Source organism: Heloderma suspectum, chromosome 3 (assembly GCF_057233095.1).
Source record: "Heloderma suspectum isolate Gila_16-S chromosome 3, 16-S_ref, whole genome shotgun sequence".
NCBI lineage: Eukaryota > Metazoa > Chordata > Lepidosauria > Squamata > Helodermatidae > Heloderma > Heloderma suspectum.
Genome location: NC_139460.1, coordinates 34,075,530 through 34,219,708, shown reverse-complemented (window position 1 = coordinate 34,219,708; position 144,179 = coordinate 34,075,530). Strand labels below are relative to the sequence as shown.

The following is a 144,179-nucleotide window of genomic DNA, read 5'->3' as shown; positions in this document are numbered from 1 at the left end:
TAGTCCACAAGGCTTATAAATGACACCATCTTCACCATGCACTGCTAAATTGGACACCATTAATGCTTTAGCAAAGAATAAATTACAAATGAAAACCTGTTGTTTTTTTTGTATGTGTGCTCAGTAAATCACTCCATTTTATTTATTTATTTTCACCCAAAATATGAGTTTGCATGTCTTGTAGAAAACACACACACAAACCTATTTGGAACAATACTACAAAAACCACCTGGTCACCTATTGCTCTCCAAGGTCTATCTTCCAGGTAATCTCTAAGTAAATCTCACAGCTAATGAGTTCTTCTGTAACATTTCCCAAGATTGCCAAGACCTCATTTGCTTAAAGATATTTCTCTATGAAGGTTGCACCATCTGCCACCGCCCCCCCCCCCCAATCTTCCTAAGGTTACAGACATGTTCCTGTTGAAATCGGTAGCAAAACAAAATAAAAAATACCAAGAAATGAAGGATGTCCTCATATAGGACTAGACAAATCATTTTTACCAAAATTTTTAACTACCTTTCCACGACAACCATTAGGAGACACATGTCATTTGGTATCCCTGTGACAACTCTGCTAGTCCAAATGGCAGCCCAGGGACTAGTATGATGGCACAGTCTAAAACAGCAATTGTGATGCAGCCACCTGCAACTCTAGTGGGTGCTTCCAGTGCTTTCTACTCCCAGTTTAACAGTGTGGTTCTTAAACCTGGGGTGGGGAAGTTGTCATCTAGAGCATGCATGGACAACTTGTGGCCTTCCAGATGTTTTGACCTACAATTCCTGCCAGTGTTTACTGCTGTGCTGGCTAGGCTCGTGGGAGTAGTTGGCCAAAACATCTGGAGGGCCACAAGTTGCCCACGCCTGACCTACAGAAATCTTTAACTGACCCTCCATAATTGTTTCAATATAAGCTAAACTAGATGTGATGGAGGCAGCTATATTTGTTTGTATACATGTTTGTCCTGTTTATGAACAAAACAGGGAGGGGAGTCCAATTTTTTATTTCAAAGGGCTATGTTGGTGAGGGCCAAACTACTTGCGATGATAAAATCTCCCAATATTTAAGTTTAAAAGGCAGCAGTTGGGGCACTGTCCATATTTGACGGGCAGATAATGCCAGTCTGGCAGGTAATGACAAAGCTTCCCCCATCTCAGTAGTGAATCTGGAGAAGCAGGGTGAAACTGACAAGCTTTGTCAATTTCTCAGGACCTCCTGCAGGAATGGGGAGGTGCATGTCAATTTCACCAAATGCTTTTTTTTTTTTTTAAAGAAATATTAATGTATGCTCCTGCTGAAGAACATACATAATAAAATTGACAAGGCTTCACCCCATCTGGCAGCCAATGCAGAGAAACGTGGTGAAAATGACAAGGCTTGTCAGTTTCAGTAGGCCTCTACACCATCACTCCTTAGGTGGATTTTGTTTGGTTTTTTTCAGTTTTGTTACAGCTTAATAATAATAATATGATGATGATGAAGAAGAAGAAGTAGTAGTAGTTACAGAAAATGGGTGAGTGCTGCCAGGGCTGGTGAGGTGGAAATACTCGTAATCAATGTCATTCCACCTTAACTGAGAGAATAGCACTTGATTGCACTATATGTGTGGTGGAAGTTTAAAAAATAGTGATAAATCATGTTTTTTTTTAAAAAATGGAGCAACAGTATGGAGAATACAGCCATGAAATGGCTTGAAATGAACATTATCTGGATTCTCAGGAATAAATGACTGAGCAAATGTATCAGTGGTTGAGTTTGGAATTGATGGATAAATATTTTAATTAATAAATAGATGCTGGAAAAAATAGGTAGCATGAAAGCACCATATTGAAAGGTACTTGAAAGGTTGTCACCGAGAGGAAGGCCAGGATCTCTTCTCGATCATCCCAGAGTGCAGGACATGGAATCATGGGCTCAAGTTACAGGAAGCCATATTCCGGCTGAACATCAGGAAAAACGTCCTGACGGTTAGAGCAATATGACAGTGGAACCAATTCCCTAGGGAGGTGGTAGGCTCTCCCACCCTGGAGGCATTCAAGACGAGGCTGGACAGCCATCTGTCAGGGATGCTCTGACTTGGATTCCTGCATTGAGCAGGGGGCTGGACTCGATGGTCTCGTAGGCCCCTTCCAACCCTACTATTCCATGATTCTATGATTCTATATTATTACATACAGTTCCAGTGTAACATGTATTTTGACTCTCAGAGACTGCCTCTTGTCCTCTTCTTGTGAGAATTACTGTAATCAGTTGAGGATACTCTCTTAGTCAAGCTCCAACAAGGCCACAGAGAGGAATTCATAATAGGTGGGATGAAGATGTTTTGGAACCAATGCAAGATTTTGTATGTTTAGGCATTTTTCTGTGTATGGCTGTGGAGAAGTAAGGGTTCATCTTAGTAGTATATTTTTAAATATTGTTTTTTAATTTCTATTTTTATGTAGTAGTACTCTTTTCTTTAAAGGATGTTACTTTCCTTCAAGTCCTTGTGGATATCTCTCTATATAAATCTAAAAATAAATGAAGTCATTTCCCCCTCTAAACTGGATTTCCCTCCTGTGGAAGGAGGCATGAATCCATACTGGTTTAACAGTAATTCCCTCTCCCTGGGAACTTCAGTTCTGTGGAATGGGCTTGGGATACCTACCAGAGAATTCTGAGCTCCCTCAGCAACTTATATTTTCAGGATTTGGTGGGGGTGGGGGAGTCATGACAAACTGGAATAAAACAGTTTATCTGAAGATTCCTTGGAGCAGAGGTGGCTCACTCACTCACACACACACACAAACACACACACACACACACCTCAGTTCATTCATCATTTCCGAGAGAGAGAACAATAGCTCTCCAAATACAGACATCACACACAGTCAAAGCATCACAAAGGCCACTGTGCCCGCATGCTAGCTGGCTTCCCTCCTTTTGGGAACCCCAACTTCCACTCAACCCAGGCAGCCTCCTTGTGTCAGGCCCAAGTTTCTGGCACACACTGGCCACCCGACACAGAACACCAAATACAGTGAAACTCTTTACTGCAACAGATCCAGTTACACAGAACAGCTTTCCAGAGCTCACAACAAAGCTTACAGGATTTAGACCCCAATAGCCTAGGCAGAGGCTATTGGCACATTGCTTTGTTCAAGAGAAACTTCCAAGGCTAGAATCCACATAGAGTCAGAGTCTCAATGAAACAGGATTTAAGGCAGATAAGAGTTCAAGATTCATGAAAAGTCCAGGCAAGAAAGTACTGTGGGCCATTAAGACGTTCTCAGCAGAGGCTCTTCAGTGTCTGCACCAGCTTAAATACAGGGGAAGGGCTGTGAGAGCTCTCCGTCTGATGATTTATTCTGTAGGGGGAATCTGGCCTGTAAGCGAGCACTTCACCTAAGAGGGGATCTCTGTTCTGCCCTCTTTAGTTGATGCCTTAGTCTGGGTGACAGTCCCGAAGCCCCCTCCCCTGTGGAATCTTCCTCCTGCTTGGTCCTCACAATCCCAGGCTGTAAGCCAGAGGCCTCGCTCAAGGCCGCACCTTGCAGCTGGGACCGATAGAGAGCAGTGGCAGCTGCTGACTCCAGTTCTGGAGGGGCAGTGATTCCATTCTGGGTTTTAGTTACAACCGGCCAAAGCTCTAAGGATGCTATCCAAGGTCCTGAATGCATTTTGGGCATAAGCATCGGCACCTTGGATAGCACCTTTAGAGCTCTGGCTAGTGGTAACTAAACCCAGAATGGAATCACCACCCCTCCAGAACTGGAGTCACCAGCCACCACTGATAGACTATCCTCCTCCTTCAGCCTGCACTCAGATGGGAAGCTAGGTAGAGCTAAGCTTCCAGGACACGAACTTCCCATGACTGGACTGGGTTCTAAATCATCCTGCTCAACCTCTGAATCAGACTCTGGCTCCAGCTGTCAGGAACGCCTTGGCGGCCTCTCAGTAGATCCCAATTGCCAACTCAAGACACAGACGAAAGGGAATTCTTTTCAAAGCTTTAATCCCATTACAGCTTAATGACTCTTTCAGATGCTAATCACCAGCGGCTAAAGCAAGGAACAGCAGCGTGGACTAAGCTGCAGGCAGGCAGGCAGGCAGTTTGAAAGAGAGTCACTTGAAGACCCAGAACTTATGGGCTAGGGAGAGATCCTCCCTCTTTCCCTTGGGAGGTGGCCGTTGCTTGCGCGCCAAACAGGCGCTACGCCTCCTTTCCGTGCCCTCCATCGCTCGTCATTCTTTGCGTCTGCATCGAAAGTCTAAGAAGCCCCCTTCCCGCACTCCCTCACTACCCAGGTCAATAACTATCTCTGGAATGCCGGCAGGAGGAATCTCTGCCAGGTGCTGAGCCTGTGAGGGATGAGCTGGCTCCACTCCCATGGATGGCTGTTCCTCCTCCGAATCAGAACTGCTCTGGGGCTCTCTGGGCTCAGTTTCCACCCTGACACCAGAGCCATAGGGCTCACAGCAATACCACTGAGCAAAGGGCTGGATGCACTTGATCTCATCTGATCTTGGAAGCTAAGCAGGGTCAGCCCTGGTTAGTACTTGGACGGGAGACCGCCTGGAAATCAGGCGTCCTACACTGAGAAGGGGGTTGGACTCGATGGTCTTGTAGGCCCGTTCCAACCCTATGATTCTATGATTCTATGCTTGTCTCCCTCTGAGACCTCAGCCTCCACTCATCCTGCAGTCATTCTCACACTCTCAGCTGCATCATGCCTCCTTCTTGCCCCTTCCAGGCTTTCACCTGTCTCTCTCCTCCCTCAGGTCCACTCTTGCCTTCCTCTCTACTTCCTTGCCTGGTGACCCACGAATGATGGAGAAAGAGCAGGATGCCACTGCTGTTCCTGGAGAAAGAGGAGAGCCGGAGGCAGTCAGGTGCACATGTGAGCACAGAGGCCAAACCTCTGTGGTTGCAGTGAACATGTGCCTGCATGCCTATCAGCTCTTCTTTTTCTCTGGTGGCAGCACTTTGCTCTTTTTCCAGCAGTGGAAGGAAGGTACGGGTGTGCGTGTTGGGGGCTGCACAGAAAGTATGCTGAGGGTTGCATGCAGCTTTACCTTAAAGCAACAGAGACATTAGAGTTTGGTCTGTTACCACCCAAAACTAGTGATGCACAAACTTATCCTGAGTGAGTTCGTTATTTACTTGGAAAATAATGAACTCACCTATGTAGGATCGGACGACAGTTCTCCCTCAAAGTGAATGCTGAGTAAATGAGCTATTGCACATACATCATATCAAAGTGGATCTTGGGAGTTGTAGTTTGGAGTCACGTAGTGCTTTCTCGGAGCCAGAGCTGCAGCAGCAGCGCTGACGGTGATGAGAGAAGCAGCTAGGGCGACTGTAGGATGACTAAACATTCAGGGGGAGGGCACTGCTGAGTCCTCCACCTTTTTGCAGTGCCAAAGTGGTGGAAGTAGTGGTGATGAGGAAGGAAGCAGCGATGGATTAGGCAAGGAAATTGTTAATTCAACCAATGCACCCTGCACCTTACATGGCTCAGGACCACAATACCTGATGGAATGCCTCTCCTGGCATGAACCAACCCATACACTACACTCTGAATCCAAGGCCTTCCTCCGGGACCATCCTCTGAGGGAGGCTTGGAGGGCAGCAACAAGGGAGAGGGCCTTCTCAGTGGTGGCCCCCCATTTATGGAATGATCTCCCTGACAAGGCCTGCCTGGTGCCAACATTGTCATCTTTTCGGCGCCACGTTAAAACTGCTCTCTTCTCTCAGGCATTTGGCAGCATATTATATATGCTTTTTGATCAGGTTCTGGATTGTCTCTGGCTGATTGTTTTAAATTGTTATAGATATATATTGTTGTGTGTGCTATCTGTTTTATGTCCTTATGTGAATGTTTCTATACTTTATATAATGGATTTTAATGGTTTTTAATTTTTGTGAACTATGTAGAGAAATATAGTAGAGAAATATAGTGAATGAAAATGAAATGAAATGGCATTGTTTAGCTACAGACTCGGTGTGCTCAGAAGCTCGCAATCCATTCTGAACTTAATAGCGAATCCATAAATGGCCAGTCCAGGCTCGTTAAGAAGGTGAGCATTACAAATCAGCGAGGTTTGACCAGTGAGCAGACTAATTATGAAATTTGGCGGCATCACTATCCAAAACATTTGCCACATTATTATGGTCAATGAGTCCATAATGGGTGCTGCACTCTGGATATAATATTCCTTAAGGACTATTTTTAGCTGTGGAATGATAACATCTATGCAATAGACTCTTGATTTCCATATAAACAGACAGCACACTCTCATAATGTTCTTTGCCAGTGCAAATTTGATTACTATCTTTTTAACGTATGCCATTATAAATCTTATTCTTTCAAATGAGCAAATAGCTACAGAATGGGTATCTACAGAGAAATAAGAATTTAGAACATCTTTCATCAATATCATAGCTGCTGAAAATTCCGAAGTGGTCTGTAGAAACCACTTCTCTGTGATGTACTTGTCCAAAGTCTTGTAGATAATTTCTAACATTGCTTTGAAGCGTTCTTGATGAAAGGAGGTAGAATAAGTATCAGTAAACAATGCTGGCCAGCTTAAAATAAAAGTGAAAGTAGCTCAGAAATAATAAGATGACTGGAAACTGTTTGTGTTTGTCTGATGTATATGGGAAGTGATAAAACCTCTTGGCTTTATAAGCATATCTTCACATAGCCAAAAACCACAGGATCTGGTACTGTAAAGTCTGGAGAGACATTATTGATTTATGATACGTTTCTGTGTGTTCTGGCTAGAGGGCAATTCTCCCTCTCTTTTTCCTATCCCTCTCTGTTTTGCACAAGAACAAACTCACTGGACATGTCTACATGACAGCTGCCTGTGCTCTCAAATGAAATTTCACTTCAAAATTGTGGTAGTCTTTTGATTCGTATTTTAAAATAGCAGCAAGTTGAGTTTGTCAATCTAATCACTAGCGCGACCCATTTCTTTTACTTCTACTTGAAATGAAACATCTGCTGTTGTTCATACATTATTATTTAGTCAATTTATTATAGCTGGATTCAGATTATAATTTCCCTGCCTTTAGGATGAGCTGAACCCGATCTAATTTTGTAAATGAAAAACTGATGTCCAGATGTTTGGAAATGACCTAATAAGGCAGATCTGTGTACACACTTTCCCCCTTCTACAGCATTAAGTTCTCTTGCCAAAATTAGTTCATAACATGAAAGATTAAAAGTCAAAAATTTGCCCCACCTTAAATTACATTCCAATTAAGACTAGGTTTGTCAAGGATTAGATTTCATTGGTTAAAATTAAAGCAGGCTTTTAGCGATTAATAAATCATCCACTTTAGAGAGTGCAGATTTCACATATAATAACTATTATATATGTTCTGGTGGAGCTGCTGTTTTAAAGTACCAATTGAATGGCAAATATTGTATACTTAAAAAAAATAACAAAGAGTCTTGGGTCATCTTAAAGACTAACAGATGGGGAGAGCAATCCTTTGCCCCCTAGACAGTATTTGGGGGACATGGGATATTTCAGTTTCCTGGCTCTGAGCTCGGAGCCAGGGAACCATGCTCCCCACCCCCTCTCCCTTTCAGCCAGCATAGAGAGAACCACACTGGCTGCTGCTATGAGTTTGTAGGGGGTGAAAGGGGCGTTCCTGGGGGTGGGGAGGGGAGGAGATGGGGGACGGGGGGGATACGAGCTATCCACAGTGCCAATAGGGACCAGAAAAAACAGCTGTAAGGCTGGAAAACAACACTTGGTCTTTATCAAGGGGAAAACCCTTGGAGGTTCCTTTGGATCCTTTGGATTTCAAGATCCAAATCCAAATCCTTTCGATTTCAAGACCAAGTCTTGAAACATGTTGGGAATTCAATTGGTGCAGCTGTTTCTTTTTTTACTTTGGATATGTGCTATTCCCAGCCGGCCCCCGTCTCCTTCCCTCCCCTTCCCCAAAGCCTCAGCTAGATGAGTAAAATCGCCCGTCTAGCTGAAAGAGTGGGAGGAGCAATGCGCCTCCTGCTCTGCATTGGATACTTGCAAGGCTCCGAGTTCGGAGGCTTATGAGTACCCAAGGCGCATCACATAGGACTGCGCCTTTAGACAGCTATCCTATGGCTCCTGGACGAGCGTCCCAGGAACCATAGGATGGGTCGGGAAACCCCTCTGAAACAGCGCTCCAACCTTGGAAGGGGGAGTTGCGGATCCAACCCCAGACCCCTCCCGCTTGCAGCTGGCATGGAAAGAACTGCGCTGGCTGCTTCTCCGAGGTTGGAAAAGTGACCTCAGAGGAGGAGGAAAGGGGGTGTTGTGGTGGGCGGGGGGGAGAGGAGACTGGAGAGGCCAGGATACGAGTTACCCTGAGCCTCCTCCAGCCTCCTTCCCAGCCAAAGTACCCTCATTAGACAGGCTGAAAAGCCTGTCTAGCAAAGATACAGGAGATTGGAGGGTGGGGAGGTGAAGATCACCTCAGCTGCTGCTCCTCCCACCCTGCCAGCTTCCCTCCAGCAGGCCATAGGAAACTCCGAAGCCCCCGAGTTTGGGGGCTTCTGATCGGCGAGGGCGCAGTCCATAGGGTCGCACCCCTATGGCACAATCCTATACTGAAGATCCACCGGCTGAGGGGCTACAGCAGGAATGGAAGCATTCAGTCTTTAGGCTGTATGCACCCTCCCTAGGGCCATTTTTAAGGCTCCCCTGCCCACGCTGCCCTAGTTACATTTGCAGCAGCAGCAAAAATGCAGTGATTTTGCAAGGAAATATGGTGTGCAGGGATTAGGCAACTTGTTAGCAAGCAGAATCACACTTCCAGGAGCCTCAACTTGCAAACAAGGCGCGCGCTCCCCGTTCAGCATTTCTTTGTGTTTTTTGCTGCCACTGCCATGCAAATTCATCAGCAATTTCAGCAGCAATGTCAGTGACGGCAATTTCAGCAGTGGGGAAATTCATTTTTAAAGTTGGTACCCAAACTAACTGGCTGGCTGGGGAATGGTGGAAGTTGTAGGACTTTTTTTTCTGCCTAAACATGCATAGAAATGTGCTCTAAGAGTGCAATCCAATTGGATCGATGCTCGTAAGACAGAGGGTTCTGATCTCCGAGCCCTCCACCCACCCTAAGCCCTGCTAGCAACAGCTTAGGAGGGCGGAAGGAACTGCAGAGGCCTTTTTGCCTCCCATTCCTCCTAAAATGCGCTTAACGTTAGATGGATTCCTGAGCCCGTCTAACTCACAAACCTTGCCAGGGGTGGGGACAGGAGTTGCGTGGCCTGTGGATTCGGTGGATCCATGGGTTTCGCCATCCCTGCCCACTGGCCCACCCCTCCACCCCCATTTCCTCCCCTCCTGACGTGACTGTGATCTCAGGCAAGGAACAGAGCTATCCACTGCAGCTGGGAGGGTGGAGGGTGGGGAAACCCACACTGAGATTTCAAGGCCATAGCTCTGACTTATGGCTTCGGAGGGGAAAATCCTCAGCATCCAATCGCCCCTCAGACACTGTCTAGGAGCCATAGGGTTGCTCTCAGACTGCTTTCTTTCACCCTAGCTCACTGCAGACAGTGCATTTGACAAACACTGAGCTCACCTTAGCACCCCCTTCAGCTCTGCACCCTGGGCCAGCTCACCCACCCTTAAGTCCGGCCCTATGCATTTACCTGGGCGTAAGTCCTATTGAACTTGTTGCGGCTTACCTCTGACTAGACATGTAGATGGCTATTGTTGCATACGTGTTTGTGGACTAGAGCCCAATTCATCAGCTGTATGAGGTGTATCCTTAGTTGGCCGATATATAGATGGGTCCAGATTTCAAAAATGAAAATGCTCTGCAGCCAAAAGGCTACGAAATGGAAGAGTTACAGTCTGCGACATTTCTATGTGAAGCTCAGAGGTATACAAAATAAGTAAAATAACCATTCGCAACAGCGGTAATGGGCAATTACACAATCTTTTTAGCTTTTCTATGTTTTCTAAATATAGCTGAAGTCTCAATGTGAGATTTCAAGTGATTTGACGCCCTTATCTTGCAAAATGTTTTCTAGGAAGCCTGAAATGTGTTGAAAAAAATCTTAAGCCATTTATGGGACAGACTCTCTGCTATGCCTTGGAAAGGATAGAATTACAGCATTGCAGTCAATGGAAATTTGGATTCCTGCCAGTGTAATAAAAATCAAAGAGCCCTCCACCGAGCATATGTTGTAGCTTGTTCACTCAGTCTCTTCAGCATACACTCCTAGGCCACAGAGTATGTTGTCCCTCTAGAGCAGCCTTCCCAGTGTGATGCCTTCCAGATGTTTTAGACTACAACTCCCATCAGCCCTAGCCAGCATGGCCAATAGTCAGGGATCCAAAACACCTGGAGGGCACTGCAGTGAGGAAGGCTGCTGGGTTATTTCAGTGTAGAATATCCACCTTTCCCACCAGAAGAAAGAGGACAGGTGAGATTTAGAGTTCAGGCAGGTATGCGTTGCCCTTTTGATGTTAACGATCTCATCCTTGGTGCTGAATCAGTAAGGACATTTCCATGTTCAACAAGCTGTACTGATGTAGCTGGGTTAGCAACCACCACCACTGCCAAACGTGGCATAGCAACATCACAAGGTGCTCTTCATGTGGCAATGTAGAAATTGCCTTACTGGATCCAACCAAAGGTCCAACTAAGCCAACACTCTCTCTTTCAAAGAGTGGTTAGCTGGATGGCCCATGGGAAACATGCCAGCAAGCTACTGAGTGCCATTTTTGGCATGATATAAATAAAATAATAAATAAATAAACATGATGGAGATAACCAGTTGGTTGTCCCTGGCATCTGGAAATCAGATATGCCATCTCTGCAAATTATGCATATAGACAGATGCGATCTGGTAATCATACCAGATCACACCTGATCTGATCTGATATACTTGGACGTTAAAGGAGCTTGTGACAAAGTCCCTTAGTAAACATAACACTCATGGGATACAGGGCTGGCCTTACCACTAAGCAAAGTGAGGTGGCTGCTTCAGGAGGCAGGTGCTGGGGGAACAGCAGTGTCTGCAGTGAGGTGTTGGAGGACAGGGCTATAGATACTACATAGCCTGCCCTAAACTACCTCCGAAACTACCTTGCTGTCCTCAGGTGTTGTGGTGGAGGACGCTGTCCCATTGCCAGTGCTGGAGTAAGTCTGGATTTTATCTCAATCATGCCATAGAAGCCTTGTGTAAATGTGCAATTCTGCTGTACCACAGTGCCATCTAGTGGTTGTATAATGAAACATATAGAAAGTCAGAGAAAAAAAAATCCTGGAAAAAGGCACGTGTAAAGGGGCCAATCTTAATCCCACAAAGAATCCAGAAGCAGAAGCCCTGGTAAAGGTGAGGGATAAAAGCTTCATGTAGAAATGCCCAAAGTTGAAGTAGCAGCAGAGGAGCAAGAGAACTGCAGTGCCCAGAATCTGAGATCAGAGGTAGTAGCTGGGATCCCCAGCGCGCCATTCCCCCTTCCCAATTGGGAAGGGGAGTGACACACAGGGGAATCCCTCTTATTATCTCCAATAACAGCAGGGATGTGGGTGGCAGGGGAGACTCGGATGGTGGCTATAGGATTTTCTAGTCCCTTCTCCCTGCTAATCACAGAGAGCTGATTTACATGGTATTTTTCCCATGGAAATCATGGTGAATTCCTTTCCCTGCCCCACCACAGGCACATTGTCCTTAGAACTCACCATGTGAGCTGGACCCATCACATGGTAAGTTTCCCTGCCCACGATCCATGTCCTTCAGTGGTGTTGGCGGAACTGGCCACATGGTGGCTGTGACTGATGCAGGGAGATCTAATTGACAATATGGTTGTGGGATGGGTGAGAAGATAAGTTACCTCTAGGCTGAGCCAGACAGGCAAGCAACTGTGGCAGCTCATGCCGACATGGAGGTCCCATGCTGTGCGCTTGCTTAGATCCATTTTATCCGTGCTTTGCTCTTGAAAACTGTGGGTCTGTGCATCATGTGCACATTCCTGAGCCACTTCTTCAGGACTGAAATTTTGGTTATTTGTGCCAGTATGAAATTATTCTTGTGATTACAACACATTTCTAAATTGTAATTCTAAATTGTCATGCCATAAAGCTGAATGGTGGAAGATTCAGGACAGATAAAAGGAGGTGCTTCTTCACACTTGGGGATGAGAGCAGAAGCACCAGCCCCTGCTGAAAGAGACTTCATTTTCCCCCTTCTTCCCTTCCTATCCCCTTTTCCTTGTGTGTCATGTCCTTTTAGGTTGTAAGCCTGTGGGCAGGGACTGTCTTGCATGTCTGATTGCATGTACAATTGTACTGATTGCATGTACAGTAAGCTGTTCTGGGAGCCTGTTTGGCTGAGGAGCAGGACAAAAATACTTTAATAAATAAATAAATTCACACAGTGCACTGTTAAACAGTGGAATTCTCTACCACAAGAGGTAGTGATGGCCACCAACCTGGACAGCTTTAAAAGGGGATTAGGCAAATGCATGGAGGAGAAGGCTATCAATGGCTGCTAGTCCTGATGGCTACATATTGCTTCCAGTATCAGAGCCTCACTGCCTCTGCATGTCAGTTGCTGGGGAACATGAGCAGGAGGATGTTGTTTACTCATGTCCTACTTGTGAATTTCCCACAGGCAGCTGGTTGGCCACTGTGTGAGCAGAATGCTGGACTAGATAAGCCTTTGGGCCAAGATCCAGCACGGCTCTTCTTATGTTCTTATGTAACCTATCTGTTTCCACAATTTATATCCATTACTGTTTCTGGACTCAGGAGCTAAATTGATTTCTGTCTTGCTTTACATGTTAGAAACGTGTTATTGTATGCTCCTTCTCCACAGAGAAGGAGCCTTTTCTGTTTGGCAGCAAGGTTACTTTTATTTCCAATTTTAAAATAATAGGCTTTCTTTCTTTCTTGCTTGCTTGCTTTCTTTCTTTCTTTCTTTCTTTCTTTCTTTCTTTCTTTCTTTCTTTCATGAACATCACATGGCTGGTCTGCATATGACAAAGGAATTCTTAAGGATCAGTGTTACCCAAAATATTATATTACAGTAGCAGCAAGTGGCCAAATTTTCCAAAACAGCACTCTGCTGGCACTCAGAAACATAAATAGCTGAAATAACATCTTGCCTTCTCCATTCTGGACCTTGTGATTTCCTCCAGAGTTATGCCTTCCTGTTCAACAAGAAATAGGTTTATAGTGATGGCTATGAGTCTGTAATTTACATGCTTTGTTTTAGTTTTCATCTTTGGTCTGTAAAAATGTATTTCCTCCACTCTGTAATGATAGGATAACATTTCTTCTTCTTCTTCTTCTTCTTCTTCTTCTTCTTCTTCTTCTTCTTCTTCTTCTTCTTCTTCTTCACATCAGTAGCCAAAAAGTGACTTCTTATTTTCCCTGAGGTTCTGCAGTGCTACCACATTTGCTTATAAAAGCCACTGTATGCTAAAAGTCAAACCTGCAGCATGCTTTATGTCTTGCATATCTCAGTATATTATTGAAGTACAACTGCTTGGCTCAGCAGTTGCATTTGATGACTGTCCTTCTGTCTGAGGAGCCCAGAGGTCTTCCCAAAGAGCTCAAATCTCTTCTCTATTGCAACAATAGTTATTTAAATGAACAAAGTCAAAAGAAGTATGATTTAAATTCCACAGTGCCAGGTATGGAATTTAATCAGTCAGTCAATCAGTTTCATTTCTAAACCACCCAGTAGCTAAACCTCTGTGGGTGGTTCACAAAACAAGACTTAAAACCATAAAATGCAATAACATAATAAAACATAAAATATTTTTTAAATAAAATGTTTAAAACATAATAAAACTGGAGTAAAAACTAAAGTAAAAGGCAGCGGTAGGACAAAGATCTTAAAACACATGGAGGGATCAATCCTATTGTCAGGGTGGAAACTGAGCCCATAGAGCCCCAGAGCAGTTCTGATTCTGAGGAGGAACAGCAATCCATGGGAGAGGAGCCAGCTCATCCCTCACAGGCGCAGCAGCTGGCAGAGATTCCTCCTGCCGGCATTCCTGAGTTAGATAGTGATTCTAGCAGTGAGAAAGTGCGGGAACGAGACTTGCTAGACCCTGCTTAGCTTCCGAGATCAGATGAGATCAAGTGCATCCAGCCCTTTGCTCAGTGGTATTGCTGTGAGCCCTATGGCTCTGGTGTCAGGGTGGAAACTGAGCCCAGAGAGCCCCAGAGCAGTTCTGATTCTGAGGAGGAAAAGCCATCCATGGGAGTGGAGCCAGCTCATCCCTCACAGGCTCAGCACCTGGCAGAGATTCCTCCTGCCGGCATTCCAGAGATAGTTATTGACCCGGGTAGTGAGGGAGTGCGAGAGGGGGGCTTCTTAGACACTCGACGCAGACGCAAAGAGTGACAAGCGATGGAGGGCACGGAAAGGAGGCGTAGCGCCTGTTTGGCGCACAAGCAACAGCTGCCTCCCATGGACCCAAGGGAAAGAGGGAGGATCTCTCCCTAGCCCATAAGTTCTGGGTCTTCAAGTGACTCTCTTTCAAATGGGGATCAACTGCCTATTCGAAGCTTAGGCCACTCTGCTGTTCCTTGCTTTAGTCGCTGGTGATTAGCATCTGAAAGAGTCATTAAGTTGTAAAAGGATTAAAGCTTTGAAAAGAATCCTTTCATCTTTGTCTTGAGTTGGCTATTGGAGTCTACTGTAAGAGGTTGCCAGGGAGCTTCTGACACCTATGGCCGCTAGCGGCTAGATGGCCATAGGATATGTGTTTTTCCGGACCTCTTGGTTCCCGGAGTACCGACCTTCCATGTTGTCTGCAAGGCAGCATGGAACGGCCTCGCACTATGTGCTTGGAAGAGGAGCATGGAGCAGCCAAAACAGGGCGTTCCTGGGGGCGTTCCGGGGTGGGGAAGGCAGAAATGCTGGACGCATCCTACGTGTCATCCGGCAGCCTCATCTCCCACTCCGCCTTCCCGCGGCTAGACAGCCAAAATCAGCTGTCTAGTCGCAAATGCAGGGCAGGAGAAGCGTGGAGGGGACGATCCCCTCAATGCTTCTCCTGCTCTGCATTGAATAGGCGGTTGCCTCCGAGTTCAGAGGCGGCCGCCTATCCCCATAGGATTGCGCCCTAAGAACACAATTCTACCCATTTTGGAGCCTTCCATCTTATTTATGTATCTATTACACTTGTATCCCACCTTTCTTCCATCATGGAACACAAGGTGGCTACATGTGGTTCCCAGGTAGTCTCCCCTCCAAGCACTGACCAGACCCAAACCTGCAAGGTGGCTGCCTCATGTGCCTTCACACTGTGCCCTATGCAGGGCAGGAGGAGTGACAGAGGCTTTCTAGCCACTCCATCCTCCTTTGTGAGCCCATCTAGCTGGTGTATTTGAGTGTGGACGGAGGTCAAGTGGCTTGTAGAACCAGCAGATTCATGTCTTCACTCCTCCCTGCCCACAGCCCCGCCCCCTAAATGCCCATTTCCTCTCCTCCTGAGGTCGTGACCTCAGGGGAGGGAGCCACTGTGGAACTTTCTGTAACAGCCGGGAAGGGTGCATGCCAAGATCCACACCCATTGATACCAACATTCAATGGAAGAAGGTTGGTCTTCTAATGTATCACCATTTCCTGTTGTGCTGCCACCACCACGGAGACAATCAGACCTTTATGTAGAATGTCCTTATGTTGACCATCAAAAAAGTTTAACGGTATAAATAATGATTCAAGAGTCTCTTGTTTTGTTACAAGAACCATCTCTACTAGCTCTCCAGAATTATCCACTATTGACCAATCCCACCACATGGGTAAATATGACCCATGGTTCCCACATCCTCTCCAACAAAGAGATGAACCAGTTTTACAAGTATAACGTAGCCTTAGGGCGCACTCCTATGCATGTTTAGACAGAGAAAAGTCCTAGAACTCCCAGCATACCCTAGCCAGGCATGGTGGCTGGGGCATGCTGGGAGTTGTAAGACTTTTTTCTGTCTAAACATGCATAGGATTGCGCCCTAAAGAACAAAGGTATATAACTTCCATATGCTGCATTGAAACTGTTTTCCACTGTGGAATAGATCTGAAGCTCTCTCCTGAGAGGAAAAGAGGCATTGGTGAGAGATGCTAGTAGGATTGGCTATTTCTATGTGTTCCATGAAAAGTAGAGTTTTAGAGTGCAATCCTGTGCATCTTTAGTCAGAAAAAAGTCCTACAACTCCCAGCATGCCCCAGCCACCATGCCTGGCTAGGGTATGCTGGGAGTTGTAGGCCTTTTCTCTGTCTAAACATGCATAGGAGTGCGCCCCTAAGAACATAAGAAGAGCCCTGCAGAATCAGAGCCAGTCTGTCTAGTCTAACATTCTGTTCCCACAGTGGCCAAAAGCCATTATGACTAGTACTGTTGTTTGCACCTTGCTAAGCCAGTAGAGAAGACAGTACTGCATTATTTGTTTACACTGCTGACAGGCAAATTAACAGACGATATTATCTATATTATGCTGGTGACTTGAGGCAGTCTACTTCTGTTTTGGCAGAGTTAATTGAACTCTGGTTTAAATTTACGCACCCAGACTTTACATGTCTTCTGATCCTTGAAACATGTTTATGTGTGTGTGTGTGTGTGTGTGTGTGTGTGTGTATTTGCTTTAAATTCTCTGCTGCCCTGAGCAGAGGAAGATGCACAGATACATTATGTACGTGTACGTATTCCACCTTACTTTGAAGACACATTTGAATAAAATATTGTAATTATAAAGTTCATTGTCCAGATGCTTCATGACAAGCACTAAATTATGGTGAAAATGAAAAGAGTCTCATCTTTTGCAGAAGGTGCTCATACTAAGGTCAAACTACATGGTACACTGCATGTAAGCTGTTTTTTCTCTCAGGGGTTCTAAACCCATGCTTGGAAAGAAAACTGGTTTGGAGCATGGTAAGGAGGAAAATCATGTGGGGAGGGGAAGAGTTTCAGAGGGTTATTTTCATCTGTCCTGAAGAAGAAGTCCTTCTTTTTATCTGTCCTGAATCTCCCACCAAACAGCTTCATGGGATGCCCCCAGGTTCTAGTATTATGAAAGAGGGAGAAAATCGGTCTCCTTATCCACTTTCTACCCACTTTCCCATACCACGGCAGCGCATGGCAGTGTCTGTCACATGAAGTAAGACGCGCCAATCACGATGGGGCAACGGGAAGCAGACTGGCTCTGCTACAAATCTGCGTTGATAGCCGCCGGGACTTTGCATGTGTAATACTGTAAAGGAAGCTGGAATAGTGACTCCAGCAGAGATAAACAACCCAGCACACTCTCCCAAAGAGCTGATTGGGACGATGCACAGGCAGTGGGGAGCTGGTAAAAGGTGGAAGGGCAGGTGCTCATCACGAGTCCCCATAGCCACGCCCCCAGGGAGAGACCAAAATGCAGGCAGTTGTGTTGTTCTATATCTGTCTAATCAGTGTGTGTGTGTATTGTATATGTGTGTGTGGGATAGCTCACCACACAAAATTATATTGTTGCTGGGGAAATTCAACCCCCCCCCCGCCCCCCGTGCTACTGTGAGCATTGCAGCTAAGCTCAGAGGGAACACGGAAGTCTGTTGAGGAGGGGGTGGCAGACGATGTCATTGTCTCTGCTAATCAAAATGCCCTGGCACTCTGACCCTGTGAGCCCCGGTTCCACTACATCGCTGTTCACAGGGCTATGTGGCTGTGCGAGCACAACTATCGAATCTGACTGGGGAACTGTGGATGCAGCGGGTTGGTACCATCCATGTACATCAGGCCCTTTAGCTGGAGTTGGGCTTAATGTCCTTAAGGAGCAATCCTATGGCCACTAGACACTGTCTAGAGGGCCATAGGATATGCTCTTTTCCAGGAACCGACCTCTCCCCTCGTCTGCACTGCCTTGGAGGCAGTGCAGAGAAGCCCCATCCTCTGCGCTCACAAGAGGAGCATGGAGCGACTGAAAAGGGGCAAGGCTGGGGGGCGTTCTGGGGAGGGGAGAGCGGAGCTGCGCATATGACACATCCAATGTGTTGTATGGCAGCTTCCTCTCCGAAAACAGCTGTTTAGCGAAAAACAGCGAGGCAGGAGATGCGTGGAGGGAACGATCCCCCCCATGCCTCTCGTGCCTTGCTTTGGATAGGCAGTTGCCTCTGAGTTCGGAGGCAGCCGCCTATCTAGTTAGGATTGCGCCCTTAATGTATGTTTAAAGATACCGCATGGGATCAAGCCCTTTGTACTTTCTAATTTTAGCACTAATTCAGCCCAGACTTGAGTATTGCTTTCCCCGATGATTACTATTGTTGTATATAATATTTAAACCATCAAAAACGTCTTCCTTCCTGATCATGTTGGAAATACCCGATGGCATAAAACTGGCAGGTTGGTTGCCATCGATTTGCTCTTTCGTGTTGATGCATATAGCCTAAATGCAATCAAATGTTTGACTTAGGGCAGAATTCAGTGTCGTGCATGCAGAAGGCTGATCATGCAATGGGATTCTCTCCATCTTTTCTCACCTCACTGCCCCGCCCCCCACCATACCGCCTGAAAATCTGGTCCAGAGGGCCCTCCGGACTTCCAGAGCAGAGTTTGAGAGTATGTAGGGGGGAGCAGGAGTTGCCCCCACCCAGTTACACTGATGGAAGCAGTTCCATCAGCAGAAAAACTGAACTGGATTTCACCCTTAATTTTTAATCATTGTCAGTCATAGCATAGAAATTAAGATTGGTTTATATATTACATTTATATCCTACCTTTCTTTCACTGTTGGAACTCAAGGTGGCTACATGTGGTTTCCAGGTAGTCTCCCCTCCAAGCACTGACCAGACCCAGACCTGCTTACCTTCAGCAAGGTGGCTGCCTCATGGGCCTTCAGACTATGCCCTGGAAGATGAATCACTTCTCCATTTGCCTGTGGTGACTCTGTGATGTAGCTTCTATCAACATTTTAAAAGGAAAATTGAGGGCATTTTTTTCTTGTGAAAACTGCAGCGACTGGGTGTGGAGGAAGAATAATAATCAAAACAATCATGCTGATCATGGAAGAATACCTGCATACTGAAATTGCTCTTTATTCTGTTTATCAACTGTATGTGAATATGTATTTTTATTCTTTTAATAAATTTGCTCTATTATACAGGCTTTTTAATTTTGTTATAAGTTAAGGATGGAGACAAACTGGAAAAGGTTCAGAGGAGGGCAATGAACATGATCAGGGGACTGGAAACAAAGCCCTATGAGGAGTGACTGAAAGAACTGGGCATGTTTAGCCTTGAGAAGAGAAGACTGAGGGGAGATACGACAGCACTCTTCAAGTACTTGAAAGGTCTTCCCAGAGACGAAGGCCAGGATCTCTTCTCAATCATCCCAGGGTGCAGGACATGGAATCATGGGCTCAAGTTACAGGAAGCCAGATTCCAGCAGAACATCAGGAGAAACTTCCGGACTGTTAGAGCAATACGACAATGGAACCAATTGCCTAGGGAGGTGGTGGGCTCTCCCACACTGGAGGCATTAAAGACGAGGCTGGACAGCCATCTGTCAGGGATGCTCTGACTTGGATTCCTGCATTGAGCAGGGGGCTGGACTCGATGGTCTTGTAGGCCCCTTCCAACCCTACTATTCTATGATTCTGATAACCCAGTTCCAACACACACAGGTTAATTTTTCATAGTCCTACAACGCCCTCTTGTGGCCAAAATCCAAACAGCAGTATTTGGAGTTGTGTTCCGACATCAGCAGGTGCAAGGTTAATATTGCAAGGACATAAATGTAATAAAATGTGCAAGAGAAAAAGAATGGTGTTTTTTCCACTATGTTGCAGATATTGGAATGGAAAAGGACAAACACATTAGTTGTAAAGGTTCATCTCGTTTCCAAAAATTGCAGAACATATTCTTTATCTAAATAAGTATTCAGGGGAACTGAAGTAAATGAATCATTTTAATGACTAAAATAACCATGAGATGTCTTTCTGTTGTTATAACTTGGGTCAAAAGCATATAAAAAGATAATTACCTGGGCTAATCAGATTATTGGCTTCAAATCATAGCATTATAGCAATTTTAATGTTGAGTGTGTGTGAATTCAGGTTGCCAATTTGTTACTGTTGTTGCTGATAAAACCACAAAGAGCCTTGTGGCATCTTAAAGAGTAACAGGTTTATCATGGCATAAGCTAGGGCTGGACAATGCATGCCCTGCAGCCATCCCAGTCTTTTTTGTGTCTGTGGCTGGAAATTTGCTGCCAACATTTGGCAACGCAGAGGCTGAGGGCAAAAAAAGCCACGGCGATTTTGCTTCCAAAGAAGGTGCATGGGGAGTACACACCTTGTTTGGAAGCAGAATCACAGCCTGGAAGCCTTACAGGAAGAGCAATTTGGCTTCCAAAGAAGGTGTGTGCCTTGTTCTAAAGTACAATCGTCACTTTTTGGCTGCTGTCGCTGCTGCACCTCCGAACTTTGGCAACGAATTTGGCAGCATGGTGGCAGCAGTGGGGGGACCATGGTCCAGACCCTGGTAGGGGCAATGTGGCCCCCTGATTCCCACAAGTTGCTGTCCTTATCATAAGCATTGGTGGGCATTAATCCAGAAAAATGTATGTCATAATAAAATGGTTAGTCTTTAAGGTGCCTTCCTCAAGACTCTTTGTTGTTTTTGTTGCCATAGACTAACAAGGAAATTGGAAATTACCCTTAAAGGCAGCCTAAAAATCATTTCAAATAAATACATTTTAGTTTATTATTTATATCATACCTTAAAATATACTGTTGGGTACACTTGCAGGAAGTCATGTACATTTTTAATAAGGTACACAATCCCTCCTTCTCCTTCATAGGAGGAAGGAAATCAGGACACAATGAAATAAGATCTGTACTGGATGGAACAAAGTCCATCTAGCCCAGCATTCTGCTCCCAACAGTGACCAGACAGATCCTTCTAGGAAGCTTACAAGCAAGGCATGAAGATGCTAGCCCTCTCCAGAGATAAATTTTGAGTGCCCCATAGCCTTCTGGCTAAGGAGAGTCTAAAGATAATCCCACACACACATACAACCACTCCCACATATAGATTGCCTAGATGAAATACAAAAGCCTTAATATCCAGTTTATTAGGATCAGCTGACAGCCACAGAATAGGGAGCTGGCCTCCTTCTCTGACTTCCTCTATGCTAATGTCACCAGCAATAGTAAAATTTGAAAGTGTCATTATCACCACATTCACTTGCCAGAGCAAAGATGGTCTGTCAGTTTCCCTGGCACCCTGGCAGATGATGTCGTTGCTCCTGCTCTAAAAAAAACCTGGAGATGGGCTTCCCCGTGTTCCCCCTCCACTCCGTCCTGGTCTTGTCCTGTTATTTGTGCCCAGCACCTGGTATTCGGCAGTACACTGCCTCTGTAAGTGATCATAGAATATAAACACTGAATAGTGACGGATCCCAGGATGAGGTGTGGACTGCCTGTGCCACCTTGTCAGCTAATGACTGATAGCAGATCGTGTGGAAAACTGTTGTTCTAGTCCTCCCATGTAGCTCCAGAGTAGACCGACTGCTTCTCATTAGACTCCCCCCCCCCCACTTTTGCTCAGATACAGATATGAGAATATAAGATACTCTCCATTGCATTAAGTATGGAAGGGTGCACATTTTAAAAAATCCTGGCTTTGCCTTTATAAGTTCTTGCAAGTAGTGATTGGGAGAGGATTAAACACATGTTCGTGAATATCTTAAAAGGGAAAGCTGCAGCCTAAACATGGAAGCTCATTCCATATCCGATGGGATACTCATGCTTTGTTTCCAGAAGGGAGGCAAAAACAACCAAGAGTCTTGTGGCACTGGAAAGACAAACAAATTTATTATGGCTTCTCCACACAGGGCTTATATTGTACGATCAAGATTGGTTACTCATGGAAATTTGCAGGTCCTTTAGACATCACTGTCAACCTCCAGGGCCCCTCCTGCAGTTTATGACCTTTATCCCGCCTTTGTAAAACGCGGAGAAAGTCCGATTTTTCTCTAGAAAGCATGATGAAGCATTTTACTTGTTGTGTACTTCCGTAAAGGTGCTATAACAGCAGCACCATCTAGTGGCTGTGAAATGAAACATTTAGAACTTCCTGAGAAATAAAAACAGCACATCAGCCTGTGTAAAGGAGCAGATCTTAATATAGCAAAGAATCCAGAAGCAGAAGCCCAGTAAGGATGTGGGATTTCAGCCCTTAGTGAAGCCCTTAGTCTTTAAGGTGCCCCAAGACTCTTCACCGTTTCTATACCAAAGTGCAAAATGTTCTTGTGAGAAGTGGGTTCCATTGAAGGCAGGGAATGATAGGTTAGAGAGCTTACTGCAGGCATCCCCAACCTGGTCCCCTCCAGATGTGTTGGCCAATGACTATGCTGTCAAGAGATTATAGGAGTTGTAGTCCAACACATCTGGAGGGCACCAGGTTAAGGCTGACTTAGGATGCAATTCTATGCATGTTTCGATGGAAAGAAGTCCTACAATTCCTGGCATTCCCCAGCCAGCCATGCTGGCTGGGGAATGCTGGGAGTTGTAGGACTTTTTTTCTGTCTAAACATGCAGTGATTCTGGACAGGGCAGATGATAAGAGGGAGAAATGTGTGTGTGTCTGTTGGAAATGGCAGAAGGAAGTATAAGATGAAGGCTGTTTCTGGGGAGATGTGACAGTAGATGTTCTGCCTTGAAGAATATGAAGATTTTGGTATGTGGCTCTGAAGTTTAAGAGCTACTTATAACTCTGCCTTGATGATAGTTTAGTGTGTAGGAGTGCTGAATGGGCCATAGATCAGTGCTGAGCACATGCTTTGCATGCAAAAGGACCCTGCTGGCATTTCCAGGTCAGGCTGGGAAAGATGCCTGTCTGCAACCCTGGAGAGGGCTGCCAGCCTAGCTAGATGGATGAATGATCTGAGTTGGTCCAACTTTTTTCATTTCATTTAATCGCTTAACATTTCTATACCACCCAATAGCCAACATTCTCTGGGTGGTTTACAAAGATTAAAACCATAAAATACAATATTGTACATAATAAAACACACACAAATATATCCGAACAATGTTAACAGTCAACAAGAAATCCCACGGCCTGATTAAAAACCTTATCATGTGCTGCCAAATGCCTGAGAAGAGAGACCAGAGGAAGGTCTTAACCTGGTACCAAAAAGATAATGTTGGTGCCAGGTAGGGATGGTGGAGAAATCTGCCACGGACTCCAATGAGGCCAGATTCTTTGGAATCCGGCCCCCCAGAGTCTGTGGCGGAATGGACTAACCCCCCCGCCACCCCCCAAAATCCCCCCCGGGACAGAACCTCCCTGGCGGCGGCTGGTCCAGACCACCGTCTTCATCTGCTGCCGGGCTGCGGAACAAAGTGGCGTCCGGCGTAGCGGACGCCATTTGCGTCCCTGCCATTGGCCATGATTGGCTATGTAAATATTTACATAGCCGATCACGGCAAAAGGCAGGGATGCAAATGGCGTCCCTTACACTGGACGCCATTTGTGTCCGCAGACCGGCTGTGGCCGGAAGTCTGGCAGCAGTCGCAACTGGCCGACGGCTCTGCAGACTCCCCGCAGAGTGGAGCCGGCCGGGGAGGATTCCGGGGGGAGGGATGGATTGCCTCCCACCCTCCAACGGATGCCCTGGAACAGAACCAGGTAAGTGATCCTCCCACCCGTAGTGCGAGGTGAGCCTCGCCGGGAAGATTGTTCCACTGAGAAGCCCCTCTCCCTTGTTGCCCTCATGGCTTATCACAACATGCTGAGAAAGGTGCCCTTCCATACTTAATGCAATGGAGAGTGTCTTATATCTCCTATCTGCATCTGAATAAAAAGGGAGAAAAGTCTAATGCGAAGCAGTCCATCTACTCTGGAGGTACACAGGACGTAGAGTACCCCCAGAGCAGCAGTTTTCCACACCATCTGCTATCAGTCATTACCTGAGGAGATGACACAGTGTCCAGGTTCCCATGATCACTGGAGGAAAAGAAGCCGTTGTGATTTCTGCCCCTGCGCGTGTGCCCATTGTTTACATAATTACCCGCACTGCTGTGTGGGTTGGCATGTTGTGTGAATCCGGTGTGCGGTGCAGTGGGGGTAGCTTGGTACCCACCCTACAACCCACGATGTACACTAGGGGTTGTAGGGTGGGAATGAAGCCACCCCTGCCGCATGCCGGGTTCACACAACACATCAAGACACACTGCAGGATGGGTAATTATGTAAACAACAGGTGCATGCACAACAGGTGCAGAGGTGTGTGTGTGTGTGTGGGGGAAGCCACAATGGCTTCTTTTCCCCTGTGATCATCTGAACACCCCCAGTCCGTGCATCATCCTGGATGTGTCGCTCTTCAGTGTTTATATCCCATTATTATGTTCAAAGGCAGTGCACTGCCAAATACCAGGGCCCCATCTATACTGGGCTTTTACTCTGGGATGGGTGCGAGTCGAGGTATCTCATGATAGATGATGCAGTCGCGACTTCACAGCCATCCGTGGTTTTCGCCTGGAAAATGCGGAGTTCCAAGGAGTCGTTTTATTGAGATTTGGGGGGGTTGCTGCTGGTTTCCCCTTGGTTGCAGGCCGTCTGTCCCTTCCCCAAACCGACTTTGCATTTTGCAGTGGGTGTGTTGTAGGTGTGTGTGGTGCCTGCGTCACTCTGTGATGCCCCTATGCTTCCCCATCCCTTCGCAGCTGAGCAATTACAGAGGCACAGAGGGGCGTTTCCATCTATTAATCACACTTTCGCACAGTTTTGCAGCTTCGTATCTTTGCAATGGTTGTTTAGGACTCAGTGCCCAAGGGCCGGGGGGGGCGGGTCTTGGGGAAGGACCAGCATCGCTCTGGCCACCATTTTGGGGTGATGGCTAGGCACGAAGTACTCATGCTTGTGAGTGCGAACCATCACGAGAGTCTCGGGCTGGGGAACTGTCAAACGGATGGTGTGGAAACGATGGAGCACAAAGCACCCACTTTAAAAGGGACAGAAAGACACAGCAGAGCCCCTCAAATACAAACAGCCACTGAAGTGTCGCACCCGCCCCTGCGCATCAAAGTACAATGGCAAAAAAGGAGGGCACGAGGAGTCTGTTAGGGAAGTGTGCAGTACATCGCGAGTGCATCGCAGGGCGTGCTGACTCGAAGCCGCATTGCTGCGCAGTTGCGACGGGGTGGGGAGTCCAAGTGGTGCCATATAGATGGGGCCCAGGTGCTGGGCACAAATCCTGGAGCTGGGCTTCCCTGTGTTCCCCTCCACGCCATCACTGGCCCTCTCCTGTTATTTCCTCCAGGGAGGAGGAAAGCCAGATCCAGGAGTACTCCATGCCGTGAACACTATCTTTCAGGAGAGTTGGATCCTATTTAGAAAGGGTGACTGCACAACTTTTTGGGTTGCTTTGGCCTCCCAATAATGGGGGGTAACAGAAAAAGGCCATTCATACCTGAAAGTTATTGGAATGGTGAAACGGCTGGCAAGGTTGATTTTGCCTGCCAAAGAATGAGTGGTTTGGGTTTTCTTAAACATGGGCGTAGACATTTTTATCCATATCTTTTTCTACCCACGACTGAACTGCAAATAAGAAGGCAGCCCAGTGAAAGAAAAGTTTGCATTTGTTATGCAGTTAAAATTCATGCTTGTATTTGGGGTTAATTTAATTTTTAATGGTTTGATACTTTTTTTATTCATTATGTCATTTGTGTACAACAGGTTAAAATGTAAAAGTATGATCCTTTCAGGACTTGTCTCTCACAAACCCTTGTTTGAGCTGCAACTTCTGGAGCAGGCAACCTGCTGCCCTCCATATGTTTTGGACTACAGCTCCCAGAATCCCTTACCATTGGTCATGCTGGCTGTGGCTTATGGGACTTATAGTCCAAAACATCTGAAGGGCACCAGGTTGCCTACCCCATTCTGGAGTATTTGAATCTCAAAACAATACTGCATAGTTGTATCAGTGCAAGCCTATAGATGTCTACTTGGAAGCAAGTCCAATTAGTTCAAAGGGACTTACTCCCAGGTAAGTGCATATAGGAGTGCAGCTATGCAGTGCAGGCTGTACATAATGGGACTTACTCCCAGGGAAGTGCGTATAGGGTTCCAGCCTAAGAAAGCTAAATTGTTCAACGTGTTTTGTCATCCATGTTGAAAAAGATGACACCAAAAAAGCAAATAGAAAAAGTACAACTGCTGTAAAATAGTTTTTACTTGCCACTTTCCCATTTCCCCCCTTTCCGTTAAAATAATCTGGTTATTAATATAAATACATGCATTTATTTTAAATCTTTAATGATGTCAGTTTCATAAGATCTTGCCCTTGCATTGTTAAAAGTAATGAAATTGCCAGTTGATTGTGGTCTGTAGAGATGTCTAAGGTTAGTGATACTGTAGCCCTTTAAAAAAACAAAGGAAAGAGAGAGAAAGAGAAAGAGAGAAGGAAAGAAGGAAGGGGGAGCTAGAGATGTTGCTGCATGAAATTAGCTTAGATAGGGTAGGGCTGCGGCAGTGATCATGCCTAGCTCTGCAAAAACAGCTGATTTTACAGAAGGCAGGCACTCCTCTTAAATAGTGGATGTAGTCAAGTAGAAACCACCAATGGAAGAAATAGTATAGCACTCTGGCTGCTGTGTGGACATTGTTTATGGAGAAATAGTCAGTCTGGATCTGGTGATGTAAGTACTGACTGGGTAGGAAACTGCTCAGTCACTGCAGTTGCTTTAGTGAGATTTTATTTGATGTACCAGCCTGTTAGTTTTCATTGTCCTTAAGTCAGTGACTGCTTTTTAATTCAGGTAAGCCCTCTGCTGTTTTGTCTTCAAATCTAGGAGGTGCTTTTTTTTTTTTTTTAAGACTTGTAAGGGGGGTTTGCTCAGGGGTGGATGAAATGTAGGTTTTCTTGGCTTGCTTCTGTCTTTATTGCACTCTGAATAAACAGCTTTTATTCAGGCTTTTTAAAAACAGGCTTTTGAACAGCTTGTTGTATGGATCTGGGGTGCAACCCATGGAGCACCACTAACCCAGCACAACCTCTATTAATTTTAGTGGGACTTGGATGGGAACACAGCAGGAGCGTCTGAAGGGTTGTGCCCTTGGACAGCAGCCCCTGATCACTGGTTTCACGATGCATCCTTTGTTTGAAATGGCAGTTGCTGACATCATCAGAGACTAAAAATATTCCTTACGCAGCTGAACGTAACTATGGATATTTCTTCCCCTGCTTTTAGTAACAAGTTTTTTTTTTCCTTGCACAGTGATACTATGAATCATTTTTTCCCCATCTTGGCAGATGTTCTCAAATATTCTCAAAGCAAAGCAGATGTCAAGTATGACTGATGTGACAAGAGCTCCTGAGTCTTGGGTCTTTTTAAAGTATTATTTTAAAAGCTAGCAGTTGTATTTTTGACAATAACCATTCCTCCTCTGGAAACCTCATACCATGTATTTGGGCAGCTGCTTTTCAGCTAATGCTTTCCCTCTGCCTGGATATAGGCATGAAATTACATATTCATGGTAACAGGTGAAAAAAGGATAGGCTTTCTAGTGCAGATGGAGACAATTCCTCAGTAATGAGTATTTTAATTGCAGCTGACCTATTCATTCCCATACTGTGTCTAATTGATTGTTAAAGCATACTGATGGGCCAACAGCAAAATTATTTAATAAGCAATGAAAAAAAGAGCAGGATCTTTTATTCCTCTATAAGAATTTTGTTAAGATCTTTTTTTTTTTTTTTTTTTAGTATCAGGAGTCCCATCTGGTCCTTGCTGAAAACTATTGGTAATTCCAGAGAGAACAAGATGAGGATCATCTGGTATGGCCATGTGTGTTGTCAATAGATGTTATAGGTCTTCATTGCAGATTCTTGGGAGGCCCTCAGTCCACTAGCAATAGGTGGTGTGAGATAGTCCAATCTAATACCTGCACCTTATACGAGGACACCACAGCACCCTCAAACTGACTTTAAAGGGCTGCTTCTCCAAAGAATTCTGTGGAACATCAAACCCTTGCAATTTTATTTAATGTATAGTTTAGCTGCCTGTCTGTCACTGTTCAGTGATTTATGTTTCTTCAAGGACAGTGAATGAACAATAATTGCAGAGGAAAGTGGATTTCAGGAGAATGTGCTTGGCTACAGGTTTAAGTGCGTATAAAGATGCTTTGTGTTTTCTGATGGATGTGAGTTCTGCTTCCAGCTAATGTCTTGTCACACATTGAGGAAAGGTAGAAGCCCTGATTCCAGCTCTGTAAGTCTGCCCTGATGAGAAATCCGGTATGGTGAAGTGGCTACAAAGTTAGCTTTTGGTCAGACCTGAGTTCAGATCTATACCCACCCACAAAGCTGGGTCTGTCGCTATCTCTCAGCCTAGCCTTACTTCACAGGGTTGGAGTGAAGATAAACCATCTATTTATTATCCCACTCTTTAATCCTAGGAGCTCCAGAGCAGCTTAGAATTTAAAAACAAATGGAATCAAATATAATTTAAACGCTGCTGCAGCACAATCTCAAGGAGGGAAAAAATGCATGTAACTCCCATGTAAAATAGAACTAAAATTAGGCCTTTAAAAGTTTGCGTGAATATAGGGTTTATTTTTGTTTTGCACTCCCCATGAAAAATGGCTGAAATGGCCCTGTAAAAGAAAAAGGATGCAAGTGGTATGAACATATGAATATATTCTATATACTTATATCAAAAATAGCAAAGGTTTTCATATAAATAAAATTTGAAATGCAATATTTGGGGGAATGGGAGGAAGCTTGGGTGACTATAAAGGTTCAGGAAACATCAAGGTCTGCGTCAGACAAGCCTTCTTAGGGAGATTGTTCCACAGGTAGGGCACAACAGAAAATGTGCTTTTCCCAGTTATCACCCACCTTGCTTCAGATGGCAGACAAACCTGGAGAAGCACCTCTAGCGAAGATGTTACAACACAGATTCCTCTGGGAGAAGGTGATGTGTCACGTACTGGGGACCTAAGCTGTTTGGGGCTTTAAAGGAGTGGGGGTGGCAATCATGTACATTGCCCTGAGATCCTTGGAGGAAGGATGGGACAAAACTATATTTTTTGTTGTTCAGTCGTTAAGTCATGTCCAACTCTTCATGACCCCATGGACCATAGCACGTCACCAGGCCTTCCTGTCCTCTGCTCTCTCCTGGAGTGTGCTCAAGTTCATATTCATCGCATCGGTGATGCTATCTAGCCATCCCATCCTCTGCCGTCCCCTTCTCCTTTTGCCTTCAATCTTTCCCAGCATCAGAGACTTTTCCAGTGACTTTTCTCTTCGTATTAGGTGGCCAAAATATTTGAGCTTCAGCTTCAGTATCTGTCCTTCCAATGAGCAGTCAGGGTTGATTTCCTTTAGGATTGACTGATTTGACATCTTAAAAATAAGTGAATTGTTTGTAGATGCATCTTATGTTCTGTTCTCAGAAGCACTTCAGTTTCAGCGTCCCTGTTTGCATGATGCACCTTTTCAGAGCCTACTGTCAAAAACTATAGGAGAATATTGGTCATAAAATTCTGGTACTCTACAGCTAGATGAGTCAGGATAGCACCTCCACAACCCTCTGTACTAAAGCATTGTCCACATGTCAACACCCCTTGCCAGGCCTGCTGGTAGGAAAATGCGCAGGACAGTGCCGTTCCTACAGCCCTGCCCAGGGAAGTTTTATTGCCTTTGATGCAGAAATCTGTTCTAGATCACCTTGTCCATCTTGGGTTGGATCCATATTTAAGCTCGATCAACTGTGCTGGGTGAAGTGGACTTCCCCATCCCTTCCAGGCCTCTGGAAGTGCTACATAGAGTCAAGAGACTCTGCAAAATGGGGCGAGGTGTGGGAAGGGGGGATCTCCCAAAATCAGGTGGAGGGAACTTCTGTGACTGGATGCCTTCCTCTTGAGGAAGGTAGGTCTTGGATCCAAGCGTGTGTGTGTGTACACATGTGTATACTTTAGATTTAAAAATGGTTTAAAAGATTTTCTGTGCCAGTTTGTTACAAAATACATTTCTAAATACATTTCAACACAGTTGTCATCTGTACTATTTTCCTCCCCGCCAGCCTTTCTCTACCCACTCCTCCTGAAGTGCTGGCTGTGATCCTGTCCCTAACTTATTTAGCTCACACTGTTCAGAACAGTTATACAAAGAGTCCTGTAGCATCTTAAAGACTAACAGATTTATTGTGGCATAAGACACAATAAATCTGTTGATCTTTAAAATGCAGTGGGACCCCTCTTTATGTTTTCTGTAGTAAATGAACACGGCTACCCCGCTGGAACCGTTCAGATTTTAGCAGGAAGTAAGCCCAGAGAGTGCCAGAGGGTTGTGCAAGGTAAGGAATGATTTTCAGCAAGTGGTAGCTTCTGAAAAGCATACACAAAGCCAAGATAGCTGTGTTGGCCATAAGCAAAAAAAGAAAGAAGGCAAAATCCATATTCGTGCAATACCGTTTTTAGGCTAAGCCAAAGGCCACCAAGTAGCATGCAATTTTTTATGTTCTCCAGAACTCTTTGGGCTTTTCTACATGAGGCTTTTACTTTTTTTTTTAAATAGCTCTCCTGAAAAATGGCTGAAATGGCCCTATATTTTCACCACTTGTGACTGGGGTGCTGAATGGCAGAGGTGGGAAAGCATTTTAATTCAGCACTGTGGGCAAAGCTCTGAATGTGCAGGAGTTTCCTCCCTCTCTTCTGTGAGAAAGGAGGACACTTGGCACATCTAACATGTGATGCACATTCAGAGTGTTTCCCTCTCGAACGAGTGTGAAATATATGGATGCCAAGGGCTCTGGATTGCTGCCAATCTGTTTAAATACCAAATAAATGGATTCAGGATTGCACACTCTTTGTGATTACATACTCCGGTTTCCTCTAGCTTATGTGCACAAGATGTATTTCCCTGTGTTATCTGTGTGTGTGTGTGAGAGGAAATGATGTGCCAGAAACAGAAATAAGGGTCAAATCCTGGATCATTATTTTTTTTAAAGCAGACCTTTTTAGAATTCCGAGGTAATGAACCGGCAGGACTTGAACATGCACACGTACACAATTATCAATCAATTATTTATTTGTTAGTGGAGGAACAAAAGGAGATATGCACGCTAATTTGTTAAATGGCCTTTCTCTGCTGGAGGTTTGTCTACAAATTCTTCCCACCAGTTTATTTTTAGTGCTCTAATAACGCTGGTGCCCGGCTGGCCTTCCTGAAGGGAGAAGAATGAAGTTCAGTTCTTTTGCTTTTAACCCAGAAAGGCTAGCTTTAGTCCTAAATGCTGTTAAATTATGCCCAGAACACCAACATTCTGAAGTTGTGTTAAAAGTAAGTTACAGTCACATTCTAAAGATCTGACCATGCTTGGAATGTGGCTGTTGGATATGTGGGTGTTAGAGCCACAACCAACCTCATAAAAATAATGCAGAGGTAACTTGGGGCTCTCTCTCTTTTACCAGGGCGTCCAGACGAAAAACTGGTTATCCCCTGTCTATCAGATAAGAACATAAGAAGAGCCGTGCTGCATCAGACTAAGGGTCCATCTAGTCTAGCGTTCTGTCCACACAGTGGCCAAACAGTTGCCCACGGGGACCCCACAAGCTGGACAGGAGTGCAACAGCACGCTCCCGCCCATGTTCCCCAGCAACTGGTGCACATAGGCATACTGCCTCTGATACTGGAGGTAGCATATAGCCATCAGGTCTAGTAACCACTGATAGCTTTATCCTCCATGAATTTGTCGAATCCCCTTTTAAAGCCATCCACAATGCTGGCCATCTTTAACTATGCACAATGAGAAGTCCTTCCTTGTCTTGTCCTGAATCTCCCAACAAGCAGCATCATGGGATGACCCCAGTTTCTAGTATTTTGAGAGAGGAAGAAAAATGTCTCCCTATCCACTTCCTCCACACCATGCATAACTTTGTAGACCTCTATCATGTCTCCCTTTGTTGTTGTTGTTGTTCATTCGTTCAGTCGTGTCCGACTCTTCGTGACCCCATGGACCATAGCACGCCAGGCCTTCCTGTCCTGCGCTCTCTCCCAGAGCGTGCTCAAGTCCATATTCATTGCATCGGTGATGCTATCTAGCCATCCCATCCTCTGCCGTCCCCTTCTCCTTTTGCCTTCAGTCTTTCCCAGCATCAGGGTCTTTTCCAGAGAGTTTTCTCTTCGCATTAGGTGGCCAAAATATTTGAGCTTCAGCTTCAGTCTCTGTCCTTCCGATGAGCACTCAGGGTTGATTTCCTTTAGGATGGACTGATTTGACCTCCTTGCAGTCCAGGGGACTCGTAAGAGTCTTCTCCAGCACCTTGCCTTTTTTCTTTGCTAAACAATGCCAGCTGTTGTAATGTTTCCTCATAGGGGAGTTGCTCCAGCCCCTTGATCATTTTAGTTGCCCTTTTCTGCCCTTTTCCCAACTCTACAAGGTCCCATACATTATGGAACAGGTGGTGAACGTTTGTCTAATCCGTGTGTTTATAAGACCTCAGGTGATCAACTGCATTAGTTAAACAGGATAAATTGTATTTTTGTTCTGTATTTTAACCTAGTTGGGTCATAAAACCATAATAATGACTGATTGATTCATAATGCTGTATACTGTAAAGGTGGTGGTTTATGGTGAATCTAATCAGCATATGAACTCCTGAGCTTGGAGTACCTGACAAACCTACAAGCAATCATGTGATGACCCACAGGATGTAGACGGGTTTTCCCCAACCTGGTGCCCTTCAGATATGTTGGACTACAACTTGCAGCAGTCCTGGCCATCAGCCATGCTGGCTGGGATTATAGTCCAACACATCAGGAGAGCACCAGGTTGGATAAGGCTGATGTAGTTTGTGATTCACAGTCTCTTAGCACCATTGGATTATGAATTAAAAGTAAAATTCTATCTCCTCATAATTAAATAGAAAAAGCTAGAGACACACCGTCAGTTTGTATTGAGAGCCTGGAAAACAAAGGCTTCTGGTTGTCAGAATGTTTTGTTGTTGTTTATTCGGTCAGTCGCTTCCGACTCTTTGTGACTTCATGGACCAGCCCATGCCAGAGCTTCCTGTCGGCCGTCGCTCCCCCCAGCTCCCCCAAGGTGGAGTCCGTCACCTCCAGAATATCATCCATCCATCTTGCCCTTGGTTGGCCCCTCTTCCTTTTGCCTTCCACTTTCCCTAGCATCAACATCTTCTCCAGGGTATCCTGTCTTCTCATTATGTGGCCAAAGTACCTCAGTTTTGCCTTTAAAAGGCTTATTCTGAAAAACTTAAAATCAGAGTTTCCACACAGCAGTTAATATAGTGCTATATTATCCTGTAATGCCTTTCCCCATGGCCAACTTTAATGTTTACTCACAAAATAAGCCCCATTTAGCACTCTCAGAATTTTCCTCCAGCACCACAGTTCATGTCAGAATGTATCATTGTGTAAACCAGCATTCCCAACCCAGTGCCCTCCAGATCTGTTAAGCTAAAATAGGCAGAATCTGCAAACAGGGGACACATGTAGTTGACACTGGATGGAAAGGACCTTTGCTAAAAGGGGCTTATTTTGAATTTAAGTTTTAAAAATGGGGCTTATTCTGATTTTACATTTTTCAGGATAAGCCTTTTAAAGGCAAAACTGAAGTACTTTGGCCACATAATAAGAAGACAGCTAGCTCAAAGCTGAAAGGACGGCTAGCAGCTGATGGTGCTGGTGGTGAACGACGAATCCGATGTTCTAAAGATCAACACATCATAGGAACCTGGAATGTAAGATCTATGAGCCAGGGCAAATTGGATGTGGTTATTGGGGAGATGTCAAGATTAAATATAGACATTTTGGGTGTCAGTGAACTGAAATGGACTGGAATGGGCCACTTCACATCAAATGGCCACCAGATCTACTACTGTGGACAAGAGGACCACAGAAGAAATGGAGTAGCCTTCATAATTAATAATAAAGTGGCTGAAGCAGTGCGTGGATACAATCCAAAAAATGACAGAATGATCTCAATTTGAATTCAGGGCAAGCCATTTAACATCACAGTGATCCAAATATATGCCCCAACCACAGATGCTGAAGAAGCAGAAGTAGATCAGTTCTATGAGGATCTGCAGCACCTACTGGATAGTGCGCCCGAAAAAGATGTTATTTTCATTACAGGAGACTGGAATGCTAAGGTGGGTAGTCAAACGACACCTGGAATTACAGGCAAGCATGGTCTGGGAGAACAAAATGAAGCAGGACATAGGCTGATAGAATTTTGCCAAGACAACTCACTGTGCATAACAAACACTCTCTTCCAACAACCTAAGAGACGACTTTATACATGGACTTCACCAGATGGTCGACATCGAAATCAGATTGACTACATCCTTTGTAGCCAAAGGTGGCGGACATCTATGCAGTTGGTAAAAACAAGACCTAGAGCTGACTGTAGTTCAGATCACGAACTTCTTCTTGCACAATTTAGAATCGGACTAAAGAGAATAGGGAAGACCCACAGATCAGTTAGATATGAGCTCATTAATATTCCTAATGAATATGCAGTGGAGGTGAAGAATAGATTTAAGGGACTAGATTTAGTAGATAGGGTCCCGGAAGAACTATGGACAGAAGTTCGCAACATTGTTCAGGAGGCTGCAACAAAAAACGTCCCAAAGAAAAAGAAAACCAAGAAGGCAAGATGGCTGTCTGCTAAGACACTGGAAGCAGCCCAAGAAAGAAGGAAAGCAAAAGGCAACCGTGATGGGGGGAGATATGCCCAATTAAATGCAAAATTCCAGAGGTTAGCCAGAAGAGATAAGGAATTATTTTTAAACAAGCAATGCGCTGAACCGGAAGAAGATAATAGAATAGGAAGGACAAGAGACCTCTTCCAGAAAATTAGAAACATCAGAGGTAAATTCCAGGCAAAAATGGGTATGATCAAAAACAAATATGGCAAGGATCTAACAGAAGCAGAAGAGATCAAGACAAGGTGGCAAGAATATACCGAAGATCTGTATAGGAAGGATAATAATATCAGGGATAGATTTGACGGTGTGGTCAGTGAGCTAGAGCCAGACATCCTGAAGAGTGAGGTTGAATGGGCCTTAAGAAGCATTGCTAATAACAAGGCAGCAGGAGATGATGGTATCCCAGCTGAACTGTTTAAACTCTTGCAAGAGGATGCTGTCAAGGTGATGCATGCCATATGCCAGCAAATTTGGAAAACACAAGAATGGCCACCAGATTGGAAAAAATCAACTTATATCCCCATACCAAAAAAGGGAAGCACCAAAGAATGTTCAAACTATCGAACAGTGGCATTTATTTCACATGCCAGTAAGGTAATGCTCAAGATCTTGCAAGGTAGACTCCAGCAGTTCATGGAACGAGAATTGCCAGATGTACAAGCTGGGTTTAGAAAAGGCAGAGGAACTAGAGACCAAATTGCCAGTATCCGCTGGATAATGGAGAAAGCCAGGGAGTTTCAGAAAAACACCTATTTCTGTTTTATTGACTATTCTAAAGCCTTTGACTGTGTGGATCATCACAAATTGTGGCAAGTTCTTGGTGGTATGGGAATACCAAGTCATCTTGTCTGCCTCCTGAGGAATCTGTATAACGACCAAGTAGCAACGGTAAGAACAGACCACGGAACAATGGATTGGTTTAAGATTGGGAAAGGAGTACGGCAGGGTTGTATACTCTCACCCTACCTATTCAACCTGTATGCAGAACACATCATGCGATGTGCTGGGCTTGATGAAGCCAAGGCTGGAGTTAAAATCGCTGGAAGAAACATTAACAATCTCAGATATGCAGATAATACCACTTTGATGGCTGAAAGCAAGGAGGAGCTGAGGAACCTTCTGACAAAGGTGAAAGAAGAAAGTGCAAAAGCTGGGTTGCAGTTAAACCTCCAAAAAACCAAGGTTATGGCAACCAGCTTGATTGAGAACTGGCAAATAGAGGGAGAAAACGTGGAGGCAGTGACAGACTTTGTCTTTCTAGGCGCAAAGATTACTGCAGATGCTGACTGCAGCCAGGAAATCAGAAGACGTTTACTTCATGGGAGGACAGCAATGACAAATCTTGATAAAATAGTGAAGAGCAGAGACATCACACTGACAACAAAGGTCCGCATAGTTCAAGCAATGGTATTCCCCGTAGTAACCTAGGGCTGCGAAAGCTGGACCATAAGGAAGGCTGAGCGAAGGAAGATAGATGCTTTTGAACTGTGGTACTGGAGGAAAATTCTGAGAGTGCCTTGGACTGCAAGAAGATCAAACCAGTCCATACTCCAGGAAATAAAGCCAACCAGACTGCTCACTTGAGGGAATGATATTAAAGGCAAAACTGAAGTACTTTGGCTACATAAGGAGAGGACAGGATACACTGGAGAGGATGCTGATGCTAGGGAAAGTGGAAGGTAAAAGGAAGAGGGGCCGACCAAGGGCAAGATGGATGGATGATATTCTGGAGGTGATGGACTCGACCTTGGGGGAGCTGGGGGTGGCGACCGCCGACAGGAAGCTCTGGTGTGGGCTGGTCCATGAAGTCACGAAGAGTTGGAAGTGACTGACCGAATAAACGACGACAACAACAACAACAACAACATATTAACTGCTGTGTGGAAACTCTGATTTTAATTTATTCAGGATAAGCCTTTTATTCTCTGCTAGTTATTTCTTACTCACAGTTGTTTACAGGTGCATTAGACATCATCATCCAGTTTCGCTTCTGGTTTTTAATAGCAATTTCACCGTGGTTTTTGGAGCGGGGAAAATCCAGTATTTTTTGCCAAAGTGAAACAAAGTGCTGGTCCTCACCCGTCTAGTTCTGTTATTCCTCTATACCATAGCACCACCTAGAGGTTATGTAGTGAAAAGTACAGAAAAGCAGGAAAGGAAAATAAGTTAATGTAGAGCTCTGAGCTTAAATCTGCAACGAAACCAGATGTAGAAACAGCAGGTTAAACAGCCTTGTTTAGAAAATCTCTTAATTCTTGTTCTAGCTAATAATGGAAAATTAGCAGCATTAAAGAGCTCTAGTGTATAAGCAGACAGTATCTCTTTTTTTGCATTCATAACTTTTAGAACACCATTTCAGTTGTTGCCAGCAAATCCAAATTCTGCTGCATTTAACTCTGCATGCAAAAATAATGTGCACCACTTTGAACTTCATTCTTTCATGATTTATTTATGTTCATGCATCCAGGTATGGATACACAGGAGCTCAAAATGAACTGGAAATAGATATGATCTAAATCAAGACCCTCTTTCTTTAGCCCTGAAAGCTACCAGGTGATTTCCTATTTTGCTCATAATGTTTAGTTACCTGTCTTCTGATTATTTTGTCGGATGGTGCTTCCACCATTCCAAACATCTAGTGCATCCAATAAAACATTTATAACTTGCTTCTCTCTCTCTCTTTCTGTCTCTGTCTCTCTCTCTCTCTCTCTCTCTCTCCAAATTTAGTTTGAATGGTAAGCTTGAGTTTACCCATGGATGAGTAGAAGCAGTTCATTGGGACTGAGTTCATGGAAAGGTGAGGAAGGAAGCGATGAACTGGTAACCTTAGGAGGGAGCAGCTGGCTGGTGCATCTGTGAGGAGGAGGAGGAGGAGACCCCAATGGGACACAAGACACAACAGGCCCAGATACTTTCCCTGCGAGTCTGACAGTCCTGTGATCTGGGGGCAGGGAAGAAGGCAGGGCCAGATTTTATCTAGGCTGCCTAAGGGCACAATCCCATTCATGTTTAGACAGAAAAAAAATCCTACAGCTCCCAGCATTCCCCAGCCACCATGGCTGGCTGGGGAATGCTGGGAGTTGTAGGCCTTTTTCTGTCTAAACATGCATAGGATTGTGCCCTAAATGACTAGTCTGGCCTTCCCCAACCTGGTGCCCTCCATATGAACTTCCATAATCCTGAGACAACATGGCAAATGGCTGGAGTAGGGTATAAGGGGGAATATGGGCTCATTACTTGCATATTCTTGAAATATGTGGGCATCCCAGAGTGGCAGACATTTCCGTTTTGGACTTAATTGCCCATGTTTGCTGGCATTCCAGTCTACCCACAATAACTCCCAAGGTGATAGTATCCTGGGGCAACATTTTAAAATGGCGGAGCCCAATGGTGTGTATTGCTATTGTGACAGACGGTGCCAAACATATTTGATTTTGTAGGAAGCTGCTGGGTCCCTTGGCCTCAAGTTAACAAGAAAAAGGATATGAAGGAAGTTAGCTGTGCTACATGTGGAGTTCATTAATTTTTTTAAATGCAGTGAAAAATGTAGACATGGTAATGTAATTACAAGTTGTACTTAGTGCTAGAAAGTATAAGCTTGTAGAATCATGCCTTTCTGTCCTGTTCAAACTACAAAATTATTTTTGGGGGGAGGGAAATATCCCCTGTTTAGATCTAAAATACTATTTTTCCTAACTTTTGAAAAAAAAGATATAAATGCATAAAATTTCCTTTCTATTACACACTACTGCTTCTAATAAAATCATAATCTAGACACCCCCTAACACTCAGTGTTTGTCTACTGCATGGACTCAACAGCCAGTACAGTTACACACATGCATGCCTGTGGGCCCAAATGTTTTCTTTTATTCTTAATTTCCACCAATAAATGGTCTAGTTGTCTATAGGCCTGCTCAGTAGTGATGGTCCCTAATGATCAATTGTCCATTAAAAGGTTGGACAAGTCCTCGGAATACTTTATTTGAGGCTGGACTATAGCAAGCCTTTTCCGGATGTGGTGGATAGGTTCGCATTTGCGTGTGTGTGTGTGTGTGTGTGTGTGTTTACCCAAACACACACACACACACACTTGTGGTCAGTATCCAACGATGACATTCCACAAACTCAAATAGCACTAGCGGAGCTCTGCCCAATCAGCCCTTCAAATAGAGGATTTTTCTCTGTAAAAGAGGACACCCTACCATACGATTGAGGCAGACACAGGCAACAGAACGTGGTCTTTCAAGTAGCTAGATCCTTCTCCTCACAATGAGGCCTCTGGGAGGAGTAGGGCGGCCATGTGTCCTATTTTACAGAGGAAATTCCTCTATTTGAAGGGCTGTCAGAAGACAGTCCTCTATTTGAAGGGCTGCCCAGTCCAAGTATGATTTAAAGATAAAGAATCGTAGAAGGGAGAGCAACAGAGGCCTTGAAGTTTCCCAGCAGCACTGAGCACCAGGGCAACAGGCTGCACAGGTACACAGGTTACCTGCTCAAAATCTTCCCCATTATATTGAGATGTATTGTATTTCTGTGTAAATTATAGATTTCTAAATGTGCATCTCTCTATATTAATATGGCACATTGTCCTCTCCTTTGGCCATGCATAAGTAACCTCCCTAATGAGGAGGGTGCCTGAGCGTTTGAGGCCTTTTTCTGATCTCACTGACGGTAGGATTCTGGGAAACAACAACTGAACAGGCCTTGTGTCTCTAACTGTATGGTATCGCCATATACGAACCTAAAAACATTTTGAAAAAATAAAGCTCAAAGTGAGGCCCTATTGTATAGCCAGAATTCCTTGAAGTCTTCTTGAAAATACCACACAGTTTCAGTTGCTGTTATTAATACCATCTGTTACACATACAGCCTTACATTCTTGGGGTGAGGCTTAATAACACAAGGAGATAAATTGAACAGTCTCATCTTTGAGTGGGGTAGTGGTCTCTCTTAAAAAAAAAATAATTCTCAAGTGTGCAGCAAAATCACAACCTCATCTTCATTCCTTTTCAATATTCCTAGAGATAAATTTTCAGCATGGTGTCAGTTTCAGATGGCATATGGAATTCATACATCAAAAAGAGAGAGCCACTCCGCTAAATTTCCTGGCTAAATATGTACACCCCATGGCCACATCATGTTTCTTGCATGCCATACCTCTTATGTCGGCAAATGGCGTACAGCTGGGAATCTCCTGGGCCGCATGGGGCTTATTAAGAGAGAATATTTGAGCAACTTTATATTGTACTTTCCTGAGTCCTACTTAGTTATTTGCAAGCTTGGGGCAATTCTTATAAAATATTTATTGCTTTTGATTTGCAATATGCATCTTGAACTACTCCGTGGTCTTGTTTGCATGTCATGGCCACACAGGATTTAAATAAACCCTGGGCACCCGTGAATGAGCAGGAGAGAGAGAGAGCTTGTGGGCTCCCAACTGCCTGTCTGCTCCTGCTGAGTCAAACAACCCAGGAACACTCCATCCATTGGTTGTTTATTCTGATGTCTGAACCCGGAATTGGAGGTTGTTGGAAGAAGAACAACCCAGATTTGTAAGCCAAGAACAAACCATGGGTTACAAGTCTGGTTTGTTCTTTTCTCCAACAAGGGGGAGGGGGTGTGGACATTTGGGGAACCCTAGATTGGGACTTTATGTGGGCCAGTTTTGGCCTGTGGACCTGAGGTTCTGCACCCCTGGCCTAGATGGTCTGGTGCAATATAGTGCCGATTCCTAAGTGTGATCATGTATACTTCTTGGAATGTTACACATTCTTTATTTTTAAGAATGAAAGTTCTATTGAGAATAAATTGCAGGAAACCATCCAACTTATGAGTCTAATACAGTCTTTATACCAAACTGAATAGTGTAAAACAGATGGCTTGCTTTTGTCTTCTGTGGACAGGAAGACCATTTGATCCGGTGGCCAAACTTCTCCAGCCTTGCTCGTTCCTCTGGTCTCCAGCATGGCTCTTTCTTGATTATTTGCATTTTAAATAGATGCTTCTGGAAGGAAATTATGGTAAAACATTTCCTACCCTCTCTAAAAACCTCATTTTTGGCTTATTATTAGGTCAGCTCTCTTTGGTGCATGCAGTAATAGGGAATAGGGTTTCAGTTGCTAAAGACTACTTGGCTGGTGGCCAGATCATTATGAGAGAGAGAGAGAGAGAGAGAGAGAGAGAGAGAGAGACATGGAGAGGTGATTCACCAGCCCATGAATGAATGGTATACTCATTATTGTTGGCAACTCTGTGAGTCCTATGTTTCTTTGGGCTGACCCAGGGGTTCTCACGGAAGTTTTAATGAGCAGTGTGGTTTCATCCAAAGTTTCAGAAAATGTATGAATTCTTAGAATAATAATGGATAAGAGAATCCCTTCAAAGGTTTTTTTTTAAAATCTTCAGAGACACACAGGTATCTCCTTTTCAGACCGATCCGTACAATCTTTTCAAGAGTGTTGTGAAGGTGGTATGGCATATCAAACCTTTGGGCAAAACGGTCTCCAGGCAACAGGCCACTGAGATAGTTCTAACACTCCTTGGTCCTCCCAGGCTGAGGCAAATGCATATTAGAGTGTTGTCAACCAACTTTCCCCCCCCCTAATCTATAGTACATTTCTTCTCTCTAATCTAGCACATTTTTCATCCCACACTTTCTCCAAGGAAATTGGAGCGGCAAACATGGCCCATCATTTTCTCCACATTTTCGCCACACAACCATGTGAAGTAGATAATATCATAGCATAAACATGTGAAGTAGGTTAAGCTGAAAGAGAGTGTTTCGTACAGAAAACTCTAGATGCATTTCAAACATAAGGCAGAGAAAGGTGTGATGGGTTGTTTGGGAGGCTATGTTCTATAGACTGACTACAGGCCTTTCTATGAATGGGCTTCACTATTACAATATTTTCTGATAGTGACATTTTAGTTTCTAGATGGGACAAACTTGTCCTGTCTAGCAAATAAAATGTCACAATCAGAAATTATTCATACTTCACTTTGAAGTTATATAATTACTCTCCAGTGTTAAATAAAAAAGATGTGACAACTGTACCTACATTTTTAATCATACCGTATTATTCTAATACAGTGATCTCCTGATAGCAGGATAGCAATAGCCAACAAATTTATAGAAATTGTATTCTCTTTTTAGAAGCAGAAACAGTGTTAAAAACTAAGGATGCCTTTGTTAATTAACAACATGAGGTGGTTCACGTAACACTGTAGCACAGAGATAAAGAAATAAAGGCTGGTTCAGGGACAACACTAGACCATGGTTTGGCCTTACATGCATGAGCCTGACTGGATTTTGGGGTTGCATGCTCCCTCTTCCCCCTTCATATAAACAATATATTTTACTGGCTTGAAGCCAGGATAGCTATGGTTTGAAGTCATGTTTTGCCATTTCATGAGAACCAGCAAACAATGGTTTGCACTTGCTCTAAAATCCAGGATTGAAAACCAGGAAGTGATGGTTTGCCTCAAAACAGGAAAGGATGGAATTGCTGCGCGTGAGGGGAACAGGGAGAGAAAGACATACATGAGCATGGCTGAACCCACATTATACCAAACTATGGTTTGGCCTTACATCTGAACCAACTCACAGTTAACTGGCTGTTCTGACAGTACTGAACCACCTACAAGCGACAGAGCACTAAGTAATGGAGTTGAGATGCTTTATGAATTCACTGAAAAGTGGTTTGGATGGTAAGAGTATATGGCTTGTCTGCATGGCTGCTTAGAACACCTCAAACCTGGTTCCCATCATTTGTGCCACTGTTTATCTCATCCTCTGCTGTTATGACTGCTGCTGAATTTTGAGTCAACCCTGTGTTTACCTGGCACTGGGTAATCTTGTGCTGAAAAGGCTGTTTGCGGGATTTGTGTTTGTATATATGTGCGCATGGGTGTGGGTGTGTGGGTACATGCATATAGGAAAAATGAAGTTTTATCATTCCAGTTATAATATACAACGTTACCTTATTGGGTGATGGTTGTCTAAAAGCTACCGTAATAAAAATGTCTCGAAATAATGCTTAGCAAACATTTAGAAGTTACGTATGGTGTTGTCTTTATATTTTAATGCAATGGCGTTGAACAGATTGCATTTTCCTTATTTAAGGCTATAGTCCTAAGCATGCTCACTTGGGACTTACTTCCAAGTAGACAGGATTACAACAGCCTGGAAGTCTACAGTCCGTTTTCTTTCCTGCAAGTAAAAGTATTCCTGCTCAAGAACTATTCTGCTCAAAGAATCTTTCACCTAGGTAGCAGAACTTTAGTAAGAATGTAATAGCCTGTCACCTGGGACAATAAGAAAGTAAAACTCTAGCTTTTGACTAATACAAATACATTTCTATAGAAAGCAGATACTTACTTTGTCAAAAGAAAGTCCTTTAACTCCTTTCTTGCTCTCCCTGTGCTTGCAAGCACAACAACACACAGAGGAATTTATAATTAGAAACATGACTCATAATAGCCAGCAAATGCTGCTATGTCTTTAGAGGAAATGACTTTTCCGTATCCTTCAGTCCAGTTTCTCCTTGCACTCATGTCAGATCTGCCTTACTCATTTTCTCTTTTACCCTTTAGGAGCACAGACGCGATGTTAAGGCGTGGCTATTAGCAGATCAGGGAAGAAAACGGGGTGGACTTGAGCTCAAACATTGCCTCCTGTATCCCAGGAAAGAAGAAAATAACCTCTACATTTCTACTTTCTCTCAGCAAGGGACAGCGGCAGCGCTCACCTACATGAGAGAGAAAATGGTGTGACTTTCTTTGAAGCTGCAGTGCTAATCCCTATAATGTTGCTGTCATGGTACCACTCTGTTAATCGGCAGCCAAACCCAAGAAAAGCCAAGCCCTCTGAAGAGCTACTTAGATACAGAGAAAGATTTGAAAGAAGCTGGATAAGGAAACTGTAGTGAGAAATATAGCATTCTTTTGAGATAAGAGATTAAGAAACTAGTGAGGTGTTCCACGTGGTCAGTCAGAGCTGGATTTGTTTTGAGAGGAGAAGCTGATATACAATCATAGAAGTTAAAAAAAATTGCTGCATCTATGTCTGCTTCGTGTTTCTAGCGGGAAGAAATCATGACTGCAAAAAGGATGGAGATCAAGGATGACCTCAGGTAAATTAGTTAACCAGCATAAACATCAGGATGAAAGTAGATTGATGAGAATTGTCTAATCTTTCTAGTACTCCCCTGCTTGGGAAAGATATCAATAGCCCACAGAAGTATTGGTTTGCACACAGTAGTGTAGTGGTAACTTTTGAAGTGCAGGCACTCATCATGATAGTCTCCATAGCCACGCCCCCAAGGACAGTCCAAAAATCCAAGCTGCTGTGTTGATCCATATCAACAAATCTATCCATGCAGTTTCTGACTCCACCAGGAGCAGGTCTTGTGTAAAGCTCATGGGTTTTAATTGCTTATTCAAGTCTAACTCACCCCAAAATACTTTGTATTACAACATGGAACAATATTTTGTCACTGGGAAAAGTCATTCCCCCACTCCCATACTTTGAGGACTGCAGCTAGGCTTCGAGGGAACATGGAAGTGTCTGACGCTGTGGGTGTTTCTACATTAAGCAACTCCCCCCCCCCCCCCCCGCAAAAATCCACACCTTTTCCGGAGCTTCCTGCTTTCGGTTTCTTTGCGGGATTAGGAAGGGCTCCTTTACATGGCAGACGCGTGGTTTGAACTGAGGGAGTGCCTCCCTCCCTCCCTGGCATGTGTGCAAAGGAGCGGGGTGGGTCCATGGGTTCTTGTTTCCGTAGCTTAATTTCTGCTGTAGTCTTTTCTCGCAGCCCCCAGGAAACCTCTGACTTACTTCTGAGTAGACATAAAATGTGAGATGGTGCTGTAAGTCTGCAACCCTCGGCACACTTACTTGGGAGTAAGCCCCATCGAACCTAATGGGGTGTTCTGAGTCAACAGAGGACGTTGCTTCTGAGCTTGGTGGGGATCAGATGTGTCTCCTTTCATTGCAGGGAGGCATTTTAACCTCTTCTCCCTCCAACTGAGAAATATACTCAAGCATTTACATGGCAGACACCTGGGAATCGAGGAAAGCCCTTCCTCAGCAAGGCTTGAACGGGGGCAGGAGTTGCAATTGGCAGGAGATTCTTGCCCTTGCGCCTATCAAATCTGCTCCTGCATGCCCTGCTCCCATCCTCAATGCCTTCGTCATCCTGACCGCCCAGCAACTGAAAACAAATGCCCACAGCAGGCAGACACAGTGGTTTCTTCCACTACTGGAGAATTTCATGGGGAGGTCATGGCACTCCTGTTCCATGGGCTGGAAAAAATACCACATTTTTTGTGTTTGGGGAAAAGATGGGATAGGCTGGAGGAAATGGTGGAACCTCTGTGGTGGGTTTGGGTGTCTTCCCAGGTCCAAGAATGCCATAGCTACACTAGGAAGTCCTGGCTGTGCTGCTCTCAGATTTCCAGCTCCAGCTCTCCTGTCCACCTGAGCATAACCTGGCTCCTGCATAAACTCAGGAGCTTCCATTATACTAGTGGTGCAAGAGCATTACTCTGTTATTTCTAGGGTTGTGGTGCTAGAAATCTAACAGAGGACCATTTAACTGTCCCCTTCTCTCATACATATTCTTTTCCTATTGCCTTTGCCTTTCTAATTCCTCCCCTCCCCTCCCTCTGTTTCTTCCCCTTTGTCAAAATGTAGATCACATGTAAACTCCTTGAGACAGGGACCTTTTGGCATATGATGGTCTGCATGTACATCAATGGCGTTTAGGGATGTACGAAAATCACTTACCTGTTCGCGGATTATGCTGATGCGGGGGGGAGGCGCTCCGTCCCTCCTCCCGGAATCCTGGACGGAGGGGGAGGCGCTCCGTTCCTCCCCCCCCCGGAATCCTCCTTGGCCGGCTGTGCCCCGTGGTGGCTCCAGCCAGGCCAGAGCCGTCCGCAGCCGGATTTCCGGCCGCGGAGGGCTCTGGGGAAAAAAACAAAACCAAACCACGTATGCAAATGGCGGCTATGGCCGCCGCCATTTGCGTTCCTTATTTTCGCTGTCTTAGTCTACGTAAATATTTACGTAGACTAAGATGGCCCAAAATAAGGAACGCAAATGGCGGCGGCCATAGCCACCGCCATTTGCATACGCTTTTTTTTTTTTTTTACGCAGACGTTTTAGGCTAGGTAAAAACTTATATAGCCTATCACGTGGGTGTAAAACAAAAACAAAAACCCTGCAAATGGCGGTGGTGGCAGCCGGTCGGAAGACCAGCTGCTGCCGCTGGAGCCACTGCCGCCTGGAAGATCCGCCCCAGGTAAGTCTCATCCCAGGGGGATCTGTGGGGGGTGGCGGGGGGGGTGGCAGGCCGTTCCGCCACAGATTTCGGGGGGCCAAATGCACTGGCATTTGGCCTCCCCGAGATCCGTGGCAGAATTCTCCATCATCCCTAATGGCGCTATATTAATAATAAGAACAACTAATAATGGTAGTACGTTTTCCATAACAATGCAGAATGTAAAACAAATCTAGTGTTCTGTCCATATAGTTCTTTGCAAGATCTCCGATCCTGTGGCAATGGCTTCTTAGGGTGGAATCCAGCTAGTGTCCTGATGGAAGGCCTGTGTCACTGGAATGAAGAGGGAGGTGATTCCTCTTCCCTTGAAGCCTCTGTGCCCCCCTCCCCCCAGTCTGCTTTGGAGAGTCCCCCAACCCTTGGAGCAGATTGGGGGGGGCATAAGGGCTACAGGGGAGGAGCAGGCTCTCCCACACTGGAGGCATTCAAGACGAGGCTGGACAGCCATCTGTCAGGGATGCTCTGACTTGGATTCCTATATTGAGCAGGGGGTTGGACTCAGTGGCCTTGTAGGCCCCTTCCAGCCCTACTATTCTATGATTCTATGACAGGGCTTCTGTCCAACTGCAAATAAGACCCTGCCTAATGGTTAGCTCCTGATAGTTTGACAACCAGACATGGCCTTCCTTGATTTTCCCCTAGGTCAGGGGTAGGCAACTTGTGGCTGTCCAGATGTTTTGGCCTACAACTCCCATGATTTCTCACCATTAGCTATGTTGGGCAGGGCTGATGAGAATTGTAGGCCAAAACATCTGGACTGCCACAAGTTATCCACTCCTCCTCTAAGTTCTGCCATGCCATTGTTTCTTCCACTGTGCACCAGTGTTATTGGTGGAATGTGGCACAGCTTCTTGTCCATGTTGGCAGTGCTGCTGTACAGCATGATAGGAAGGCAGAAAGCATGAAAGAAGGTCAGTGCATTGTCTATACAAGTATTTCTCCTTCTAGAGAATGCTTATATGAAGGTTGACTGGTTACCCAGAAAGAGGGTAATGAGAGAAACTGCAAACAGTTCGAGGCCAGGCTCACACATCCATCATGACATTGATCTGATTTTAAAAGGTATTGATCTCAAGCCCCCATCTCTATTCGGCTGTGCCCCCATCTCTATTGGCCTGATTCCACTGCAGTGAAAAGAGGACAGCTATTATCTCCCCCATCCCACCCAGCAAGGATTTTATTTTCCTTGCACAGGAGCTTCATTACATTAGAAATGTGCCCACCCTTTTAGCATCTTTGAGGATTCTCCAATTTGAGAGGTTGTCTGAATGTATATTTGTGCTTCCTGTTCCACTCGAAATCATTTTTTTAATACCTCTGGTAGGATGTCATTTTTTTATATAATGTGCATCATAAATAACTCCATCCCCGTTGCTTGGCAGCCAAATATTTGCACTGCTAATAATAGTACATTTTATTCAAAGATTTGATGTATGTAATAAAAACCAATGAATCAGTATTGTGTTGTGCGTATGCACCCCACATCTGAGCAGTGAGAAGTTTCAGGGGTTCCAGTGCTTCTCCTTAGAAAGAGGTCACTGGAGACTTCCTTTTTCTGTGACATAATATTTATTTACATACACACACACACAAACACACCCATCAGCAAATCAGCTCTCTGCCTCCTTTTCAGATCCAGTTCCAGCGCTGGTTGCCTTCTTGTTACACATACAGACTGCTCTTACCCCCCCCCCCCACACTTGTCTAGTGGGGGGAAGAAAGATGAGCCATCTCTGCCCATCACCTATGCCTTCTTGAGTCATTCTAGCTCCTATTGAAACACATCACCAGAATGCTACTGGCTATCAACTGTCCTTGAAGAGGTATTGCCTCAAGGCACCCACGTGGATAGTTCTACTTACAGAAATCTCAGAGTCTAAGAATACATACATGGAAGAAATCTTGAATCTCTTTGCAGTCCTAGGCACTAGGCTGTAAGGGACCCCTGAAACTACTTACTCGTTCTGTTTGGCAGGATCCCTGTTGGACTAATCCCCCTCCCAAACTGGCAAAATAGAGTATCCAGAATTAAGGAAAACAAAATTGTAATATTTGTATAGAATAGTAGGGTTGGAAGGGGTCTGCCTAGTCCAACCCCCTGCTCAGTGCAGGAATCCAAGTCAGAGCATCCCTGACAGATGGCTGTCCAGCCTCGTCTTGAATGGTGCTGTGATTGAAGTGGCAGTGCCCCATGACTGCATGCGTTTAAAAAGCGAAATAATCAAATCACAGATCTCCCACATAATGTATAGTTTAGCCCTCAGTCATAGACTAAAGTAGAAGCTGGGCATGGAAACCATAATCCATGGTGTAGGATCAAAGGAGAGGAACTGGAATCTGTGGCAAGGTCAGTGAAAGTTCCTCCCTGTTTCTGAGGATGGATCTCACAATGGAAACATGCTTTCAGAGTTTTCTTTTCCGCCATGAGGACTAGAACATTGTGGTTCTGCCCCCTCATTTCCGCCCCCCGCCCCCGCGGAAATGAAAGATGAGATTTTCAGGATTCCATTGGAACTATCACATTTGGTTGTTCATAGCCAGATAGATTTAACACCCTAGCCATGAATAATCTGTGTAGGCGCAGCAAGATTGGGCATCTGTAGAAATAGTATCCACAATCATAAAGTAATAATGTGTAGCCACCCACTGCATGACAGTCATCAATGAATACTCAGCGCTTGAGACAACATTTTAAAGAGGAGTTATCGATACTATTAGTTGTATCCAGTGCTAGTTCTATTTAATTGTTTTTGACCATTTGATGCTTTCCATCATTTTGTTTGTATTCTAGTAGCATGTTGCTTTGTGCTCATTTTGGAGTATGTTACTTTCAGCAATTTGACACTTACTGGGGCTTGGCAGTTACGGTATGGCAATTATAACTAAAATTTGCCTTTCCTCCTGGGAATTCCACATATACCTTGCAATTCTAGAACCAAAGGGTTCCAGTTTTCTCCTGTCTTCCCTGAAATCTACAGAAAAATGTACCTTCCCTTTTTGGAGTACATGATATAAATCAAGAGTGGCCAACTTCTATATTCTCTAGGACATTTCTGTTTTTCATTCAGCAGTTTGTGTGGGTGTATATTGTTGCACAAATTAATCCCTCCATGAGTACCAAAGCTCCATTGTAACGTTGGCATTATCTTTCAGGAAGGAGTTTGTTTTTAGGAGCACATGCTCTCAGGCGTAGTTGGGGCATTATGGACAACCTCCTCCTGCCCCCAGATACCACTGTTAGGTTGAGTGTTGCTATTTCTTACAACCTGAATACATTTTTTTCTGTTCCATACGGTGTTCCAAGTGGGACAGAGGACGACCTATAAACTTCCCCCTTCTTTCAGGTGGACATAACTTGAGTCTGGCCTAACCATCCCACTTCCTTCCCCCACCCCCACTTCAGGCATTACTGCATACAAATGAAATGTGGTTAACATTTTTCAGGACCACAACAGATCTGGCCTGGGGGTGGGGGGTGGGAGGGGCGGTGTCAGTTACCTATCCTAGATTACAGGATTCTGGAAGGGTAAATTTCCTCCTGTGAATACCATAGTTTTGATATACAAATGTACAATCCAACCAAACTGGAGACCTGACATTTTTTAATTTGATATTTAAATGCCAGTGTTTTCAGGTCTGTAAAACTACCTTCACAGTCAATGTTCTTACATCTCTGGAATTTTATTTGTTTGTTTATTTATTTATTTGATTTATACCCTGCCTTGGATGAGTGGATGAGGAGAGAAGAGTACAACAAGCAGTTTCAGGCATCAGTTCTTAACGTTCTCAGCAGAGCTGATGGAATGGCTCTGCTTCCCATTTCTTGGTCCATAGCAACCTGATGAAGTGGCTGCTGCTAGGTGACAGTTAATGGATATGGCTTATACCCTGACATACTGGAGCCATAAAATGAGAGTATGTGGATGGTATATTGATTTCAGATAAAATTACTAAAATTATGGTCATCAAATACACCACTATAATATAATTATGCAACAATATGAGGGAGAGGGATGGATGGACATGTGCAGGAGCAGAACCATTAATCTTATTTGAACCAAAAATGTTTTGCAAGTCTTTTAGAAATTCTGCATGCTACTTACTAATTGATAGAAAAGTCCTGTTGTGTGGCCCATAGATTTTCTCCTTAGTCTGTACATATGGTATGTACGTGATGAATATGATTCATACATATATCATTTTATTATTTCTCTTATGAGAATGTGATTATTCTGAACAGGTTTCATAGAAGAAAACATGAAAGGCTTGCAGTCAGAATGGATGTATGTAATTCAATGAGTACTGCAGGAAATTATTGTAGGAAAGCTTGGTCCATAAAAGTTGGCTCTGAGTCTTCAAACAAAACTGGGCAGATAAGATTTTGTCCCGTATCATTTCACTGAAAACACTGCATGGAAATCTGTAGCACTGAAATAATTTCATTAACTCTGTGTTGCTTTGAAAGGCAACTGCTAGAGCTAAGAACACAAGAAGAGCTCCCCTGGACCAGACTAATGGTCCATCCAGTCCAGTACAGTGGCCAACCAGATGCCTATGGGAAGCAATATTTGATAGCATAATGCCTCTGAACCTGAAGGTTGCACATAGCCATATTTATCCCTTGCTGACCAATATGTATGGCTTTGTGATTCAAATAGTGACCTAAGTCATCATAAAAGTCTTCTACTCCTACTGACAGGAAATCTTAAAAATAGAGATATTAAAAATCCATTAGAGTACATAAAGCACTTGGTTTAGATATAAAAGTCTGAAATATATGCATTGCTTACTGTAGTACAAAAAGTTCCATAATAGCAGTGCACTGTTTCACATTTAAATGTGGTTGCTGAGTCATTGGCATTTTCCTGCCAGCACTGCAGAATCTTAGCAGCTGCAGTTGTAGGTCTCTTACTGCAGTAGATGTTCTGTTGCATTAGTAAGCCCCAATTATATGTTCATAATGCTCACATTTATGCAACCCTTCCCCTGGTTCTTTCCAATCTGTTTATTTGTAGGCATGTCCAGCAACACTTAAGATACAGCCATTGATTATTGCTGTGCATGGTTGTCCCAGAAAAATACAAAAAACCCTAGTCATTCTGAATCAAAGTTATTACTAACTCCAACAAAAGGTCATTGGTCTCTTAGTTTTATGATAAAGGCTTCAAAATTGCAGAGTATTCTATTCCTGCAGTCCTTGGTTGTGGTTCAAGCTAGTGAATCAAGATGGTTTTTTTCCACTATAGTTGCCAAACAGAATTTAATTCAAACCATGCCAGTCTTAAAAGAACAGCTCACTCTGAATATTGGATTGAAATGCAGTGTTTTTTGGAAAAAGGTATTCAGTAAAAAATAGCATGAAGCATTGGGAAAAGGGAAATCTTGCTGTGAGAGTATTTGTGTGGAAATAGATTTCTCCCCTTAAATTCTAAAGTTCTGCAAAATCACAATTGCAGAGTATTAAACCCGTATTAATTTTAAAACTAGGGATGTCTGTCTTTTCAACATTATGGCTCCTGTAATTTTTAACAGTAGTGTTGATGAGGAAATTTTGGCACATGCTTTTCCCCCCCATCATGCAGCACTATGACAATTTACACCACCTGAAATGCTGCTACACAGCTGTTCAAGATACAGGAACCTTAAAAGATTGGCCATCCTTGTAACAGTGTTTTCCATTGATTTCTGATCACTGAGAAGAATGTAGGACACAGTCCATAGAAACTATATGTGGATGCAGGTGCCTGAACACCTGAAGCTTTCATTGCAGCAGTTCCTCCTTCTTAATTGCCACACCACAGTCCCAGCCAGGGCCTTGAGATTAATCAGCTTGTTGTGGCATGAGATTTCAGAGGCAGCAACGGGTGTCTGTGGAAGTTCATGCCACATTCCATTTAATTTGTAAGTATTTTTTTGAGTTTGCATTTGAAATAATCCTTTTTTTAAATGCATCCTTTCATATCAGGAGGTTATAAATTCCTCCTTGAGAGAGGGAGTGGTGCCGGCTGCTTTAAAAGAGGCAGTATTCAGACCGCTCATGAAAAAGCCTAATCTGGACCTAGGGGTGTACGAAACCCCCTTACCTGGACTCCGCGGGGATCCACAGGGGGCGGGGGAGGCAATCCGTCCCTCCCCCCCCGGAATCCTTGCCGACCGGCTCCGCTCCATGGCGAGTCCGCGGAGTCGCCGGTTGACTCTGAAGTGCCAGCAATACGGCCGCCATTGCCATATTGCTGGTGGGCCGGATTGACTGCGGCCGCAAATGGCGTCCGGGACGCCATTTACGGCCGTAAAGGCCTTTCTTTAAGGTAAATGCAGCCATTTACGGCTGCATTTACCTTAAACTAAGGCCTTTATGGCCACAAATAAAAAATACGGCCACAGTCAATCCAGCCCACCAGCGATACAGCAATGGTGGCCGTATCACTGGCCCTGTGGAGCCGGCCGGCAGGGAGGATCCGGCTGGTGAGGATTCCTTGTGGAGGTAAGTCTTCCGATCCTCCACGGACTCTGGGGGGCCGGATTCTTTTGAATCCAGCCTCACTGGGGTCCGTGTAGGATTTCTCCCTCATCCCTAGGACCCGGAGGATGTTAACAATTATAGGCCTGTGGCCAACATCCCCTTCTTGGGCAAGGTGCTTGAACGGGTGGTTGCAGGACAGGTCCAGGCACTCTTGAATTAAACGGATCCATTATCTAGATCCATTTCAATCGGGCTTCAGGCCTAGTTTTGGAACGGAAACTGCCTTGGTCACCCTGTCGGATGACCTCCGCCGGGAGAGGGACAGGGGGAGTGCGACCCTGTTGATTTTCCTGCACCTCTCAGCAGCTTTCGATACCATCGACCATGGTATCTTTCCGGATAGGTTGTCTGGGTTGGGAGTTGGAGGCACTGCACTGCAATGGTTCCACTCCTACTTGGATGGCCGATTCCAGAAGGTGGTGCTGGGGAATTATTGCTCTGTGCCATGGCAATTATGCCATGGGGTTCCACAGCTGGTCCAAAATAGGGCAGCAAGATTGTTAACAGGGACTGGCCAATGAGCTCATATTACGCCAGTACTTTTCCAGCTGCGCTGGCTGCCAGCCCATTTCCGGGCCCAATTCAAAGTGCTGGTGTTAACATTCAAAGCCCTTAACGGCTTGGGGCCAGGTTATCTGAAGGATCGCCTCGCCCCATATGTGCCTGCCCGGACCTTAAGATCATCATCAGCGGCCCTTCTCTGTGAGCCCCTGCCAAAGGAAGTGAGGCGGGTGGCTACTAGGAGGAGGCTTTTTCTGCTGCGCTGTGGCACCCCAGCTGTGGAATGAGCTCCCTAGTGAGGTTCGCCTGGCACCTACATTGTATTCTTTCCAGCGCCAGGTGAAGACCTTTTTATTTTCCCAGGCATTTTAGCATTTTAGCTCTTTAGACTTTTAGCTTTGCTGTTTTAAACCTGAATTTTAAATCCCTGCACTGCTGCTAGGTTTTATTCTGGTTGTATTGTTTACTGTGGTTTTAATGTTTTATATATTTTGTATTGTTTTATTGTGTGCTCTTTGGTTTTAATTTTTGTGAACCGTCCAGACAGCTTCAACTATTGGGCAGTATAGAAATGAAATGAAATGAAATAATAAATAAATATCAGGCACACTGGTATGAATTACTTTCATTTTGGGTGGGTGTGTTTCTTGGTACTTGAAGAAATATGTTTTCTCTACAACAAGAACAAATACATGCTCTTTCATACTGTAGTGTCCTTTCTAACTCTTTCAAGTATGCTAAAAAAATTCTGAATATAAGCAGTTTTTCCATATAGTTTTTCCATATGATGGGCTATTGTATCTTACTTTTGACCTAAAATATTGAGTTATTTACAAGTTTTGTGACTTGCTGATAGTTGCCACATTCCTGCAAGAGTGTTCTGTGAGTGGATACAGGTTTCCTCTTGTGGCTCTGCCCTACTAATAATGCAAAGGAGTGTGCTACCATACTCCTTGTATGCAGCATTCGGGGTGTAGGTGTTTTGCTCATGCATTGTCTACAGACAATCCATTCTATTAGCTTTATTTTATTTTTTGTCAAACCTTACAATTATTTTGTATTTTTTTAAAAAATGGAAACACAAAAATAATGAAAGATTCAATATTGTAGTATTTTGTATCAGCATTTTTCAAATTCCATTCTGTCTGAGATGTTAATTTGCTCCCGAACAAATAAGGAATAACTTTTAAACTATAAAGATTTCCTTTTGGAAATCTTGCTTTTGGAAGCTTAACATGTATTGGAGATGAATTTTAATTAAGGATGCCTAATGTTTTTCAGATACAAGTTTGAATGGATAATGTATTTCACTTTTGCAGTGGTACCAGTGGAAATCTGTACATGTTCACAAACAGTGATTATGAAATTAAGGGGTGATAATTCAGTAATGAATGTAATATGATATGCTATAACTGATGGTCTGAGCAACAAAGTGATTTTTGCATAGACTGCAAATTAATGTATTCATCACCAGTTGCTCTAAGACATTATAAGAACTACTACACAACTTTAAGAATTGGTGCCTGTGTCTACTGGTTTTCATCTTCTCTCCTTGTCCTTTTCCCCTTTTGCATTTTGACTTTTAAGATTGTAAACCTGCAGGCAGGGAGTGTCTTTTTATTCCTATGTAAACTGCTCTTGGAGCCTTTCAGACCAGGGTTAAAATGCATATAATAATACATTGCTCCGTTATGGATCAGCCCCCTTCCCCTTGACATGTTTTGGTATGGAATACATAATTCATAATGGTATTTCTAGTTGGAAATAAGTTTCTAGGTGTTAAAATCAACAAAACGGTTCAAAAAGCTTGAGGAGTAGTAGTAGTAGTAGTAGTAGTGTCCACTGTGTGAAGATACAGACAGCTTTCAGGAGCAGTGCTGTCTCTAGGACTGAAAGTTTCCTGCATTTGCTAAGGATGCATGTTGATTTTACTACATTGTGTACATCGCAATACTTGAAGAGTGCTGTATAACTGAAAGGCTGCAACTCTGAACACAGTTATTGAGGAGTAAGCCCTAGTGAAGATAGTGACTGGACTTATTTCTGAGTAAGTGTGGACAGAGTTGCTCTGTGACTGCATATTACTACACTTAAAACAACGCTAAGGGCACAATCCTATGCATGTTTAGACAGGAAAAAAGGCCTACAACTCCCAGCATGCCCTAGCCAGGCATGGTGGCTGGGGCATGCTGGGAGTTGTAGGAATTTTTTTGTCTAAACGCGCATAGGATTGTGTCCTAAAGAACAAAGGTATATAACTTCCACATGCTGCATTGAAACTCTTTTCCACTGTGGAATAGATCTGAAGCTCTCTCCTGAGAGGAAAAGAGGCATTGGTGGGAGATGCTAGTAGGACTGGCTATTTCTATGTGTTCCATGAAAAGTAGAATTTTAGAGTGCAATCCTGTGCGTGTTCAGACAGAAGTCCTACAACTCCCAGCATGCCCTAGTCAGGCATGATTGTTGGGGCATGCTGGGAGTTGTAGGGCTTTTTTTTTTTTTTGGTCTAAACACGCACAAGATTGCGCCGGTAATGTATTTGCTGCAATTTATGAGTTCACGGCGGCGTAGTTGGCGGTGGGCACGTTGAACTGTCGGAACACACTTCTGAGAGGGGCAGGGGCAGAAAGCCTTACTTGAGCGCGTTTAGGAAAATGTTCATGCTCCTATGAGGGAAAAGGGCATTTACACTTAACCTTCCTTGCGTTATGCCGCGTTAATCTCTCCTGAACGCGATGGGGGAAAAGGGCATTTACATTTAAGCTGGCTTAAGTGTAAATGCCCTTTTCCCTCATACCGTTCGGCAGAGATTAGCGCGGCATTACACAAGAAAGTGATCGCACGCGCTGACAGCAGCGTTGCGGGGAGAACGGCCGCCTCACGAACCGTCGCGAGGCGCTCTGGCGTGCCCGCGCGGGACCGTCCCTGGGAGAGAGGCGCAGCGCGGCCTCCGCCGCGGTTCGCGCAGACCGGGCGCCTCGGGTCTACGGGGCCGTTGCTGCCGCGGTCCGACGGAAGCGCGGGCTCCTTCTCCCCGGGCTCACCCTGCCTCCCTTCCGCGCTCGGCGGCCGCCGGCTTTCTCGCTCCCTTCCCGGGTCCCGCCGCTCCCGCGGCGGAGAACCGCCTCACGCCTCCCGCTCGCCGGCGCGGCCTCCTCAGGGCAGCCCCGCCCCTTCCCCATGTGCGGAACCGGCGTCGTGCCGGGTGCCGCTGGGCGGAGGAGGGCGGCGAGGCGAGGCCTGGCGGGTGCCGCGGCTAACGGTCTTTTTTGCTCTGTCGGGCGCGAGCGAGGGGAGCGAGCGCGCGGCGGCGGCGGCGGCTTCGAACGGCCTGTCTGTCACGGAGAGGGGGCTCGGCCCGTGGCGGAGGCCGGCGGGGGCTTCTGGAAGGGCATGTGAGTGAGGCCCGGCGGCGGCGGCGCGCGGGAAGGACAGGGCGGGCTGCGCCCCTCGGCGCCAATGAAAGGGGGAGGGGTGCCCTGAGAGGGGGTCTGGAATACGCCCCCTCCCCCTCTGGACTGAGCGGTCTTGCTAAGCCTCAGTTCTCCTGTCGGTCGTTACTTCGGAGGCAGCCCTGTAGAACTCGGCCGAGGTTCCTTCTGGGTGAACGCCCATAGGATTGGGCTACACACGTGACGTCTCTTGCACCCCCCCCCCCCCAACAAACAACCGAACAGCCCCAGAGAGGCTTGTGGCATCTTCAGGTCTTGCAGCTGTCTTGCGGCGTGAGCTTTTATGGGAGCGACCGTCCGCCGTTGGGTGGCGTGTAGTCAATCAGTCAGGCATCAACGCTGTGGGTAGTGGACAATGAGGGCGCTGTGCCCCCCTCTTTCTCCCCCGTGTAGATGTGTATGGATCTACCTTAATTAATTAATTAATTAATTAAATGTATTAATCACCCATCCGGCTGGTGGTCACACCCATCATTCTTGCTGCCCACTTCATGCATCTTTAAGATGGATGGATGCATTTATTTATTTATTTAAAAGATTTTGCGACCCACCTTTCAGGGCACACAGCCCTCACGTATAGTAGGTAGACTCTTGCCCAACAACAACCCTTATTCCACCATAAAGGTGGCAAACTTGAAGATGGCGCAAAAAGACTTATTCTTTTCAGAGTATCCTATCCCCCAGTTAGCTGGGGAACGCAGGGTACTGGTGGTGGTAAGGAGGGTGTGCCTGTGTCCTGTCTGTCGTTCTCTCTTCTTTGTCGCTCAGCTGTCTGAGGTGCTGTTCGCGTCAACGCAGATTGGAGACAGTGATACGGGCAACCCCCCCCCCCCACCGCGCACAATAGTGATGCCTGTGGAGCAGAAGGGGTTTGAAAGGAATTAAGGGGCGTAGAAGGAACACTTCTGGTTTTCAAGACGCTAAGAAAATTGCTATCAGGATGAAGCAGAATTTTTTTTTTTTTTTTTTTTTGCGGGGGGCGAGAATGCATGTTTCACATACGTTCATTCACTCTGCATGCACTAAGAGGATTATTATGATAACTTGCAGTTAGATTTCCCATGAAAACATTACTGCCCTCCGCCCCCCCATACTTTTCTTGGGTTTTTTCTTTACAACAGCAGTATTCAAAATTTGGTGGAGATAGTTAGGATTCAGATAGAATCATAGAATAGTAGGGTTGGAAGGGGCCTACAAGGCCATCGAGTCCAACCCCCTGCTCAATGCAGGAATCCAAGTCAGAGCATCCCTGACAGATGGCTGTCCAGCCTCATCTAGAAGGCCTCCAGTGTGGGAGAGCCCACCACCTCCCCAGGTAGTTGATTCCATTGTCGTATTGCTCTAACAGTCAGGAAGTTTTTCCTGATGTTCAGCCGGAATCTGGCTTCCTGTAACTTGAGCCCATGATTCCGTGTCCTGCACTCTGGGATGATCAAGAAGAGATCTTAGCCTTCCTCTCTGTGACAACCTTTCAAGTACTTGAAGAGTGCTATCATATCTCCCCTCAGTCTTCTCTTCTCAAGGCTAAACATGCCCAGTTCTTTCAGTCTCTCTTCGTAGGGCTTTGTTTCCAGTCCCCTGATCAGCTTCGTTGCCCTCTTCTGAACCCTCTCCACTTTGTCTGCATCCTTAAAGTGTGGTGCCCAGAACTGGACACAGTACTCCAGATGAGGCCTAACCAGTGCTGAGTAGAGGGGAACTAGTACTTCCCGGGATTTGGAAGCGATGCTTCTATGAATGCAGCCCAAAAGAGCATTGGCCTTCTTTGCAGCCACATCACATTGTTGGCTCATATTCAGCTTGTGATCGACAACAATTCCAAGATCCTTTTTGCTTGTAGTGTTGTTGAGCCACGTATCCCCCATCTTATAACTGTGCATTGGGTTTCTTTTTCCTAGGTGCAGAACTTGGCATTTATCCCTATTAAATGTCATTCTGTTGTTTTCTGCCCAGCGCTCCAGTCTATCCAGGTCATTTTGAATGTTGTTTCTGTCTTCCAAAGTATTAGCTATCCCGCCCAATTTTGTGTCATCTGCAAATTTGATCAGCATTCCCTGCACCTCCTCCTCTAAGTCATTAATAAAAATGTTGAAGAGCACTGGGCCCAGGAATGAGCCCTGTGGTACCCCACTCGTTACTTCTCCCCAGTTTGAGAAGGTCCCATTGATAAGCACTCTTTGAGTCTGATTCTGTAGCCAACTGTGGATCCACCGGATCGTTGTTTCATCTAGCCCACTTTGAGCTGGTTTGCTCACCAGGATATCATGGGGCACTTTGTCGAAAGCTTTGCTGAAGTCGAGGTATATGATGTCTACAGCATTCTCACAGTCCACAAGGGAGATTACTTGATCAAAAAATGAGATCAGATTTGTCTGGCAGGACTTGTTTTTGACAAATCCATGTTGACGTCGAGTAATAACTGCATTGTTTTCAAGGTGCTTCCAGATGGATTGCTTTATGATCTGCTCCAGAATTTTCCCAGGGATTGATGTCAGACTGATTGGTCTGTAGTTCCCAGGTTCCTCCTTTTTACGCTTTTTGAAGATAGGGACAACATTAGCCTTCCTCCAGTCATCTGGCACTTCCCCCGTCCTCCATGATTTCTCAAAGAGAATAGGCAGCGGTTCTGAGAGTTCTTCTGCCAGTTTCTTTATTACTCTAGGATGCAGTTCATCTGGCCCTGGAGATTTGAACTCATTCCAAGTCATTAGGTGTTCCTTGACCATATGCCTATCGATCTCAAGCTGCAATCCTGCCCCTTCAGCTTGTACTTCGCCTTTGCCAGGGGGGTGATAGACCCTCTTTTGGGAGAAGACTGAGCCAAAGTAGGAATTGAGCACCTCTGCCTTTTCTTTGTCATCTGTTATCGTTTTGCCATCCTTATTTAATAGCTGAACCACCATTTCTTTCCTCTGCCTTTTACTATGCACGTAGCTGAAGAAAGCTTTTTTGTTGTTTTTAGCATCCCTCGCTAACCTCAGCTCGTTCTCAGCTTTAGCCTTCCTGACGCCATCCCTGCCATTCTGTGCTACCTGCCTGTACTCTTCCATTGTTACTTGGCCTTCTTTCCACTTCCTATATGTGTCCTTTTTTGTTTTCAGGTCATCCCTAAGCTTTTTGTGAAGCCACATTGGCGTCTTCTGTTGTCTTCCACCTTTTTCTTCTTGTTGGAATTGTTTGTGATTGTGCCTTAAGAATTTCCTTTTTTAAAAGCTCCCACCCATCTTGGACTTCTTTTCTCGTTAGCGTTGCTTGCCATGGGACCTTACTGATCATTGTTCTGAGTTTATTAAAATCAGCTTTCCTAAAATCCAGGGTACGCGTTTGACTACACTTGGCTTTTGCTTCCTTTAGAACCAAGAACTCAAGTACAACATGGTCGCTTTTCCCCAGAGTTCCTGTAACTGCTACTTTATCCACTAAGTCATCTCTGTTGGTTAGGATCCAGTCAAGGATAGCCAATCCTCTAGTTCCTTCCTCTACTTTCTGTAGGAGGAAGTTATCTGACACACAAGTCAGGAATTTCCTGGAGGGGCCATGTTTTGCAGCATTTGTCTCCCAACAAATATCGGGGAAATTGAAGTCCCCCATTACTACTACATCATGCTTCCTTGAAACACAGACAATTTGCTTTTCAAAAGTTTCATCCTCGTCTTCTCCTTGGTTGGGTGGCCGGTAGTAGACTCTGACCACCATGTTCCTTTTGTTCTTTGCTCCATTTATTTTGATCCAGATGCTCTCGATGGGGCTACCAAGCTCATCCTCTTGTATTTCTGTGCAGAGATACGTATTTTTCACATACAGTGCAACCCCACCTCCCTTTCTGTTCCTCCTGTTCTTTTCGAACAAGTTATATCCTTCAATTGCTGTATTCCAGTCATGAGAGTCATCCCACCAAGTCTCAGTTATACTTATCAAGTCATAATTTCCCTCATGTATTAAGAGTTCCAGTTCGTTCTGTTTGTTTCCCATACTCTGGGCATTAGTATATAGACATCGAAGACCATGTGCTTCATAGTCTGGCTTTCTTCCTACATGTGTCTGAAGACTATTATTGGGCGCTATCAGAGCTGTTCTCTCCATTGCAGTGCATGCGCCTACGTCCATTGTTACCCCCAACATTACATCTCCCTTCCCCGTAGGATTCAGTTTAAAGCCCTCGTGATGAAGTTCTTCATACTGTGGCCAAACACATTCTTCCCATCCTTTATGAGGTGCAACCCGTCCCTTGCCAACAGCCCATCTTCCAGGAAGTATAGCCTGTGGTCCCAGAATCCAAATCTCTCTCGTCGGCACCACCTTTGTAGCCAGTCATTCACCCGGAGTATTTTTCGTTCCCTTTCTATCTACTGGAAGGATGGATGAGAAAACTATCTGGGCCCCAAAGTTCTTGAGTTTCCTTCCCAAAGCTTCAAAGTCTGATGTGAACTCTTCGTAGCTCCACTTGGCAGTATCATTTGTTCCCACATGGATGAGAAGAAAGCGATACCTGTCAGTGGGCTTTATGAGTGCAGGCAACCTTTCAGTCACATCTAATTCGTCCTCCCGGGAGACAACATACCTGGCGAGTCCACGGGTCTTCGCGACATACTTGGGTCTCGATCCCACGCAGCAAGGAGTCTCCCACTACTACCACCCTTCTTGTTGTTGTAGGCCTGGGTTTCATTGCCTCTGTTTGATTGACCTTCAGCCTCTTGCTCACTCTCATGTAGGTTCCCCTGTGATTCTTCCTCTGCAGGCTGTCCTCCAGTCTCATCCGCAAGTACCTGGAATCGGTTCCACAGCTCCACTGCTTCCACTGGCGCAGAGTGGCGTCTAGTTCTTCTTCTCCTAACTGTCACCCTTTTCCAAGGAGTATCCTCTACTCCATTTTTCTTCACCTCAGCATTTCCCACTGCCTCATCTTGCTGTTGCTCTTCAAGCTTCTGGTCTTCCCTTTGCTGCTGTAGTTCCATCATTCTGTCCAAGAACTCTTCGTGTTCTCTTATTCCCCGGAGGGTCGACAGTCGCCGCTCCAGTCCACTTACTTTTTCTTCCAGCAGCGTGATCAACTTGCACTTGTTGCAGGTGTAGGCCATGTTGTTCTCAGGCAATAAAACAAACATTGCTCACACCTTGCAGGTCACCACCACAGGTCCTGTCCTTCCATTGCCTCTTTTCCCTTTTTGTGTCTAGCTTTGTGATTGTTCTAGACTAGCTTGTGCCTGCTCCTCTACTCAGTAGAGGTTAAAAGCAGAGTCCCACTGGTGTGGAAGTGTGTGTTACAAGACAAATAAATGGAAAAAAGTTAGTTAAAAAATAAAATAAAATAAAAAAATGAAAAAAAAATGTTAGGGGCCTCACCCTTGACCTCCCCTGCCGAACTCCCCTGGCCAACTCCTGTTTGCTCCCCGTTCGCTCACTCTGGTTGCTCGCTCTCTGGGAGCTTGCTTGCTTCTGTAGTCCCTGGATCAGCTGATATGAGTATTTTATGCATGGTTGGGTACCCTGCCAGCCTATGATAAGGAAGTTTTGGGGACAGTTCAAACTTGAGGCAGGGGCACTCATAAGCTTTGATGGGGAAACTTATCTCTGAAAGCCGACAGTGGACAATGCTGGGGTGTCTCGATTTCTGCACATGCTACATACCTGCCCTTCATTTTTTACTCAGTTCACCACAAGATGATGGACAAGCAGCAAATATATCTTCTGCGTAAAGTGTGAATTATCTCTTAATTACAGTGATTCCACTAGTACTCACTACAGTCCAACACCATTTCATTTTCATTGTTTGCGTCCCACCACCACCTGTTATTTTGCTCTCTTCTCACCACAGTGTTCATGGTCATTTCTTTTATCTCCAGGATTGCTTCTATTTCAAATTGTCTGAAATTGGTTTGGGGCCCTATTGCAGTCTTGTCAATAAATCCACAGACGTTACTAGCTTGCGGGGTGTGTGTGGGAGGGGGCTTGTAGGGGAGGGACAGGTTGCTCCATCCCTCCTGTTGTAGCCTACTGCATTTCTGTGCTGGACTCGGAAGAGGGCCTTTCCACCTCTGGCAGCCCACTTGGTTTTGATGCTCAGTGCAGAGGAGGTATGTAATTCTCTGTTCCTCTGCCAGCCTGCTTACTCACTTGCATGGAATTTCTTGATAGCTTTGGCTACCAAGCTGTTGCTTAAATACAAGGCTGCCCCACTGGTGCAAACTATATGACTTTTGTGAGCAGCCGGGACATAGGTCTTGGGGTTGTAAATGAAATTCATTGAGAATGTCAGCTCAATGTACTGTGGCAATGAAAAGGGCAAGTTCATTTGTTAGGCAGTACTAAGCAAGAGACTTAAAATAAAGCAACCCCTATCATAATTATACTGTATATATCCATGGTGTGGCAGGTGCACTACAATTAGAATATTAGATAGAGTTCTGGTTGCCATATTTCAAAAAGAATTTAGCAGAGCTGCATATGAAAAGGGCAACTAAAAAGATGAAGGTGTTTTAGCGTCTCCCCTACAAAGAATGGCAAAAGAGGGCCTTTTTAGTTTAAACAGTAGACACATGTAGAATTGGATGGTTCCACAGGTTTATTACTTTATGAATGTTTGGAAGTGTGAATAGAGAAGTATTTCCCTTTCTCTCACAATATTAGAATGTAAGGCCATTCAATGAAATTGATTGAAAATAGAGAATCATAGGGTTGGAAGGGGCCTACAAGACCATCGAGTCCAACCCCCTGCTCAGTGCAGGAAGCCTGGTTCCCAGGCCGTTTCCCATCCAAGTACTAACCAAGGCTGACTCTGCTTCCGAGATCAGACAAGATCAGGCACATCCGGCCCTTTGGTTCAGGATAGGTAAAAAGTGGTACTTCATGCTGCATATTTAATTTAAAACCATTGTCACAAAATGTGGTGAGGGCAACTACCTAAGAGAGTTTCAAAAAATCATAGGGGATAGATGTATCCATGGATAGTAACATGAAATGCAATATTGATTGAGAGCTGGGGGAGCAAGGGATAGCTTTCACTATCATGCCCCATTTGTGAACTTCCCAGAAGCATTTGGTCTGTCATTGTAAAGAACACTGGACTCAATGGGACTTTGATCTGATTGAGGTTCTTATGTACAGTTCTTATGGTATAGCTGGCAAAACCTATATTTGCAGAACTATCTGTGAGATTTGACTATCTGTAAAGTAACTTACAAAATTTGGTAAAATAAAAAGTGTATGTCTTCTTGCCCTTGTGTTGCTGTTTTCTTTTTGCTCTTCATTCAAATAAGACTTCCTTTTCTTTATTGTTGGCATAGGTCAGCCACGGTGACTGTGCTTCATGATTATGTGGGCTTCAGGACATATGAGGTGCCTTCTTCAGTGTCTGTGGGAGCCATAAAAGAGTTAATTTATCCAGACACGGGTTTTCCTGTAGTTGAGCAGTGTCTATACCACCAGGGAAGACAGGTAAGCTTCCTTAGTCTCTTGGGAATTTTCTTTCTGGCACTCTTGGAATTATGATTTTCCTTTAGAGCAGTACAGGATTGATGTAGTTAAAGCATCAATTTATAGAGAAATTACTAAGGGTAGACATCGTTGAACTAGTAAAGAGGACATTTCCATTGTGCTTGACATTGCACAGAAAGTCAGTGAGTTTATAAATGTATTATGCGATGATAAAGATGGTCCTAACATAATTCAGTGCATTGATTTTGAGATATAGCCCCTAAAAGTCAGAGCCCAACATGCTGCCTTCTTCTCTCATATTGATTGATTTTGGGCCCTTAAGCTTAGAACCTGTGCTTCTGGTCAGCAAGACATTAATCAGGAATAGTGTGAGCTGCAGAGCCCTTGTGCTGCTGAGACTGTTCTTCTGTCCTTCATCTGTAGTAAGCAGGACTTCACAGTGAGCAGTAAGGAAATCACCAGATAGAGGCAGGGGGAGAGTTCTTCAAATCTTAAGATGTAGTGGGTGAGGAACTGGACTTCTAGAACTGATAGTTTGGAGCTGGGGCCTCCTATAGCAAGGAAGTATGAATTTGGTTTAATTTTTTAAAAATGAGTTAATAAGGTTCCCTTAATGAGGGTCTGTTCTATTTCAAATGGACTGTATTCCATATAAAGATATCTAAATGGATAAATTACTCATTTTATGGAAGCAACTTACACTGATATACAAGGAAGTTTTTTCTGCAGCACACAACCCTTTGTCAAGGAGAACTGAATGGCTGCTAATTCTCAGCTGTATAATAAAAAATGGTTGCATGTACAAATATTGTATCTCAATATACAAGTAGTGGCCCAGTTTCTTTTAAAAAGTGTCTGTGTCAGACATATATAAAACATTGGCCTAGTTCACACATAATGCTAAGCCAGGCTTTAGTGCTATGTGATTGAATCTCTGTGAGTCACGTGACTGGGACTAGTCTCACTTTCCCTGTTGTTGTTACATGTGAACTAGGAATCATGGTTTAAAACAAACTCTAGCCAATTTCTGAACAAGCCAGGTACAAATTCTAGATTGTTTAACTGACTTGTTTAACAAACTAGATTTTATTTTAGACCACAATTCCTGGTTCATATGTAGCAATATGCCAGGAATTGGGGAAAGTGAAACTAGACAGGAATTCTCCTTCTGGCCCTGTGGGCAGTGGAGAAGGAAGGTTCGTCTACATAGTGCTAAGCCATGGTTTAGTGTTATGTGTGTACATGGCCACTGACATTTCCAGCATGCTGACAGAACTTTCTGTTGCATCTCAACATATAAAACAAAGATTAATTCAACTCATGTTTATGTTTACACCACCATTATGACTTGTCTGTTTCTTGTTGTCTGGTTGTAATCTATATTTTGTTGCATTTTTGAGGCAGCATCTGGTAACTGGTCATTTGTTGACTGGTGTAGTAAAAGGTTTGTTTACTTTTGATATGTAGAATATTCAAGAATGCATAGTATTAAAAAAATCTCTTTTCCTTTCAGTTATTAGACTGTGTCAAGGTTGGGGATCTTCAGACTTCCCAGAATCATGTATTTCTAAACCTTTTGTCAAAGGGCCTAAAAGGAGGAGGTATAGTAAATGAATATAACTCATGTCTGTATATATTCATTTTAAATTATTCAAATTACAAAAACAGATTTCTGTCTAATGAAATAAAATGGCAGTATACATCCCCACGTATTATAAATGGTCAGTTTATCTAATAGTTAGACTGATACGATAAATCCATTTCTGTTTCAGATTCTATTAGGGAGCAATCCTATGCATGTTTAGACAGAAAAAAGTCATAGAACACGCAGCATTCCCCATCCAGCCATGGCTGGTTGGGGCATGCTGGGAGTTGTAGGACCTTTTTCTTTCTAAAGGTGCATAGGATTTTACCCTTAGTAACATCATACATTTCAGTAATCCCTAGAGTTTCAATCAGCCATTCTTTTAATGATGGTATTCTTGCCCATTTCAAATATCTAGCCCAACCATCTTTGAAGCAATAAGTTTTGTAATACTGAGCACACTTACTAAAGAATAAAACTCATTGAACTCAGTGGGCAACCATGGGTTAATTAATCCATGGGGCTTTGTGAGGTGTGCCAGCTGCCATTTTGAATATGCAAGTCACAGTGCATGGACATTGTGGCTTGTCATGTGATGCGAACCCAGGCAGTGTGGGTTATTCAAGAGCTAAAAGAGGTGAAGTCTCAGGATATTGAAAAAATATATGTAGTTTTATTCCAAGAAGTATCCCTCTGCGTTTTGTCCCTGAATATTGGTCATCTTCAGGGGTCAGTTTTTATAAGAAATGCCTGCAGAGATCTCTGAAAAAAATAGTTTTCATAATAGATCAGTCTTGTGACTGGTGACCAAAATGGCACATTATGTGCAAACCGGCCCATAATATGAGTCAGGAGTGTGTCCCATTTGCATGTTCAAGAAACCTGATTGGACTTGGGGAGTCCACAGTTGCCATGAAAGGTGTGGAGTTAATCCTGGACTGACATTTTGTGACTCTTCGAGTCTGACACAATTTGTTGACTGTGGTACTGAACTTTGTATGAGGTAGCACTTAACAGTTGAATTACATGTGGTCCAATCCAGTGCCTATATACTCAGAAATAACTCCCACTGACTTCAGTGGCACTTACTTTGAAATAGGTCTGTAGGATTGCAGCTTAGCCTGTAAACTGTAAATTATATACCTGCAATAAGAATGTAAAGCCACTAAAAACAATAGCATATTGAAGGACAGTAATTCCATGTGCTTCTATTGAAGGAAGATAATAGACACAGTTGTGCTTCTCTCCACATTTCTAGGTCGTTTTGGTCAAACAACTCCACCCCTTGTTGATTTCCTTAAAGATATTTTAAGAAGATATCCAGAAGGAGGACAAATTCTTAAGGTAGAACATAAAGTATAAGTAAATAGTATTAATGACTGTTAGGTGTTAAATGTCTGTCGATCTTTTTATGCCAGTTTCCAAAGTTTTATCTCTTTGTCACTCTGAGAAATTGACTGAGCATGTCACAGAAATGGAATGAAGACAACTTGTTTGTGGAAGGATGGGATGAGGCAATACATCAAAGACACATTCCCCTGCCTATTCCCTTATTACCGAATGATCCAATTTGGATGTTACAATAAACCATGATTATTGTGGGAGGAATGAGCTGCAGCAAGACTTGGGCTTGCATAGTCTCCCTCTTCCTCCCCAGCTGCAAGGAGGAGATAAGAACTTTTGCTTCTATTTATGATAAAGCACAGCTTGTTCCATGTAAACATGGCAGACTGTGGTTCATCTTAACTATGGTTTCTTTGAAGTAAGCCAACTTGAAACCATAGATTATGAAGCCAGCTTGTTTCATCAAGACATAGTTAAGATTAACCATAGCTTAGGGTTTGGACATAATGCTAAACTGCAGTTAATCAAACTGGAAAAAAAACCCTTCTGATTTCCTTGTGACTATGCTGGAAGTAGAGAGGGGAGTGGAGAAGTGCATGAACTTGGGGCTGTCTGCAACTAATTCTTTCCACAATAAAACATGGTTTATCGTGATGTCGAGACAAGTTGTTTAAGTGCACAAAGACAGGACCTGAAAGAAGTGACACTGGGGAAAACCCACATACCTTTATAAAGGGTTTTCCCCACCATAGAGCAAGCTTCATACCTAATATTTGGTAATAAGTTGTCTTAACAGGATTTCGCAACTCACAGCCTAGTGGGATATGGCTGTATAACTTGTCTTATACAGAATGTTGCTATTTAATCTATTTTTTAATTTATATATAGAAATAGAATTATGAATAAAAATATAAAATAAATTCTGTCCTCTTCCACAGCTTGTGTGTTTCCAAATAGAATTATCAATATGATCTCAAACTATAAGAAATGTGAGCAGCTGCAAAATTAAAGGAAAAATATAAGAAAAACAGGATCTTGCTATGGATAACTTAGCAAACTGCTTTGTGCACTGTTTTAATTGGAATTTTTGTATTGAATAATATCAGCTTTATTTTTTCCCCTTCCTGGTTGAGAGAGAACAGCAAACCATGGTTTGTAATTACATGTGTGAGCTGTGGTGAGACTTAGACTACTTGTGACCTTCCTTTTCTTTTGCACATGAGGGAAGGTCACATGAGGGAATTAGAAACTTTCATTCTCCGTTTGCATTAAACCAGTTTCTGATTTTGTCCAAATATGGGAAAGTGTGGTTTCTGCAAAGGGGTGTGTGTGCGTGCGTGCAAATTAATATATCAGACCAGGATTTGTTGCAAAGCACAAATTAAGCTAATCTCTGTTCATGGGTAAGAGAAAGAAGGAGCTTGCAAGCCTGAGGTCTGTTACATTTGATTTGGCCTACAATCTGGCCTATGATTCGGATGACAATTTTCATACTTTCCATTGTAGTTTAGGGAGATGTTGTCATATGGGTTACATACAGGATAATAAACTCAGAAGAATTTGAAGAGATGATAATAAAATATATCATCTTATTTTGTGTGTCAGTATGTTTGATCAGCATCATAATAATGCCTTTAACAAGAAAGGTGATTTAAACATTTGCAATTTCAGTGGGATATAAACATAAAGGTGTTCTGCAACATTACACCTTAGGCTTTAAAAATAATTACATAGCAACTATGATTACAGTAGTGAAGTAAGATCTGTTTTCAGGAATTGATTCAGAATGCAGAAGATGCTGGTGCCACAGAAGTTAGGTTCCTATATGATGAGACTCAGTATGGGACAGAGTCTCTCTGGTCTAAAGATATGGCTCAATACCAGGGTAAGGTATCTTTTTCATATCTAATTTTGTTCCTTAATTTCTTGTTTTCTTGTGATGTAGTGATTCACTGAGGAGCATAATCAACACAAAAATTATGCAGTCACGCTTGCAACTAGCATTTGTTTTACGGGAACAGCTATTTGATGTGTAATCCAGTTACGTCAGTTTGCTTATCAAGATGACCTGCTGCAAGCTTACACTACCAGCTAATCAATCTGTGTTGTCGCTAGCCTAGTTTTACAGTGATAGTGAATTAGAAACAAGTGATTGGATCATCCAAACTTCAGGTTTCTAAGACCCATATAGAACTATGGGGTTAGCTGGGATCAAAGTCCATTTAAGTTTATCTCTGTGTTTACAATATACAGTAATTTCTTTCTACATAAATCAAAGCATCTATGCTATGTTTCCTAGTGAGCCCATATTTTAAAATTTACTTTGCCTGTTTTTTTTCCCTTAGGTCCTGCACTTTATGTATATAACAATGCAGTTTTTACCCCTGAGGACTGGCATGGCATTCAGGAGATAGCAAGAAGCAGAAAGAAAGATGATCCTCTGAAAGTTGGAAGATTTGGAATTGGTTTTAATTCAGTTTATCACATTACAGGTATTTGCAATGATTTTTGTAGATGATTAAGTATTCATATTCTGTTCCTGAGGGGAAGTGCACCATTTATGCATGCACTTGAAACTTGCTATGAGTTGAAAACATAGTTTGTTTTGGATATGAGGTGTTTAATAGGAAAACAGTTGTCCTGTTAGGACAACTAAAGGGAAAATAGTGGTTTCACTTTAAAACATCCATTAGGCACTTTGCAGAGTTTGATTCCCCAAGGCACTGGAAGAGGAATGTGGTTTCTGTAGTGTTGAATTTTACAGTTTTTAGTGGTTTCGTCTTTATACCACTTATTTTAGAGTGTAAATGTTAGTTTGTTATATAGATAATATTGAAGGGCTTTTAAGGACTTTCTTTGTTACTGCAGATGTGTATTGTAAACACATTGTTTTAGCGATGTACATATTTTTGGCTTTTTTATTTTGTAGATGTTCCTAGTATATTCAGTGGTGACCAAATTGGAATGCTAGACCCTCATCAAGCACTTTTTGGACCCCGTGAATCAGGTCAATGTTGGAATCTGAAAGATGACATAAAAGAAATTAATGAGCTAACAGACCAATTTACACCTTTCATTGGTGTGTTTGGAAGCACTAAGGAAACCTTCCAGAATGGACACTTTCCGGGTACATTCTTTCGTTTTCCTCTTCGTCAGCAGCCTTCCCAGCTAAGTAGCAATGTGTACAACAAGGAAAAGGTTCTGGAATTGTTTGAATCATTCAGAGCAGATGCAGACACAGTTCTTCTGTTCCTTAAAAGTGTACAAGATGTCTCCTTACATGTTCGGGAAGCTGATGGGACTGAGCGACTAATTTTTAGAGTTACTGCCAGTGAGAACAAAGCTTTGAAACATGAAAGACCCAACTCCATCAAGATTTTGGGAAGTGCAATAGGCCAGTACTGTAAAGGCATTCCAAGTAATAGCTTAACATGTGTGACGTACCATGTAAACATAGTTTTAGAAGATGAGAGTATTAAAGATGCACAGAAGACATCTTGGTTGGTATGCAACAGTATTGGAGGACGAGGAATATGTAATGAATTGGATTGCTTGGCTGATGACTTGAAATATATCCCATCTATTGGTATAGCTATGTCTTTATCAAGCAATGGAGAAGAAAAAGGAGCCGAGACACAGTTTTCAGGAAGAGCATTTTGTTTTCTTCCATTACCTCCTGGTGAGGAAAGCAAGACAGGGCTCCCAGTTCATGTTAGTGGGTTTTTTGGACTTACAGATAACAGAAGAAGTATCAAATGGCGAGAGCTTGATCAGTGGCGAGATCCAGCAGCCCTGTGGAATGAGCTTCTTGTAGCCAGCATGGTCCCCAAAGCATATGCAACCCTCATCTTAGATGCAATTAAACGAATGGAAACAGAAAAGGATTTTGATTTCCCTCTGTCATCTGAGAGAATTTACAGATTATGGCCACAAAAGAACAACATAAAAGTTCACTGGCAGCCAATTATAGAACCACTTTTGAAAGAGTTGTTCCAAAATGAAATTATTTATTCCATCACTGATAACTGGAGAAAGGTGGAGGATGTTTATTTCTCAGAAATGGACGACAGCTTGGAATACACCCAGGCTGTGCTAAACTACCTCCAAGACTCAGGGAAAGAGGTTGCTAAAGTACCAGACAATATTGCTAATGCAGTTGACCTCATTGTTTCTAGTACAAACCCTGTGAAAAAAGTGACTCCTGGTACAGTGCGGCAAGTGTTAAGAAAATCTGGGCATAAGGGGCCTGCTGATGAAAAGCTTCATATCTTAGACTTTGTGCTTAGTGATGGAAACTATAATGAGCTTATTGGACTGGAGCTTTTGCCCTTACAAAATGGGGATTTTATTCCGTTTTCCTCATCTGCATCAGATCAAGATGCAATTTACATAACTTCAGAAAGTTACCCAAGGTATGACATGCATTTATTGCATATTTTATAGCGATATAAGTTTTTTTTAGTTTAAATGCTGGACTGTATCATTTACTCCTATATAACAATGTCACACAGCTCTGTCTTGCTTCTGCTCCAGAATAACTTTGCCTGAGTGGGCTGGGGTGAGAGCACTGAAGGTTAGGAGGGGAAGGTATAACCTGCAACCTTTCATTTAGAAAAAAGCCCCCCTAAAAGCCCCTGTAAAAACTGTACAGGGCATTTGCACTGAATTTCCCTTCTTTAGGGAGACACCAGAGCCTCTGTGATATCGGCTGATTTCCACCCGGTGTCAGACCTCTTTGCATGCCTTGCATCCAACACACTGTAAACTAAGGGGGTGGGGGGCTATCATGTTTAACATGCCTGAAAACAAGGGGTCAAGAATTAATGTGGGCATACTGAGGTGTGAAACAACAGCACACTGTCTGGATGCAACTGAGTGACAGTGGAAACACAGTCTTCAAGTTTTGGCAAACAACATCTTTTGCTTATATGAAGGTCGTCCCCCCCCCCCCCCTTGGCCCTGTTTCCATGTATGTCTCTGCCTTTTGGGAAGAATCACAGTAACGTGGTGAAATGCGGGCTGCTATTGAATAGGATTGAAGAGAAGAGTGGGAGGAGGCAGTTGAGGCAGTGGACACAGGTGAGGATTCTGAGGGACAAGTACAATAGCAAGGGTCAGGGAGAGAAGGATGGGGCAAGGACAGCTGGAAAGGGAAGTCGGGATTGGTGCTTTCCCACCCACTGAGTTACAGCCCATCTTTATGACCACACGTCCGTACACCTTTCCATTTGATGTGCATCTCCCTAGTACATTTACCCAACCAGTCAGGGCCAAACTAGATGATAAGAGAAATGCATTCATGCATTTCACATCAGTTTTTTAAAAATTAAATAGCAGTATGGGAAAGCATCTGTACTGAGACCATGGATTGTGAGGGTAGGGACCTGTTAACCATTTTCCACTTTACTGTGGTCCCAATGAATATCCCCCTCCCTGCTAAAACTGCTGTTCCCCTTGTGGTGGTGGTGGTGAGTTGTCATTGATGCCAATGGCGCGTTCTCTCCTGGAGGAAATAGCAGCTGGGGCAGAGGGTGGTTTTAATTGGGATCTTAGCTGGGGGGAGAGGAAAAATACTGCCCTCCCCCCCGTGCATGACAGGCCTGATCTTGATTGGGCTCACATGTACCGTTTTAAAATATTAAAATAATATGTAAAATGCTTTCATGCATTTCTTATATTGTCTAGATTGGCCTTCACTTCTATCCTGTATTTATTTATCTATCCCTGTATACATAATAAATTTATTTGCTGATGAACATAAAAGAATACTACAACAGTGTGCAACTTAAAAATCACCACAATAAAAATACAGACTAAAAATAAACACTGACATCAATAAAACCAAGATGTATAGCTGAGTCACACTTCAGACAAAGTATTTATTATGTATACAGAATCCACAAATTATAGTGGTTAATGGATTTGACAGTATTGTGGGGATTGGGTTCGGTTATGTCAAAGTATGATCCCATTTTGTCTGCCGTCTACAGCCGTTTGCATGTTTCATGATAGTGACATAATTCACATGATAGTCACATAATTCACAATAATTGGCTGAGAAATTCCTGGATCATTTACCTGATGGAGAAGGTGACAGCTGTGAGCCTGGAGAGGAACACAGCTTTTTATCTGTTCAAAATTATATGAAAAAAATGCTCTATTACTACAATTACAGTTTTTGTGCCTTTGAAAAATAACACAAATTATTTAGATGATCGATACTCTGTTTTTAATGACATACTAGGTCCCTCTTCCCAGGTCTTGAAGGAAGATTACTTGCTGATGATGTGAAGCCTCAAGTTCTGGCTGCTTTGAAAGAAGCCGCCAAAAGCAGAGGTAAAATGTTTATATATGCCTTGTGAGAAAAGGATAATGGACTGAACTGAAGTACGTACAATGTCAACTGATCAGGACACCAAAAATTACACTTAAGAATAGGTATAAATAAAAAAGGAATAAAATTATTGTTTTATTTATCAGTGAGGCTATTGAATCTTGACAATCATACATTCTCATCAAGCGTTTCTCTATATACCAGTATGAGTTAATATACCTCCATATTTTATATGTAGAAAAATGGCATACTCTGTTTTCTAGAAATGTTAAGAATAATTTTTAGTGTTTTTATCACATGCATTGACAACACAATCTTTCCGTCACAACATAATGAACCATGAATATATACTGAGAGCAGGATGGACTCATTAAAATCTAAACCATTAAGAGAGAGGGAAGTTTAAGTTATTTCCCATTTCTACTTCTGATATTTCCTTAACAAAAGTGCTTACTGATTGTTTGAGATAGCAGTTAAAACATACTGTTTTACAATTAACAAACCTGTTTGGACATTTCCTGAGAAAAGATTAGGAACAGTCTTGGTAGCAGTGTCCTGGTCAGTTGGGTCTCAGACTCCTTTACTACGTTTACTAATAACGGAATATAACTGTTTGGTTGTTTGTGGCTCCCAGAATGAGAAGAAGGGGGAAGGAGATAGGGAGGGGTGAAAGAGGTAGTGTGTGAGTCCTAGACTCACACCCGATATCTGTTAGGGAAAAAAACAGGATTTTTCTGACTCTAGGGTTAAAGAGGGTTGAGTTGTCTGGCCCAGGACCCATCATGCAAAAACCGTGATGCACATTTATGTGATTGTGGTATTGCTGCTGAGAATCTCCAGCAGTAGATTCTGCTTAAATCAAGCTTCCTGGGGAGATGGTTGCTTCCACTACTTCTAGGCTGAAAATTTTCACCTCTTTCAGTTTTTTTCAGAAGCAAACAGAAGAAAAAGAGAAAAACGAAGCTACTAAGTTCAGAAATAACTGTGATCACATCTCTATTTTGCTGAGTATAGGTCAAATAATCATCCGAGAATTCACAAATCAGGCCAGCATGTTGAGATTTTCCAGGGAGAACTCTCAACCTGTTTTCAGGCTCTCATGTGCCCCACCCTCTCTCCAGAGGGAGAAATGCATGCACTAGGCTGCACCAGATGTCCTCTTGACAACCCAGCATGTCCCCAGAATAACTCGGTAAGATACCATGTTCACTTGTTAGTTTTTCTGATGGCGATGGAGGAACGCATGAGAATCTGAGGCTTGGATGAGGTTGAAATTTCCCTTCAAAAAGTATTTGTTAATAGGACATTCTGTCTTTCATGTTTTTAGTCTTACACCATTCTCTAATGTATGATAATTCAGAATCAAGAATGAATATTTCTTGGTATGAAAATATGACTTTGCCTTAAACTAGGGCTCAAGATTGATCCTACGATTGACTGAAAAACATTAGGTGATACTACAATCAATATGAGATTCAAGGGCAGCTCCCCACCCTCCAGTAAGAGTGTCTATTTGACCCTAGTGTGGAGAGATGGAGGAGATAGGTTAGTTGGCTGTGTCCGGCTGTGTTGCCTGTGGCTGCCCAGGCACTGAGTTTGTCCTCTGGGTTTGGTGGTGCAACCATTTGCATGCTTGGTTTCCCAACTTGAGGGGTGTTTTGTGTGTGGTGGACTGGGATGACTGGACCATATAAGAAATGATGCCACTAATATGCCTAGGAAATAAAAGGGCATCAAACCTCAGGTGGTTTTCTTTATTTGAGGCATAATATATGCCTTTCATGCTTTTATCCCAGAGCAGTTTATGGAACAGTTTAATATATGGCTGTATGAGAATTTTGTTTCAGTTGGGAAATCACTCGAAAATGCCCCATTCGCAATCCTCAACATGAAGGAGACTGAATGTTCTCCTAAATTGCTAGCAAATTCCTGGACTTGCTTTTGTAAAATGTGTACTTGAGAAATGCACAACTTTATGAAAATGTGCAAATTTTGAAAAATTCACAGCTTTCTCCACATGCACCACTTTTAAATCACCCATGCTTTAGTCGATGGGGAAAATTTGTGCAAATTGGGAAATTGCGCAAATTTGGGATTTTTCTGCGCAACTTTCATATTCAGTGGTTGTTCATTTTGCACAATTTTCTTGTTCATGCAAAATGAACAGCAATCGCATATGCGAGCACAAATCACGGAGAGACAAGCAACAAACGAATTTTCAGAGAATCTTGGTGAGCTTGAATGTCGCTCATTCATCATATTAAAACACAATAAGGGCGCAATCCTATCTGGAAATTGGAGGCTGCTGACTATCCTATGCAGGACAGATAGAGCACAGAGGGGATCCTCTCCTCTGTAATCCAGCCACCCTGCATTTTTGCCTAGGTGGGTGATTTCGAGCTTCGGGGAGGGAAGGGACCCAGAGACCCGATACGAAGCTGTGTAAAGCAGCTTTTGTGGTCTCCTCCGCTCCCTGCCACCGGGACTGCCCCCTTTTCCCTGTCTCCGCGCTCCATTTCCGAGCGCGGAGACATAGTCGGCACGCGGAGAACTGTGCCAGCTACGAAGGGGTATGGGAGGGGGCAGGGAGCATGGTTTCTGGGAACCAAGGTCAGAGTCCTGGCTCTGATCTCAATTCTCAGAAGCCGAACAATCCTACGGCCCTCTAGACAGGGTCTAGTGACCATAGAATTGCTCCTTAATAACTACAATCATGCACATAATAAAAATACAAGTAAAATGTAAAAACAGTAAAACAGCAAAGTGGATTGAGAGTTTTCAGAGCCAGGAATGAATTTTTTCAGGCCCTGGTTGGCACACGAGGTGCTTGGATTTTTGCCTTCCTCATAGCAAACATACTTCCTGTAATTGTGTTTGAAAGGATGATTTTATCACTGTATTTGTCACACCTGGTGCTTGGACATCAGGCAACGACTATGGGAGAGATGTGAGCATGGGTGGGCTCATCACAAACCCTACTTGGTGCTTCCTTAAGGCATTTTCAGAGATTTGGGTATAGAGGTTAGTACACGATGTCTTGGCTATCAGCTGCACCCCAGATTGATGACTGTGGGGCAGAATGTGCAGTTCATGTTCTATTCCTCCCTGTCTTCCCTGCATAGTTAGTGGAAGGGTTGGAAAGTATTCTGTCAGCAGTTAAGCTGACAGAACATCATGGTGTCTCCACCCTACCTTGCTACGAAATATACTGGGTGCTCCCTGTATCAATAAAGTCATGAGCTTTTTGTACCCAGTTTAATGTGTGTATGTGAATGCTACTTTTATATATATTTTTTATTCTACGAGAAGTAGTGTGATGTGCTACTTTTAGCTGATTGGAATGTCACTCAGTTGTGCACACCTTATTAGGGTAAATGATGTACCAACACAAGGATTTAAAGTTGAAACACCTTGTATATAACTCTTATTGAGAAAGTTATACATGTATTTCAAAACAAGTTAAAAGCATTCTAAATCCCACTGCAATTGTATTTACACCCACACCACTTAGGGTGGCTAACCTGTAAGCATGTGTGTTGGAGGATGGGACTTGGAGAAGAAGGCTGTGTGCATGCAGGGATGGATGGTTTCAGATGGATGGCTTCTCAGATTTTACTTGTCTGAGGCCGTCTTGGTTCTGCATCCATGCTGCTCATGATGGCTGCCAGAAGCATCGACACCTTCATGTGGTCTTACATCAGTTGGCATCCTTGTGGCTCCTTATCAGCTTCCTTCACCCTCATCCAAGCACTGCTTACACAGTTTTCATCCTGTGATCATGTAGTTTCAGTTCTTTGTTCCTATTCTTTGTGCCGGGGTGGGGGGTGCGCATGCTGTTTCCAAATGTTCAGTATAGCTGGGGATTGCACTGTGCAGATGAGCGTCAGAACAAGTCCCATTATCTCGTGCTTTTAGACCCTGCAATAGTACTTCCTTGTTTACCAGCTTCTCTCCTTTTTTCCACCCTTCATGGTTTGTCTTCAACCTTTTCACCCTGACCCATCCCATTCATTTTCTAAGAACAGGCTAACTCTGCTGCTTAACTTGACAGAAGCTGCGGGCTTCGAGCCTAACAAGGACTGGGTTATATGAGCTAAATATGATCCGTGTACTGATGATACTTCAGTCCAAACCTCCAGTTTTCCAAATATTTCATTTACATGATAAAAAGCATGGGGGACAAGATAGAACCTTGTGGCACCCCACAGGCCAAAGGCGATGTCATGGAACAGAAATCCCCCCAGCACCAGTTTCTGAAACCACTCATCCAGGAAAGACTGGAACCACTGTAGCACCGTGCCTCTTAAGCCGAATCCAGATAATCAATCCAGAAGGGGTATTGGTGGTGGTCAGGTGCTCAGTTCACGTGACACTTGTATGTTGTCAGCTGGACTGGTACATTTCTGAGCTCAAATTAAAGTGCTGGTTTTGACCTTTAAAGTTTGCAGAGCCACTTAAATGGTTTGGGGCTAAATTACTTGAAGGACTGCCTTCACCTATATCAGCCTGTCAGTGATTAAGGTCCACAATGGAGGCCCTTTTCATTTCTGCACCGTTGAGGACAGTTGAGTTGGCAAGGACAGTTGAGTTCTTGATAGTTTGTTTTATAATGATGGTTTTTAGCTGCAGTTGTTTGTATCTTCTGGACTGGATTTTTTTATTATTATTGCTGGCATTTATTGATTTTTGTTTTATTATTGGACTGTATTATGTAAGCTGCTTTGGGAGTGTTGTACCTGTAAAGTCACCCTAAAAGTATTTAAAATAAATAAATAAAATTATCCTGTGCAATAAGCCATCTCATCTAATATGTTTAACAATCATATTATACTTTATTCACAAAGTAGAGGTTAGACACCAGTAAGTAGGCAATCTTAATAAAAAGCAGCTTTTTTGACAATTGTTGCTACATACAAAAGATCTCTCCATTTTCTGCAAATAAAATAAATTTCTTCCTATAGGAAATTTCCATTCTGTTTAAAAGAAAATGTTTATGGCATATACAGGTGAATCTCTATTACCTGATCAAAGCATTCCCTTATACAAGAGAATAGGGAAATTTTGCAATTACAGGAAGTTCTGGCACATATCAGAGCCATTATGTGTCATCCTTATTAAGTAGCAAATGTAGATTTTCCTCCCTCGCTTAAAACATATTTCATTATATTTTAGCCCAACAGCTTCTCTGGGGATTTTCAGGTAGGACCATTATCTGAATAATTGCTGAATTGAAGCCCAGCATTTGTGTGTGTTGGATTATTTGTTGTTCTGTTTGTCTCGTATTCTAGATTGGTAATGCTTACTGCGCTGATCCAGTTGTGCTTTCTAAATTTTAATTTACTAATACTACTTAGAGCATATTTGAAAAAAAAATCACATTGGTGACTTAGGTGATGTTATATAATGTCCAGGAATCAGTCTGATGTTATAAAATACATGGTTTATACACATCAGTTTTCATTTCGAGCAAAATTGAAAAAAATTGAATTAATTAATGAGTTGTACTCCTTGAACTAAATGTTTGTGTGAGGAATGTACACCTTAGGAACTGCACATAGATGTATAATGTAGTCCTGCTTAAAAGGTTACAACCATCAGTATCATGAAAACATTGTAAGGCTCATGAGTAGAAGTTGAGCTGATCCAGTAAGACACCCCATTTTAATTTAAAAAATCATATTACAAGTACAGGTTAGGCATCACTAAGCAGGAAATCCAAATAAAAAGCAAAACAATGCATATCTAGCTTCATATACATTTCAAGTTCTCTAGAGAACTTATGCTAGCTTAACATTTCAAGAGGAATACTATACAAACAGGTTGGAACTGAAGACACTTCAAACCTCTGAAAGTTAAATTAAAATGTAGGGATACTTTTATCACAATCTCTAAGTGCAGTTTATAATTGTCAATAATTTTACTTTTAAACATCTTCCATAGATAGAGGGTATGTGGTAGTGTCAAAATCAAATTTTAAAACATTCATTTTCTCTCCCTAGACCTCTTTACCCATGTTTCAAGGCAGAGAAACTAATGAAAATAGTGGTCAGGAGCACAGGTAGTGGAAGAAATGTACCTTGAAATGGTGATTTATTCCCACTGTTAAAGATTTAGAAGAAACAAATCTCCTGTACTAGTGTCTTTTCCTCTCTTCAGGTCTTCCTTTTAGATTTCACAAGGAATGTCAAATGGCATGCAGGTGTGTAGTGGTATATTGAGTTCAACAATCTGTTGAAAAGAGTTGTATATGTGTAGTTGCATGATTGGAGTGGTAGCTGCATGCTAGGTATAAAAAGTGAAAAGAATACATTATATTTCCGTGAATTTCTTAGATATACATAGGAAAAGAGATTCCCTTGGTCCATGCAGTAGGAAATAGTATACATTGAATGAACTTTATTAATTGTAACCTATATTATTAATTTAAGTTACATACAAAGTAGAAATAATGTATTTTGATTCTTCTTGTGTTGCCTGCATTTTGCTTGTGTATCTTGCACTGATCCTGACCGTCAGTCTGAACTTAGTCAGTACTTCAAGTGTTTATTACCTGGGTACAATATTTGGAAACTGACTGGATTGTACCTCAGATGTATATGTTTTTGCTAGCTGAGTGCCAAACTGGATGGAGATCCAAGAGCAGATTGCCCATCTCCATCTTGGCAAGTATTAGTGGGGAACCAATCCAGATTGGGACCCCTGTGCTGGGAAAGAATCATTGAACCGTTTCCCCCTGCACCATTTCCCCAAACAAAAACCACCTGCCCCAACTGCTATTTGTCCTTTTTGGAAAAACTTATGTGTACAGGCTAAATGTATGTGTAACAGGGCAAATAGCAGTAATAGGTTTTTTTTTCTTTTAATTTTCATTAGGAAAACAGTACAAGTTGAAAAGGATCAAATCCACTCTCCCTATACTTTGCTTCTGATGAGGATCTCCCCGCCCCCAGCTGTTACTGGCCAGAATGGAAAGAGATAGGAAACCCAATCACAGATCTTTGTTATCCATCTGTTATTGCCCTGATATTGTGCTATTAGTTTGTTGAATTTGTTCAATATCTTACTAAATTATTGTAAGGTACCTCAAGTCCTCAATGTCCATGCATTCAGGAGAAGGGTTGAACACAGTCATACATGCATATGTTTTGTACATGTAATCAGGGACCCTGCTTTTTGTACTGAGCTTATGCATTAGGCATGTATCTTAGATAAAACTTTTATATATTAGGAACTTGTATTCTATGATGGGATAGGTAAGTTCATAGGCAGATTCTGAGAATTATTGATAGCATTTCCTGAATCTTAAACAGGAAAATCTAAAATTATTGTATTCGTTTTGTTTGGGTACTGGGTCCAAATCGTTTTGTGGATTTCTTTATAGAGTGCACTGTAGATATCAGGTCAAAATCATCATCTGTTTTAGCGTGTTAGCTTCTGTGGAAGGTTTTATATTTATTTTTTGTTTTGTTTAGTTTTGCATTTATCTTTTGTTCCTGCCACCTTTTGTACTCTGCTCCATCCTCCAAAGATCCTCATATAGATCACTTGAGTATGTGTGTGCGCATGCATGTATATATATATATATATGTGTGTGTGTGTGTGTGTGTGTGTGTGTGTGCGCGTGCGCGTTTGCACATATGTCTGCGGTCCCCAACCCCTGAGCCACTATCACATGTGGCTGTCAGGATCAAAAAGGTTGTGCACCCCTGGCTTGGTGTCTAATTTGTTTTAGGGCACAATCCTATGGCCGCTAGACAGCGTCTAGACAGCCATAGGATTTTTCAGTTTATGGGAAGCAAGCTTGGAGCCAGCACTACGAGCTCAGTTCCCAGAAATCCGACTCCTGCCTCATCCCCTGCCACCTTGTAGGATGCACGGTTTGTTCCTGGCTCCTCGCTTGGAAGAGCAGCACAGAGCACCCGAAAAGGGAGTGTTCCTGGGGTTGGGGAGGGGGGGACTGTGGAAGTGCCGGTATGACGCTTCCTATATGCCAACTGCCCTCACCCCCCCGCTCTGAGGTGCCCTGGCTAGACAGCCGAAATCGACTGTCTAGCCACAAATGCAGGATGGCCAGAGCATGGAGGAGATGAACCCCTCTGTGCTCCGCCCACCGTGCATTGCATAGTTGGCCGCCTCTGAGTTCGGAGGCGGCCAACTATCCCCATAGGATTGCGCCCTAAGGCACTTAATAAGTAGTAATTGTCATTATTACAAAATTTGGATCAAAGTTACTTCATTCTAATTAGTATTCATCATCTCACTCTGTCACCATAACAAATAATTTAATTTCTCTGTCTTGTTCATTTGTAAAATAGACTGATCATACAATCCTATGTGTCTACTCAGAGGTAAGTCCCATTTACTTCAGTATGGCTTACTCCCAGGTAAGTGGCTGTAGGATTGCATCCTAAAGCATATATCTTGACAAGGGCACTCCAGGTTTTAACTCTTTAGTGACTTTTATGATTGCAGAAATATTCATAAAATATTATTACAGCAGAACATCTCCCTAAAAAACTGTTCTTTTACACAAACTGATATTGAGGCTGATAATTTCCAGAGGATAGCTGTGTTAGTCTGTTGCAGAAAAAACAATGGATTTGTGGCAGCTTATTACTTATATATTTAATGTATTTTTTATCCCGCTTCTCAGCCCTGGAGCGGCTTACAATCAGTCAGAAGAAAAGACAGTGGGTTAGAGTCCACTTTATGCATCTGATGAAATGGTCTCTAGTCCACGAAAGTTTATGGCATAATACCTTGTTTAGTCTTTAAGGTGCTTGATATTTACAGTGCTATTATATACATGTCTATCCTATGCATGTCTACTCAGATGTCCCAGTGAGTTCAATGGGACTTACTTCCAAATTTATCATACTTAACCTGTGAGTAAATCTCATTGAACATAATAGGACTTCTGAGTAGACATGTATAGGACTACACTGTAAATATCATAGTCCTAGAGCAGCTCAAAGACAAAGTTGTTATGCCCTAATAACAGTCCTAGGATGCAATCCTATACGTACTTATTTGAGAGTAAGTCTCATTGAATTCAGTGATTGGGTCCTGAGTTTATTCCACTGGCAGGAGAATTCCCTAAATGAAGTTCCACTCACAGGATGTTCCTTCCAGCAAAAAGAGGGAAAGTGACGTTCAGTTTGTGCTTCCTGAAAATCTGCTCTAGAGGACGGGGGAATCCTCTGTAACAATGGTGGGGGGGGGGCAAAGAAGGAATCGGGGGAAAAAACGTCTTTCTGTTGGCATGATTCTCTGCTGCATCTCAGTCCTGTTGGTAAATGTGGAAGCCCACATATTACAATTTACTTCTGAGTAGGCATTCATAGCATTCCAGTGTGTGTTATAAATATGCCCTTATTTGAACATGTCTTTTTCACTGTAAGCACAAAGTATGTAGATCAAATGCAGAATAGTGACACATGCTGTATGCTTAAAAAATGAAACAGTAGTGAAGTGGTTCTCCTATGGCAGGGGTGGGAAAAACCCAGCTCGTGGGCCTCAGGCAAGGACCCTAACCCCTGAAGGGCAGCGGGGAGAGGAATCCCTGTTGGTGTCTCCAATCAGTGATCAGTGGGGATTCTTCTGCTTGCCTTTCCCCCTACCAGTTGGAATGGAGAGTGGTACGCTGAGTGCTTTGCCTTGTTGTTGTTGTTGTTGTTGTTCAGTCGTGTCCGACTCTGTGTGACCCCACGGACCACAGCACGCCAGGCCTTCGTGTCCTCCGCCCTCTCCCGGAGCGTGCTCAAGTTCATATTCATTGCATCGGTGGTGCTTTGCCTACTCCATGTCATCTCCAATGGGGTAAGGTACACCGAGTGCTTCAGTTGGGACTGGCTATGCTGAGCACAGACTTTCCCAACACAGGGACTGATCTGGCCTGCAGAGGGCTCGGTAGGGGATCATCCAGACCCCCACCAACAAACAGTTCAAAACCCTGGCTTATGTGGTAGTTACCCTCTTGTATGCCATGCTGAGGATAATAGAATTAACTGTAAAGGGCATGTGGCATTTATATATGCAGCTGCAACAAAAGTGTGCCATATAAGGGCAATTAGCTTGTTTGATCAGAAAAGAGAATCGATTTCCCTTTAGAGATGTGCACACTATCTCATGCCCCTTTATGGATCATAGTAGCCACTGGCCTCTAGTAAGGGGGTTACATGGGGGGTTACTAGTAAGCAGCATAGAACAAGATGGTTCTGCTCTAGTACTCAAGAATAGAATTAGAATTCTGTCTAAATGCTGCTTTTGACACTGTAGCTGAAGATGATTCACTGGGATCAGGTTGCCCAAATGTATTTCATCCCATGCTACTTTGTAAGATGATCCTGATAACTGGAAAATGCTAAAACACAGAAAAACTGGGCTCTATTTTTCTTTTGATTGCAATTTACTGTTCTACTGTTCTGTTCCTAATTTTTCTTCAGTTTTAATTTTTTTACATTTTTATTTCAGGAAGACCATGTACTCAGCTTCAGCTTCTGAACCCTGAACGATTTGCACGGCTCATCAAAGAAGTTATGAATATTTTATGGCCTAGTAGAGAGATCGTGGCACAGTGGTTCCCATTTTCTGAAGATAAAAATCAGCCACCTGTTTCATGGCTTAAAATGGTATGGAAGAACCTGTATATACATTTTTCCGAAGACTTGTCCATATTTGATGACATGCCACTTATCCCCAAAACGTTACTAGATGAAGATAAAGAAGTAGTGGAACTTATTAGATTAAGGACTCCATCACCAATTATTCTAGATGATGGATCTGAAACACAGCTTCCTGAAATTTTACCTGGCATCATTGAGCAACTTGGTGGAATTGTGCTTAAGAAACTAGATCCTTCTATACAACATCCGCTTTTAAAAAAATATATACACGCCCCACTGCCAAGTGTAGTTTTGCAGATCGTGGAAAAGCTTCCCTTTCAGAAATTGAAAAGTCAGGTCACATCATTCCCCACATCATACAAAAATGCCCTTAGAAGCTTCCTGGCTAGTTTAACTGAAACTACTGAAAAAGAAAAAAGAGTAATTCATGAGCTAATAATATTTAGGAGAATTAAACAGTCATTTGATGAAGACATTGCTTTTACTGCATTGAAAGGTTGTAAAGTACTGCATCACACTGCCAAACTTCCACCTGATATAAAACTCTCTGTTTCACTAGTTGACAGCAGTGATGAAGCTACCATTCGTTTAGTAAACATACTGAAAGCAGAACAGCTCAAGAGTACAGACTGCATGAAGTATATTTTAAAAGATATTCAAAGTGGGTTTTATTGTAATGATGAAGCAACACAAATTATGCTGTGGGTTCTGGAAAATCTGACTTTCCTCAAAAATGAAAATGCAGAAGTGTTGGATTGGCTGACACCGTTACAATTTATACAGATTTCAGAAGGGAAAATGGTGTCAGCCAGTGAACTTTTTGATCCTGAAGTAGAAGTATTACAAAATCTGTTCTATGGAGAAGAAGAACACTTCTTTCCACCTACTATTTTTAAAACCTCTCCAGATATTCTTCATTCTTTAAGATTAATAGGCCTAAAAAGTGAGAGCAACTTGAAAGAGAGAGACATTTTGTGTGTAGCTCATAAAATTGAGAACTTGAAGGAATCTGCTGGTACAAATAACGATGCACTTACAAGAAAAGCCAAAACTTTGTTAATGATTTTGAACAAAAGTTATTCATTATTGCATTCACCTGAAATAAAAGCAATGTTGAAAAAAATTAAATGGATTCCAGTATGCAAGGAAAGACCTCCAAATTATCCAAGTTCATTAATTTGGAAAGGTGATCACTGCAATCTGTGTTCACCCCCTGAAATGTGTGACTTATCTCAGGCAACCTTAGTGGGTTCCTCTGTTCCCCTTGTGGAAAATGTCCAACCAGGTGTTGAAAAAGCATTAGGGATCTCTCTCAAACCTAACATAAAATCAGTGTTAAAACACTTTAAAGTGGTAGTAGACTGGCACAGTTCCAAAAAATTTAGTGATGAAGGGTACTATCAGTTTCAGCACATCTTGCTTGAGATTTATGGCTTCATGCATGATCACTTAGATGAAGGAAAAGAAGCTTTTAAAACCTTGAAATTTCCCTGGGTCTGGACAGGTAAAACATTTTGTTCACTTTCTCAAGCAGTGATAAAATCAGCACAAGATCTTGATCTCCAGCCATATCTACACAGTGTGCCAAAAACCATGGCTAAATTCCACCAGTTGTTCAAATGTTGTGGGTCAATTGAACAGCTGACCCCAGACCATGTTTCTATGGTAATTCAAAAAATATACCTCAAAAGTGAGCAATCTCTTACTGAAGAAGAGAGTAAGCAAAATCTTCATATTATGTTGAATATTATAAGGTGGCTATACAGCTGTCAGATCCCAGCCAGTTTAAATACACCTGTTCCGGTACACTGTAGCAAAAAGCCTTACAGACTTACAATGAAACCAATCCATGAGTGCTGCTACTGTGATATCAAGGTTGATGACTTAAATGATTTGCTTGAAGATGCTGTAGAGCCAATAATTTTAGTTCATGAAGATATACCCATGAAAACGGCAGAATGGTTGAATGTGCCATGTCTAAGTACTAGGTTGATTAATCCAGAAAATATGGGATTTGAGCAATCAGGACAAAGAGAACCTCTCACAGTAAGAATTAAAAACATTTTGGAGGAATACCCATCTGTATCTGATATCTTCAAAGAGCTGCTTCAAAATGCTGACGATGCTAATGCAACAGAATGTAATTTTTTGATTGACATGAGGAGAAATAATGACATAAGAGAAAATCTTTTGGATCCAGGAATGGCAGCTTGTCATGGGCCAGCTCTGTGGTCTTTCAATAATTCCGAATTCTCTGACTCTGACTTCCTAAATATAACCCGATTGGGCGAGTCCCTAAAAAGAGCAGAAGTTGACAAAGTTGGAAAATTTGGCTTGGGGTTTAATTCTGTTTATCACATCACTGATATTCCCATCATTATGAGCAGAGAGTTTATGATCATGTTTGATCCAAATATTAACCATCTCAGTAAACATATAAGAGATAAATCTAATCCTGGAATCAAGATTAATTGGAGTAAGCAACAGAAAAGACTTAGGAAGTTTCCTAATCAGTTCAAGCCATTCATAGGTGTGTTTGGTTGTCAGCTCCCATTGACTGTGGAGGCACCTTACAGTTATAAAGGGACACTTTTCAGACTCTCTTTTAGAACTCAACAGGAGTCTAAAGTCAGTGAAGTCAGCAGTACTTGCTACAATACTGCAGACATCTATTCTCTTGTGGATGAGTTTAGCATTTGTGGGCATAGACTGATAATCTTTACTCAGTGTGTAAATTCTATGGTTTTGAAGTATTTGAAAACAGAGGAACCCAATCCTGGTACAGCTCAAGAGACTGTAACTATTAAAAAAAATCTGTGTTTGTCCAAGGCAATAACTACACCTGTTACAAGTGTGCTAAAGGAAGCCGCTAAACTCATGAAGACCTGCAGTAGTAGCACAAAAAAGCTTCCTACTGAATCACCAAAGTCCTCATGCATATTGCAAATAACAGTAGAAGAATTTCATCATGTATTCAGGCGGATTGCTGACTTGCATTCCCCAGTTTTTAGAGGGCCAGAAGATGACACAGTTTCTTTCTTTGAAATGGCTAAATCTGGGCAGACAAAAAGGCCTGCTGATGAACTGCCACAAAAAACAGTAGACTCTACAACATGGCTTATATGTTCTTGCATGGACACTGGAGAGGCCTTAAAATTCTCATTACAGGAAAGTGGACGAAGGCTGGGACTTGTCCCATGTGGTTCCGTAGGGGTTATGTTGTCTGAAACACAAGATCAAAAATGGGCAGTGAAACCCAGTTGCAGCAACTTAGGAGAAGTATTCTGCTATTTACCTCTTCGAATCAAAACAGGTCTGCCTGTTCATATCAATGGCTCTTTTGCTGTTACATCAAATCGGAAAGAAATATGGAAAACTGACACGAAAGGAAGGTGGAACACAGTATTCATGCGACATGTTATAGTAAAAGCCTATTTGGAAGCTCTTGTGGTTTTACGCAACATGGCAGTTTGTGGTGAGCTAGATAATTACAATTACTGTGCAGTCTGGCCTGATCCTGACTTAGTGCATGATGATTTTTCAGTGATATGTCAAGGATTTTATGAGGAAATAGCTCACACAAAAGGCAAAGAAGGGATCCAAGTGTTCTCTGATGGTTCATCTTGGGTGTCCATGAAGAATGTGAGATTCTTAGATGATTCACTGTTGAAACGTCCGGACATTGGAACTGCAGCCTTTAATATTTTTCTCAAATACCTTAAAAAAACTGGCTCAAAAAATCTCTGTGCTGTAGACCTACCTTCTTGGGTCAAAGGAGGCTTTGAAGAAGCAGGATGTAAACAGGTGTTATTAGAGAATACTTTTTCAGAGAGACAATTCTTTTCTGAAGTATTTTTTCCGAATATTCAAGAAATTGAGGCAGAACTCCGTGATCCTTTAATGCACTATGTTCTAAATGAAAAAGTTAGTGATTTCTCAGAAATTCTTTGTGCTACCCCATGTATTCCATGTTCTTTGATTGGATATCCTCTGGTGGAACCTTCCAGACTGATTCATCCTGAAGGTCGAGTCGCAAAGTTGTATGATAAAGAAGATGGAAGATTTCCCCATGGCACCAGTCAGGATTACCTTAATCCAGTAATTTTGGTCAAATTAGTTCAGTTAGGAATGGCTAAAGATGATATTTTATGGGAAGACTTAATTGAACGAGCAGAATCTGTAGGAGAAATCAACAGGACTGATCATGCTTCAGCTTGTCTCAGAAGCAGTATATTATTAAGTCTCATAGACGAAAAACTTAAATGCAGAGATCCTAGAGCCAAAGAATTTGCTGCAAAATTTCAATCAATACCTTTCCTTCCATTTCTTACAAAACCAGCAGGCTTCTCCTTGCGCTGGAGGGGTACAGATTTTGGCCCTGAAACAATGTTTTCAGCGACGGACCTTTTCACTGCTGATTACCAGGATATAGTTTGTTTGTTAAAACCAATTCTTAATGAAAATTCCCATTCCTTTAAAGGTTGTGGGAACATTTCTCTGGCAGTCAAAGATTTTTTAGGCTTGCTTAAGAAACCAACTGTCAGTATGGTAATAAACCAGTTGAAAGAAGTTGCAAAGTCTTTTGATGGAATTACTTTGTATCAGGAAAACATCACCAATGCTTGCTATAAATATCTCCATGAAGCACTGCTACAAAATGGAGCAACAAAAGCAGTCATCATAGAGGAGTTGAAAACTTGTGGTTTCATTCTGGTTGAAAATGGCTATGTTGATCCCACAAAGGTGTCCTTTCATCTGAACTTTGAGGCAGCACCATATCTCCATCAACTGTCTAATAAATACAGAAATAGTTTTCGCGAGCTGTTCGAAAGTGTAGGTGTGCGTCATGCTTTTACAGTGGAAGATTTTGCTTTAGTTCTTGAGTTAGTCAATCAGGAAAGAGGAACTAAACCACTGACTGAAGAAAATTTTCAGCTTTGTAGGAGAATCATCAGTGAAGGAATATGGGGTCTCATTAGAGAAACAAAACAAGAACTTTGTGAAAAAAAGTATGGTGAGATTTTGTTGCCAGATACTCACCTTGCCCTTCTACCTGCTAATTCTTTGTGTTACAATGACTGTCCTTGGATAAAAGTGAAAGATACAACTGTAAAATACTGCCATGCCGACATCCCTAGAGAAGTAGCAGTAAAGCTTGGGGCTGTACCTAAGCGACATAAGGCCTTAGAACGATATGCATCAAACATCTGTTTCACTACTCTTGGGACTGAGTTTGGGCAGAAAGAAAAATTGACAAGCAGAATTAAAAGTATTCTTAATGCATATCCATCAGAAAAAGAAATGCTGAAAGAGCTCCTTCAGAATGCTGATGATGCAAAAGCTACGGAAGTCTGCTTTGTGTTCGATCCTCGACAACATCCCATTGATAGAATATTTGATGAAAAATGGTCGCCGCTTCAAGGGCCTGCACTGTGTGTCTTCAACAATCAGCCATTTACGGAAGATGACATCAGAGGAATTCAGAACCTTGGAAAAGGCACTAAAGAAGGCAACCCATGTAAAACTGGCCAGTATGGCATAGGGTTCAATTCTGTGTATCACATAACTGACTGTCCTTCTTTCATTTCTGGTAATGATATACTTTGTATCTTTGATCCTCATGCTAGATATGCACCAGGTGCAACATCAATTAGTCCTGGACGCATGTTTAGGGACTTGGATGCTGATTTCAGAACACAGTTCTCTGATGTATTGGATCTCTATTTAGGAGGTCACTTTAAATTGGAAAATTGCACTATGTTTAGGTTTCCACTTCGAAATGGAGAAATGGCAAAAGTTTCAGAAATCTCTCCAGTGCCGTGCTCTGACAGAATGGTACAAAATCTTCTAGATAAACTGCGTACAGATGGAGCAGAACTCTTGATGTTTTTGAACCACATGGAGAAAATTTCTATTTGTGAAATAGAGAAAACAACAGGCGCACTTAATGTGTTGTATTCTGTAACTGGAAAAGTAACTGATGGAGACAGACTGAAACGAAAGCAATTCCACGCTTCTGTAATTGACAGTGTAACTAAGAAGAAACAGCTTAGTGAGATACCTGTGCAACAAATCACTTACACTATGGATACTGAAGATTCTGAAGGTAACCTTACAACCTGGTTAATTTGCAACAGGTCAGGTTTTTCAGCCATTGAGAAGGTATCTAAGAGTGTTGTTTCAGCACATAAGAATGAGGACATTACCCTTTTTCCTCGAGGGGGAGTTGCTGCATGTATTACTCACAACTACAAAAAACCACATAGGGCATTTTGTTTTTTACCTTTGTCTTTAGAGACTGGGTTACCATTTCATGTGAATGGGCACTTTGCCCTGGATTCTGCCAGACGAAATCTGTGGCGTGATGATAACGGAGTTGGAGTACGAAGTGACTGGAATAATAGTTTAATGACAGCATTGATAGCACCAGCCTATGTTGAACTTCTGATTCAGCTGAAAAAACGTTATTTTCAGGGGACTGATCCAACAGTGTCAGTGCTACAAAACACATCTATGCATTCTGTGAAAGACACTTTGAAAAAATTTCTGTCATTTTTCCCAGTCAACAGACTTGATCTGCAGCCAGATTGGTATTGCTTAGTGAAAGCAGTCTACAGCTGCATTCACGAGGACTCAAAACGTCTTTTACCTGTTGTGCGAGTTCCAAACATTGATGGCTCTGATTTGCATTCTGCAGTTATTGTTACTTGGGTTAATATGTCTACCTCAAACAAAGCTAGGCCATTTTTCGACAATTTGTTACAAGATGAGTTGCAGCACCTCAAAAATGTAGAGTACAACATTACAACACGCAAAACAGTAGCAGAAAATGTGTATAGACTCAAACATCTCCTTTTAGAAATTGGCTTTAACTTGATTTATAGCTGTGATGAAACTGCAAACCTTTATCACTGTCTTGTGGATGCAGACATTCCTGTGAGCTATGTGTCTCCTTCTGATGTCCGATCATTTTTGATGACATTTTCCTCTCCAGATTCTAATTGCCACATTGGGAAGCTGCCTTGTCGTCTTCAGCAAACAAATCTAAAACTTTTCCATAGTCTAAAACTTCTTGTTGACTATTGTTTTAAAGATGCAGAAGAAGATGAAATCAACATTGAAGGATTACCTCTGCTCATTACGCTTGATAGCGTGCTGCAAGTTTTTGATTTGAAACGTCCAAAGTTCTTAACAACCTATCATGAACTGATTCCATCTCGTAAAGATCTGTTTATGAATACACTATATTTGCGGTACAGCAGTATTTTACTTAAATGCAATGTAGCAAAAGTATTTGATATCACCAGCTTTGCTGATTTGTTGTCATCTGTGTTGCCAAGAGAATACAAAGCCAGAGGTTGTATGAGATGGAAGGAGAATTTTGCGAGTGAATCCTGGCTTAAGAACACATGGCATTTTATCAGTGAATCTGTAAATGCTAAGGATGAGCAGGAAGATGCAAAGCCATCATTTGATGTTGTTGTAGACACTTTGAAGGACTGGGCATTGCTTCCAGGTACAAAATTCACTGTCTCCTCTAATCAGCTTGTTGTACCAGACTGTGATGTCTTGCTTCCTCTCAGCCTTATGCATATAGCGCTCTTCCCAAATTCTCAAACTGATAAAGTTTTTCATGCTTTAATGAAAACTGGTTGCATTCAACTTGCTTTGAACAAAATTTGCTCGAAGGACAATGCTCTAGTGCCACTGTTGTCAGGACATACAGCAAATATAGATAATCCTTCAAGCATTTTAAGAGCCATACATTACATGGTTCAGACATCAACATTTAGGACAGAAAAATTAGTTGAGAATGACTTTGAAGCACTCTTGATGTACTTCAGTTGCAATCTAAATCATTTAACAGCTCAGGATGACATTAAAATATTGAGGTCCCTTCCCTGCTATAAATCTATCAGTGGACGATACATAAGCATTTCAAAATGTGGAGCGTGCTATGTACTCACAAGAAGTATTCCCTCGGTTGAAGTGGATAGGTGGACACAGTCAACTTCAACGGCCTTTCTTGAGGAGAAAATCCATTTACAAGACTTGTACACTGTGTTAGGTTGTGTTCCAGTAGACGACCTTGAAGTTTATTTGAAGCACCTTTTACCAAAGATTGAAAGTCTGTCTTATGATGCAAAACTAGAACATCTGATTTACTTAAAGAACAGGCTCTCTAGCATTGAAGAATCATTGGAAATAAAGGAACAGCTGTTCGAGAAGTTAGAGAGCTTTTTGATAATTCATGATGCATGCAATAGACTAAAACCTGCAAAGCATTTTTATGATAGGACCATAAGAGTATTTGAAGTTATGCTTCCTGAAAAATTGTTCATACCTCAGGATTTTTTTAAGAAACTGGAACAGCTCACAAAACCCAAAAATCGTGCTGCATTCCTTACATCATGGGTGGCATTTCTCAGAAATATGGGACTAAAGTATGTAATTTCTCAGCAGCAGTTACTGCAGTTTGCTAAAGAGATCAGTATGCGAGCTAACACTGAGAACTGGACTAAGGATACGCTGCAGAATACAGTGGATGTCCTCCTTCATCATATATTTCAAGAAAGAACTGATTTACTCTCTGGAAACTTCCTTAAAGAATTGTCTTTAATTGCATTTTTATGTCCAGAACGTGCTCCTGCAGAAATTGTAAGATTCCATCCACAGTATCAAGAGGTTAATGGAACACTCCCTCTTATAAAGTTCAGTGGAGCCCAGGTAAACCCTAAATTCAAACAGACAGATGTTTTGCAGCTTCTGTGGACTTCATGCCCTATCCTTCCAGAGAAAGCAACACCTTTAAGTATCAAAGAACAAGAAGGAAGCAGTCTTGGTCCACAAGAGCAACTTGAGCAGGTTTTGACTATGCTTAATGTCAACTTGGATCCTCCTCTAGAAAAAGTTATAAATAACTGCAGAAATATATGTAATATAACAACTTTGGATGAGGATATGGTAAAAACAAGGGTTAAAGTCCTAAGGAGCATCTATGAATTTCTTAGTGCGGAGAAAAGAGAATTCCGGTTTCAACTTCGAGGGGTTGCTTTTGTGATGGTTGAAGAAGGTTGGAAGCTGTTGAAACCTGAGGAAGTAGTAATAAATCTTGAATATGAATCTGACTTTAAACCTTACTTGTACAAGCTTCCATTAGAACTTGGTACCTTCCATCAATTATTTAAACACTTAGGCACTGAAGACATTATTTCGACAAAGCAGTTTGTTGAGGTTCTAAGTCGTATATTCAAGAATTCTGAAGGGAAACAGCTTGATCCTAATGAAATGCGCACTGTTAAACGAGTTGTTTCTGGCCTATTTAAAAGCCTTCAAAATGAGTCTGTTAAAGTTAGAAATGACCTTGAGAATGTGCGAGATCTGGCTCTTTATCTTCCAAGTCAAGATGGTAGATTGGTAAAATCAAGCATCTTAGTTTTTGATGATGCACCACATTACAAAAGTAGAATACAAGGAAACATTGGTGTGCAAATGCTCGTTGATCTTAGCCAGTGTTACTTAGGAAAAGACCATGGCTTTCACACGAAACTGATAATGCTGTTTCCTCAGAAGCTCCGACCTCGTCTTCTCAGCAGTATCCTTGAGGAGCAGTTGGATGAAGAGTCACCCAAAATTTGTCAATTTGGAGCGCTTTGTTCTCTTCAGGGGAGGCTCCAGTTACTGCTATCTTCTGAACAGTTCATCACAGGACTTATTAGAATTATGAAACATGAAAATGACAATGCATTCTTAGCTAATGAAGAGAAAGCCATAAAACTTTGCAAGACCTTGAGAGAAGGCTTGAAAGTTTCTTGTTTTGAGAAGTTGCAAACAACATTGAGGGTTAAAGGTTTTGCTCCTATTCCCCACAGTAAAAGTGAGACATTTGCTTTTTTAAAGAGATATGGAAATGCAGTAATATTGCTCTATATACAGCACTCTGATAGCAAAGACATAAATTTTCTTCTGGCATTAGCAATGACACTGAAATCTGCAACTGATAATCTGATTTCTGATACTTCCTATTTAATTGCTATGTTGGGCTGCAATGATATTTATAGAATTAGTGAGAAGCTTGATAGTTTAGGTGTGAAGTATGACTCTTCAGAACCATCAAAACTTGAACTACCTATGCCTGGCACTCCTATACCATCTGAAATCCACTACACTCTTCTTATGGATCCAATGAATGTTTTTTATCCCGGTGAATATGTAGGTTATCTTGTTGATGCTGAAGGGGGAGATATCTATGGATCTTATCATCCAACCTATACGTATGCTATCATAGTGCAAGAAGTAGAAAGGGAAGATGATGAAAATTCTAGTTTCCTAGGGAAGATTTATCAGATTGACATTGGATACAGTGAATACAAGATAGTAAGTTCTCTTGATTTATACAAATTTTCAAGACCTGATGAGAGTTCTCAGAGCAGGGACAGCGCACCATCTACTCCGACTAGTCCTACAGAATTTCCAGCACACGGACCAAGGACAATCCCCCCTCTTTTTCCCGGAAGGGAGAGTCACAAATCATCACTGTCATCTAAACATCACTCTCCCAAAAAGGTTAAAGCAAATTCTCTGTCAGAAATTTTAAGAGAAGTTACATCAGTGGTGGAACAAGCTTGGAAGCTTCCAGAATCTGAAAGGAAAAAGATTATAAGGCGGCTGTATCTTAAGTGGCATCCTGACAAAAATGCAGAGAACCTTGATATAGCCAATGAGGTTTTTAAACATTTACAAAATGAGATCAACAGGTTAGAAAAGCAGGCTTTTATAGACCAAAATGCAGATAGGGCATCCAGACGAACATTTTCATCCTCAGCCTCTCGATTTCAATCAGACAAATTTTCATTTCAAAGATTTTACACTTCATGGAATCAGGAAGCAACAAGCCATAAATCTGAAAGACAACAATCTAAAGAAAAATGTCCATCTTCTACAGGTCCTTCGTACTCCCAGCGATTTTTTGTGCCACCTACATTCAAGTCTGTTGGAAATCCTGTTGAGGCACGTAGGTGGTTGAGGCAAGCTAGAGCAAACTTCTCAGCTGCAAGAAACGATCTTCATAAAAACGCCAATGAATGGGTGTGTTTTAAATGTTATTTGTCTACCAAGTTAGCTTTGATTGCTGCTGATTATGCAGTAAGGGGTAAGTCAGATAAAGATGTGAAACCAGCTGCACTAGCACAGAAAATTGAGGAATACAGCCAGCAACTTGAAGGCCTTTCAAATGATGTCCACACACTGGAAGCATATGGAGTAGATAGCTTAAAAACTCGCTATCCAGACCTCCTTCCTTTTCCACAGATCCCAAATGACAGGTTCACTTCTGAAGTTGCTATGAGAGTGATGGAGTGTACAGCATGTATTATAATAAAACTTGAAAACTTTATTCAGCAAAAGGTATGAGAGAGGATAAAGATATGGTGAATTCATATATGCCATGTCTCCAACCAGTTTTTCTCCAAGCTACCTTTTGGTGGCATGTTACTGTTGATGTGTCATGTACTCAGCCATATGCCTTTGTGTGATTGGAGTGAAAGCTGTCCTCTTGCATAAAAGATCACAGCCACAGATGTGATAAGAGCATGTCTGAGTTCACCTTTGCTAGCAAGAGCTATATACTAAATGTGATGGAATAAAATGTGATTTACTTGTGCAGTTACTGTATTTCAGAGGCTATCGTTTCTAGGAGCTTATAAATACATTGCATATATTTCAGTGGTGATTGGGGCCAAACTAGATGTTCAATGACAGGCCTGGATGTGGGAATCCGGATCATCGCTGAACATGCCTTGCTGAACAGCTGCAAAGCAGCAGGGGAAAGCATGATTCACAGCAGAGACGTGTTGGGCAGGAGAGGAGTGCTGAACCCTTCCTTCATCTATTACTTTTCTCCTGCAACCTCCATCTCTTCCACTTCTCCAGCAAATGCCTATCTGGTACCTGACTCTGGGAAAGTGGCTTGGGGAAGGGGGTATTGCAGGGAGAAGGTGGCAAACAGGAGCTTAGAAGTTCCCTGCTGTCCAACATTTTTGTGCTGCAAATTGTGCCTGCCTGCTCCTGCTTTGCAACAGTTTGATGACAGCTCTGGGTCTGTTAGTGAAATCTTGCTCAGCCCTTAGGTATGCAGGATTGAAATTTAATTTATATAATTTTTTTAAACAAACAAACAAACAAACCTGAGCCTATTAGCAAAACCGTAAGAACATATATTTAAAGGTTTGCAGGGAGACTGAGCTGTAAAGCATGGTTTATGTACAAAGAACAGTGATAAAATTCAGAGTTGAACTGCACTTTATGTAACCAAAGCTTAGGACTATGGTAGGTGAAATCTGTAATGTGTGTATATATCTCTTTGGATTGCATCCATTCAATTGTATGTTTCCAAGAGCTGTCATTTTTCAGTGTACTAATACAAGACTGGGCATATTACTCTCTTTAAGAAGTTGAAAAATCTTGGGAGAAAAGTCACTCTGGAGCATTCTGTATACTTGTTTGTCATGAACATTAATTTCACTCCGAGGAATAAATACTGTCTGTAGAATCATCATAGATTTGATGCAGTGTTGCATCCGAAGTTACATCAGAGGTTACCAAGGGACCTTTGACACAGCACAGTATTTTAATTCTAAAGGTTTGTTGAGTTCAGCAGAAGACTTATTTCCTTATAACCTACTTTATGTTATATCTTTTGTTGAATGAGAATTGCATGTGCATTACCTAGCAAAATACTTCAGTTTGTGTAGGGTTTCTGAAACTCACCAAAACTCATCTTTTCCAGAAGTTGCCTTGCTTCAGTTTTTTGTTTTGTTTATATATATTTTCATGAACCACAACTGGAAATAGGATAACTTGGTAAAGTATTTTGGTATACAGTGGGATAATTTTTTATTACATATTAAATGGTGCTGCAATATTATGCTTTTTTATTTTGTCTTGCACTGTGTGGCACATGAGATGTCTGATTTTTAGTTCATATTCTTTCATTTATAAATTGTAATACTTTTGATAATGCCATGTAAATTATTCAATATTTGTAAATAAATCATGAAAACTTGTACAATAAAGCTGCTACAGTTCTTATTATGTTCCATTATTATCCGATTGTCATAATTACTTGATTAGTACACTGAAACTGTAATTTTACTTATGTAAAATGAAGAGTAAGATGAGCTTAGAAGAGACTACAACCAAAATTACTGCAATATAAAAACAAAAAAAAATGTTGGAAAAAGCTCTTCAATTAAATGTAAATGATAAGGGCTTTCAATGTGGAAAATAAACAAATTCTAGGCTTTGAAATCTTTTATTACTTCTGACTGCAAAGCCATGTGATTATTTCTGCTGTTAAGTGCCATACAATAATTTTAATAATAAACTTGAAAGTTCTCCAGACTGGTGTGTTGATTTTTAAATGAGACTTCTTTCACCAGTGATTATCAGCACAGGTAGGGGAAAATATTTTTTTCGCCAGTTCGTTGGGTAAATTGATGAATTGGCCACAAAATCAGTGTTCATTGCGTTACTATTGCAGTTCCTTTTGAGGAAGAATCAAATGGTACTACTGCAGTAAGTTTGTTTTTCATGCGGAGGCCATTTCAGAATATGATGGCACTGGAATGAAACTGATAGTTCCAGTATATCCATACTGCTCCCCCCTTCGTTTTTAAACATAAAATTAATTCAATTCTGGGACAAGTTTATTTATTTAATCTTTATGCTGCCTTTCTGCTAAAACATGGTGCTCAAAGTGACTAACAATAAAATCCAGATTAACAAAATCTTAATTAAAACACAACATAAAAACAAATACATTAAAAACGCAATTAAAACAAAACAATAAAATAAATAGCACCGACCAATTAAAAACACCTTCAGCAACAGAGCAGCTTATGTGCCAAACAAATGCCTGCCTGAATAAAGACGGCTTTGCCTGCTGGCAGAAGGACAGAGAGGGGCCAACCTCGCCTCTCTTAGCAAGGAGTTCCAGAGTGGTTATTGAGAAAGCCCCTGCTCATTTCCCACCAAATGTACCTTTGATGCTGGCACTACCAAGAGAAAGGCCTCCCCTAAAGATCTTAAAGCTCAGGCAGGTTTGTATGGAAGTAGGTAGTCTTTCGAGGGCCACGGTGGCTTAGTGGTTAAGACGCTGAACTGCAGACTGGAAGGTCGGCAGGACAGCAGTTCGAGACCCGAGTGCCGCGTGACGGAGTGAGCTCCCGTCTTCAGTCCCAGCTCCTGCCAACCTAGCAGTTCGAAAGCAAGAAATTGCAAGTAGATAAATAGGTACGGCTTTGGCGGGAGCGGTAACACTGTTCCGTGCACCTCGGTGTTCAGTCATGCCGGCCACATGACCACGGAAGCGTCTTCGGACAGCGCTGGCTCTTGGGCTTAGAAATGGAGATGAGCACCACACCCTAGAGTCGGACACGACTGGCTGGGGACGCCTTTACCTTTACATTTTTAGGTAGTCTTTCAGGTAGCCTGGTCCCAAGCCATGGGACCAGGCTACTTGAATATTTTATGCTGTTTTAATTAAGATTTTGTTAATCTGGATTTTACTTCTAGCTGCCCTGGTACCAAGATGTACCAGGGCTCTATAGGACTTAATCCACACTTTGAATTGTGCCAGGAAACAGACTGGTAGCCAGTAAAGCTGAAACAAAGGAGTCACATGCGTCTTGTAACAAGTCCCGGTAAACTGTCTGGTTGCAGCATTCTGGACCAGCTAAAGTTTTTAAACAATTTTCAAAGGCAGCTCCACATAAGAGCACATTGCCGTAGTCCAAACAGGATGTTAACTAAGGCATGCATGATGGTGACCAGATCAGATCTCTCCAGGAACAGACACGGTGCACTAACCTCAGCTGTGAAAATGAACAACTGGCCACTGCTGAAACCTGGGCCTCAGGTTGCTATACCATAACCTTGTGGCTTTGGCCATTCTGAGTGGCAAAGGAAGGGTGCAGGAAGGAATAGGCCAACTCAGCTCCCTTTCTCCTCTCTACTTCCCTCACTTGTTTGCACCTTAGCCTCTACATCCTGAGCAGGATTGCGTGATTTAGATTATTGCTGGTACACATGAAAAAGCATTGCACTATTTTCATACTTGAGTAGATAGATTCTTTATATAAGACTATGGTGCACTGTTTTTCAGCAATAACGTAAATCATCTGTGCTTTCCAAACTGAATTAAAATGCATATACCAAATTACAAATGGCTTACTAGCCCTCACAAAACATTTTGATTTCTTAAAATATTTAAGTACTGACAAGAATATATACATAAGAGCACTATAATAATAGTAGATGTATGTTTGACAAGGATGCTTTTAAGCTTTCAATGTAGCTGCTTATATTTTTAAAATGTACATATTTGGCACAAGAATTTTGAATACAAATTTTAAGTTGCATTTCTCTGCTTTGTTCAATAAGAGCTGGTGCATAGATTTCCACGATTTCCTTGCTATCAGTTCATTGTTATAGATCCTGGCAAAAATAGCTAGAGAAAATGTGGTCTGTTTCCGGTCCTTTATTGACAGTCATGACTATATTTTATGCAATTAGAGTCCTTAGCAGCCTCTGTTAAGTACAGCTTTCCATCTTGGCAAACACAGATTTCATAGAGACCTTGAGATTTGTCAGATTCTCCGCTTGTTCCTGCAGGCAATTTGGGCAGTTGTAAAGTCTTGGCATCAAGCCTAAGCTGAATGGAAGAAAGACACTGTTACTCTGGGGTCCTCATCTTGTCAGGATCCTTATCAAAATAGATTCAGGATAAGCCCAAGTGAGACAAAGTCACAAATGGATCGATTTAACAGTTTATTGATTACATATGTGATTGTAAATGGTTGCAGAAATGAAGGAAGGCAAAGAACCTCACACATCCCTTGTGCTGAACAGAGCTGTCGACTCCTCCCACAGCATGTATCTGGGTCCCAATCAAGATACTCTGGACGCCTCTCCATGGACTGATAATCAGTTCTCCAAGTTGGCAGGTACACAGATTCCCCTTGGAGCGAGACCAACTTAGCATGATTTAAACAATGCATTGTTTCAATGCTTTTCTTCCATGCCCTAGTAGACGCATAAAGCATCACAGTCAAGGCAATAAATTTTCCTTACTCAGGAAAAGGAAGGAAAATTGCAGTGTAAGACTTTTAGCTCATCACTGGGACATAACACTGCACTCTTATCACAGGAACCAGAGTGACCTGGCAAGAATCAGGCAGCTTCACATTTGTTGACATATGGAACTGCCTTGTCTGGCATCACTACTCCCGTATAAGACAGCCTACTTAATTACCTAGAAGCTGCCTTCTATACCATGTTAGTGGGTGGTTCGTCTGCCCGGCTAGGTGATATTCAACCTGTTCTGGAGGGGGTTGCACTCCACCTAAAGGATCAGGTTCGTAGTTTGGGGGTGCTCTTGGATCCAGAACTGTCACTTGAGGCACAGGTGAACTCAGTGGCACGGAGCACTTTTTATCAGCTTAGGCTGGTATACCAACTACGCCCTTATCTGGATAGAGGTAGCCTAGCTACAGTTATCCATGCTCTGATAACTTCTCGTCTGGATTACTGCAATGCGTTATACGTGGGGCTGCCTTTGAAAACGGTCCGGAAACTTCAGCTGGTCCAAAATAGGGCAGCAAGATTGTTAACAGGGACTGGCCTGTGAGCTCATATTATGCCAGTACTTTTCCAGCTGCACTGGCTGCCAGTCCATTTCCGGGCCCGATTCAAAGTGCTGGTATTAACATTTAAAGCCCTTAACAGCTTGGGGCCAGGTTACCTGAAGGATCGCCTCCTCCCATATGTGCCTGCCCGGACCGTAAGATCATCGTCAGCGGCCCTTCTCCGTGAGCCCCTGCCAAAGGAAGTGAGGTGGGTGGCTACTAGGAGGAGGGCTTTTTCTGCTGTGGCACCCCGGCTCTGGAATGAGCTCCCTAGTGAGGTTCGCCTGGCACCTACATTGTATTCCTTTCGGCGCCAGGTGAAGACCTTTTTATTTTCCCAGGCATTTTAGCTCTTTAGACTTTTAGCTTTGCTGTTTTAAATCTGTATTTTAAACTCCTGCACTGCTGCTAGGTTTTATTGTGGTTGTATTGTTATATTGTGGTTTTAATGTTCTATATATTTTAAATTGTTTTATTGTGTGTTGTTTGGTTTTAATTTTTGTGAACTGCCCAGAGAGCTTCGACTATTGGGCGGTATACAAATGAAATGAATGAATGAATGAATGTTAATACAGGCCTCTGTGCACTCAACAAACTGTGTAGAACACAAATGTGGAAACTCGCTATACTCCTTGCCATCTTCCAGTATAAGCCACTACAGCCACCCATCACTTTGTCTGTGTAACAGTAACTTAGTACAAGAAATGTCTAGCTGGTCAATGTTTGTCAGGTATGTATACTATGTTCTATTCAAGTATGTCTCCTGAAACAATTTCAGTCTACGCAGGAGAGGGTTCCAATCAAGGGAGAATATTTTAGAACATTTACTAGGTTTTGCAAAAAAGGTTTTGCAAGCCCCCCAATACTCCTGTGGTACCTTATTGAGAAAAATAATGGAAGTTGTGATATCAATTTGAAAGTGCAAAAACGACCATATTCTTCCTCAACATGCAACATCTTTAGCAAAAAAATATTACATGTATGTAGCCTGGGGGAAGCCACTCTGAAGACGCCGTCAGTGTGCAGAAGAAAATTCTGATCATGCTTGATAAACTGAACTAGAATGGATTTTTTGCTCATTTGGTGTTTAAAGCCAAGGAAGGCTTGCTGTTCAAATTAACCCATTCCTCTAAACATGGGATTGGTTTTCAAAATTTAAACTTTACAGCTTTTTGCTGCCATTTAGTTATTTAACTCCTGCAAGGAGTTCAAGGTGGTGTACATGAGCCTTCCTTCCATTTTCCCTTCACAACAAGTCTGTGAGATAAGTAGGCAGAGAACTAGTGACTGGCCCAAGGTCACCCTGTGAACTTCATGGCCGAGTGAAGATTTGAGCCTGGGTTTCCCCAGTCCTCATCTGCTACTGTACGCATTATACAGCACTGTTTAATGCATGAGTGAATTAGCGGGTTGTATGATACAACTATGCTTTCATCCACTAAGGAAAATTGTTTCTGCACATGAAGCAGATGTGTGTACATTGCAGTGCTCATCCAGGTCCCACTCAACTAGAACTTTCATCTCCCCTTCTCATCCTTGAGCAGCTGCTAGGGACCCTGCATCCTAGCAGGGCCCATTGCTGACATCTCCCCTGTGCCCTCCTTAATGCCCCCCTTGCACAGCACTTTGAGCAGTGCAGAGTGCCTATATGTGGCCACCATTTTTAATTTCCCACAATGCCCACAACTTAGCATTGCTCGAGTCTGAAAGCAGTTAGAAGAAGGGTGATCTTACTATTTCAATAAAGTAGCGTTATAACTGCTTACTTCAGTACAACTAAGATTGGTAATGGTAATTTTAATGGTAATTACTCCCAAGTGAGTGTCTACAATCACAGCCTGGCAGCCGATTCCCCTAGAAGGTGGTGCAAACTACTTAGGGTGCAATCCTATACATGTTTAGGCAGAAAAAAGTCCCAGGGCATGGTTTGAAGGCACATGAGGCAGCCACCCTGCTGAAGCCAAGCACGTTTGGGTCCAGCCAGTGCTTGGAAGGGAGACCACCTGGGAACCACATGTAGCCACCTTGAGTTCCATGACAGAAGAAAGGTGGGATATAAATGTAATAAATAAATAAATAAATTGTAGGGAATCACCCAGTTGCCTGATGTATTTTTTTATTTTTTTTGCATTTTGCCTAGACTGGCAATTTTGTTGTCAAGATATCCTGAATATACATTTATATAAAATGGAACCACAGAAACGGCAAATGAGCAGTTAGCGCTTCGTAACAATTCCAGACTACCTGGGGTGAGCAGTGTCCTCGTATTTGCTGAAACTAAAGTCAGCAGGAACGCAACTCAAAACAGCAACCTCATCGCTCCAACACCCACTGTAAAAATGAGTATTCATTTGGTGTTAATATCTTACCACACCATTGCTACTGTGGAACTTGATGTCCAACTGAGAAAGGGCCTTAAAAGCTCCACTTTGGGCTTTAATATGAATCCCTCGTGGAGCATCCATGCTGAGAGACCGAGTTGGCGATTCGAGTCTGAAAGCAGTTAGAAGAAGGGTGATCTTAATATTTCAATAAAGTAGCTTTATAACTGCTTGCTTCAGTACAAGTGAAATTGGTAATGGTAATTTTAATGGTGATTACTCCCAAGTGAGTGTCTACAATCACAGCCTGGCAGCCAATTCCCCTAGGCACACTCCTATGCATGTTTAGACAGAAAAAAGTCCTACAACTCCCAGCATTCCCCAGCCAAGATGGCGCTGGCTGAGAGTTGCTGAGGGTTGTAGGACTTTTTTTCTGTCTAAACATGCATAGGAGTGTGCCCTTGGTCAACATTCTCTGATCTGTGGTGGCCTGAGTCAGATTTGTTGTGTAGCTGTGTCAGCTGAATCATATATCTGGTCTGACCGACTAGCCCTAGGACTGAAAATTACTATATACCCCTTTTTAGAAGGTAGGCTCAAATGACATAATTGACGTGGGATACAGGCTGTGTAGAGTAGGCGCTTGTATATAGCCCCTTGAACGAGAATGGAACCAGCTGGCATTTAACATTGGAAAGGTCACAGAATAACTTTTAAACTGACTTATGGGGGGAAGGCCAACAGGAACTGTGAAACATCTAGTTTTGGATAACTGATTCCTTAGGGGAGACAATTAAATACTTAATAAATAAATATTCCTGTGTCCTAAAGTTTACAGTTCTCATAGTATGGTCTCAAGATGAGGGATGGGATCCTAGAAATCCTGCCAATACTTATCATCAAAGGTTGGCCAAATATAGACCAACATAGTAACACTGCTTGAACCATGTTAAATATAACAAATACATATTTATAAACTAATATAACTATATTTATAAACTGAGTAAGCCTTAAGAATTAAAAACTAGTAGTTTTTTTTTTTTTTTTTTAAGAGAAACCACAAATTAATTCACAATTTATAAGCCTTAAACTCAAGTAAGGCTATTTGCTATTAGAAACAAATTATTCATGCAAATACCTTGACAATCTGTAGTGCCACAAGGTGGCAGAAAAGGTCTGCAAACCATTCACTTGATAGCAACACAGAAAGTGCATCACTCCTAAATGCAAATGAATATGTACACAATCCAGCCAAAGTTAAGCTCCTCTGTCCCATGGATTGTTATGGTAGAGTTAAGCATGTGCTTACATTTTAATAGAAAGAGGTAACTTCTAAAACCAGAATGTTATTTTTACAAATTCAAAAAGATGTGTTTGATTTGCTCTTCAATATGACCATCATAACATTCTTTCTTTGGAAGGATATTAACCACTCCCCTTTTCTACTGATTCTAGCTGGAATCCAGAGAGGTCTGTGTTAATGCAAATAGTAGTGGCTGATTTTTCTTCCCAGCTACAGCCTCTCTTGCCTTAGAATCATAGAATAGTAGGGTTGGAAGGGGCCTACAAGGCCATCGAGTCCAACCCCCTGCTCAATGCAGGAATCCAAGTCAGAGCATCCCCGACAAATGGCTGTCCGGCCTCGTCTTGAAGGCCTCCAGTGTGGGAGAGCCCACCACCTCCCCAGGTAATTGGTTCCATTGTCGTATTGCTCTTACAGTCAGGAGGTTTTTCCTGATGTTCAGCCGGAATCTGGCTTCCTGTCACTTGAGCCCATTATTCCGTGTCCTGCACTCTGGGATGATCAAGAAGAGATCCTGGCCTTCTTCTCTGTGACAACCTTTCAAGTATTTGAAGAGTGCTATCCTATCTCCCCTCAGTCTTCTCTTCTCAAGGCTAAACATGCCCAGTTCTTTCAGTCTCTCTTCATAGGGCTTTGTTTCCAGTCCCCTGATCATCTTTGTTGCCCTCCTCTGAACCCTCTCCAGTTTGTCTGCATCCTTCTTAAAGTGTGGTGCCCAGAACTGGAGACAGTACTCCAGATGAGGCCTAACCAGTGCTGAGTAGAGGGGAACTAGTACTTCCCGGGATTTGGAAGCGATGCTTCTTATAGTTGGCTGCTCTTGAGATCCCGTCATGTTTGGGGTTGCAAGGGGCTACTGTGAGAATGGGGAAACTGGAAAGCCCTCATGCACATGACCCTTCTGATCCTTATCACAATTCTGTATATTCTTACATATGCCTCTTTATTATACTGCTAATCTAGATGTTCCTTGTCCACATAAGAGCTCCAGTGTACACATTAAATTCTTATGTTTGCAAGGGCTCCCTTGAGAGTGACTGCACTGTGCAGACATACCCCAGGGAGGACCTTCTGTGTTCCGAATGGATTGTGCATGGAGGTTTGGACTAGCGCCATTAAAAAGCAATTTCGTTATGATAAAAATTTAACACAATCTTAGCTGGCAAATAAAGACAGGCAGAAAACTACCAAGGATATTGGCCCTATAATGAGCCTCACTAGAGTAAGTGGAGAATACAAATACATTTTGAAACAACAACAACACAGTAACTATTAAGTGCTTATAATATAGAGAGTGGTGTTCTTAAGAAATGGCCCCTGCATGGTAATCCTAGGTTGTGTTTTCTTACCAGCAGTACTTGTGCAATCTGCTACTGATTATCATTGAGGTGGTAAGAGTCAACCTCCTATTGGGTCCCAGGGTATGCTTTGAAAAGGCAAATGATGAGGCAAATTTGAGGCAAACCAAATCTTTGCTCCAGTGGAGGCTTCTATGAACAAAAAGAGGGGAGGCAATTCTCACTCATTTCCCCTTTCCCTCTGGAGCTCCCAACTTCCTGTCCCACTTCTGCTCCAGATGGTGGGTGATTTTTTGAACTGCACGGGAGATGATGTGGGGAGATGCAGGAGAAAGGCAGAATTTGTAAACAACGGCTGCCTTCTGCTCATGGAAGCCTCCACTGGATCAAAGAGCCGTATGTCAGCAGAGGGACACCCTTGGATATAAGCCATAAAGTAATAATGACAACAGAGAGACACATGACAGTCAACAGAAGCAGACACTGTGAAAAACAATGCATTTTCAAGAGGAGAAAGTGCATCCACAGTGAAACCCCTATTTTCTGCTCAGCTTAAGAAGCTAGAAAATATCCATGCATTGCAAAACTAGGCTGTAACTGGTGCTTCAGATTTCACCATACTCAGGGCTATTTGTGTCAGCGACGAAGTCCTGTACATTTAGGGCAGTTCCATGTGTGCTCTTAACATTTTGAATGTCCGTGGTATTCAGTATGAGGAGCATTATACGTTTTGGCACGGTAAGTGCATGAGTGAAACTACGTAGCTGAAAATACTGTGTACGAACTGTCCCAATGGCAAAGGAATTCAGTTAAATACTTTCTGAGTAAAAGGGATTTTTAAAAAGGGCTAACACATAGAGTGTACGAGTAACCCACGTCCTTCTATTTCTGGATTATTTGCACAACAGACTCCTTCCTAATAAATCAGTCTTTCATGAAATTCAACACTAGGCCTCAAAGCCAATAGACTATGCAGTAGAAAAGCCTTTATATCAGCGTTGTGCTGTTAGTTTTTCAGTTAGAATGACTCACACATGTTCAACAATTAATATTACAGTATATAAAATAGTCCAATGCATGAGACTCAACTGCTATGTAGTTGTTTTTCCTTGACACAAATAGCCCTAGGAATTGTGGGATCTGGGGCACTAGTTAGTTTTGTTTTCAATGCATGGATGTCAGTTTTGAGCGTTTTAATTTGAAGAGAAGATATGGATTTAACTTTGGAAGAGTAGTTTAACATTTTGCTGTACCTTCACTGCTTTAGAGTAAAACTCTGTAAGCTCAGGTTATCCTCTGAATTCCACTCAGTGGGCAGAATCAGACTTAGCAACAAGGTTTGTCACTGAAAACAGCAACCCCACATCAGATTCTCCTTCTATAACATAGTTGAAGAAACGTGTAACATATAATACACCAATAATGTAGAGTTGGTGTAGGGAACTGCACAGCATGCTGATACTATGTCACACATTCCCATAATTATACATCATGGACAGAGGAAAGGAACTCAGCTTGGAGTTACCATATTTTATGGTGAACCCAGTTTGTCGTCATATCTAGTTCTATACAAACCTGCAAACAACATTCAGGCTTGTCCCAAGATAGGTTAATATGAGTTATCAAATTCCCTTAGAACACCTTGAGTTGCTGGCAAGACACCAAGAGTTTTTAAAAAGACAGGTTCTGAAAGAGTAACAGGTTACCATAACTTTAAATATTAAGCATAGGGAGCATGACAAATTTTAGTAATCCCTCTAGGCCTAGCAGTGCCTTAGCACTGAGTCCTCTTTTTTTTATTAACTTCAGCTGCCCATTATATAATTTAGTTACATGGATGCTGGATCATGGCCCAGTTAATGTGACATGAATACTTACTTGTACAGACCATGCCTGCCAATATTAAAATTTCCACAATTATTCATTGTGACGAACTGTGTATATGCCCATGTGTGACCTGATCATACAAAACCCAGCCAATTTTATGAGTGACACAATATTACCATGCTGTGCAGTTCCCTGCCCCATCTCCACATTATTGGTGCATTATATGCCATAGCCAATTATATATAAGAGGTTATTTTGTAATTAAGAAGCTAAGGGTGTAATCTGATGCATGTTTAGGCAGAAAAAAGGCCTACAACTCTCAGCATTCCCCCACCAACCATGCTGGCTGGGGTATTCTGGGAGTTGTAGGACTTTTCCTTGTGTAAACATGCATACGATTGCACCTTAAATTTGATTTTTTTTGCTCCTCCCAATTCCCTTTCTTTCTGTGTTGTGTATTTTAGATTGTAAGCCTGAGAGTAGGGACTGTCTTATTAGTATTAATCTTTGTAAGTCACTCTGGGAGCCTTTTTCAGCTGAAGAGCAGGGTAAAAATGCTTTAAATAAATATTTACCTTTGAGACATGTTCTTACCTAAGCTCTTTAGCACCTTTCCCACTTTTAATGCCTTTGATAAGGGGCGTTTCTATAGAATGTTCGCAAAGAGCTCCTTCTGGCCCTGAAAACACAGGAAAGAGAAACTTATTGTGGCCATTAAGCATTGGAGAAAACAGATAACCCATCCTCCCATTATAAGGGAGACAACAACCCTTTCCTAATTACACAGTACCAGACCCCGTCAATGGTCCTGCAAAACCACAGTGTCATGGACTTAATGGGAATATAATTTAGGGGCAGGTATTTTCAGAATGCATAATGTCTTGCAAACCTCTAAGAGTGTTCATGTGTTTTTAGGTATGTCCATGCAAACCATGTATTGGTTGTAATATGTGATGATAATGTACATGGGTTTCTTGCTCAATGTACACTTATTATACATGTGTTTGGAAGCTTCACCCAACGGTGGCTTTCCAGTATATGTACCAACATTGGCTTGGATCCTACGTTGCTCTTCTGTTAGTGCAAGGGGGGCAATTTCGGCCAACTCTCCCATCAATCTATAGCTCCCTTCAATCTATAGCCTTTTTACAATATTCCCAAAGGTTCCCCAATCCTCTGAGACAGATTTGAGGGGCAGCAGGGGTCTTCAGATGGAAAAGTCGCAATCTGTGAACTTTGTTCTGTACACAGAAGGGAAATTAGCTTACAGGCCAATGCAAAACTCCAATGTAGGATTGTTGGATATTAGGATCCTACACAGATTTCACATTCACTTGAAGCTAGTGCTGTCCAAGGGTGAGTTCCTGACACAAAACATGATGTTCTGTTAATATTATAGGAATAAATGCTGCTGCAAATTCTTAGAAGTCCTTGGAGGACATAAGTATTTCTATTAATGTCAGAATATTGAAGTTTGAGTAACTCTCTTGTCTTTATTTTGTTGTTGTTGTTCAGTCGTTCAGTCGTGTCCGACTCTTTGTGACCCCATGGACCATAGCACGCCAGGCCTTCCTGTCCTGCGCTGTCTCCCGGAGTGTGCTCAAGTTCATATTCATTGCATCGGTGATGCTATCTAGCCATCTCATCCTCTGCCGTCCCCTTCTCCTTTTGCCTTCAGTCTTTCCCAGCATCAGGGTCTTTTCCAGAGAGTTTTCTCTTCACATTAGGTGGCCAAAATATTGGAGCTTCAGCTTCATTATCTGTCCTTCCAATGAGCACTCAGGGTTGATTTCCTTTAGGATGGACTGATTTGACCTCCTTGCAGTCCAGGGGACTCGTAAGAGTCTTCTCCAGCACCACAGTTCAAAAGCATCAATTCTTCGGCGCTCAGCCTTCCTTATAGTCCAGCTCTCACAGCCATACATTACTACTGGGAAAACCATAGCTTTGATTAGACGGACCTTTGTCGGCAAGGTGATGTCTCTGCTTCTTACTATGCTGTCTAGGTTGGCCATAGCTTTCCTCCCAAGGAGCAAGCGTCTTTTAATTTCAATTAATATAAATATACCCATGCATGAATATGGGTACAATTTTGAAGATGAATGACACTTTAACTAAAATAGCAACCAGCAGTAAATAAAATGCTATAGAAAGTTCTCATATTAAGGGCACAATCCTACCGATTGCGCCCTTGGTGATCAGAAGCCCCCAAACTCGGAGGCATCTGATCACCCAATGCAGGGTGGGAGGAGTGGCGATGGCAAGCTTTGCCTCCCTGTCCTCCCGTGCTGCAGATTGTAGCCCATCTAATGGGGGTGCTTTAGAAGGGGAGGGAAGGAGGCTGGAAGAGGGAAAGGATAACTTGTATCCTGATCTCTCCAGTTTCCTCCCCTCCCGCCCACTGGAACACCTCTTTCCTCCTCCGAGGTGGCTTTTCCAATCTTGGAGGGTAGCCAGTGCGGTTCTTTCTGCACTGGCTGCAAGGGTGTGGGGGATCTCCGACTCCCCCTTCCGAGGTCGGAGCGCTGTCTCTGACCTTGGAAAGGGGACTCCGAAAAATCCTATGGTCCCTGGGACGCTTGCCCAGGGATCATAGGATTGCTCCCTAATCCTATGATCAGTGAATTGATTAATTGCCTGTTTTCTGCAGTAAAGATTTTATTTTACGTTCACATGAAATGTTTATTTCCTAAAGAATATGTCGTGCTGTTTTAGACTTGCATGCAAACCTGTGACTCGAAGTTTATCTGGACCAACTATAACTTCATTTTCATTCACTGTAAAAAGACGCTTTCCATCCGTAGAGTTGATTTGAAATTCCTGACCATCGAATTGTACCATGTCAGGACCTAAAAAGTACATCACCATTAATATTTTTAAGATAATTTTTATTAGTCATCTCTTCTTAAGTTACATATATAAACTGTCAATGATACAACATATGTTTAAACAGTTTAGGATACCTATTTTCCTGGGAATAAGCCCCACTGAATTACTACATCTGAGTAGATAAGTATAGGACTGCTCTGTAAGTTTATCATCTGCTTATGGCCTCAAGTTTCTTGCTTTCATTAGCAGGAAAAGTAGATTTTTCCAAACTAAATAGTAAAGAAAAATACCTTGGGGATGAGCTAGGTGGTACCTAGCATGCAAAAAATGTGTGCAGCTCAGTTGTGAAAATTCCTTATTGTAATTAATAAATGAATAAATAAATAAGGGAGGGAGGGAGGGAGAGGATGCAGTGGAGGACCAAATCATCCTGTTATTGTTGTTAGATTTCCAGATTTCATATAATGAATAAGTATAGAATTACTGTACCTCTGACAGTACAATCCCTTCATGTTTTCACAGAAGTAAATCCCACTGTGTTCAATGAGTACTACTCCTTGGTAAGTGTGCATAAGATTGTATTCTTCCTTGCTAATTAATCCATATCTAAAACAACTGTCTCTTTTTACTGATTGCATGTAAGATACTCTAGGTGTCTTTTTGGCTGAGGAATGGAATAAAAATAGTTTAACTAACTAAAATCTCAATCAGTAGAACTATCTTGAATATCTTTAAAATGGTTGTGTAAATAGGACGTTGATATCCTCCTGAGAATTAAACTCCTGAAAAAAAATTGTGAATGAGAACACAAGATAAAAGCAAATAGCCCAAATTTTGATTTTCCAAGTAAAAGCATAACATGTGCTTTGCTTTCTTTAGTTAATTTAACTATTCAGGGCTATTTGTATGGCATCTAGATTATATATGAGATCAAAACAATGAAAGCGTCCATCTCTTTGCATATTTAAAACTTTTAAAATGCAAATTAAAGAAACATGGATTAAACCTACCTACACTTAATCTGCCCGTGACGTTCCCATCACTATTGCGTGCATTCAAAGTCACATTATCAGTAGATTGTAAAAGCAGCGATGAGTCCTAGAGTTTAGGAAAAAAATAATGCAAATTTAGAAGACTTTCCGACACTTCTTGTAGGAGTGGTTCCTTGCATATTCCCAATTGCCTATGATAATCTTGGCAGCGTTGTGCGGAAAGCTAGCTGCGTGACTGGAATTCCTTCCATGCCTGGCTTTGTTTTCACCCACTGCAATCTGTCTCTTTTTACCTCCCTGCATTTCCTCAGTCCTTAGTTGCTAACACTATTTCAACCCTCCATCTCCCACTCCCAGATATGCTGTGAGTATCTGAACAGGACCAGGGCACTTGCAAAAGCAACCACCCGTTTGAATGCTTGCAGCATGCCCTCTACTTCCCCTTGCCTGAATGCCCAGTAAGGTATTTTCCCTTGGAGGGTCTTCTCCCTGGAAGAAATTACACACATAACATTAGCATCCCATCAGGGATTCTGGGACTGGCAGGATAGGATGTTATGACAGGGCCTGGGGAATGCCCCCCACTGCCTCGTTCCTATGCCCTGTCCCAATGCAAGTGAGTTACTGGGCACTGGGGCAGGAGAAAGGTCAAGAGGCAGCAGAGGACCCTTTGTGAGTGCCTTTAAACCTTTTGCTTGGAACATCGCTAGCCAACTTCTTAGTTCTGTCCACATTGTCTTCTTTAGCTTGAGCGGTCACTTCCTTCACTGCCTGTAATGCATACTTCAAGGATCATGGCCTTGGCTCTGGTCTAAGCACCACCTGGTGTGGCTTGATGTGTAGAAACACAAATCCACATGGGATCCACATTTATTCCAGCTCCTTCTCTAGTTCCATAATGTGCTGCTGAGTTTAACCCATATACGGGTACAATCCTAAAAAAAGTCCTACAATTCCCAGCATTCCCCAGGCAGCATGGCTGGCTAGGGAAGGCTGGGTGTTGTAGGACTTTTTATGTCTAAACATGCATAGGATTGCACTCTAAACCCTGTATATAATCATTCATAAATATTTTTCTTTTCAGACCTAAAGTCCAGTTCTGTGCATGAGTACTCAGAAGTAAGTCTCACTGAATTCAATGGGACTTACGAGTAGGGATGTTGGAGGAATCCGTCCCGGGATATGAAGCTCACTGAGCCTTTGTCAGCTTGGCCTCCCTGGGCTTCAGCTCGCTTTCCCACAAGATGGCCTAACTCGATTTTCATGAAGTCAGGCCGGCTCGCAATTTCTGTTTTTTTTAAAAAAATGTGTAAAGCAATCAGCACAAATTATGGCTGGAAACAAATCCAAGCCAAGTCGGGGGCACTGTGGAAATCCATTGGGCCCTAAAAAGGCTGGATCTCCTGGCAATGGATATCTGTACTTACAACTAAATATGTGTGTATAGTATTGCAGCCTTATTTACCTTTCTAGAGTGAACTTCTTTGGCATATAAAGGATATAAAAATTCAGACTCTCCTTCTAGACGGAGTCCCTCACTTTGAACTTCTAGGTATCCCATTCCAGTCTGTAATGATAAAAACCCTAAGCATTAACAGCACTGTATTTTTCACTCAAGTGATTTTAAAATTCGCTACAGAGGACCGCACCCATCTTTTCCAGTACATCTTCAAGAGGAGCATCTTCGATAAAAAATAAAAAATAAAAAAAGGAGGGGGGAAATGTTTCAGAATATAACGATGGCAAGATTAGCATCAGATGGCTGTAACAGGCATCTTCCAGTAATGGGGTTCAGCACAAAGCATCCAATCTGGCTAGAAATCATAGCTGTGCAGAAGCAGCCATCTGCCTACATATCCCTAACTGGATGAGGTACTACAACTGCAAGTGGGGGCTGCACAGATGGATCCCTTCCCTGATCCACAAGTCAGTGTTGCACAAACGGAGCCCTTTTCAAAATGCAGTAATTGCATATATCAGCATTTGGGAGAGAGCAGAAGGGCAAGAGTTAAGTCTCTCTGCTTCCCTTCTCCTTTCTGAACATGTAATCAATGCAATATTGCTGACTGAAAACAGCTCCATCTACCCCCAACTACTTTACATGTACATGAATCTAAATGGTCTCTCCTCAATGAAAGGATTTAGATCTTTCACCAATACACTAACACTTTCACAGAATCACAGAATAGTAGGATTGGAAGGGGCCTATAAGACCATCCAGTCCACCCCCCTGCTCAGTGTAGGAATCCAGGGGCATTTCTACACCAGCCTAAAATCCTGGATTTAAAATGGGCCTTTCTGCTTCCATTTTAAATGCAGGATCACCACTGACTCCCTTTACATGCGCTCCCCCCCCCATCCAGTCTTCCATTGTCTTTCATTGATCTCGCTCCTCTTCTTGACGTTTTACTCTTTTCATGGAGGAAACTGAAGAGGAATAGAACAGGGTAATTTGATAGCTCATTATCTGCGATCTATTTAAAAACGGAACAAAGGGCAGGAGGGTCACGGCAGGGTCACTGCATCATGTAAAGAGCCCACAAACTTCTGTGAAGGAGCGATCTCCATTGCAGGATAAAAGCCCGGTGTGAAGGAGCCCCAAGTCAGAGCATCCCTGACAGATGGCTGTCCAGCCTCGTCTTGAACGCCTCCAGTGTGGGAGAGCCCACCACCTCCCTAGGTCATTGGTTCCATTGTCGTATTGCTCTAACAGTCAGGACATTTTTCCTGTTGTTCAGCTGGAATCTGGCTTCCTGTAACTTTGCTAAATGAGGGACCTCAACAATTTAACCTATTGAGATGTATGATGAAGATCACTCAAGGATTAAAGAATGAATTTAAAGGAATGCAAGCAAAATCATGTTTACACAAAAGTACATAGCACTGAGTTCAATGAGTCTTACTCTAAGTGTGTTTTGGATTGCAACCTTAAAATAAGATGGTATTGGATAGGATAAAATAAAATTGTTAGATTTGCTGCTAATAAGTATGGCGCAAACCAGATAAACAGATCAGGTGAAGAGATAAATAATAAATACAATCTTGTAACTTAAATCATTTATACACTGGCCTTCAATAAAAATATTTTCAGAGCAAATAAAATAAAAAGCACAATCCACAATAAAACAAAAGCGTAATCAAAAGATAGTAGACAAAAGCGGCATGAAACATCATGGATAAAACTGAGAACTAAAAGGTCTGATGGGGAGTGGCGTCTTCTCCTGAGGCTGAAAAGACATCTGACTAGGTGCCAGATGACAGGAGAGGATTCCACAACTGTGGCGGGGCAGGGAGTAATTCCACAAGCAGGGTGGAGCATTCCTCAGCATTTCCTGGGAAGGCCATTCACAAGCAGAGCACCATGAGAACATAACAAGAACCATGCTGGATCAGACTAAGGGTCCATCTAGTCCAGCATCTGTTCACACAGTGGGCAGCCAGCTGCCCATCACTGAGAAGACCCTAGCTAAGAGAGTAGATGAAGAAGGAGGAGGAAGAGGAGGAGACACTTACTGGAGAGAACCACATCACTTTCAGAATCCAAATTGTCAAAGCAAGATTCACAACTACGAGGATGATCAGGAGGAGGACAAACAGATAAAGGCAACGCTTTCTCCAGCCATAGATGCCAACGTTGTAAACATACTGAGTTTCTGGTCTCTGTAGATTAGTACCTGGTGTTGTTGTAGTATACTGTTCACGTACCATCTGCTAAAGAAGAAAGAAAATTAGATAATCATGAAAAATATTTTGGTTGCAAAGATTAACCAAGTAATTGGGTTAATTTTTTTTTAATTAATTAACTAATCAATTAACTGGGCAGCAATTTTTTTTAAAAGAAACAAGTCATTATAAAAGCTGCAGACGGGAAGCACCATTTTAAAAGATGTGTTGCCCCCTTCTCGTTGGAAATGGCTCTTCTGAGATTATGTCTGCTATAACAGTGTATGTAAATACATGAAAATGTAATCAATTTATTAATCTATTAATTGACATTAGTTAATGGTTTCTTTAATCAGCTGTCAGCTGTAAATATTTTATTTATTTATTTATTTACAATATTTATATACCGCTCCTCATCAGAAGATTTCGGAGCGGTGAACAACATGATAAGAATAAAACAATGGTTAAGAGTTTAAAAAAGTTTAATTTTTTTTTTAAAAAAGACAAATCCCAATGAAGAGGAGTTCAACAAGCCACGGCTGGTCATGCAAGGAAGGCCTCTTGAAAGAACGTCTTCAGGAGGCGCCGGAAAGAACACAATGTTGGCACCTGCCTGACCTCTAAAGGCAGGGAATTCCACAGGAAGGGGGCCACCACACTGAAGGCTCTTCTCCTGGTGGACTCCAACCAGGCCATAGGTCCATGTGGAACCACCAGGAACATGCCCTCTGATGACCTCAGTGACCAGGCTGGTTGGTAAGGAAGGAGGTGTTCTCTCAGGTATCCTGGTCCCAAGTTGTTTAGGGCTTTGTGCACTAGTACTAATACCTTAAACCTGGCCCGGTAGCAAATAGGTAGCCAGTGCAGTTCCCTCAGCAAAGGAGTTACATGCTGAAAAGGGGAAGCTCCCGACAACAGCCGAGCTGCTGCATTCTGCACTAGCTCCAGCTTCCGGACCAGCCTTAAGGGCAGCCCCACATAGAGCGCATTGCAGTAATCCAGTCTTGAGGTTATTAATGCCTTTACCACCGTGGTCAGGCTATCCCTGTCCAGGACAGGCTGTAGCTGGTGAACCAACCGAAGCTGGTAAAAGGCACTCCGAGCTGCCGCGACCACTTGGGCCTCCAGTGACAATGATGGATCTAGGAGTACCCCTAGACTATGGACCTGATCTTTCAGAGGGAGTGCAACCCCATCTAGTACAGGCAATGAGCCTATCTCCCGGACCCGGGAACCACTCACCCACAGGGCTTCCGTCTTGTCAGGATTCAGCTTCAGTTTATTGGCCCTCATCCATCCCATTACTGAGTCTAGGCACTGATTCAGGACTTGCACAGCCTCTCCTGATTCAGATGTCACAGGGAGATAGAGCTGCATGTCATCAGCATAATACTGATGGCATTTAGCTCCAAATCCCCTAATGACCACTCCCAGCGGCTTCAAATAGATGTTAAACAACATTGGGGACAGGATGGTACCCTGCGGCACCCCATAGCTCAATTGCCAAGGGGCCAAGGAATAGTCACCCAAAGTTACTCTCTGAAATCGGCCCCGTAGGTAGGACCGGAACCACTGTAGCACGGTGCCTCCAATACCTATCCCAAGGAGTTGATCCAGGAGGATATCATGGTCAATGGTATCAAAAGCCGATGAGAGATCGAGCAGAATTAACAGGGTTGCAGTCGCCCTGTCCCTCTCTCAATGAAGGTCATGTATCAGGGCAATCAAGGCTGATTCAGTCCCGTAACCAGAACGAAACCCAGACTGAAATGGGTCTAGATAATCAGTATCCTCCAAGAGTGCCTGCAATTGGTTCTCTACAACCCTCTCAAGTACCTTCCCTAGAAAAGGGGTATTTGCGACTGGGCGGTAGTTGTCTAATACCGTTGGGTCCAGGGTGGGCTTCTTCAGGAGCGGCTGCACAGACAGCAGGGACCACCCCTTCCCGTAGGGAAACATTTATCACTCTGTGGACCCACCCAGTCATACCTCTTCGGCTAGCTTTTATTAGCCAGGAGGGACAGGGATCAAGAGGGCACGTGGTCGGTCGCATTATTGCAAGCATCTTGTCCACATCATCAGGCCGTAACAACTGGAACTGATCCCATAAAATTGGGCAGATGGTGGCATCAGACACCTTGACTGGTACTGCACTAGCAACAGCATCAAGGTTGCTGTGGAGACAAGTGATTTTGTCCTCAAAGTGCGATATAAAAAGGTCACAGCGGGGCCTCGATGGGGCCAGGGCCCCATTTACTAGGGAAGATGTTAACAACCGCTGGACCACCCTGAAGAGCTCCGCTGGACGGCTACTTGAGGACTCAATGGAGGCAGCAAAATAAACCTTTGCTGCCTGCACTGCCACGCAATAGGCACGATTATGCACTCTAGAGCATGCTCGGTCATCTTCATTTCGAGTCTTGCGCCATTTGCGCTCCAGCCAACGTCCAGCCTGTTTCATTGACCGCAGCTCCCCAGTATACAAGGGAGCAGAACGGGCTCCACAGTGCCGGAGAGGGCACTCAGGTGCGATCATGTCAATGGGCCTCCGCATCTCACTGTTCTACAGTGAGGCTAGGGCCTCGGCTGGATCACCAGCTCTCTCCACTGGAAAATCCCCAAGAGCATTCAGAAATCCATTGGATTCCATCAGTCTCCTAGGGCGGACCATCCAAATAGGTCCCCCACCCCCACGGGAGGAGAGTAATGCCGTAAGTTCAAATCTCACCAGGAGCCCCCCCCAATCTTCAGACTACCCATCTCACAAGTTGGAGCAAAAACCAAATCAAGGGTGTGCCCTGCTTCATGTGTTGGGCCGATGACATACTGAAACAGCCCCATGGTTGTCATGGAGGCTATGAAGTCCTAAGCTGGAACTCTGGAGACAGCCTCAGCATGGAAGTTGAAGTCACCCAGAACCACCGTCCTGGGTTCCTCCAACACCACACTTGCTACTGCCTCCGCCAGCTCAGTCAGGGAGGATGCTGGGCAGCAGGGTGGGCGGTACACCAGCAGCATCCCCAATCTGTCTCTATGGCCCAACACCAGGTGCAACCCTTCAAGGCCCGCTCCAAGGTGGAGTGGTCTCCTGGTGATAAAGATGGAAGTTCTACGAACCACGGCAACTCCTAACCCCCCGGCCCCCCAACCTATGTTGGTGCTGCACTGAGTACCCAGGTGGGCAGAGCTGAGTCAGGTTGACTCCACCCAGCTCACCCACCCAAGTCTCAGTGATACACGCCAGGTCGGCCCTCTCATCCACGATTAAATCGTGAATGAGTGCGGTCTTATTGCAGACCGATCTGGCATTAAATAGCAGCACCGCAAGACAGGAGGGCACAGTGGAAGAGCTACCAGCTACATGAGAGCTAGATCTTATGCTAAATATCATGCATGAACCTAAGAGGAGCCAGGCTAGACCAGATGAAAGGCCCATCTAGCCCGGCATTCTGTTCCCACGGTGGGCATCCAGGATATTAGCAAGATATTAGCGCAGAAGTGCAATATTAGTGCAATAGCATCCTCCCTGTTCCCCAGCAACTGGTATACAGAGGCATACTGCTTCTGATACTGGAGGTGATGTGTAGCCGTCATGCCTAGTACCCATAGCTAGCTTTATCCTCCATGAATTTCTCTAGTGCAATTTGAAAGCTGTCCAAGTTGGTGGTCATCACTACATCTTATGGTAGTGAATTCCATAGTTTATGCACTGCGTGAAGAAGCCTTTCCTTTTGTTTGTCCTGAATCTTCCACTATTCAGCTTCTTTGGATGACCTGGGGTTCTAGTATTAACAAAGCGGGAAAAGTGGGGCTTGCTCCCAAGTAATAAGACACAAGTTTGCATTCTTAAATTAGACAGAGAAATGTATTTACATTAGCCACCTACTATTGCAATAGATATATAGAAAATTCAAAATTACAATGAATTAAGGGTTGGATCCAGATTTAGACATGTGCACCTGGGCTGGTAGAAGCAGACTTCCTCTCTTCCTCCTCCCCACATCAGCCCCTCTAGCTTGTTGCAAACGCTACACAGAGGGTTGGTGGAACCTGCTGAATGGGATGAGCTGTGGTGCTGGGGGAGAACAGGAATCTCTGAAAATCTGTCAGAGGCACCTTCCATGAGCAGAGCCCTTATGACCATGGAAGGCAGGTGCTGAATCCAACCCTAAGACCCAAAACACCATAGGTGGCCTTATCTTAATAGCAGCTACTGAAAATTTTGCTAATTTTGGGTAGTATCCAATGCTGCCGCTCTGCTTATGCCCCTGACTTAGCGTTAGCAAAAGCAACCTCTAGCGCAACGCCAATAGCATATGCTGATGACAACCGATTTTTCCTAGAGGTTGCTTATGCTAGTTACATCAATGTTGAAAGTGGAGCAGCAGCATTGGATACTGTCTTTTACTGTCACCAGACTGTACTGACTTACGAAGAGAAACGATGCATAGAAATCAGAGGAATATCCCAAGAGAGATAATAAAAGCGAAGTAATTAACTCATTCTGCAAATCTCTATAGAAGAAACAAAATGGCAGTACACAAGCCAGTGTGTCTCGATGTTACTATATCCACAAGGGCTTACAAGTATTTGAATTATGCTTTATATTCTGAGGACTGCTGCAGACTGCCAAATTTCAAAGAGTTTTAACTAACCTTAAAGCTCATTTTTATTACTTAACATAAAGAATTGCTAACATTTTATTTATTTACTTACAAATATTTGTATACTGTCTGTCATATAACATATCCAGGTGGTGTACAATAAGAAAAATAAACAGTGTAACCATGGATGTGCATCAGTTTTGGACAAAGACCAAGCAGAAATGGACCAGTTCAGTCGGCTCTGTTGCTTCCCAAGTTGCAGCAGGCTTCCCTCTAAAGGCAACAGAACCAAAGGTCCTCCAGAATGAACCTTTGTTAATGACTCGTGCTTCAGAGTTGTAGGAGACACAGAGACTTTTTTGTTCTTTGTTTCCTATGGATTTTTTTTTCTGCTGCTTTAACTCTTGTTTCTCTAAAACCACTGAGCAGGGGGAGGGAAGGAATGTGGTTGATTGACTGACAAGTTTACCTTCTAATTCTAAGGCATGTTTTAGAGTAGAATAGAATAGAATAGTAGTAGGGTTGGAAGGGGCCTATAAGACTGTTGAGTCCAGCCCCCTGCTCAATGCAGGAATCCAAGTCAGAGCATCCCTGACAGATGGCTCTCCAGGCTCACCTTGAATGCCTCCAGTGTGGGAGAGCCCACTACCTCCCTAGGGAATTGGTTCCATTGTCGTATTGCTCTAACAGTCAGGAAGTTTTTCCTCATGTTCAGCCAGAATCTGGCTTCCTGTCACTTGAGCCCATTATTCCGTGTCCTGCACTCTGGGATGATCGAGAAGAGATCCTGGCCTTCCTCTCTGTGACAGCCTTTCAGGTACTTGGAAGAGCGCTATCATATCTCCCCTCAGTCTTCTCTCCTCAAGGCTAAACATGCCCAGTTCTTTCAGTCTCTCTTCATGGGGCTTTGTTTCCAGTCCCCTGATTATCTTGGTTGCCCTCCTCTGAACCCTCTCCAGCTTGTCTGCATCCTTCTTAAAGTGTGGTGCCCAGAACTGGACACAGTACTCCAGATGAGGCCTAACCAGTGCTGAGTAGGGGGGAACTAGTACTTCCCAGGATTTGGCAGCTATACTTTGGTTAATGCAGCCCAAAATAGCATTGGCCTTTTTTGCAGCCACATCACATTGTTGGCTCATATTCAGCTTGTGATCTACCGGGAATTCCAATTACTGTGCTTTGGAAAAGGGCAAGATGGCCATTCTTCCAGTGCCACCAGGCTTCACTATGAGGGTGTTCGGACAATTGCATTGGTAAAAGAAGTCACCGTGGCTAGGGATGGCGGAGAATTTCTCCCCGAAACTTCGGGGGGCCGAGCGCCAACGTGTTCGGCCCCCCGAACAAGCTTCGGGGAGAAATTCTCTGCACCCCCCTGCCCCCCGCCCCGCCCCGGGATGGGACTTACCTTTGGCGAATGTCCCTCCCGGCGGTGGGTCCGGCCGGCGGTTCGGCGGGTCTTCGTCAGGGGCGGGGGCCGCCGCCGCCATTTCAATAAAAGGAAAAAAAAAACAAAAACGCCCCCGTGATAGGCTACGTGACGATTAACGTAGCCTATCACGGCTAGATTTGCAAAGTCAGCCGTGATAGGCTACGTAAATCGTCACTTAGCCTATCACGGGTGACTTTAAAAAAAAAAAGCGCGTACGGATAATGGCGGCCCCCATAGGGAGCCGCCATTCCCGTTCCTTATTTGGTCGCTGTAGTCTACGTAAATGTTTACGTAGACTACGGCGAAAATAAGGGCAACGCTATTTGCGTTGCCCTTATTTTCGCCGTAGTCTACGTAAACATTTACGTAGACTACAGCGACCAAATAACGAACGCAAACGGCGGCTCCCTATGGGGGCCGCCATTTGCGTACGCGCTTTTTTTTTTTAAAGTCACCCGTGATAGGCTACATGGCGATTTACGTAGCCTATCATGGCTGACTTTGCAGATCTAGCCGTGATAGCCTACGTTAATCGTCACGTATCCTATCACGGGGGCGTTTTTTTTTTTTAACTGTTTAGTTTGCGGCTGGGCGAGGCGCCTCCTCCCCAGCCTGAATTTCGGCCGGGCGAGGCAGGAAGCCTCCCCCCCGGCCTGAATTTCAGCCGGGCGAGGCGGGAAGCCTCCCCCCCCCGGCCTGAACTTTGCGGGGGGAGCAACGAAGCACCTCCCCCCCACTGCGGGAAATCTTCGAGGACAGGTAAGTGACTTTCGTCCACCCCTAACTGTGGCTTCTTCTCCCTGCCCCCTTGCATGCCACGGGCGTTTTTGTGTTGTCTGAACCCAGCGTGCAGCAGGGCGGGGGTGGTTTCTTACCTAGTCTATAACCTCTACTGCAAGTCATTGGTTGCAGGATGCGTAAAAAGCACCCCCACCACATGCCAGCTTCGGACAACACGGCAACCTGCACCATATCGTGGGTAATTATGCCAATGGCGTTATGTGCGGCATGCATGGGGGCGGGTGGAGAAGTCACAATGGCTTCTTTTACCAACATGATCATACAAACCTAGTCAATGAAAAAAGCCTTAACTTTTTTCTTTAGCCCCTGCATTTATCCCTCTGAAGCTTTGCAGGTTTCTTGCCTAGGGACACTTCTATGATATGTGCCATTTTAATACAAGCCACAAAAACAACAACAAAAACAAAACTTTTGGAGGGAGGGAAGGGGGAGCAAATCAATTTCTCACCCCCTCACACACACAAATTGGGGATTCCCCTTGCACATGAACCGCTGCACCTATCCTTCTGAAACTTTGCAGGTTTCTTTCTTAGGGACACCTCTAGGCTGCCTGTCATTTTCAGAGCAATGGTCCACAAAGAACATAGGAGGATAAGCACATTCTCTTTTGGAGACCTTCAAAATGTCGAGGCTGCTCTTGAACAAAAAACACTGTGGCTATTGTTCTGAAACTTGGCAGGCCAGATTGCCTCAGAAGGGGATTCCTGCAATTTCCATCGAGTTCTAACCAGAAATTTAAGTTACCGCCACTTTCCTTTACAAAAATGCAAAATATAAAGGTGCATATCCCAAAAAACACTGCATCTATTTTTATGACATTTAGCAGGTGTAATGCCCTCCTAAGGGACTACTATGTTTTCAAATACCTCCCAATTCTGATGAAGAGAAAAAACTTTATAGCCTAGTCAGTGGGAGGCACGAAGCTTCTGACTATTTTCAGTTCAGGTTCGATACTGAGTTAAAGCGGATGGACTCTAAATTCATAGGAGCCAAAGTGGACCATCTCCCAAACCACTGAATCAGGATCCAAGTCTAAATATTCAACCACTCGTAACATGACCCCAGATGAAAGAAGATCCATTTATTTATATAAGACATTCACGGGTATTCTTTCCAGATTTCCTATTTACTTATGACCACTATTCTCAGCAATTTTCACAACCAAATATCCAAGTAAGGTTACAAGTACCTTTTTTTAAAAACCAAGTGGTTTTAACGGCAACCAAATTTTAGAAACAACAATCTTTTGTCTTTTCTCTAAACCTTGATCAAGAATTACAGAATCTAGGGTTTGCAACCAAATTGAACATATGCTCAACACGGTATCACTTAATACTAAAATTTTAAAGACAAAATTTAAAATTTAAAGATAAAATTTTAAAGATAATATATATGGTATTCATGCAAATATACATACAGAATGATGTTCCCCTGCACTGAGTCCCATTGCAATAAATGGGAATAGTACAAGAACTTGGTAGTAATTTACTTCCATTTTCATATGAACAGTAAGTTAAAGCATTATGCTTAAAGTATCTCCTTGTATGAACACATCCTTACACATCATTGCTAATAATCTGTACCAGCATGTGTGCTTGTACTACAGGAGTAAAGAATCTGAAAAACCAGCGTAACATGATTTGTAACACTGAGCTGGAACAGCTATTGTTAACTCATTGATTCAATAACTCCTGTGACTGAAAGTTTATTTTACAACCATGTCTCTATAAAAACTAGACTGAAATTTAATGTCAGTCTGCGATCATGTATAACGTGTATCTTTAGACACTCGCATTCCACCATGAATTTTGCCATACCCATATATTTCAAAAGCACGGGCTTTATTTGATTTTATTCAACACGAATAAAACAATATTCATTATATTTGTTTACTTTCAAGCTTGGAAATTGAACAAACGATTAAAAATAGATCCACAGTTGCTAAGAAGTTGGGAGACGGCAATGTGTTTCTTTGACAACCCCTGAGAAAATAGCCAGGCAACACTGCTGGTTAATAATAGTTGCAGCAGCTGTTACACATTTTGAATTAACAGGAGTAGACCTTCTCTTTACTATTTAAAGTGTGTTCTGATTAGGGAGGTGTGAAAGTCACTTACCTTTTCGAAGGGGGTGATTCGCGGTGGGGGGGAGGCGCTCCGCACCTTCCCCCGAAATCCTAACTTGGCCGGCTCCACTCTGCGGCAACTCTGCGGAGCCACTGGCTGGGTGCATTCGCAGGCTTGCGGAGCCTGCCGACGCAAATGGCGGCGGCTACGGCGGCCGCCATTTGCGTTCCGGTTTTTTTGCCATGATAGGCTACGTAAATATTTACGTAGCCTATCACGGTAAAAAAAACAGGAACGCAAATGGTGGTGGCTATGGCGGCCACCATTTGCGTTCCCTTTTTTTGCCATGATAGGCTACGTAAATATTTACGTAGCCTATCACGGCCTCCGCAGGGACACAAATGGCGTCCCTGCATTAGCCATGATAGGCTACGTAAGTATTTACATAGCCTATCATGGCAAAAATGGGGAAACGAATGGCGGCCGCAGATGCGGCCGCCATTCGCATGGCAGCGTGAACGGCACCAGGTAAGTGCTCCGTTTCGCGGGCCTTTCGCGGGGTGGTGGGGTGAGGGGCTTCGTTCTGCCACGTTCCGCCAGTGCATTCGGCCTCACTGAGATCCATGGCAGAATTCTCTGACCTCCCTAGTTCTGATAAACTACCAGCAACAGGGTTTTAAAGTGCATGTTCAAAGGCTTGGGGGGAAAACAGAGAGAAATCATTCAGTTTGGTAGCTGATAATGAAAAAAATAATACAAAGTTCTTTACATTTGTTCATTAAGAAGATTCTTTCATTGTTTATTTATCTTGTTCTCTCACATGTCAGCTCTCAGCAATGCACTTCCATCGTAGGGAAGTGACAGAAATCCCAGCTTCCCTCACCAACTCCACCTGATGCCCAGCTATTCCCATAACAATCCTTTCCAACAAACTTTACCACAAAAACCAAGATGAACCTTACCTTGCAGTAACTACTGTTAAAAGCAGCAGTGAATTTTTGCACAGCCTCTAGTGCTACTAAGATATAAAAACATAATGAAGATGGGAAAATGCTTGCTATCGGAATACCAACAAGTTAAGAAGTGCATATGGATATAAACTATTTGCAGACAACCATACTTTTTAACAGTGAAGTGATATTCTTTTCAGTAATCTAAAAGAAAGTCAAGCTTCAGTAAACTCTGGCTTTTGAGTCCTACCTCACATTGGGCTTCCATTCTTTAGTCCAACTGGTCCCCTGATCTTGTTTATGTAGCTCCCTCCGCTTACCTGGCATACTGTTCCAACCTGTAGTTGAGGGTTAGGTTGTCTGATTTCAATTGACTATGTGTACATACAAACTGTGTAGATTGTGTGAATGAGTTTCCTATACATGTAGACAGAAATTGGATGATCCCCGAGTGTACAGATGGGGACAGCACACTAGGTTGGTGGAGAGGAGCTCTCTGTACCTCACTCCTTTCCACATGCTGGGCCAGTCAGGAGGAGGTCTATAGTCACCTTGAGAACACCCCAAATCAGATGTATAACTCTTTGCACCGATAAATTATTGGAGGCACAGTTGTGCCTCCAATAGATAAGGCAATCAGCAAAATAAGGGCTCTGTAATGTTACATGGAAGTCGGTGTGTGTGTGTGTGTGTTCTAATATAAGCCAAACCTGATGCACATTGTACCAAAGGGATCACATGATCCACGGGGGTGTTTTTAACGTCCCAAAACTCAGGACTGAGGGCAAGTAGTGCCACAATCAATCAACATCACCACCACAGTAATCTGTAGCAATACTCAGAAAACCATTTCACCATATACTCATTTCCATTGGATGACACTGTATGTTTTGAATGGCACAGAGGCATGAGTACCCTGCACTTGCAACAAAAGCTTTGAATGTTTTAATCCCCTTTGCAACATCTTCAGTTATGCACATTGGTATTTTCATTCATAGCTGCAATAAGAAAAAAGTAATAAAATTGCCACACCTCCATGAGAGTTTGGCCCACAGAGAATGTTGCCCTAGAGGGTCTCTAAAGCACTGCCTTCTAGTCTATTCCAGTGGTTAGGGTCAGGAATAACCTACCTCATTCTTGGCTGTGCTACTGTCCTAATGAGTTGGGCTTATGGGGAGTGCCCCAGGGCAACCAGCTTTCTGTTCTAGCTCTCCAAGTAGGGGAGAATTGCCACATGTGACGCCCCCGGGGCTTACAGTTCCAGTACTTCCACCACACTCTTGAGGCTGGTAGGATGTTTCTTCCTTGCTTCCCTCTTCTTTCAATCACCTGCTGCTTCTTCACCTTCCTGCCACACCTCATTTTCACTGCAGCTTATATAGGTGATTCCACTGTGCCAGGACACTGAAGCCCAGGTGCCAGTGAACCTGTGTCACTTCTGTGAATGCTCTTGCTCTAGGTCAGACTACCTCAGCCAGGCTCTGTTCTCCTCCTAAAGAACAGAGGGTCTTCAGAGGGTAGTTCTCTGGCCTGAAGCCTAGCGCTCCATCTCCTCCTTGTCCATGCTTTCTGGGAACCCTGCCTGCACTGCCAAGAAGGCACTGGGGAGCACGAGTCTCTGATATAGAGACGCCTGGTCCCTCAGAGGTATCTGGCCCAGGGGTCCCAGTTCTTGCTTTGTTTCAAAAACGTGCATAGTCACACTTCAGAATAGGCACACATAGGATTGTGCTGTTCGTTGGCTTTCTTAAAAAAATCCTGTAAGTCACCTTGAGCACTTTTTAGAAGACAGACGTGGCAAAAATATTTTACATAAATGACTATCAGTAACAGCGCCACAACTAAGGAACAGTCTAGCGGTTCACCAGATCTTGACTATGAGCATTTCCAAAATGCAAAGCTGAATTGCTATTGCCAAGTAGCACACAAGAGGGAGCAGGGGGGAGCCCTTTACTAAACAAGCCTTAAGAGAAGAAACAAATGATGGAGTCCACCCCCGCCCCTACTCCCATCCTACCCCAGTTACTACAGCAAACAAATGTTTCCTATTTTCTTTGTTCCATTACTCCTTAGGCTGGTACTTAGACTAAGTAAGAGAGCAATCCTATGGCCCGCTAGAGTGTCTAGTGGGCCATAGGATATGGACTATTCTCGAAACTGACCACAGAGCCCGCGCTGCCTCGGAGGCAGCGTGGAGACTGACCACAGAGCCCGCGCTGCCTCGGAGGCAGCGTGGAGAAGCCCCGTCCTCTGCGTTCGGAAGACGAGTGTGGAGCGACAGAAAAGGGGCAGGGCTGGGGGGCGTTCCAGGGTGGGGAGAGCGGAGCTGTGCATACAACACATCCAATGTGTCATACGGGAGCTTCCTCTCCCGGCCACTGCCCCCCCCCGCTAGACGGCCAAAAACGTCTGTCTAGCAAAAAAGAGCAAGGCAGGAGAGGCGCAGAGGGAATGATCCCCCCATGCCTCTCCTGCCTTGCTTTGGATAGGCAGTTGCCTCCGAGGTCGGGGGCGGCCACCTATCTACTTAGGATTGCGCCCTAAGTCTCCAACGTAAGTCTTACTTAGAGTAGGCCCACTGAAATGAACGGGACTTAAGTCAGTCACGACTAACTTGTCACATTCATTTCAATGAGTCTGCTCCAAGTAGGACTTATGATGGATTTTATCCAATGATGATCCATACATGAAAGTAAGCTTACATAAACAAATCCCCTCTTTATACACATGGGATATGCAACAAAACTTGTGTGTCATTTGTTTAGACCAGAGCTTTCCAAACTTTTCATGTTGGTGACACACTTTTTAGACATGCATCATTTCGTGACACGGTAATTCAGTTTTACTAGCAAACCAGAGGTTAAACTAACCTGTTATAAGAGATACGGACACATACATAAATTGTAATAACGAAATGTATGGGGATAGAACATACCTCATGAAAACCTTTCATTTATATTTTTTAAAATATATGATTTGTAAGATAATAACATACATTGTTGTCATTTATGAGTAACAGTATGTACATATGTGCAAGAAAATGTGAAAAATAAACAAAATTAACTGAAGTATTTACAATACATATTAGGACACATAGACCCAGGTAGGAACTCAGCTGCAAAAACACATGAAGTAGAGAAGCAAAAGTCCAACAAAAATGGTGTAAATATATATGTCGCACTACAAGGCTATATTGCTGTAAATATTTGCAATGCCTATGTCCAGAGTCCAGTTCCAGCTCTCTCTGGTGGTACACTGCCGGTGGGTGGTTAATCCACAATTACAGCAGAGTAAAAATAAAGATAAATGGCAGAAATCAAATCATAAGTGCCACATGGTGGGTGGCTTGCTGTTTGCCACATTGGGTTTGGGAGGGTGGCCTCCCTTCAGCCAGCAGCAGGTGGGCTGACTGGGTGACAGCCTGCAGCTGCGCTCGCCCGGGTGATTGGGAGCACACTGATTCTGAGGCTTCTGGCCTCCACTGAGCTCCGTTCCGACTGGCCAAGATGGCGGACGGCCCACGTGGTGCAGTCCCAGTCCCAGGCGGCGTTTCCACCTGCGCGCTACTCTGGCCTGGCCGCGCAGCAGCGCGGTGCAGAAGTCCGCGAAGGGTGCGCTCGAAATCTCGCAGGGCTGGTGGCTGCTGCCACTTCTCTGCACCGGCGCCGGCTAAGCTCTGCTCCCAAGGCGGCGCCTCCCCTCCCCTCTCTTCATCCCATGCCTGTACCTCACCGTACTGCTCCAACACCGCCAATCACGTGCATCCTACGTCAAGACACCACATGATCCTAAAGCAGCTAATGTTAAAGCAGCTAAGCCTTAGCTGCTTTAACATTAGCTGCTTTAGGAAGTTCCGGGGGAGAAGCCAAGGGAAGCAAACGCGAGTAAGGGAGCTCCACAGTGCCCTTCCGCACAATTTTCTGCATTTCGCACAACACACCTACACACTGCCGCCGACAAACTAATGTGTCGCGGCACACAGTTTGGAAAGCTCTGGTTTAGACAGTCTAGCTCAGAGGACCTCAAATGTGGCTGATATATCAAATGGAAAGTAGTAAATGTGGCTGATACCATGTGCTTGTAATATATATTCGGATTCAAGGCGCATATAATTAAAAATACAAGATTTTATACCCACGTCCATAGATGACAAATGTAAGTAAAATCCATTATTAAGTAACATGATCATAGTTTTCTCAATATGCAGTCATAGTCATTTTGTGGGGCAAAACAGGAAAACTGGCAGGCAAAAGAATCCAGGGTTTTCTAGCAAGGCAAAGAGACAGTTCATACTATGTAAACAAGACTGTCCCAAAGAGAATAAAGTGACACTTCTTATTTTGATACTGGCAGTCCACTGTACAGCAACCTGTAATGTAATGTAATGTAATGAAACAAAATTAGTTTACTAAGCTAAAGCTTTTACCTTGTTTAAATAGTTATTAATAATCTATAATTTTAGTGCTTGAAGTTAGGATAACAACAGTCCAATGGCAGGAAAAAGGGAAGATTAACAGAACTGAAAGCAGTGGCACAAGTTAAAACCTCCCAACTGTTAATGTACTATACTATGTTACAATTCATAGCATTTATACAGTCAAGCATACCTAAAAGACTTACCTTAGAAGATTTAAAAAGCAGCACAAATTGTTGAACTAATCAGAACCAGACTCCTTCTGCCTTAGAGAATGATTTTCTCCACTTGTATCCAGAGTGGAAGATATTTCAGGCGTGGCTGAACTTGTTTACATGTTTGGCAACATCTCACATTCCACTGCCTTTCACTGGCAACACAGACAGGGCTAATTTTAATCTATGACAAATTAGCTAGTGCTATACTAACGCTTTAAGGAGTGAAAGGCTTAACATAATCCTTATTTTCAAGGGAATTTACACTTGCTTGATTTTTTCCTCCCCTTACTCTGAAGGAGAAAAAATAATCAATAACATGGAATCATTAACTACTAAAAAACAAAACACAAAATCCTGGTAAACTTGCTTATAGCCAATTTGCTTAGATAAAAGTTTGCTTAGATAAAAAGTTTCAGGTTTTGTTGTGTCTCTGGAAGAAGAGAGTTTCAAAGCTCAGGAATAGTCCCTAAGGGCAAAACTACATCTAAAATAACATCCACGTGTTGAGTTCTCACCTCTCCCCAGGTAACATGTAGGATGATCTATGTTCTGACATCATCATATTGTGCATTTCCCTGCTTCACACAGTTGGCTGTAGCTCAGGGGGACAAAATGGGGCAAGTGATTGTAGACATGATGCATTCCTTACAAGTGCATTTACAAGTCAATCATTCCCTGACTTGCAATCACACTACTCTGTTTTACTGTTTGTGTAATGTTTTTAATGTATTCATTCATTCATTCATTCATTCAATTAATTAAATTTCTTAATCACCCATCTGGCCAGTCACCCGGCCACTCTGGGCGATGTACAATAGTACAACAGTTAAAAATAAAATAAAATCCCACATTAAAACTTTGTTTCTAAAAACACCCTAACCCACCCCAAATGCTTGCCTGAACAACCACGTTTTTATTGCATAGCAGAAGCTCATTAAAGCTCAATATTTTATACTGTTTGTACATTGGTTTAATATTGTATTTTATGTATTTTGTTATGTAAACTGCTTTGAGATCTTAGGATATCAAGCAGTATACATGTAGCTTAAATAAAATAAAATAAAGAAATCACCGTGGAGACTTCATAGAATAGTAGTGCTGGAAGGGGCCTATAAGACCATTGAGTCCAACCCCCTGCTCAGTGCAGGAATCCAAGTCAGAGCATCCCTGACAGATGGCTGTCCAGCCTCATCTTGAATGCCTCCGGCGTGGGAGAGCCTACTACCACTACCAATTCAAACACAGAGATGCCTATTTTAGCAGCAGCCCTATGTCAAGCATAACACAAAGTTCCTCTCTAAGAATGCTTGTGCACATGGATTCATTATTCAGGGCCAGTCTACACTAACATTTTATCCTGTTACTATAATGTCTTCTTTACATGTGGGGCACACAACGCACTCCCCAACCTGTTGTTCTGTTGCTATTTCTCCCTTGTTGTTGTTCAGTCGTTCAGTCGTGTCCGACTCTTCGTGACCCCATGGACCATAGCACGCCAGGCCTTCCTGTCCTGCGCTCTCTCCCGGAGCGTGCTCAAGTTCATATTCATTGCATCAGTGATGCTATCTAGCCATCCCATCCTCTGCCGTCCCCTTCTCCTTTTGCCTTCAGTCTTTCCCAGCATCAGGGTCTTTTCCAGGGAGTTTTCTCTTCGCATTAGGTGGCCAAAATATTTGAGCTTCAGCTTCACTATCTGTCCTTCCAATGAGCACTCAGGGTTGATTTCCTTTAGGATGGACTGATTTGACCTCCTTGCAGTCCAGGGGACTCGTAAGAGTCTTCTCCAGCACCACAGTTCGAAAGCATCAATTCTTCGGCGCTCAGCCTTCCTTATAGTCCAGCTCTCACAGCCATACATTACTACTGGGAAAACCATAGCTTTGATTAGACATTTCTCCCTTAGTATTCTGTTTTTCCCTAAACTACTTCTATGAAAGTTTTTTCAATGCTTGCAGTTTCCATGTGCTACAAAAACATGTGTGTTCCAATCTAGTAGTATTATAACTCTTACAAGTGAGAGTGTCTTTCAACCTGTAGAATCTGTTTTGCAATATTTCCCCCCACCCTTTCTCCCCTCCTATTGTAGGATCTACCCTTTCTTTATCCTCCTCCTGTTTTCATTCCCTGCTCTTTCTTCACACTGATTTTCATGGGTTTGCAGGAAATCCATGTGTGTGTGTGTGGTTGCAGCATTTTCACTGTGCACCCACACAGCTGCACAACTGTGAACAACCACACAGTTTATTTTTAAGGGCACAATCCTATGGCCGCTAGTCAGCGGCTGGACGGCCATAGGATAGGTCAGTTTCCAGGAACCGACCTTGGAGGCCGCACACCGAGGTCGGTTCCCCGAGAACCGACCTCCACCCCCTCCCGCCCTGCCTCGTAGGCAACGCGGAATGGCCCTGCACTCCACGAGGAGCGTGGAATGGCGAAAAGAGGGCATTCCTGGGGGCATGCTGGGGCAGGGAGGGCAGAAGTGCCGTTCTGACGGTTCCTATGCGTTGGCCGGCGTCTCCCCCCCACCCCCGGAAGATCCCCTCTGCACTTCTCCTGCACTGCATTGGATAGGCAGGCACCTCTGAGTTCAGAGGCAGCTGTCTATCCTGATAGGGTTGCACCCTATACCTCCATTCCTGCACAGCAGTGAAGGTGCACACACAGTTAGTAGGCTAAAAGAAAACATAAACTGTAACAGCAGCACGCCCTCCCATTTCTCCTGCACGGCCTCACATTTCTCCTGCAATTGCAGCACTGTACAGTGGCTTGTGGCACATGCTTTCAGTATAAACACAAATGAGAGAACTCACATAACCATTCAAACTTGTCCTACTTCTGCCACAATTACAACAATGTGCACACGTGTGCGGTACACAATTGCATTATAAACACAACCGTGCTATATTTACTACTGTGTGCTCCCAGAGCAAACCGCCCCCCGCCAACACGGGCAGAGTGGTGCCTCACAAACGAAATGGGCTCTAGTGTAGATCCTTTCTCAGACCTGGTAGCTGGAAGACACCATGTAATAACCACTATCAGTTGCCTGCAGAGATTCAGATGTGATACACAGTAATGGGCAGTCTTGAAGGTATGTAGGATTACATGTATTACACATAGTGTATTCAGGACTTGAGTCTTGGGCTCTGTGCTACCTTCTATACGAACGAATTATGCTAATAAAATTTTCTTTGAATTTTTGGCTGCCTTATATTACTAAATCAGAATGGGAACTCTTATCTGTAAAACAGAAGCAATCTCTCTCAAACTCCTTAAATATGTAAAGTATGCTCTTCAGCTTGCATAAATAAAGTATCTTAAAGAACACACAAAACAGAACTTTATTTGGAATTGAAGAGTATATCTTCATGTCAATTTAGAAGCAACGTATGGGTCTCATGCACTCTGCTTTGGCTGTGGCCAGCATCATTCACTATGTTTGGCCAGAGTGGGGCTTTACTGAAGCCTAAAGCAGTGTGTGAAAGATTTATGCACTATTTCCAACCAGACTGGCCCTCTCTCTGCATGAAGCAGCAATATGCTATAGAGGCTTGGCTGGATCTGTTCTCAGTGCGCATTTTTGCCATGCTCTCCCTTTGCCATGCTCTCCCCTTTGCTCCCTCTGCTGCACACACACCATATGCTGGCTCATGAACTGTTTGGGAGAGCATACCTCATGCCATACTAAACAAAATCTTTAGATTTCCTTTTCATCAACAACACAGATTTTATAACAAAACTGCTAACATCTAAATGTGTATGTGAAAACTAATGTGAATATGGAATAGGTGCAAGACAAACGTTATCCACTTCTACCAATTAAATGTTAGATGATCAGATTCGGTGCTTTCTTTTTCTGGAACTATAAGCTGGTGGGACAAGATGAGGTTTCTTTCTAACATCCAACAGCTGCAGAACACAAATTAAGGACTGACTCATCCCTGACCAAACATGGAATCATGAGACATTTCTTTCCCTTTATGGATTCACTGTCATTATTCCTTTATCACATCTGTTTAGAATACAGTGAATTCTAAACTTTTTATTGAACAGTAAATCATCAAGTAGATAGGATTAAGGTGTAAATCTTATATTCTGCTTGATATCTTATCATATGTATGTATGTATGTATGTATGTATAAATAAATAAATAAATACATCTTAAATGAAATACAATGTAGATTGAAGAGAGGGTGACTGGAGCTGAAAACTGCCTTAGGGCACAATTCTATGCATGTTCAGACAGAAAAAAAGTCCTACAACTCCCAGCATGCCCCAGCCACCCATATTGACTGGGGCATGCTGGGAGTTATAATACTTTTTCCATCTAAATATGCATAGGATTTCACTCTTAACTGTCCTGGCAAAGATGCCAACTACCTTCCTGTCATTAGGGAGACTGACTAATTGCCCTCAAAAACTGGCCTTATGAACGGCTCAGAAATATCTGAATGGATACCTCCCCCCACAACCCAGCTAAGAAAGATGTGATCTAGCTGTCTGCATACGAAGAGCAACAGCAGTCTGAGTCACACGCAGACACAGAGAGCTGAGTTTGGGCTATGTAATTATCCTAGAGTGCTGCCTGTCTCTCTAAAGAGTTAATGTGGGAGCAGTGGACTTTATTTGTCTGTTGGAGTGTTTAAGATGTGCTCACCCTATATATTTGTAAATAAAACGCAATATTAAAAAACACCAATAACTCTCCAGTGGCCTCCTTCCAAAGGAAATCAAACCTGGAACTTCTCACCGCTTGGAGAAGTGGGGTAAGCATTAACAATAAATTACAATCAAAACCTTATAAGTTTACATTTTATAAAAGTAATGTACATGTGGAGATGCCTCCACACTGTCCTCTGCATGCCAGCTGAGTTGGAGCCCTCTGGCATTGGAGGGAGTCTGTGCTCTCAGCCAAATGGCCCAACAGCAGCAGCAACGGGGACATCCTCCCCTGCCAGGAAGCTGAGTGGGGTGTGTCCAGGAGGCAGAATTCCTGTGAAGTCCATAGCTTGCTGTCCACAAGTCAGCCAAGCACCAGCCAGGGAGAATTAGCCCCAGAGCTTTCTACTAGCCCAGAGAGACTGAGTGGGAGCAGAACCAAGAGTCTGGGGAAAGAAGAAAACTTGGGGTGATTTAACTGCCTCCCTTCTCATGATGGAGGTGGGAAGGGTAAGCTGGGGAAAAGTCAGCTAGCTACTCAACACTCACCACAGTACATAACATATGTTATTAAAATTATGTATACAATTTCTAGAATACATTGTAGGTATATATGTATTTCTGAAGTCAGAGTCCATGTGCAGGCTCGAACAGTACAGAACTTTGGGAGTGGGGAGAAGTAGATTAATAGAGGGTTTTCTAGGGCTTTTGCAAAATGCCTCCTGCCAATTGGCCACCACATTTGCAGGAGGCAAATTGAGGGCCATTTCACCAATTTTGGGGGGTGGGGAGGCGAAAATATTTACAGTGGGAGGAAGCTGCACATTTCCCATAGCTCTTATGCGGTGTGGTGAGCAGCACTGGCTTCCTATTTCCCCTTCCTTGTCCATGGGGCAGGGAGCAATGTAGATTAGTGGTGTCGGTTTCTTATTCCCTCCCTTCCCTGTCTGTGGGATAGGGACCACTATAGTTTAGCCAGCAAGAGGAAAAACTCTTCTGGTGGTTGGCTGCCAGCTGTAAGCCACTTTTCTAACCTGAAAGGGGGTAGGACACAGTGGACACACCCAGGAGAGCTGAACTAACTCAATGGGGTGGGGTGGGGTGGGGTAGAAAGCCAGCACTCACCATGCTACACGGAGGTAAGGTAAATGTGGTTACCCCCAGTGGACCAGTTAAAATATTTTCACTTTCCTAAAAATTCCCATCTTGGGGGCCCATCTTCACTGCTCCTCCTGTCAAATTGCAGAACAGCCCATTTCTGTAAACTATAGTAGTCCTATCCATAGTATTTTCTTCAGGTTTCTTCCATCTGGCTACAGAATGGGACTCCAAGAGTGCTTATCAATGGGACCTTCTCAAACTGGGGAGCGGTAACAAGCGGGGTACCACAGGGCTCAGTCCTGGGCCCAGCGCTCTTCAACATTTTTATTAATGACTTGGAGGAGGGAATGCTGATCAAATTTGCAGATGACACAAAATTGGGTGGGATAGCTAATACCTTGGAAGTCAGAAACAAAGTTCAAAGTGATCTTGATAGATTGGAGCGTTGGGCAGAAAACAACAGAATAAAATGTAACAGGGATAAATGCCAAGTTCTGTACCTAGGAAAAAGAAACCCAATGCACAGTTACAAGATGGGGGATACTTGGCTCAACAATACTACAAGCAAGAAGGATCTTGGAATTGTTGTCGATCACAAGCTGAATATGAGCCAACAATGTGATGTGGCTGCAAAAAAGGCCAATGCTATTTTGGGCTGTATTCATAGAAGCATCGCTTCCAAGTCCCGGGAAGTACTAGTTCCCCTCTACTCAGCACTGGTTAGGCCCCATCTGGAGTACTGTGTCAAGTTCAGGGGACCACACTTTAAGAAGATTGCAGACAAGCTGGAGAGGGTTCAGAGGAGGGCAACAAAGATGATCAGAGCACTGGAAACAAAGCCCTATGAAGAGAGACTGAAAGAACTGGGCATGTTTAGCCTTGAGAAGAGAAGACTGAGGGGAGATATGATAGTGCTCTTCTAATACTTGAAAGGTTGTCACAGAGTGGAAGGCCAGGATCTCTTCTTGATCATCCCAGAATGCAGGACACGGAATAATGGGCTCAAGTGACAGGAAGCCAGATTCTGGCTGAACATGAGGAAAAACTTCCTGACTGTTAGAGCAATACGACAATGGAACCAATTCCCTAGGGAGGTAGTGGTCTCTCCCACGCTGGAGGCATTCAAGACGAGGCTGGACAGCCATCTGTCAGGGATGCTCTGACTTGGATTCCTGCACTGAGCAGGGGGTTGGCCTCGATGGACCCTTCCAACCCTACTATTCTATGATTCTATGAAAAAGCAAAATAATATTACCTTAAGCAAACAGACATAAAATAATTATTTTATCCCTCAGTTCAGTTAACTTTACCTGAACTGGAAATACTAGAAAGAGGACTGGGAGAGAGTTCTATAAAGTACACTTTTGATCTAGAACGGTAATCTGAGGAAAGTAAAAAGTGGTTGCAGCGTAGTCTTAGGACAATGCACGTATGGCAGAGTTTGCGGAATTAGCTAAATCATGTTAAAAGCACTGTGCCTTCTGCCTTGTGAGCTACAGTTACCTCTACTGGAGGAAACACTTGAATCACCTAGAATGAGTTTAGTATTTTTGTTGACTGGCATGGTTTAATATCCCCCAAAATGATCTTCTACAAAAAAGTCACCATTACTTTCTAAGATTCAGAGCATGGGGTCCGTCAATTTGCCTATAGATTTTCATCTGAAGAAAGTCTGAGAACAAATTATCAGCACTGAAATGAAGGATGCAGTAAATCTGCCTTTATGCAACACTGCACAAAAGAAGCAAAGGGCTGTGGGCATCATTCTAAGTCTAGTCCAAATACTATAATAATGGTTGGAAGGAGAATGATATTCCATTACTATGAATTTCAGTGATTTAGGGCACAAACCAATGGTCCCAGAGGCCATAGGATTTTTCAGATTTTCCTCTGTGCATGGAGAGTATGGTGGCCAAGTGTCCTAATTTACAGAGGACAGTCCGCTATCTGAAGGGCTGTCCACTCCACGTCTGGTTCAAAGATAAAGGGTATTTCTATACAAGGCTTTTCCCCTTCATGGATCACTGCCTTGTTGTGGTGAAGGGGCTTGCGTAACTCAGTGAAGCCATAAGCTATGCCGTGCAGGGCCACCCAAGACGGACAGGTCATGGCAGAGAGTTCTGACAAAATGTGGTCCACTGGAGAAGGAAATGGCAACCCACTCCAGTATTCTTGCCAAGAAAACCCCATGGAACGTATCACAAGGCTAAAAGATATGACGCCGGAAGATGAGACCCTCAGGTCAGAAGGTTTCCAATATACTACTGGGGAAGAGGAGAGGGTATTTCCAAGTAGTGCCAGAAAGAGTGAAGCGGCTGGGCCAAAGCTGAAAGGACACTCAGCTGTGGATGTGTCTGGTGGTGAAAAGAAAATCCGATGCTGTAAAGAACAATATTGTTTAGGAACCTGGAATGTCAGATCAATGAATCAACGTAAGCTGGAGGTGGTCAAACATGAGATGGCAAGATTGAACATCGACATCTTGGGAATCAGCGAACTCAAATGGACAGGCATGGGTGAATTTAATTCAGGTGACCATCATATCTACTATTGTGGGCAAGAATCCCTTAGAAGAAATGGAGTAGCACTCATAGTCAACAAAAGGGTGGGAAAAGCAGTACTGGGGTACAATCTTAAAAACGATAGAATGATCTCAGTACGAATCCAAGGCAAACCATTCAACATCACAGTAATTCAAGTCTATGCCCCAACCACTGATGCTGAAGAAGCTGAGGTTGATCGGTTCTATGAAGACCTACAACACCTTCTAGAACTAACACCAAAAAAAGATGTCCTCTTCATCATAGGGGATTGGAATGCTAAAGTAGGAAGTCAAGAAATCACTGGGATAACAGGCAGTCATGGCCTTGGTGTACAAAATGAAGCAGGACAAAAGCTAATAGAGTTTTGCCAAGAGAACACGCTGATCATAGCAAACACTCTTTTCCAACAGCACAAGAGACGACTCTACACATGGACATCACCAGATGGTCAATTTTGAAATCAGATTGATTATGTCCTTTGCAGCCAAAGATGGAGAAGCTCCATACAGCCAGTAAAAACAAGCCCTGGAGCTGACTGTGGCTCAGATCATGAGCTTCTTGTTGCAAAGTTTCGGCTTCAATTGAAGAACGTAGGGAAAACCACTAAACCATTCAGATATGACCTAAATCATATCCCTCATGAATATACAGTGGAGGTGAGGAATAGATTTCAGGGATTAGACCTGATAGACAGAGTGCCTGAGGAACTATGGACAGAGGTCCGTAACACTGTTTGGGAGGCAGCAACTCAATCCATCCCAAAGAAAAAGAAATGCAAGAAAGCCGAGTGGCTGTCTGAGGAGGCTTTACAAGTAGCTGACAAAAGAAGGGAAGCGAAAAGCAAGGGAGAAAGGGGAAGATATATCCAACTGAATGCAGAGTTCCAGAGAATAGCAAGGAGAGACAAGAAGGCCTTCTTAAATGAACAATGCAAGGAAATCAAGGAAAACAATAGAATGGGAAAGACTAGAGATCTCTTCAAGAAAATCGGAGATCTCAAGGGAACGTTTTGTGCAAAGACGGGCATGATAAAGGACAAAGAAGGCAGGGACCTAACAGAAGCAGATGAGATTAAGAAGAGGTGGCAAGAATACACAGAAGAACTATACAGGAAAGATCTGAATGTCCCTGATAGCCATGATAGTGTGGTCACTGAACTTGAGCCGGACATCCTAGAGAGTGAAGTCAAGTGGGCCTTAGGAAGCGTTAGTAATAACAAAGCTAGCGGAGATGACAGTATTCCAGCTGAGCTATTTAAAATCCTAAAAGATGATGCTGTTAAAGTGCTGCATTCAATATGCCAACAAATTTGGAACACTCAACAATGGCCACAAGACTGGAAAAGGTCAGTTTACATTCCAATTCCAAAGAAGGGCAACACCAAAGAGTGCTCAAACTACCGCACAATTGCGCTCATTTCACACGCCAGCAAGGTGATGCTCAAAATCCTACAAGCTAGGTTTCAGCAGTATGCGAACCGAGAACTACCAGAAGTACAAGCTGGGTTTTGAAGAGGCAGAGGAACTAGAGATCAAATCGCCAATATTTGCTGCATCATGGAGAAAGCAAGAGAATTCCAGAAAAACGTCTATTTCTGCTTCATTGACTACGCTAAAGCCTTTGATTGTGTGGATCACAACAAACTGTGGCAAATTCTTAAAGTGATGGGAGTACCAGACCACCTTACCTGTCTCCTGAGAAACCTGTACGAGGGTCAAGAAGCAACAGTAAGAACCGGACATGGAACAACCGAGTGGTTCAAAATTGGGAAAGGAGTACGACAAGGCTGCATATTGTCACCCTGCTTATTTAACTTATATGCAGAGTACATCATGAGAAATGCAGGGTTGGATGAATCAGAGGTCGGAATTAAGATTGCTGGGAGAATTATCAACAACCTCCGATATGCAGACGATACCACCCTAATGGCAGAAAGCGAAGAGGATCTCAAGAGCCTCTTGTTGAGGGTGAAAGAGGAGAGTGCAAGGGCTGGTTTGAAACTCAACATTAAAAAAACTAAGATCATGGCATCTGGCCCTATCACTTCCTGGCATATAGAAGGGGAAGAAATGGAAGCAGTGACAGATTTTACTTTCTTGGGCTCCAAGATCACCGCAGACGGTGACTGTAGCCATGAAATTAAAAGACGCTTGCTCCTTGGGAGGAAAGCTATGGCAAACCTAGACAGCATAGTAAGAAGCAGAGACATCACCTTGCCAACAAAGGTCCGTCTAATCAAAGCTATGGTTTTCCCAGTAGTAATGTATGCCTGTGAGAGCTGGACTATAAGGAAGGCTGAGCGCCGAAGAATTGATGCTTTTGAACTGTGGTGCTGGAGAAGACTCTTACGAGTCCCCTGGACTGCAAGGAGGTCAAATCCGTCAATCCTAAAGGAAATCAACCCTGAGTGCTCACTGGAAGGACAGATACTGAAGCTGAAGCTCCAATATTTTGGCCACCTAATGCGAAGAGAAAACTCTCTGGAAAAGACCCTGATGCTGGGAAAGATTGAAGGCAAAAGGAGAAGGGGACGGCAGAGGATGAGATGGCTAGATAGCATCACCGATGCAATGAATATGAACTTCAGCACGCTCCGGGAGAGAGCGGAGGACAGGAAGGCCTGGCGTGCTATGGTCCATGGGGTCACGAAGAGTCGGACACGACTGAACGACTGAACAACAACAATACAAGGCTTTTATTGTGTGCTTGTGATTGCTCACTTATGGTAGTTTACGGTTCCTTTACACAATGTCATCCTCCTCCAGGGCATCTCCTGCTCTTTGCAACATTATGGGTTTTTTTCATAATGAGGAAAGTATAGTATTTTCTCTCAATCGCACCATAGAACCCTTGTGCAAATGTGCAATTTCGCTATACCACAGTGCCATCTAGTGGTTGTATAATGAAATATATAGAAAAGCAGAGAAAAACAAATCCTGGAAAAAAAGACGTGTAAAAGAGCCAACCTTAATACTGTGCAGAATCTGGAAGCAGAAGCCCTGGTAATGAGGATAAAAGCTTCGTGTTGAAATGCCCAAAGAACCATAAGAAAGGTGAGCAGAGGCCTTAAAATTGCCCATCAACAGCACCTGCACAGCAGATTGAGCAGGCACACAAGTCACTTGGTCGCTGTCTTCCCCACTATGGTGAGATATATAGTATTTCTCTTTATAGTATTTTTTTCTAAGTGTGCATCTATAGACATAAATTAGCATATGCAAATGTTACTCAGATCTCAGTTCTCTTTTGCAATGATGCATTTCTTCTTTTTTGGAGATGCATAAGTGGCCATCCTAGGGGAGAGAGAGGGCCACCCTCAGAAAGAGAGATCTGACCTTGCAAGTCTACCTATGGCTGTGAAAAGGTCTATAGCTGGTGCAAAGAGGCATGCTGGGAGAGGCTGTGGATCTGCAGGACTTAAAGCCCTACTGTTCCCTCAATAGCCCACCAGAATGGGGTGGGGGTGGGGAACTAAGCCACTCTTGGAACTGGTGAAGTTTATTTGCCTCCCATTGAGAACAATGGGAGGGGAATGTTTTTTAAAAATAAAATAAATGCCCATAAAAGGCCAAATACAAAAAAGGAAAATAGCTGCATCCCCACCTTTTGCTCTGCCAATACGAGTATAGGAAAAGGTGGTTCCTCCACCTTGGTTTCTCCCGTTCCTTCCTCCACTGGATGGCCCTTTGGTCAATGTTAACTAACAAAACCAGATTCAAAGTCATGAGAGAGGAGCTGTTGGATGACATTTCTCCTTCCTCACTATTACACACAAGCTTTGTTCAGACATATCTTGACTAAACATGGTTTGTTTAGTTAAGGTTAAGCTAAACATGGTTTGTTTAGCTAAACTATAGCTTGTTTCTACATCCAAACGTGATCAGTGAGGTTTGGATGTAAAGACACTATGGTTTCTTTAGGGGTAACAAACCACAATCTGAAACCATGGTTTGAAACTGGCTTGAGAATCTCAGCCTGCATTAACTGTGGCTATAGTTACATCTAATTTTGGCGTAACCCTGGTTTGTTGTGTTGCTCCACCTGATTGCTTGCCTGGCTACAGAAGCACAAAGGAAGATGACTTGAAAACAACACCACTCACATCGTTACGAGATTCTAGCTGGAACTTTCACAGGCCTCCAAGCTTCGTCAGTTAACCTGGCAACAGGTTAACCACTTTCTTGCTGAGAAGCTCTGTCTTTAGCTTGGCTACCTAATTCTGCAGTGGCCTTATGAAATTCTAACAAGGGATATATGTTTAGAACACACCTCTGCTCTTAGCAAGCTATGCCAACAGTTCAAGAAATGCAACTACAGTTTTATGTAAAAGCATCCCCCAAAAGCCACCAATGCCACCCCGAGTGTGTGTGTGGAAGGTCAATTTCCCCCCCCATATTTTTTTGGCAAGGCTTGGCTATTTTTTGGCCAGCCTTACATGGGCAATTCTACCCCGTTCTTGGCCCTTTAATTATGATACACTATGCAACGTTCAGGCCTATCCACATACTGGCAGGAACGTGAGTTGGTAATATGCTTTAGATATGAGCGACTAGGGCTTGAAACCCCTTCATGGATCACTGCCTTGTTGTGGCGAAGGGGCTTGCATAACTCAGTGAAGACATAAGCTATGCCGTGCAGGGCCACCCAAGACGGACAGGTCATGGCAGAGAGTTCTGACAAAATGTGGTCCACTGGAGAAGGAAATGGCAACCCACTCCAGTATTCTTGCCAAGAAAACCCCATGGAACGTATCACAAGGCTACAAGATATGACGCCGGAAGATGAGACCCTCAGGTCGGAAGGTGTCCAATATACTACTGGGGAAGAGCAGAGGGTATTTCCAAGTAGCGCCAGAAAGAGTGAAGCGGCTGGGCCAAAGCCGAAAGGACACTCAGCTGTGGATGTGTCTGGTGGTGAAAAGAAAATCCGATGCTGTAAAGAACAATATTGTTTAGGAACCTGGAATGTCAGATCAATGAATCAACGTAAGCTGGAGGTGGTCAAACATGAGATGGCAAGATTGAACATCGACATCTTGGGAATCAGCGAACTCAAATGGACAGGCATGGGTGAATTTAATTCAGGTGACCATCATATCTACTACTGTGGGCAAGAATCCCTTAGAAGAAATGGAGTAGCACTCATAGTCAACAAAAGGGTGAGAAAAGCAGTACTGGGGTACAATCTTAAAAACGATAGAATGATCTCAGTACGAATCCAAGGCAAACCATTCAATATCACAGTAATTCAAGTCTATGCCCCAACCACTGATGCTGAAGAAGCTGAGGTTGATCGGTTCTATGAAGACCTACAACACCTTCTAGAACTAACACCAAAAAAAGATGTCCTCTTCATCATAGGGGATTGGAATGCTAAAGTAGGAAGTCAAGAAATCACCGGGATAACAGGCAGGCATGGCCTGGGTGTACAAAATGAAGCAGGACAAAAGCTAATAGAGTTTTGCCAAGAGAACACGCTGATCATCGCAAACACTCTTTTCCAACAGCACAAGAGACGACTCTACACATGGACATCACCAGATGGTCAATATCGAAATCAGATTGATTATGTCCTTTGCAGCCAAAGATGGAAAAGCTCTATACAGTCAGTAAAAACAAGCCCTGGAGCTGACTGTGGCTCAGATCATGAGCTTCTTGTTGCAAAATTTCGGCTTAAATTGAAGAACGTAGGGAAAACCACTAAACCATTCAGGTATGACCTCAATCATATCCCATATGAATATACAGTGGAGGTAAGGAATAGATTTAAGGGACTAGACCTGATAGACAGAGTGCCTGAGGAACTATGGACAGAGGTCCGTAACACTGTTCAGGAGGCAGCAACTCAATCCATCCCAAAGAAAAAGAAGTGCAAGAAATCCAAGTGGCTGTCTGATGAGGCTTTACAAGTAGCTGACAAAAGAAGGGAAGCGAAAAGCAAGGGAGAAAGGGGAAGATATACCCAACTGAATGCAGAGTTCCAGAGAATAGCAAGGAGAGACAAGAAGGCCTTCTTAAATGAACAATGCAAAGAAATCGAGGAAAACAACAGAATGGGAAAGACTAGAGATCTCTTCAAGAAAATCGGAGATCTCAAGGGAACGTTTTGTGCAAAGACAGGCATGTTAAAGGACAAAGAAGGCAGGGACCTAACAGAAGCAGATGAGATTAAGAAGAGGTGGAAAGAATACACAGAAGAACTATACAGGAAAGATCTGAATGTCCCTGATAGCCATGACAGTGTGGTCACTGAACTTGAGCCGGACATCCTAGAGAGTGAAGTCAAGTGGGCCTTAGGAAGCTAGCGGAGATGACAGTATTCCAGCTGAGCTATTTAAAATCCTAAAAGATGATGCTGTTAAAGTGCTGCATTCAATATGCTAACAAATTTGGAACACTCAACAATGGCTGCAAGACTGGAAAAGGTCAGTTTACATTCCAATTCCAGAGAAGGGCAACGCCAAAGAGTGTTCAAACTACCGCACAATTGCGCTCATTTCCCATGCCAGCAAGGTGATGCTCAAAATCCTACAAGCTAGGCTTCAGCAGTATGCGTACCGAGAACTACCGGAAGTACAAGCGGGGTTTTGAAGAGGCAGAGGAACTAGATATCAAATCGCCAACTTTTGCTGGATCATGGAGAAAGCAAGAGAATTCCAGAAAA

The 144,179-nt window shown here is 43.2% G+C and overlaps 2 protein-coding genes across 7 annotated transcripts; one reads left to right on the top strand and one right to left on the bottom strand.

The window, feature by feature from the left end:
* Positions 1–43,743: 43,743 nt before the first annotated feature.
* On the top strand, positions 43,744–98,577 carry SACS (sacsin molecular chaperone). 5 transcript variants are annotated; one of them, XM_084842874.1, is made up of 9 exons: positions 43,744–43,804; positions 63,775–63,925; positions 65,439–65,526; positions 66,769–66,854; positions 68,628–68,739; positions 69,200–69,346; positions 69,784–71,266; positions 73,099–73,190; positions 83,662–98,577. In XM_084842874.1, the coding sequence occupies exons 1-9, from the start codon at positions 43,767–43,769 to the stop codon at positions 95,223–95,225; spliced, it is 13,761 nt and encodes a 4,586-aa protein (XP_084699000.1). In that variant the 5' UTR covers positions 43,744–43,766; the 3' UTR covers positions 95,226–98,577. The 5 variants fall into 5 exon arrangements, with proteins under 5 accessions (XP_084699000.1, XP_084699001.1, XP_084698999.1 ...); XM_084842875.1 differs by lacking the exon at positions 43,744–43,804 and adding an exon at positions 55,557–55,569; XM_084842873.1 differs by lacking the exon at positions 43,744–43,804 and adding an exon at positions 55,829–56,434.
* Positions 97,509–129,289, bottom strand: SGCG (sarcoglycan gamma). 2 transcript variants are annotated; one of them, XM_084842880.1, is made up of 8 exons: positions 129,202–129,289; positions 114,582–114,779; positions 112,534–112,635; positions 111,087–111,174; positions 109,977–110,096; positions 107,842–107,926; positions 102,868–102,991; positions 97,509–99,525 (listed from the first exon to the last, which is right to left on the bottom strand). In XM_084842880.1, the coding sequence occupies exons 2-8, from the start codon at positions 114,774–114,776 to the stop codon at positions 99,352–99,354; spliced, it is 888 nt and encodes a 295-aa protein (XP_084699006.1). In that variant the 5' UTR covers positions 114,777–114,779; positions 129,202–129,289; the 3' UTR covers positions 97,509–99,351. The 2 variants fall into 2 exon arrangements, with proteins under 2 accessions (XP_084699006.1, XP_084699004.1); XM_084842878.1 differs by having other exon boundaries at positions 114,582–114,776.
* Positions 129,290–144,179: the final 14,890 nt, after the last annotated feature.

Excerpts from the sequence above, each read along its gene's own strand:
- SACS (XM_084842873.1), top strand. The coding sequence starts at position 56,220 with ATGTGCGGAACCGGCGTCGTGCCGGGTGCCGCTGGGCGGAGGAGGGCG. Across the intron at positions 68,740-69,199 it reads AGATATGGCTCAATACCAGG|GTCCTGCACTTTATGTATAT; the intron begins GTAAGGTATCTT and ends TTTTTCCCTTAG. Across the intron at positions 73,191-83,661 it reads AGAAGCCGCCAAAAGCAGAG|GAAGACCATGTACTCAGCTT; the intron begins GTAAAATGTTTA and ends TTTTTATTTCAG.
- SGCG (XM_084842880.1), bottom strand. The coding sequence starts at position 114,776 with ATGGTACGTGAACAGTATACTACAACAACACCAGGTACTAATCTACAG. Across the intron at positions 102,992-107,841 it reads AAAGGTGCTAAAGAGCTTAG|ACTCGAATCGCCAACTCGGT; the intron begins GTAAGAACATGT and ends AACTGCTTTCAG. Across the intron at positions 99,526-102,867 it reads TCCACAGTAGCAATGGTGTG|CTTAGGCTTGATGCCAAGAC; the intron begins GTAAGATATTAA and ends TCTTCCATTCAG.